This window comes from Typopeltis vanoorti, chromosome 4, assembly GCF_054136105.1.
Source record: "Typopeltis vanoorti isolate ZY-2024b chromosome 4, IOZ_Tvanoo_1.0, whole genome shotgun sequence".
In the NCBI taxonomy this organism is placed as follows: domain Eukaryota; kingdom Metazoa; phylum Arthropoda; class Arachnida; order Uropygi; family Thelyphonidae; genus Typopeltis; species Typopeltis vanoorti.
In genome coordinates this window covers 120927631-121071809 of record NC_143552.1, presented here as the reverse complement: position 1 = coordinate 121071809, position 144179 = coordinate 120927631, and the positions used below count along the sequence as shown (strand labels likewise).

The following is a 144179-nucleotide window of genomic DNA, read 5'->3' as shown; positions in this document are numbered from 1 at the left end:
AAAGATTATAAATATGAATAACATTGACGAGCTCACTGACGATACCAGTGCAGTCCATAGAATAACGGTTAGTCCGACTACATTGATATGTATGAGTTTTCCACCCATCTGCCATAAGAATGTCTCATCTCTCACTAAGAAGGAATGTATAACGACTGTATCGAGAGAGAGAAAAAGAGAGAAACTTTTTCTTCTTTACGGTCCCAGAGTAGACTAAACTGTTGTGATTTTATTTCAAGTTCCATTCGATACAGTTTGTTTTCGGTCCCTCTATTCCACGAAACTACAAGGATAAAGATTTGTGTCCAAGCAGTTGTTATCCGACTCACAATCGAATAGCAACTGCTTCTGTGTTCGCATTAAGTGTGCTTTGCTGGAAGAGGATATGGTTGCTCACAAGGATGGCGACAGGGCAGGTTCTTCATTACATTATGCGATGCCGGATTATGAAATGCAATGCCGGGTCATCACTGGGCATCAAGTACGCCACCTGCAGGCAAACGCATATTCGTTTATACTCTTGCCAAAATAATCCTTGATGTATTCAATGTTTTAAGGGAATTCACGACAATTCCATTGTAAAAATGTGTTCATTATTTTTGTTTTGGTGGTGTTGTCTGGCTTCCGATATTGTGAGGACTTAGTATCATTGAGCTTGTTTTTTGTTTTTTTTTAAGAGTAGTGAGCTGCCAGTGATAGTCAAATTGGATTCCTTCTAGGGCAATAGGTATGTTATGAACTGTTGATAAAAACTATTTAATGAGAGTAAATATGTCCATCATGTGTTAATGGATCAGAAACGTGCCTTTGATTCTCTGCGGAGCACGTTAATTTACTGTTTTAAATTAGAAGATTTTAGTTTAATGGAACCATGTTGGTATGTGCTCAGGAGTGAGCCCATATCGATTTTCCTCTTTGAGATGCTTTAAAGCGACAAGAAGATCACACCATTCTGGGATATTGTAGTTCTGAGACGGAGGATTAGATATACATGTCAGAGTTCCTACTGACACTTTATTTAAAGTTGCCCCTTCTCAGCGTTTCTTTTGTTGTAGACAGACAGCCTCTTTCCCTGATGTAGGATACGCTGTTCAGGTTTTATTTTTTGGATCTCCTTTTCATCCTAACTTTGGCTTGAACGGAAGAATGCAAGGTGATCATTCTCTCAATTAAAATATTTCAAAGTTTTGCTCTGACAATCTTTGCTCTCGTGATATTTAGTGTCACTAGGTACAGACGGGAGAATTACGACTAGTGGTTTGAGAATGACTACACTTATGACATTGAAAACAGTGGGAAGGTTTCGATATGTAGAGCCCAAATAAGCAGTTGAGATATTCTATTTTCACAGATATTGCTGATTTAAGGTGTGTTTAAAGTAAAGATGGTATTCCAGATGGGAACCACGTGACCCTCCCTACCTATAAGGATTCTCCTTGTGGCTGTCGCTACTCGCTACTTTAGTTCAGAACAGAACTCTTCTTCTGAAACATCGAGCAGGACCCAATAGGATACTACTCGAGATCAGCTGAAACGTTTGTATAGGTCACCGTTGGCATTTCCCCAATGGATGTTGCACGAAGAGGTTGCTCTGATTACGTCTTTGGTGTTGTTCCTATAACAATATTCCCTGAACGAAGTTTCTTAATTGAATTTGGAGATACTGCCAAGTCTTCCAAGCTCTTCATTAAGAAGGGTTTGGAAGAGTTGCACGCTCACTTCCCAGAAACCAGTGACATCTCTGGGGAGTGGAAAAGGTAGGGCTATCCGGAACACTATCATCAACGCAGGAAGCCTTGGACGCTGTCCGGGAACCATGTGGTATGAGAATTAGTGCAACACCGTTGATCTCTTCAGGCAAGCGAACTAGTCGATTGATATCCTGGTTAAGCCATCTAGGACAGCCCATCTTTCCGGAATAGAGACCAAAATATATTTTTGTTGGTCTTTTTCATTCTTATTATCCAATCATTCTAAAAGTGCCTGCCTGCAAAATAGAATATGTCACTTGCTGGTCTATAGAAATCATATTCATACTTGTCACAATCTCAACCTATGCTCAAATAAAGCTTGGATGTAGTAAATTTAGTATCGTTGTTTGTTCCAAATAATGACGTCTAAAAGGTTCGGCACCTTAATAACATTCAACATATTCAGAAACCTCCCAGTTGTTTCAACATACTGTATATATATCATGAAATATTTCAAGGAAAGTGGTAGTTTGGTATTTTATGAGTGCTAAGAAAATGTTCTTGACAACCGAAGTGAAGAAACATAAAGTAAACAATACGGATATTAAATGCGTATTACCATATTTCGCCCTTCAGTAAATACAACTCTAATAATGTAATTGTTATTTCTAATACATATGTACTTTAACTATACTGTTTGTGACAGTTATAGTTATAAAAAGTATTAAGTAAATTTCTAAAAATTTGAAGAATAAACTTACTAAGCTCAACAATGATTTAGAATTATCATTTATAGCTGAATTAGCATTGATTTATTCTACCCAACAATTGGAGAATTAAATGCATTTTAATGGTTAAAAAATCCATCGCTTTTTATGCGGCCGACGTTTCACGTTTCTATTAGTAATTAATATAATTCTTTCTTAATATAAATTCTTTCTTTTATTGAAAAGTAAATCTTAAAAATATGTTTTGGAAATAAAAGATTTTTAAGAGAAACATATTCTCAAGGAGATATCATTTTTTAATATGTCGCGTATATTATGGAATGCATAGAAAATTAATGAATATTAATATTGCTTGGAACTCTAGGGAGTCAATTACCGGAATAAAGAAAAATGTCTAGAGACATGAGCTCAAGATAAGACAGGTAGTTTTGAAAGAATTGGTATGAAAGTTCTTTTTGCTTGTTTATTTGTTTGTTAAATCTTTTCAAAATATGCTGTTTACGTTACCATCTTATCTACCGTCATTTTTAGAAGTGAAAGTGGGAAAAAAAAAGAAAATTAATTTTCTTTGTTTTCTGGGCTCTTTCTTTTCTTTTAAGATTCCACATTATTTTCAATGACTGTTGAGCTAAAACGCAGGTAATAAATTTTCTTTCATTCGTTCTCTTGATTTTAATTTATTTATTTATCTTGATTTATAATCTAGACGTGTCATTAGATACATTTTATGCATTACTTTGGGTACTTTGTGATTTTCATTTAATTATTATTCTGCTAAATCTGACGAGAGATTTAACATATCAATGGAGTAAACTTCCGAAGGTTACTATAACTCCTCTCTAGTTTACAATTCGTTATGCCAATTATTTAATAACGCTTATAAACAGCAGTGACGATAAAATGCCAATCGAGTAAACAGGGAAAAAGAAAACTAACAACAATTGAGCAACGTGAAATATTGATTCAAATTGTCTCCTTGTATTGAAACAATTTGCGATTCATTTATCGAGTTATGAAAATATCGGGTTATGAGAAGTCGAGCTATGAAAATATAAATATATTTTCATAATCCAACTTCATATCAAAGCGTTTGATCATGGGCTTGTTTTGGATTTATATATACTGGTTCTTCTGGAACCGTTTTTCACACAACGGATTGTCTTAATATTTCTTTTTCTCTTTCTATAATAGTAATTATATTTTTAAACTATTTCAGCATGCAGTTACATCAGAAGGGATGTAGAGTTATAGAAAAGGGAAAGGTGAAGAAAAAAAGTAAAATCGATAACAGAAAGGGAGCCAAAAGTAACGAAAAATGAGAGAAGCTGAAAATCGCTTTGAAAATAACTAAAATAAAACTATATAGGAAAAGTAGGTATTAGATGTTATATTATTTCAAAGCCCAATGTTTATAGTAACTAGGAAAGTTTAGTAAAAAATGACCAGAGAGAGACTAAGTTCCTGTTTTGGGAGAGCTGTTGATCATCCAGGAATTGGTGTATTCGGGTTGGCCTCTATTGTCTGTTAGTGCCTTTCTCTGGAATATGAGTGGTTCTGCTCGGTGGTGCGGTGGGCTTGTCACTGAATACAACACCACTGTGTTAAATGATCCTTCGGATCAATCGTTGAGTTTAGAGTGATCTGGGGGATCGCCTAGTTTTTGGAGCAGACCCTTTACTTATATAGTGAGTTCTTGAGAATACAGGGATTACTATTTTTTGGAGTGGCCGCTTCAAATGCCTTTCCCATGTAACAGGAGCGGGTTTGCTCGCTGGTAGAGAGTGAGCTTGTTACTGAGCAGAACGACCGTTGAGTTTAATGATTCTTCTAGTCACTCGTTGAGTTTAGAGTGAGCTTGAGGATTTGTCTAGTTTTTGAAAAGATCCTTTATATATAGTGGCCTCTGAAGAGAACCAACCAGTTCGAAAGAGCTGCCAGGTGAAACCTTAAAAATGCACCAATAAAATGAGAACGTATGGACGCTTGGACAGCGCTCATGCCTTTTAAACAATGCAAACTAAGGCAGCCGAGGACTGTATTCCCTTACTCTCCCTGGTCATTTTTATGAAATTTTCATAGTTTCTACAAATATTCGGGTTCGAAATAATGTTGGATCTTATATAATATATATATATATATATATATATTTTGACAATTCATTTTAACTCGGTTGGAATATTATAAAATAAGTTTAATGACTATTACCGAGAGAAAAGATGGCAAGATATATTTAACAATATACTACTAGTTTACTAGTTTCGTTACAAGAACATCATCAGGTATCATACTCAAAGAAGTATATAAAAAACTACAGAGACTTAACATTGTACTAACAGAACAAGTGAAAAACAGTAGCATGTTTGAAAAAATGCAAGTATGAGTTCCATACAAACGAATACTACGCGCTGTCGCGAGTGCGCCAGTACTGAACAGAAGCAACGTGTGCGTCCGAGAGATTGTAACTTAGGCTGTTATTGATATGAGAGGAATCTAGAGAAATTTCTCTTGATTCAACAATCTTTCTTTCCAGTTCATCGTAGCACACATGGATATTAGCAGTTTGAGTCCAGTTTACAATGTGCTGGCGGCCTTCGTCTGAGTTATATTTATTATATATATATATATATATATATATATATCAGTGGCGTCGTGTGCCTATTTCAGTTGAGTGTGGTGTCATGTGGATTATCTTGCATAAACTTCAACATGAGCTACAAATTTAACGCCAATTTGACCGTATACATGGGCGTCCGTCTGCAGAAAATGTTCTGGGGGGGGCAAAGCTTGGAGACAAATAATTCCATCAATACATTTTTATAATTATTGATTTAATTAAATAAGTACATCAATAAACTCGGGAAGGGTTAGTCGATCTCTGGCATGGGCAAAAAAAAAGGCTTAGAAAAATTTCCTCTAGTCGCTGACTAGACTCAAAACCAAGTGTTCCTTCTTGCGGCCAAGCGCCGTGGTGTGCAAACGCCACATCCACTGAGCTACACAGGCTCTTTTTTTCAGATTTCAGATTAAAAGCAAAAAAATTATAAAACTAACAAGTAAAATAATATTAAATTACATACACTTACTTTTTAAAAATGTATTTTTAAGTTTAAATTTGTTTCACCATAAATTTACAATTTACACTTCACTCAGTGACTCACTAGACACTGAGGCAAACGAAATGGTATCGCTGTTCGCAAATCAGAAAAGAATGAACAAAAAACAGGAACACGTGTTTTATTGCTGCAATAAAACACGTATTCTATGGCTACCCTACCGTAGGCCGAAAGAGATCAACTCATAATAAAATTTTAAGACAGACAAAACTTTCCATAGTCGAGGTTTTAAGATTACATATCTCAATCACTTTTACGATTATAATTCGTGGCATTTTTTACTCGAGCATAGGGGAGTTCCCCATTTTCCCACCTCCCTCTGCAGATGCCATGATCGTATGATTGCAATTGCATTTTTATCGATGTATGAAAGTTTTGAGAGTGCATAGCGCATCAGCGCTCATCTTAATTAGTCCAATGAATTAATTGCACGATAACGTCTGCGTAGAGTGGTGAACAATCTGTGTTTTAAGATTTATTAGTAAACAACAATGAAAGAGAATGCTATAGTTGGTTGGTATATCTGAAATACTCAAAGATTAAAATATGTGAATCATCATTTATAAGACATGTTAGAATAGGAAATGAAAAGAAAGAATAAGTGTGAGTAGAAATACTTTCATTAATGGTAAACGAATTCTAATTATTAACATTTGTGATATGTGTGTCCTACAAATTGCTAGGTAGAGTGAATAGCACGATCCTATAACGTCTAGACATGAATACGTGAATTTATGAAAAAAAAAATCAGTTAACACCGTTTTAGCGCTATCTAACTTTTCGAGACTGAGTGTGCAGTTCAATCTCCACTGGTACCCAATCAGAGATAGCTAGCCCAATGCTATCGCTAATGAAGCGGCATGCAGTGAACAGAGACGGCTTAACAAGTGCCGCCATCTCGTGGTTCTTAACCCTAACACAAAATATTTACTGTCTGAAATAGTGTGGGTTCTATGGTCGCTTTTCTTGAGTTTACAGGACAAAAAAAGCTTGCCCGTGCCAGAGATCGACTAACTCGGGAACCGGTCGAAAAAAAGGCTTAGAAAAATTTCCTCTAGTCGCAGACTAGATTCGAAACCAACGTCTTCCTTCGTGTGGTCAAGCGTGGTGTGCAAGCGCCACATCCACTGAGCTACAGATGGCATAATTAAAAAAATATATATGAGGAGACAGAGAATGGCAGGAATAAATATCGCTTGATGGAGCAGCAAATCATCTCGTAAAATGTGTTGCCCATGTTATGTGTATTTCTCTGGTTTAGGTATATTTCACTCTGTTTTCCAAGAAATTTCTTTTGTTTACTGAGACTCAGTATACATAACATCCGATCATTATCGAAAGTATCCACACCTTCGAGAATCCTACATTGATCCGGTTTTTTTTTTTTTTTTTGGTATCAGGGATTCTTCTGTCTAATCAATCTCATATGTGCTGGTATTTTGTTGTGGATCAACAACGTCTTATAATACAGAGAATATTCATTTTTATTCAGGAATACATATTTTTTACTGTCTGTTGTTCCCGAAGACTAGAATAAAAATGTCTCTATATACTTTTAAAAACTTTGCAACCTCGACAGATGCTATACTGCACAAGCAAAAGAAAAAATAATTAGCATTTACTACTAACATCCACTTTCAAATTTATGTAAGGAATATATATATTGCCTTTGAATATATTTGTTTCTTCTGAGTGATGTCTAGGAAGATTAAGAAGGAATTTTTCAATGATTCTCTTGGAACATCTATTAACTTCGAAAGAAGTTTTCAGATGGTTTATTTCTGTAAGAAGTTCATTCGAGTCATCCAGAAAAGAACGAGCTATATGTCCCAAGGTGGAAATTATTCCAAGCTTATGAGGAGGGAAGTAATGGGACTGACTATACAGATATCTGTTGGTATGTGTGGGCTTTCACATAAATTAGCAAAAGTTCTAAAAAAATACAATATCAGAACCTTGTTCACTCCACTTCCAAAGATCCATTTCTTAATAAGCCACCCAAAACCTTGTCATCATCAACTCAAATACCCTGGTGTATATAAACTATTGTGTGATTGTGATATTCCTTATTTTGGGCAGACAGACAAATCTGTCGAATTGCGTATGGAAGAACACATGAGGGACATTACTTACAAGAGACAGCGAGCCAGTGGATTATCTAGTCATATCCTTTTCTCGGCTAATCCCAATAATGAAAACAAAGTCACAAAGTCTGCTGGGAAAAATCTACTAACATCTTTCGTTGCAATGATGAACTAGAGAGAAAAATAGTGGAATCTAGAGAAATCATCTTCAATCCTGTTCATCTAAATAATAACTTGAGCCACAACCTCCCAGATTGTCATTAAGCTGTAATCATGTACTGGCGTTCACGAGACGCTACTCGCACGCACTCTCCCAACAATACAACTAACGAAGAACAGCTTTAAATACAACCGCAACGATTTAGTGTCAATTATGTATAGAGACTCTCTATGATGTTCATAGTTTATTGAAGCTTCAGTATTTTAGTGTTTTTTCTTTCTTTTATAATCTCATCTGATGAAGGCTGTTACGCCGAAACTAGTCGTGTTTTTATATTAAAACCATTTTAATTAAATCTCGGTTCTAGTCATTCAATTCTTTATATATATATATTGCCTTTGCCTTAATATATATATATATATATATATATATATATATATATATATATATATATATATATATTAAGGCAATGGAGAGAGCAGATGGAAAACGATACGACATGCGAGCTTTGTTCGGTAATGACCTGCATTCGAGTCTCATCGGTGCCCTTGTACGTCATGGAATTTTTGTTGTTCCGTTCGCAGATAAAGCAGTTGGCTGGAGAACTCATATTATTTCAGTCACAATATGAAAGGATACAATAAGTGCCTCTCCCCCTCTACACACACACGTACACAAAGCAAACTGTTCTTTGATGAAAGGATAGCAGTCTAAATAGGATGTTTTACTCAAGCATTTTTCTTAAGTTTCAAAATACAAAAAGAAAAGTATGATTGCCAAACAAGAGTAGTCTGAAAGCGAACAGATTCTTTTCGTATTACTAAAGAATATGATGGAAAATAATTATTTACGAAATTTCCTTCAGGTTGTTTAAGAAACTTTGTGCTCTTTTGTTGCAAAATCCATTAAAGATTAAATTACACAGCACACTCTAACACAGAATGGAACTAAACTTAGTGAAATGCGTCTTGGAGGATTTTTGAAGGAAATTTAAAAAACGTAAATCCTTCTCTTGGAGTAATTATTTCAGATAACTAGATTCGTGTTTCTTTACTGAAAGAAAACAAACAGACCATGATGTCTTTTCTATTGATATTTTGCAACCCCCCAGTCTCTCTATTTTTACCCGTTATTTCCAACAGATGCTACTATTACGTCTAAAAATATTGGAAATGCCCTATTGTGATGTGATGGTATCTGTTGGTAATATTTTTGAGATTAGTGGCAAGTGACTGTTTTTCAGAAGAGGATAATCATCGCGACCATCACTCTACACATTCACTTACCTTATATAATGCTGCACAATGGTATTATTCAGCGATTCCAAAATTCACACACTCTGCTAAGTACAGTTGACAAACATACAATAATTTTATATTTTCTTTTCGTGACATTCCCTGTATATACGTAGATTTGATCAAAATTTGGCGAGGAAAGATGCTTCTTTGCCAATAAAATTTAAATTGTTGTATGTACCCAGTGTAGGCATGTTGGGTTTCATCCATGTTTATTTTTCATTGAGTTAACTATCAATGGTTAATTCCACGTCGAATATCATAAACACCAATGACTGTAGGTTTCTTTCATTTTATTCGAAATACGTTCCTACCACTTTTCTATGAAGATAAGGGCAGATTAACGAGAACTTCAGTACGTGATATCTACGTCATGCGTAATGCTTACTTGAAGTGTAAGCGTGTCTTACCAATGTCATTATTCAACATGTCTCGTATGTTATTGGTAGTTTTTCTCCATGCCCTTTATTTTAGAAAATGCTGTCATTATATTGTCGTGATTTTGAAGGGATCATTTACTTATGAAGGTTGAAATTTGTACGATGAATTGGAACGGTTTCAAAGAGAAACTGTAACCTCTCATTCTAAGTAAAAGTAGAAAACGCAGTCGAAAATAGTTATTTTTGCATCCTTCCTTGGCCACTCTGAAGCAACATATCCTCGATATCACATAGTTTTGGTCTTCCATGCAAAAAAATATTAGATGAAACATACATTTTTACATTACAACAAAATTGAAGAAGAGATCTTTATAATAGCAGCAGGAATAAACAAAATTATTCTTCTGTGTGGCCTTAAAAAGCTCATCTACTTTTATAATGGTTTGGAAAATCATACGCTTACGTCGAAAAATAATATTAAAACTCGATACAGTTTGCATTTATAGCTATCATATATAAATTACTTCGCTTTGCATTTCGTGTGTGACACGAAATGAGTCCTCTGGTGAAAACATTCGCCATAGGATTCACTGTCCAGAGTCCTCGGCTCATGTATAGCCTCCATTACCTTCCAAACTGACTTCATTCTTCTGAGACTACAACGCTGGTAAGGCGCACACACGTTTGTCACAGAGTGACTGGATCACCTCAAACAAACAGTGGTCAGCGAGCCCCGTTTTTTAGCAGAAACATGGTAAGTCTACAACTGCCACCATCCTTTCCGTTTCCTTCGTGGAACTGGGAAGGAATTAGAACCATAGCAGACCTTCTATGTCATAACCTGAAAGGGAAATTTTCAACAACCTACTGCTCAAAACCCAAAAGCAGAAATACAATAAAGAGATGCAAACGGCAATTATAAAACCCCTTCTAACTCGCCTCAAGAAATTCCGATCCACAGAAAACTGAGATCTACCCACATTTAGGTTTCTGTCATCTAAGTCCTTCCTAACCTAATAACCTCAAAAATGTATCATTTCTTCACATGAGCACATTCAGTTTTACCGTTTACAAATGAACCCATATTTTTAACCCCGTGTGAATACCTACCCAGGCCATCCAACTTTTATTGGGATCTTCCTTAAAAGACAAGATGTACCAGAGAAGATGTCGACATAGCGTGGAGTTTTTGGCATAAAAAATCGTACCAACCCCAACAAAGCTCCGCCAACTCTGACTCATAGAATCCGATTTTTTTTCTCTTTTGCAACGCTCCAGGTACCTGAAAGCATACACGCCGCCATAAAGATTCCCGGCATCTATTCCACACAATTGAGAAAATACACAGGATATGTAACTTCCTCTTCATTGTTGCAAACCTGTTTACGATAACTTTTTACTTAAGAAGCAGCACCCTCCGTCAGTGAGTCCTAGCAACACTTCAAAGAAATTTGAGCAGCAAACTATATAGTCGATTGTTGCACGAATAGTACTACCACAGAGAACAAGACATCAGTTCCCTATTCAGTGCAGAATGGAATCCAAACGATGCTCTATTCTGGATTGCAGACGACATACACTTTCTTGTATAGAGAAACAAAGTCACGAAATCACACTGAACTTCGATGAGTTCTGCATTAAGAAAGAGAGGTATATTATTTCTGTCCGTCTTTCTTTTTTTCTTTTTCCTATATTTCCTTTTTGTTTTTGTTGTTATGTAATTTAAAACTAATTTCTCTCCTTCGATAAGTATTCTCTAAAATGTAAATGGTTTATTGTAATTTTCGGGATCTTCAAAATTCTGTTTCTTTCTGTTCTAATAATAATAATAATAATAATAATAATAACTCGTGAAATCAGTCACGAACTTGTTTTTGTGCTTCTTTCTCCTTTGCTTTTTATACGTTATTCATCACTGTATTTGATTTATCTCTATAAGAGCTATCTGTTCATAAAACGTAAGTTAATACGTATATATCTTAATAAAGAAGCCTAAGTGAAACAATTCCTCTACCAACCCTACTAGTAATGCTAAATTGACTTTAGTTCAAATGCAATAATTTCACCTTGTATCTTTTGCTGGACTCCTGGACTCTCTGCCCCTGACAACGGATTAGCGACATGCAACAGGACTGCTCACTAATGGAGCCAAAGAAAAATACCAGTAATCTCCTTTCCTTACTACCACGCTAAAGGAAACACGAGAAATTTCATAAGTAAAAAGATCAATAATTTTCATTACTTATTCTAATGAAGTAGCTTAAGCTATGTCCTTATCGCCAGCAAAAATGCTACTTTCTTACACTAATACGATGCTGGCAAACAGGCAACTAAATACTATTTCCGCAATCAACTCCACTGACCATGCCATTCCCTGAATAAAATGGAGTAGTTATTTTCGCTACTAAAGAAAACACTCCTTTCGATACAATATTAATAACGGAATAAACTCACGTACAAAGATTATTTAATAGTATAATTCTCGCCTGTGTGTCACAGGCATCTTCAGTACTTATTAATCTCAAATTAAACACTAACTGACAATTCCAAAAAGCGCCACCTAAGTTGCTGATGTAAGATAACTAGAAAGGTCAATAAATTTCCTTAAAAAATAATAAAAAAATCAATACAATAAAAGGTTAGGAAAGATTAGCTGATCTCCCATAAAGGGGGCAGACGTAAACAGTCGGTTCTGTTTAAGTTAGGAGAATGAAGCAGAGTTTCACATGTTTCTTTATAAAGGCGTTCCATGAGGAACCGACTTTTGTGAAGAACTCTTGTCTTTCTCCAATGAACTCTATGTCTAGTGAAGATGGCATATTCTGCAAGTCCAGACTTAAAGAACATGCCATCTTATAAGAATTGCTTTATTAAAAGAACTTTGAGTAGTTCTAATATGTCTTCCTCTTCAAATACAGAAGAACTGACGTGCATTCTTATCCCCTATGTACAAGGCATCAGTGAACGTATAGCAAAAGTTTTAAAACCACTGAATATTTTGCTTGAATATTTTAAACCTGAAAAGTCTGGACTTGCAGAACATGCCATCTTCACTAGACATAGAGTTCATTGGAGAAAGACAAGAGATCTTCACAAAAGTCAGTTTCTCATGGAACGCCTTTATAAAGAAACATGTGAAACTAACTCTACTTCATTCTCCTAACTTAAACAGATCCGACGGCTTACGACTATCCCCTTTATGGGAGATAGAACTTGACAAATCAGCTAATCTTTCCTAACTTTTTATTGTATTGATTTTTTTTTAGGAAATTTATTGATTTTTCAAGTTATCTTACACCAGCTACTTAGGTGGCGCTTTTTGGAATTGTCAGTTATTATTTAATTTGAGCTTAATATGTACTGAAGATGCCTGTGACACACAGGCGAAAAGTATTCTAATAAATAATCTTTGTACGTGAGTTTTTTCCGTTATTAATTTTGTATTAATATGTCTACTCACGATATCCCTCTTTTAAAACTTAAAACATTCCTTTGGAAGATTATCTGACAGCGATTGCTGTGATTGTACCGCGAAAAAATATTACCGATGCATTCAGTGTAGCAGAAACCGTACAAGATTACTTCAGTCGTACCTCATAAGCACAAACAATGCTGCAAAAAATTCATTGATATCGGTCCGTATCACTTATACTCTAATCAGGCAGCATTTGCACCGACTCAAACGCTCCGCCTGAAATACCTCATCGGTTTCTTAGAAGACTCTTAACGAAATACGGTTCTGTCACTGAAGAAAATAAGCACACCGTCAGAAGCCAACGCAAAGTCTGAATTTCCTCACATCAGATGTTTCCGAAAATAACAGTAATGCACACAATAAATCACTAATGAGATGAGCTAATGAGATTTATATTTTTACCAAGGATAAAAAAAAAATATCTCTCTTTGAGTCCAGTCTTGTGTATAGTTTTCCGGGTTTCAACAAAGTATTCCCTTGTTGAATTATTTCTGTCTGGATACAGCGACGTGGTTCATAGAACATTTTTCTGACTGTACCGAGTAATGTCCGCTGGCTTAACAGCTTTGACGAAATAGCTTCTTCGTTGATCTGAACCCTTCGTGGACACATAAACTGTCTACCTCAAGGTATAACCTGCGAAGGCTCAGCAAAACTGAAGCGACTAATTAGTTCCTTATCAAAACTAAAGTGAAAGACTACTGATCTCCATCAACACACCTCTGCACTCCTAGAAGGAAGAGCAACCAGTTGGTCAAGAAAAATCTTTCGAGATTCCATTCTCGAGAGACATATAAACACATGGGTGCCGTGTGTGAGGTGCAGATGAGGGCTTTTTTTAAACACTACAGGTTGTAGTTGTTTGCAAATACTTCACGAGGAAGGATGTTCAAGAGAACGGAGATGGACGTAATAAAAGAGGGTAAACAGAAGCAGGTTTGGTATATTTGCATTTGGATAGTAAAGGGGTGCTGGGAAGCTGCTGATCTTGTATTAACAAATGCAACAGAAAGTGGAGCAATGATAGTCGCCAATTCACTACAGCAATGATCATTAAGTACCCATAAAATAGACATACTGCTGAAACACTGTCTGTGAAATAGACGCTGAAACGTGTCTGTAAGTGAGGGATTAATCAAGGAGCCTTCTCGCCTCTGGACAGCGTCAAGGATTTTAAGGGAAGTTTCAGGTTCACCATTACAAACAGGTGAGCAGTGCTGTAAGTATGTGCGGATTTGGGATTTCTATATAGTTAGGAGTTGGCTGGGTGTAAAACAGTTTTGAAAAAGTATGCCAAGTTCCTTAGATGTTAAAAAGGCTACTGATGTGATGTATTTATGCCAGGAAAGACCGGACATAAACATTAGTCCGACCAAAGAGATCTGAACTTGTCTGGTGATTTATGTGCTACTAAGAGTAAGAAAAGGTAAGCTGAGGTCTCTTTTGTCGGATAAAAGGCAAAACTGTGTTTTAGTGGCATTGAACATGACACGATTGTCCTCGCCCCACTGAATGATAGTATGAATATCAATGTTTAAGGCACTGGTTGTAGATGATCTTGTAGGCTGGGGATGTTAATGCACTACAGAGTTTCCCAAATTGTGTAACGTGGAACACTGGTGTTCCGCGGAAAGTGAATAAGGGTTCCGTGATGTCAGTGACCAAGCCGTGTAATTTTAAACATGGAAGTAATTCGGGAAATGGAATACTGCTGTTTATGACGGTTCATAAAAATTGCCTGCAATCCGATTACAACAGTGGGCAGCGTATCCTCTGTTCTAAAAACTGAACGAAATAACATCTGTGTTGTAAATGTTAGTGAACAATCCGCAAGGAAGTATAAAGCAAATTTTTCCACTGAAATAGAAGATCAAGATAGTCTGTATCCGGTTCTCAAATCTAGTAATACTGAATACTTTCTTCGCAAGTTCTTATTGTAGGGTAAAAGTTTCGAAATCATAGTGCTGCGATTTTTTAAAAGTAATAGCCCTTGCAGATTTAAATGTTAATATGAATAAGAGACAAGGGACTTTTCTTAATTTTGTGTTAAGAAATCTCTTATTGAAGGTGTTTGTGACACAATAGGTAGTGATTCATCTACTTACAGCCTACAAAGCGATCTCCAGGATGTACAAAAGGAGGGGGAAACTACCGGCACACAGGAGAAAAAGCCTGCCTTCACTCGTAAGTTCTTATAATAATATTACAAAATTTTTGATAATCAGAATGGGATATGTCAATAAAAATCAGCACAAATTAATTTAATGATGTTGGCCTGAGGAAATTACAAATATGCTACAAGATTTCATTAGTCCAGTGATTGATAACTGATTTAAATGTAATTTTATATTTGTCAACATGTCACACCGTATACGTAAGTGTACTAATACTCTTTATGATTACAACATAATTAATTATTAACACATTACAAAATATCCAAGGTGTTCCGTGAAAACGTCAGGATTTGTGAAGTGTTCCGTCGTAGGAAAAATCTGGGAAACGCCGGTGTATTGAATGGCTTGTCGAATGAGTGGATGAGTGCTGTCGTCTGCAAAGCTGTGAATAGGTCATTTATGAACAAGAGAAAGAGAGTAGGTGATAGGACAGATCCTTGAGGCACTCTAGCATTGATGATGAAGCTCGAAGAGAGGGAGCCATCTACAATGCCTCGCAGAGAACGACCAGACAGAAAGCTGGCTATTAAGCAGACCAGTATACCACACACATTCTAAAGATTTATAGAGGGCGACAGTACAAGTTTATCCGAACCTTTCCATGCCACGTGGTCCAGTGGTAGGTGCTATAAGCTACGAGATCAGTGGTTGTGGTCGCTGATTAACTAGTAGGCCTCTAAAGTTGGCAATTGATGACTTTCTTCATTATTTTGGAGAGAACTAAGATGATGGAAATGATCGGAAGTTTGACGACAGACTTCTATCACTCTTTTATCTTCTATCACACTTTTTTGAAATAGGATGGATATGAGATTGCTTCCATGCATTAGGATGTGTATCATAGGTTGTAGAGGCGATGCAGAATGGCAGTTAACTATGAAGCACGATGTTTAAGAACAATTGGAGAGATGTCATCAGGATCAGAAGACTTTTATTATCTAAGTTATTTAGTAATTTTCTGATTGATCTCTTTTTGTCGAAAAACTAAAGGAGACATACAGTTCTGGAGTGTAGTATGCTAATATAAGATCTGTAAAAGCTAAAACTTTATCTCAGCACAAAACAATGCTTTCACGCACAACACTGTAGCAGAGAACGCCAGACCGAGTAATGCTTCAGTGGCCTTCTTACGGCAACACACGTGAGATATCAAATTCAGAGTCATTGAGCCAGATCTCTTCACGTTCTACAATACACGTGAAGCACTGAATGACTTAGCCTGTAAATACAGACCTGACACTACTTTTGCTGCCTGCAATCAATCTCACAACCTAGAAGAATAACTGGCATCTACTCGACTCAGACGGCAACAGACGCAGAATATGCAACTACCTCTTGTACTTTGCAGAAAAGATACCATTTACAGTTTACACCTAAATCGCACAAGAAACAAGGATCATTCATCGTTTACCCAAGCCAGGGAAAAATTCAAGTGAACCCATGAAGAAAAACTATTTGGCTTGGTTATTTATTCATGTGGTAATGGAATAGCTGCTGAAGATTTCAAAGTTGATTTGTTATAAACGATTACTTTTGATCAATTTAAATTGACGAAGTATTAAAAAAACATACTATACATATTATTCTCATATTAAACGTAAAATCTGATGTAAAACCATGTTTGATGTTTCTGCAGTTGCAGCTACAAGCCAATGAACCTTTCATTCACTTTTTTTGGAGAACTCTCACTCATTAAGGCCAGATCTTTAAGTGGAAATTATTTCCATTTTTGCTTAATAAGAACCATTTGTACACTCATCAAGTAATCTGCTTTCTGCTATACGTTCTGTGTACTTTCTTTTAAGTATGCTCGTTGATTTAATTTGTCAAAATTAATCATTACTTAGTTAATTAACTGTCACAGAAAAACAAATGCAGTAACTTCTTCTGTATCAAAAGTATTTTTCATGTCTAGATTTTAAGAGCACAAACACAAATACACACTAGAGTGGCATAAGGAAGCAAAATTAATTCAGTGTTAATTCAAGTACATAAAATTACCTTGGGTCCTTTGTTGTAAGCAAAGATTAAAAGATAAGTAATTACTAAACTCTGGGGTAATTGACAATTTAATTTATACTAACAAGATTAAAAACAAAAGAATTTAATTATCTAAAAAACTACAGACGAAATAAACTTACGAAGTAAAAAACTGTTTCGAAATGGAAGCTGAAAGAAATAATTGCAAAGAAAAGGTAAGTATGAAGAAAACGAAACGCTGAAAATTCGACGAATTAACATTATTTATAATGCCAGTTAAATAATGATTTTTTCCTGCACAATTACAGTACAGTGCATATCGTAGGAAGGAAAGAAGGGGAAAGCAAATAAAAGTAAAAGAAATGAAACGAATAAAAGAAAAAAACATAAGGCCATTATCATCATCATCACTGGTTTTCAGTTTTGATAGCTTATGAACCAATCATGAGACCACCCATTCTTTGAAATGGAAAATTCCGTTTTTCTTGTGAGGGGGGGAGGAGGCTGGTTATTCAGTTTCTATATTAGCTAATCTTTGAAAAAAAAAAGATAGAATGGATTGATTCTTACATATTTCATCTGCAGAAATCATATTTCCTGAGGAATGGCAAGATCGGTCCTCATAAAGCTTTGCCAGATTGCTATCATCAGAGGCGTTTTTGAGTAGTAAGGCTTATAAATCGACCAGCTCTTTGTCATGTCGCTTGCATATTTCTCCAAATATGATTAAATTTCTCTTTTACATATAAGTGATTCTTCTCTCTCTCTCTCTCTCTCTCTCATTGCTAACTCTCGACCAGCCTTTAATAGTGTTTGCACTTTTGAATAAGTTCACTAATGAATTGAATACTTCCATGTACATTGGATATCCTCATAAAATGCTAATGAAAACTGTGAAAACTTTCAGCCGTCCATCGAAATGCAAAGTAAACTTTCACTATATTTGTAACATCTTCGGTTTAACTCTATGAATGAAGACAATATCAGAAGGTAATTCCGCTTCTCTGCTCGGCTATAATTAGCACTGTCAACAAACCAAAACTCAATAGTTTAATTTAAAAAATGGTTAGATTTTTATCAGGTATTCGATCAGGATCATCAGCTACCAATAAAACTACATAATGAAACTTTTTTCTTTAGTTTATTTCTTTAGCTGAAAAGATATAAGTTTTGATTTTACTGAGTTTTCATCTCAGGAAAAATAAGTACCTCACCACCAAATTCGTGACTGTTTAGATGCAATCTCTTCACACGTTATCTCCACTTTGACCTGAGACTTCCACTACTCATCTAAGGCATCATATCTGTTACCTCATTGTCATCATACCAGCAACAAATCTTAGTCGTTTAGAAGTTTATAGTCATTTCTCGAGGGAAACAACACGTGTTGTGTCCCTAAACAACATGATATGCCATCTACTGTGGGTGGAACGAACGAAGGATAAACGAAGGATATTTCGGAATTTGATAAAGGGCCTATGGTTGGTGCCCCCAATTAAAAAAAAACTTTTATTATTCTTCTCGCCAATAAAACTGATGAGAATACCCTTTATCTGCTCAAGATGCAGTTAGTTATACAGGTCAACTTATGATGCTCTAACGTAGCTAATTTTTGACTATTTATTTCTACTTCTACACAAACAGTATTAGATTTTGTTAGCGGTTTCTTATTGTCATTTATCATATTATATGAATTAAGTACTTCTTAAACGAAATATACGACATTCGTTGATCAAATGTTTTTGATCAACGAATGTCATGAAAGTAAATAGTTCCTATTTATTAATGTAAGGTTATTTTATAGCATCAATTTCATCTCTCATTCTAACAAGACATTCACATATGTTTGTCAAGCAGAAGTTGCAGATATATTATTATATCTTATTCTTCATAATACAACACTCCTTATTTAGGACGAAGAAGCATATTTATCTCTCATTTATAACGCAACGCCTGTTCTTCAAGAGAATTCGAATTCGAAATTTTCATTATGACAAGATGAAAATGTATTACCGGCTCTTCAGCAAACTTTCATGAAAAATAAATTGTAGTACATCTTTTTTTTTTTTTTTTTTTGTAGAAGACGATGTACCACCTTCCGAATAAAATAACTCGGTTTCTTCTTTAGGGAGTCTCCTTAGCAAAGTCGACATCGGTAATGACCTGTGGCTACAAAAATATGGGTAAGTGTCCTGTTTAGTGTGCAAAGAATATTCATAAAGGGTTTTTCATGATAAGGTGAGTGAGACGGTCTGACACGAATGCCACAGCTATTTTCCCTCCAAGAGTTTTTCATCCTGATGAAATTCATGTGTTTCAGGCAAACACACTCAATCAACAGATATAATACGCTAGCCAAATAAGCCTTTGGAATTACATAAAATTACCTTGCTTTGAGGAAGAAGATTCAAATATGTTGTACCTTTGAAATAATGTAGCTTCATTAGAATATATTTACTACCTTTTTTAATAAATTAATACTAATTCTTCTTCAGAAAGACGAAGAACATGCACATGTATTTCTTTCTATCGAAGGCAGTATCCTTGTAATACAGGGATACTGCCTTCGATAGAAAGAAGATAGAAATTAATGAGTATCTTCTTCTTTGGAATGAAACTCAACTGCTGTTCTTCTTCATCGTCTTCTTTATTACGATAGAAGATGTGGATGTATGACTATTTCTCTAGCATTGCAAACATATTAATAAATATGTATATTCGTAAAATACATACAAGGTACTACTGCTTTACTAGAAATACATCATATCTTCACGAAAGTTTAGATAAAATCGTCCTAAAATTACCTAAAAATCTCCAACTTTTTTATTAAATCAATATTATAATCTTCTGAATGTCTGGATGTTTATTGTTTGTTTAGCTTGCGTATAACGTATTAGAGAAAGCCTTATCTTCCAATTTGCCTTTACATACAGTTTAAGTTTCTGGAATTCTTTGCTGTTTTTACCTATAAATAAAGTTTTCTGACTCCACATACACCATATGTCTTATTTAACGCATCAAACATATGCACTATAGAAAGAAATTTATTTCTGTGAAAAAAGATAACGACTTATCGTTTTTGACAGAATTATGAGAATTCCAAATCTGACAAGAAACTTACTTGGAAGAAATGTTATTTGGCTCTCGAGCACACATATATTGCAAACAGGAGAAGTAATTTTTCTAAAAATTACCTACTACTCATGTATCGGTAAGAAAGATATTTATATAAATGACCCAGAGGAATGTTTACAACTTAGTATTTAATAAATACAATATTGAGTTCATAATTGAAATTCACAATTTCCACACACTCCCATATATTTATATGCAAACATCATCTAAGTACACATACTGGCCATTAAATTAGAAACCTTTATGCAGATATACGTAAAACATCTTTTACGCAGTTTATATGCAAAATACGTTTCTAAAATATATAAATATTATACGTATAATAATTCTGCTGGTCAGTCATAGTGAAACAGTGTTGATCACAATGGGATAAACAAAGGACCTTTCGGAATTCTATAAGGGGCCTATTGTTAGTGCCCGCCAGGCTGAAAATGCTTTTATTATTATTATTATTATTATTATTATTATTATTATTATTATTATTATTATTATTATTATTGACATGCCTCCATGGAATTAAAAGACTCATCATGGGAGGTCCCACTCTCACATACATAGCTCATCGTACCTTGACTTAAGTGCATTAACCGTCCCTGGACTCACCACACTCTCAGGCAATGCATTCCAATTGCCCGCCACGCTACATTTAAAACATCTACTCCTCATCCATTGCTCACATCCACCTTATGCAGCTACCTGGGATGGCATGTCATTCTCTCCTTTCTCCAGATATTTTATGAAAAATCTCATCCAAGTTAATCTAGTAATTACCCCTTATCAACTTATACGTCTCTATTATGTCTCCCCTCTTCCTTCTATCCACTAAGCTCTTTAATTTTTATTCTCTCAATCTGTCCTCATATCCCATACTCCAAAAATGACCAGTTACCAACTTACCCCGTTGTCTCTGGATCCTATCCAACATCTCATCGTCCTTTTGAAAACCAGGCGACCAAATTTGTGCACAGTAATCCATAAACCGCCTGCTGAAAATCTTGTATAATGGAATCCAAACATCCTTACTTCTGCATGTCTGTGTTCTCCACATCATTCCCATAATCCACAGTATCATCCTCACAATTTTAACAAAATGTCCACAAATTTTCAAGTCTCTATTCACCACAAACCCCCAAATCCTTCATCTCCTCCACTTCTTCCAAAATGTCCCTATCAATCCTATATTCTGCATCCCATCTTTGCATCCAAATTTTAAAACTTTACACTTTTCAACATGAACCTGACATCTCTACACACTTATCCATTCAGACAGTCTATTTAGGTCCTCTTGCAAAGCTACAACATCTGCTCTACTTCTCATAACGATCTCCAACTTTTCATCACCTGTACTGTATATCACAATTAAGCTCTTTTCAATGTCATTTAAATACAAATTAAACAATACTGGCCCAAAAACATATCCCTGGGGCACACTAGTAGTGACTTTCCTCTTCTGGCATATCACCCTCCCATACACATTATGTTGTTACTATCAGACAGCCAATCCAACCCAATCTGCTCTAATTTCATTAGTTGTTCGTCCTGTGGTCATCTATCGAAAGCCTTTGCAAAATCTAAATATACTACTGTATATGCATCACCCTTGCTCAGTGTATTCGTCACCTTATTATAATAAGTAAGTTGATTGTAAAAACACTATCTTCCTTTTAGAAAGCACATGCTGTCCATTAAAGAGAATTCTACTGCTCTGTATCCAGTAATCCTTGTCTTCACTAAATTCTCCAACACCTCGACCACAAATCCAGACAAGCAGATTCTTATAATTTGAAGACAATCTTATCACCTCCTTTATGAAGCGGAACAATTTTTGCATCTTTCATCTTTTTTTGCATCTTTTGATCCGGCTAATCTAAGACTCATGTTGAAAATATACGTTAAAAGTGTTGTCAATCCACTGGAACATTTCCTGAAGACAAGAGATGGTATACCATCAAATTCCATAGCTTTCTTGACATCAAATTTACTCAATTCTTCATATACCTCCTACTCACTCACCATCAGTGGTTCCTACCCCATTCTCACTGCTCTCAGGTTCTGCATTATGTTGCAATCACAAGGTTGGAATGCTTTATTGAACTGCTCATTTATCACCTATACAATATCCCCCCTCAGTGTTTATCATTCTCCCATCATCATTGACCAGATACAACTTTGAAAAGAGCTGAGCTGAGCGGTTTCTCCAAAAGGTGCGACATCTCAGGTGTTTAATCAGCGGAAAATAACCCATATCGTTTGTCTAAGAGGCGTAAATGTAGTCCTCTGTCAGGAACGATATCGGTGTCGTCGGAGTAAGCTTGTGCAGAGAAACAGATCTTCCTGTGTGCAGCAATTGACCGAGGAATTTATAGAGGCTATTCCCGGCCCACACCTCAGCGAGCTATGTAAAAGAAACTGAAGAGGATTAGTATAAAGAACTATTCTAGTAACAAGAATAAATGTAACAAATATATTTTCAAAAGGGAGCAATGTTGATTCAACTGTTCTTTCAATCTTTATTAGTTATAGACTTCTGCTGCTTGGAAGATGGTTCTCACATAAAGAAAATAATCTCCAAAGAATGATACAGTATCAATAATCGCTTTATAGAACTCCTATTAACTTAGAATACTACTCAAGTTAGATTGGAGAGGGTTCTTGGGATAGTATATTACTTGGGATAGTATTTTTTTCGTCGGGAGTAGGATTTTGCATAATTTGTCGAACTCCTCTCTCTCTCTCTCTCTGTATATATATATATATATATATATATATATACACTCAATGAACGAAACATTAGAGATACCTACCTAATAGCATCATGTCGGTCCTCCTCTAGTGCAAATAATAGCCTGCACTCTCCGAGGCATTGATTCAACCAGATCGTAGAAATATGCAATACATTCCAATGTGGTTGCGGAGGACAGGAGTTCTCATTTTTACTTTGATCGATGTGTAAAAGACCGTAAACCAAAGATGTTTTTCTGTTCGTTATTCACTGCCCTCATAGCATTAGTTACTAACTTAAGCGATGCTATGAGGAAAGTGAATTTTATTTGCAAATATTCTCTTGCTGGTTTGTTTCATTTGTAGGAATAGAAACAAGTTACTGGGAGAGTTAAAACCTGTCATCCTCGTGTGAAACTTATTTCATTTCCAGTTTCATTTGATTCATTAACTTTAAAAACTAATTCACTTTAATTCATTAACTTTGAAGATTAATTCACTTTAATTCATTAACTTTGAAGATTAATTCACTTTAATTCATTAACTTTGAAAACTAATTCACTTTAGCTTGCGTATAACTTAGTAGAGAAAGTTCTGTCTTTCAATATGCCTTCGCATACAGTTTAATTTTCTGGAATACTTTGCCGTTTTACCTTTAAATAAAGTTTTCTTGATGTTGGAATGACTCCACACACGTTATATATCTTATATAGCGCATCAGATATATGTGCTATAAAAAGAAATGAATTTCTGTCAAAACGATAACGATTGTTTATGGAGAGTGAAACGTATTCTAAGCATCCCGATGATGTGTGCACATCAGTGCCGTCCAAATATCTACAAAGAAACAGTTACTTCGAGAGTAAATTGATTAATAAATGAACTAATTCCAGCGCATGAAAGGACTAAAATGAATCCTAGAAATATACCCAGGAGTAAGAAATAGAAGTTTGATTTAAAGATTTATTTCTTTTTTTAAATATTTATGTGTATGCGATATGTTTAAATAAGTTTTAAGACTGATTCCTGAATAAAACACCGATGTGTATATTTCTATAGTCCCTCGTGGTCTATACTGTATACGAGGCAATAGATATACTCCTTTCTAGAATCGACTGCACATCTGTATACTGCCGTCAGTGCCACGCATAGAGAGAACTAACGAATTTGGCATAGGTTTAATTGGATATCACATAAGTGGCCTACAATTCATGGCATTGGCAAAAGAAAGAATCCCCGGACTAAACATGGTGCGCTCAGTAAAACTGGGAACCTGGAATGTCAGAACCTTGTATGAAGCAGGTAAGCTAAGAAATGCTATCCAAGAAATGAAAAGACTTGAAATTGGAATTTTAGGAATGAGTGAAGTTAGGTGGCCAGGATCAGGCAAAACACAAGTCAATGACATGACAATGTATCACTCTGGAAGTTGTGAAAACAACCATCAAAACGGAGTTGGAATAATAATAAACAACGAGATCAATAAGTCACTGTTGAGCTTCATCCCTTACTCAGATAGGATGATGTTATTAAAACTGAAAGGACAACCACTAGATGTTAATCTTATACAAGTCTATGCCCCTACTGCTGACAAGAGTGATACCGAGATTGAAGAATTTTATGATCAATTAAAAGAACTAATGAAAAATACAAAAAAACATGATATTAACATAGTAATGGGTGATTTGAATGCTAAAGTTGGGAAAGGTAGAAGTGGAGATGTAGTTGGCGAACATGAACTGGGCACAAGAAATGAGAGAGGTGACCGTCTTTTTCAATTCTGCCAGGTAGAGGAGCTAATAATCACACACACACATGGTTTAAGCTACCACCTCGAAGATTGTATACTTGGCGATCACCACAGGATAATAATGGGAATATAGTCAGAAACCAAATTGATTACTTACTAATTAATCAACGATTTCGAAGTTCTATAAAGAGTACAAAAACCTATCCTAGTGCAGATATTGCTTCTGATCATAACCTACTGGTGGCAGAGTTACAACTTAGACTGAAAGCTATGCTTAAGAAACATCAACAAAAAAGGTTTGATTTGGGAAAATTAAAAAACACAGAGATAAGAAGCAAATTGAGTTAAGATCTGAATCAAGAGCTAGCACTTATCAAGAATGATGACATCATGAGGGTTGATGAATCGTGGGACAAATTGAAATCTGTCTTCATAGAGAAATGTACCAATACCTTATGTCCTAATAGAGCAGTAAAAAAGAAAGATTTGATGACTGATGAAATTCTTTCTCTCATGGATCAACGCAGATCATATAAAAATCATAATCCAACAAAATATACAGAGGTTCAGAAAATTATTAAACACAAGATCAAAAAAGCAAAAGAAATCTGGATAAATGAAAAATGTAAAGAAATAGAAATTCTACAGGAAAAACATGACAATTTTAATCTACACAAAACGATGAAAGAGACCTCAGGTATATATAAGAAAAAACAATTCTGTATCCTTCTAAACAAAAAGGGAGAAATTATATCCAAAAAGGATGACAAAATACAAGAATGGGTGAAATATATAGAAGAACTCTTTACTGATGACAGACAGAACCCAGAAAATACTTATGAACATATGGAAGGTCCATGCATTCTAAAATCAGAGGTAGAATGTGCATTGAACTCAGCTAAAAATGGTAAAGCCCTAGGACCAGATAGAATACCGGCAGAAATAGTAAAGTTATTAGAAGGTGACAACATTAACATATTAGTAAAGCTATTTAATAAGATCTACAATACAGGCATAATACCTCAAGACTGGTTATAGTCGACCTTCATCATGCTACCTAAAAAAGTAAATGCGAAAACTTGTAATGACTATAGAATGATCAGCCTAATGAGTGACGTTCTCAAAATGTTTCTGAAAATAATTCAAAAAAGAATATACAGAAAATGTGAAGACACCATCAGTGATACCCAATTCGGCTTTAGCAACGAATTGGGTATCACTCGAGAAAGCATTTGACAAAGTCCAACATGCTAAAATGATTGTACTATTAAAAAGAATTGGATTAGATGGTAAAGACATCAGGATCATTGAAAACTTATATTGGAACCAAAAGCCATCTGTTCAAGTTGATGACATTATTACAGACTCCATTAACATCAAACGAGGAGTAAGGCAAGGATGTGTGCTGTCACCTCTTCTTTTTAACATCTACTCAGAAGCCATATTTCAAAAATTCTTGAAAGGAAAAAAGGAAGGGATTAGTGTAAATGGTGAAATCATCAGTAACATCCGATATGCCGATGATACAGCTCTTCTGGCTGACAATATTCAGGATCTTCCAAAATCTTTTGGAGCTAATAAATGCAGAGAGTGAAAAAAATGGGATTAAAAATAAATATCACTAAAACTAAATTCATGGTCATAAGTAAGAAACTAATTCTTAATTTAGCACTTTCTTTAAATAGGAAACAAATAGAAAGTGTGGCAAAGTTTAAATATCTCGGATGCTGGTTAAATGAAGATTGCAATCCAGAAATGGAAATAAAAGTTAGAATTGAAATGGAAATAAAAGTTAGAATTGAAATGGCAAGAAAACGTTTTCTTTTGATGAAATCAACACTGTGTAACCGGAGTTTAAGCTTAGAGCTTAGAATATGCATGGTTAAATGCTATGTATGGTCTGTACTGCTGTACGGTGCAGAAACTTGGACCTTGAAGACAACATCAATAAAAACTTGAAGCCTTTGAGATGTGGTTATACAGACGAATGTTAAAAATCCCATGGACAGCAAAAACGTCCAATCAGGAAGTACTGAAACAAATGGGGAAATCACGTGAACTTTTAGATACCATTAAAAGAAGGAAAATTGCATATCTTGGTCACCTACTTCGTAATGAAAAATATGATACTTCAATTGATTATAAAAGGGAAGATAAATGGAAGAAGAGGACAAGGAAGACGAAGGAAAATCTTGGCTGGCAGATATCAGACAGTGGACTGGTATGAACTCTGAGAGACTGCTCAGAATAGCTGAGAATCGCTCAAAATTTGCCAAGGTGGTCGCCGACCTCCGATAGGAGATGGCACTCAAAGAAGAAGAAGGCAAAAGAAAGAACTGAGTCACCTAAAATCAACTGTAGGCAACATTATTAGCCAATAGAAAAGCGAGAGTAATACACAGGAAGAATCAGAAAGTTTACACTACGAACCAGCAGGTACTACAGGAGATTCAGGTTAGCAACAAAACACTTTCGAAAGGAGCTGCGCAAACTTTAAACATCAACCATGACAATGAAAATCACATACTACGCTGGTGTTAAAAATACATTGATTTCCCCCAAAGCGAACTCCGTGGTTACTGAAATGGATCTTGGAAATGAATCTTGAAATGGATCTTGAAAATGGATAACTGAATTCCATACAAGTGATTACAATAGCCATTTACCATTCATGCAAATTTGCCACAGTTAGACGATTCACGATTTATTGTGGCTGACTGCTATTAATGGATGAAAAGTAATGTACGAAAATTACGAAACAGGAAGGCCGTATACATTTCAGTTCGTTACATGGGCAAGAGAAAATGTACAATACGGAGCAGATCAACAATACGATCTGAAGCTCTGTATAGTAATTATAGGAAAAGTTAGAATATCGATTGAGGTGATGGTGCATCAATTAATTGTCTAAACAGAAGTACGACTGTAGACGTATGTGTGCGACAATTGAACTCATTAAATATCATTAGCACTGTTTCCAAAGACGGGTTGATGCACAAACTAAGCTTTGTTCATTCTGATTCAACGTGCATGATACAGTACTTGTTAGATAGCTGTAATCTGGAGTGATGAATTACAATACAAACTATTTAAATCAAATGGACATGTTTTTAGGTATGTGTTTCAACTAGTTTTATTTTATTTTCTGGAGTATTTTGTCCCATCTGAAAAGAGTGGTGGTGATAGTAATGGTTTTGGGATGATTCTCTGGGTATGGACTAGTTAATAACAGCACGCCGAAATATGAACACCAGACGGCATATTGCCATTCCCAACAATTCTGTATTTCCTAAGTTGGGCAGTTCTTTGGAAACGGCAGTCCAAATAAGCACATGTTGTGCTACGGCTGCTTGTTTTAAGAAATGACAGTGCACAAATGTTGGAAAAGTTGGACTAAGATAGACAGACTAGATAGATTGTGACTTCAATATCTTCGGGAAGAAATAGAATTTTGGTTAAGGGCGAAATTAACAAGTTCAGCTTCATTGCATTTTAGTGGAGGAATGAGCCAAAACATCACTTTGTGGCTGGTCTACCTACGAGCCTGGTAAAAGAGAGAAACTCTCAGGAGAGTGACACCTGTACTTATAGGTCATACTGGCAAAAGTTACAATCTCCTTTCATTCATAAATAGACACCTCAATGTTTCACGGACTCTTTATTTCGCTTCAGTACACCTGGAAGTCTCGTTTGTGAATGCAAGAAGTTTGAGCGTGGTTTTGCCATGATTATAACAGGCATCATTTTTTTTTTCATAAAACCAAGACTTATTTTTACCCAAGGTCGTTTAATCTTAAGAAGAATGAGTGTAATGATTTTATTAATAAAAGTTAGTATAACTTACAGAAACTGTAAATGGAAATAGGATTTCATGAATAACAATGCTTGTCTATCAACTGTGTTTCGCCTTACCGTTATTCTTAAATGCATTTGTTTTTGTTTTTTCTCCTGAAATTCACAGATGTTGTACAGTTAAGACTGACAGACTTATTTTATACCTTTTTTGCTTTAAACGCTATCCCTTGGGACACACCACCACTGAAATTAATAAATATGTTCACGAACATCTATTACTCTATGAAATATATTATTTTAAAATAGATTTGGAACTAAACTAAAAATAGATTTTTACTCCTCTCATATATATCCTTGACTCTCTTTGTACAATACTATTGAAGTTTCCTGATAAAATACAATGATGATTTCATTTATAGAAAAATACAAGGATTATTTTTCTTATCCTATATATATATATATATATATAAGAATTCACATACATTATATTGGAAAAACATAACTGAGTCATTAAATATAGGTTTATAGATTTATACAGGGAATTACAAAATAATGGAAAGGCCTATCAAATGGTGTTTGTGACTTTGAAATTAATTTGACCGAGATTGGAATGATTTTTAGAAGAACGATAATACTTTTCGCTATGAAGTTTGAGTAATGTTAATATATGAACACTATCTTATCTTTTATCAAAGTCACTTCATTTAAAATGTTATTTATTTTTATGAAAAGCTAATAAAGAGAAGTTGTGTGATTGAAATATCATTGAACATATGTAGGTGATTCCATTAATTTGCTTCCACTCATATGTCTTACGTCTCCTCCTTTGTATGATTTGAGCTTGAGACATGATCTGTATTGGAATTATAAACCTCAACTAAAAGTGACTGTCACAGTTTATTCTCGCACAGTTTTTGATAAGAAGGCGGTAACTCATCTGTTTGAGTGCCACAGTTTACAACATCAGCAGACATTATACGAAGACGGCAATCCCGTTCCAGTCTTTCGTTGACAGATGAGAATCCTAGAAAAAAAGAGAAGAGAAATACAATTCCATTGTTCATGTAGACCGGAATGTTAATGCAGAATAATCACCAATAAAAATATGATATATTTCATGAGCTATCTGAGAGAGAGAGAGAGAGAGAGAAAGTTCCTTAGTAACCTAACAAATATCAACCGTACTCGGTTTATTGGGTGTTTTATAGCATGTGCAGAGGATAATGTGTAATAATTCATAAAACTGGAACTCTCTCTCTCTCTCTCTGTTTTCTAACTCCCCCCCCCTCCCAATACGCTTTAACATCTGCCACTATGTTTTAAGTAAATTTAATATACAATTATATAAAGATGAAATAATAATAATAATAATAATAATAATAATAATAATAATAATAATAAATTATAATTATAATAATTTTACGTATAAATGCAACTATATATCATTAAATATAAAACTATCAGAATAGTTTCATAGTTTTATATTTAATGCTATGCAGCTGCATTTACATAAAATACCATTTGCAATTATAGAAATTATAAGTATTATATATATATTTCTTTTTTTCCTTATATTTTTGCGATTTAATACATTTCTTTCTAGTAAAAAGCAATGTGCTATCTACATCGATTTATGATTGTATAGAAGTTGTTGATAAACCTGAAGATCTCTTCCTGAATTTTTTCTTTAGACTTCCAAGAACGATTCTCAGAGACTTAAAAAAAATAGGATAATAGGATACGTAGCAGTGCAGATAAATTTCTGTGCAGACAAATAAAGGCAGTTTCTTTCTTTCCAATCAGTACTCAGACACATTACACGAGTTATAACCAATCTAAACGGGCAAAAGAATACAAACTATTTACTAAATAAAGAGCCAAAAGGCTTCATTTCGGCGATGCAAAATTATATAAATCAAGTGGAGATTAAATCCAGCATTTTTTCAAAGCCGAATGCAGAAAATATGAAAGTTTCGTACGAAATTTGACCAGAGAGCTTACGGGAATACACTCGCCGGCACTTACGAGTTGCCATAACAAGTACCATATAGTAAACATGATCGCTTTCCCAAGGGTCCAAATGTTCCCCTTCTATTGGTCCATTTTGATAAGGTTTCACTGGCCTGACAGCTCTTTCGAACTGGTTGGTTCTCCTCGGAAACCAGGCATAAACCTTAAGAGGTTTCTGCCTAGTCTCTGGTCTCCAAAAGTGAGCAAGCGATCATGTTTTCTATAAGGTCTGCTCTAGGGCACCTCGTAAGTGCCGTTGAGTGTATTCCCGTAAGCTCTCTGTTCAAATATCGTATGAAACTTTCATAGTTTCTGCATTCGGCTTTGAATACAAGCTATTTTCGTTACCGATCAACAGATTAGCATTACGATTATTAAATAACTAATACTAATCTCATATTAACAATGTCAGTATTTAATTTCCAACATAAGATTATAAATAGTCTATGTAGAGCATCCATATATGCTTAAAACTGTTAACGGCATAAATAAGGAATAAAGTACTTACTAAGTAACATAAGCTTTCGGAAGCAAAAGTCATAACAGCGATTTATTCTCTCTCGTTTAAAAGATAAAGCGATTATAATTCATAATTTTGAAACAATAAATCATCTATACTTCCTTTATCAGGATTAATTAAGCAATCCTGATAAACACCTTACTCTTAACAATTACCGTAATTATTCTGCTTAAATCGAAATTAAATAAATGAAGTATCTCATGCCGTTTTTATTCTACAAAAGGAGTGAACCAGTAATTTTTCGTGGCTATCGACGATTTTAAGAGACTTTGAAGAGTGCAATACACAAAGAAAAATGTCGCTGCAAAAGCGACATTTTTCTTTGTCTATTGCACTCTTCAAAGGGTTCTTGAGTCTGTGTTTTTCTTTTAAAAATATTGTATTATGGAACTGGAAACATAGCCACAAGGCTGACACATACGCCACAGGCATTATGGTATACCTTTTAATAGGTATTCTGGTAAATACCTTTAACAGATGTAACAGATATAATGCATGGTTTAACAGAAGATTTCAATACTTCTTTCCGATCAGTTCTATAACAAACTGTCTCATATTTCGATTTTATAAAACATTCCTAATTGTATCAATCCATCTGTATCCTCAGGATGATATTATATTAGCGCTTCTTGAATATTCTTCAAAATAAATTAATATCCATATTAATATTAAAAGAGAAAACAGATAGAATTAATGAAATAAGCCATCTTAGAAATGCAAATATACGAAAAGAACTTGGTGTTCATAAATGTTTTATGTTAATGATACCTTCTGGTATTATCAAATGATTTTGTCAAGTTTTTATCGACACGTGCCAAACCTGTTAACCGTCTGAAACGATACTAAACTTCCATCATCATTCACCTAAGCGACTCCATTGATGTAAGCTGCTGACAACCTCCAAAAATCAAAGGGAGGCATTCAAAAGGCATGCTTCGGTAGTAATCATTAATACGAATAACAATAATGTAATAATAAACAATGGAATTTACGTCCTGTACTGCGCTGTCCGTGAAATCACGTTAAATACTTAGCGTATGAAATCGTTATTTCACAGATTTGTTCAATGGTATCTTGAATTGTTATTTGAAAAATGAGATCTTCAGAAAACTGGCAATGAGTCATTTTAACATCTTTTGTTGCAAATAATTCCATTATTTTAAGCGTAGACATTATTCCACAAATCATGTGCAATTTCCCTCCTGAATCATTCTTATCGTGCCAAAATCCATCATAACTACATCATGATGGATGTCAGCTGCTAGAAAGATTGTCGAATACCCAGGAATAAAATCTTCAATTGGGTATTTTAAACATAAACCGATCCATTCTAGAAAGCAGAATAAATTGTACAATTGCTAAATAACATAATAAATAACATCTAAATCTAAAAGTGTTCAGTTATTATCTCATTTGCCCAACCTATTCTTTTGTTTTTTACTATGTTTACTTTGCTTCTAGAATACAGCGGCACTCAGGGTATTCTACTGCACAAGCGTCAGTTCACTTCTTCAGCAAGTGAGGAGATTTCAACTACTTGTTCTGAAATATTTTCAACCCTTTGTCATCTCACAGCAATATCTGGTTTAACATCTCTAAGGTTCTTGAGTTTTGTTACCATACTTTCTGAAATTTATCTATTTATATATATCTTACCACCATGATTGAACTATACCACTTAATCTGTAACTTGATCGGCTGACTATTTTCGATCTAATAGGACTACTACCAATAATATAATGTGTTTTATTTATTGAGATCTTTATAAAACCTCTTCATTTCTCCACTGATCAACGGGGATGAAGAGGGAGAACATCGTCTGCCATCAAATAAGGCGTTCATATCTGTTTCAGTAGAATTCAAACTACAGACTGCAAATGCGCTTTCCAATTGGCCAGGCAACTGGCTATTAACTATACGTGATCTTCCTAGTTTAAAACCTAAATTCGAAAGAGTCAAGTGTTTGCAACATTTTTAAGTCATTCAGAATTTTAGTATAAATTTTATAAAAACTGATTTAATAAAATTCCTCTGTATAGTTTCTGCAGTCATTTTTATCTCTTTTCTGGAATATAGATATAATATTACCTTTAAATCAATCTGATAGCAGTACCTTATCTTTCTTCCAAGTTATTCAAGAACCATATCTCATCAATGATAATGTAAATTTTTGAATTTACATCATGTTGGATGTAAATATTCTATACTATACTTTCAAAGTAAAGTATATTATCATCTATCATATTAACAAATTTTCAGTTGAGAGGTACGGCAGTTAGTTGTTTGGTATTTCTCCCTATGAAGGAGGGAAATATCACTGCATTAATAACTGTTGTGTCTGTTACCAGATATGACACTTACCGTCGTCTTTCGCTCTCAAGATTTTTATCTGATATATCCATCTTTATATGAAAGAAATATTCATAAAAGCATTTCGACTAAAAATGTCAGATACAGTAATAATAATAACATATGGAAACATTGAAGAAAATAATGTAATTTGGGATATTTTTCATTTATAAACAACACCGTTAATATCTATTGTGGAAGTTAGTTTCTTAAATTTCGTTTTGAAAATCTTTTATTTTTGAGCAGATTAAAGATATCTATATAGTATATATCTTTTCTTCACTCAGAGTTATTTTAGTTTTATATTGATCAAAGTTCATTCGTAATTGATTCGACTTTTCGTCACCTTTTTAGTCTTCCGTCACTATTTCAATTTCTATAACTGGTGCATTAATAAAAAAAAAAGTATATTCTAAAATGGGAAAATCGTTTCCTCTCTTTTATGCGTGTTTTTATGGATTTTGCGTGACTATCTCGATATTATGCCTCAGATGAGTAGTTTTCGTAATTTGAGTTATTTCGAAAGAATAGACTACAGAATGAATGATCTGGGGTGGGAATGAATGCGCCAGCTCGCGTGAATACTAAATTCAGGTGACGCATTTTGGTGTCAGATTTATTTGGAAAGTTGCGTGGGTCTTAATGCATACTTGACATTATTAAAACGTTTTTTGGTAATCTAACAACCAATGCATTACTCAAACTTAAAAGGAAATGTTATAAAGTGGAATTCTCACTGCGAAATGTTTCTAGTAAAAAATTTTTGGATTAATTTTCTGTACTTCTAACGATTAAATATTGATTATTTTGGGTTACCATAAAATATTAACTGCCCTTGTTGTCGAATACTGTTGATGCAGAGCGGTTTTCTTTTCATTTGTAGCATTTCATTGCAATCTAAAATTAATAACCTGCATGCTGTATTATGAAAGAATGAAACTCTTATTCCGTGTTTGAATTAAAGCAGGTTTTTGGACTTAAAGAAAGAGGGATCCTGTACTAATAAACAGCTTTTTCATTCTTTACGAGACAAAATTTTAGACCAAAAAATAGATTATGGTGGAGCAGCGAAAGGTATAAAATAGTCAAAATGTATCGTCGTGAAGCAAAACATCAACTACTCTACTACATCAGCATAGAGATTAGTTCGGTCGTCTTCGCCACTGCATAACACTTCCTCGCTCTCTAAGGAAGGGCGGATAATACATCCGCTATCTTAATGGGTGAGGAGATTATTCTTTCATTATCTACCCGTTGTAGATACCCCAGCGCAGCCGATTGTCACTACTAGAGTGAGAGATAACATATCCACTTTCATTAGAAGAGCTGCAGGAATATACGCTGAAAATAATGAGTTTCCATAGGATTCAAAGCAGAGAAAGGAATATATATATACAGTATATATATATATATATATATATATATATATATATATATATATCATTATTATTATTATTATTAAAGATACCAAGTAATTTTATATATATTAAAGGTACCAAGTAATTTTATAAACTTGGTTTTTTTACTCCCAAGTAAGCAAAACAGTTAAGCTTGCGCCTGAACGCAGTTCAAGTCTAAAAGGTAGTGCAACACCACGGCAACTCGTGGTAAAGCTCCAATCACTATTCTTAGTATTTCCCATAATGTAAAACACCTCTCACTAGGAGATGTATACTGTTATACATTATGGGTGGGGGGGTCACTACCCAGACCGGTTTCAACCTTTTTTTGAATGTAAAAGTGAAACGGACTCTAAAAATAAGATCATCCCGAAAGATCGCCCAACTTTGCATTGTTCCACTCAATGACAGGCTCACCTTGTCACAGAACTACTCAGTATTGGCTCTACCAAGTGGCAGGCTCACCCCACCAGCAAGCAGAGCCATAATCGCAACGGTGGCTCCACTCAAGAGACAGGCAAAAACCTATCCCCAAGCAGAGCCTCATGGAGCTCCCACCGGTTTCAACCTTTTTTGAGGTCTCCTCAGTGAGTAGCTAGACCCTGAAATACCAAGGTTTTTAGTAATACAGAGCCTTATCAATTTTACCTATACAAGTTGCTACAAGGTGCTTTTATTTTGAATAAGAAACTCTGGATAAGTTAAAGATGTGAAAAGTTTTTTAACTTCGGGATAATATATATTAAGGATACCAAGTAATTTTATAAACTTGGTTTTTTTATTCCTTCACCCAAGTAAGCAAAACAGTTAAGTTTGCGTCTGAACGTAGTTATGGGAAATAGTTACATTATGGGAAATACTAAGAATATGATCAGAACTTTATCCACCTTTACCATGAGTTGTCCTGGTGTTGTACTACCTTTAGACTTGAACTACGTTCAGGCGCAAACTTAACTGTTTTGCTTACTTGGGAGAAGAAGTAAAAAAACCAAGTTTATAAAATTACTTGGTATCCTTAATATGTATTATCCCCAAGGTAAAAAACTTTTCACATCTTTATCTCATCCAGAGTTTCTTATTCAAAGTAAATGCGCCTTGTAGCAACTTGTATAGGTAAAGTTGATAAGGCTCTGTATTACTAAAAACATTATATTATATTATATTATATTATATTATATTATATTATATTATTATACTAAAAACATTGGTATAGCCGGTATCTCACTAAAAATGGTTCATTTAATCCATTCATATCTTCAGAATAGATCAATGCAAGTACAAATCAATGGTTCTACATCTTCCCCGCGCCACATCTTTGCTGGAGTGCCTCAGGGATCTCTTCTGGCTCCATTGCTGTTCTCTATATACATGTCAGACATCCAGCACAATCCGATGACTTCCATTTTTGCCCTGTATGCGGATGATACGGCAATACTAACCAGATCTCTCAGACCCCATTTCATTACCAGAAAGCTTCAGGAAAACATTCTAAAGCTGGAGGGTTGGTTCTCTAAGTGCAGATTGGAAGTCAATCCCCAGAAAAGCTCAGCCGTTCTTTTCTCAAAAAGGCCAATGTCTCCTGTAGGACATGTGTTACTATTCAATACTAAAATTCCAAGGCAGACAGAAACAAATTATTTGGGTGTAATTCTCGACAAAAAGCTATCTTTCAATCAGCACACCAAGTCTGCGTGCACAAAGACATCTAAAGCCATAGCTCAGATCTATCCGCTAATTAATAGAAATACAAGCTCAGCAACAGAATCAAATTGCAACTATACAAGATGACGATTCGTCCTATAATCACCTGTGCCTCTCCAGCCTGGAGCCACACCTCTAATACTAACATTATCAACATACAAAGAGTGCAGAACAAGTGCTTGAGAATGATTCTGAACGCTCCGTGGTATGTTAGAAACAATCAGCTTCATAGAGATGCAAATATTCCCTATATTTTCTCTTTTCTACACTCCTTAGCATCCAAGTTTTTCCTAAAGACGTCCACACACCCCAACGATTTGGTTCAGTAAGCTGCAGTAAACGAGGCAACGGACATATTCAAATATAGAAGACCAAAAGCTATATTAACATCCCATCGTGATGCATAATCTCCATGCCCATTCAGGGCGAGCAAACTGCTCATAAATTTTACCCTCACTGTAACCACAACAGATAGTGAGGAATGTGAAAAGCATCTTCCTTCACCCCTAAAGACATAAATGTCAATTGTCAAACATTGGTATTTCAGGGTCTAGCTACTCAATGAGGAGACCTCAAAAAAGGTGAAACCGGTCTGGGTTTCAAACCCCCCCCACCCATAATGTATAACAGTATACATCTCCTAGTGAGATGTATACTGTTATACATTATGGTTACGCATTCATCACACTGGGATTTTTTACACGCAACTAGCCTAGTTCTAATAAGCATTGCTTTATTGTTTACAATGAAAGCAACTGGGTATTGTTGTTTATAGGAAGAATAAGACTATTGAAATTCTTGCCTAAAAATTGCCGTCTCTCAAAAATCAAGGAAACTTCCAAACTGCGTTCATGATTAATTTAATATAAATAAACATGTTGTTAAAGTGATAACTTTGTTTCGTTCCTAAAATAGGTCTTTTTGCAAAAACGCAATAGCGCTGGATGATGCAGGATTTCTCTTATCTGTAGAAATGACCATTCTCTACATACTGCTTGTTTTTCAGATTTTTATATTTCCTCCCCACCATCCCTGCTATTGTCACAAAATAAATGCGAGTCAAATTAAACTTTGACTAGCAGAATCGAAATTTCAGATAGCCAAAGAATAGATGCTTCTTCCTCACAAATATATTACCTAATTCCCAGAAACCAATAGGTAATTTCTTCTTCTTCTTAAGAAGTTTCTCCAATTTGGAGGTTAGCAATTATCTAATTAATCTCGTAAACAACTCTTTTTATCCATCCATTTCTTTATATCATCAACCCAAGAAATTCTTAGTTTACCAGGAGATATTCTTTCTTCTAATTTTTTCCTTCAATATTTCCATAAGCATTTCTCCTGATGATTATCTTCATACGTGTCGCGCCCTCTTGCAATTTCTGTTTATGAGGTATAAGCGCTCTTTCAGTTCGAATTAACACTTCAAGATTTCTTCATTAGTATTTTTTGCTCCTTTCAAGAAATCTTCAGTGCTCACTTATAGCACCACATATCAAATGTCTGCAGGTTTCTGATTATGGATTTTGTACAAGATCACGTCTCACATCTATAAATCAATATGTACCATACAAAAGGATTCTATTATTATTATTATTATTATTATTTTTATTATTATTATTATTATTTTAGTTTATTTGTGAATTCCAGAACAGATTAGTAATTTATTATTTTAATTTATCATTATTATAAAATGCTTCTTTTGTCATAGCTATTCTTGACCATCTTCTATAGTCATTAATTTTAAATAAATGTAAGCCTTGACATTTTGAATAAATCCGATTGATACTTATTTTGTTTTATTACCATATACTTGGTTTTAGTTATATTCAATACTGAGCCATAATTCGGAATCTTTCTTATTAGTATTTCAACCACATTTTGTAACTCTATTTTTGATTTTGCTGTGAACACAAATGATCGTCAAATCTAATACTGATAATTCTATGAATTTTTAATTCACAAATCACGTAATTTATAGATTATGCATTGTTTGTGAAAACATTTTCTTATATAATATTCTCACATTTCTCACAGAATAAATTAATTAGAAATTAAAATTAGAAGGAAGTCGATGGTACTTTCTGGAATTCCCGAAACACAGAGGTGATATGAAGCAAAGATGGTCTACACTTTATGAACTGTTAACAGGAAAGGGCTCGTGTGTCTGAGAGATATCAGTCTCATAGACACACGAGTAAAATATTTTAGGCATCATAGACCGGGAATATAGATACAGCACGATGTCACTCAAGGAGCAATCTCATCACCCATTCTGTTCAAAGATAACCATAAACGATATTCATGCGATGAACATGTAATACTTCCAGCTGAGCAGCATGCGGTTTGTTGAAGTCAAATCAATCAATACACAGATGATACAGCATTACTAACAATCCACACAGACATTAACATTGTTTTCTGCAAAGCACAACATAACCTAAGCAATATACACACTATATCTATGAAAATTGTGGTGTAGTCAACAATACTAAAACTCAAATACCAATCATAAAAACCCATAGAATAATACACCATACATCAGGTGACGTACACATTCGCATCTAGCATTGCAGTAACAAAGAGCAGTTGCTATTGTTCTAGTATCACGCCAGTAATACATGCTAAATATCTCACTTTATATATAGACATTAAAGCTAATTAAAGACAAATAAAGCTACATTAAATGGAATAAACATAGAATACCTTCATTATGAATTGCGCAGTATTAAATACAAATTTTTACGAAAGACTTCATGCCGACTTACGGAAAAAAATCATATATAAGAAATTTATGAAATCATACTGCATTATACACCTAGAGTCACGGTGTGAAAAAAAAATTAAATTTGCAGCATTATGTTAGCGATTGTGAAATGCGTGAATAAAATTTCAGCAAGAGAAATAAGAAAAAGAGAATTAAGAGAATATTGTGAAATTTTAGATTTGGAATATGGCGATCTCGTTCTTCATTGTGTGGTGCGCTGGTCTTCTAGAGAACTTTCTAGAATATTATGAACATAATTTTCAAATGTCATTGAACTCTACAAGAGTTTATTGCCGTTAGAAATACGATTCTAGATTTGTCCTTAAGAACAAATACGACATCTATAGCAAAGTTTGAAATTTTTTAATTTTTTTTATTACTTTCGGATTTCCACCATGAAACAAAAGACTATTTAGAATGCAAAATACATGAAACCCCAAAATTATCCGAATGCATATTTAAGCATGAATATGAATGTATTACTAACAAATGTATTCAAGGAGAGTAGTTTTAGGAGAAGATCAAAGCATCCAGAGAAATCCCACTCCACAGTTACAGTTTCAAACTAACTAAGTCAATGTTGGAATAAAGAATAAAAAAGAAAAAAAGAAATAAGGAACAATTGTAAACTATATACTGACTAATCACTATTGTATAAGCATACAGCAGATCAGCATGATAAGCATACATCAGATCATCTCATTATACTATCCATTGTATTATAAATATTCACTGCTTGGAAAGAAGTCAACAGACACCATAGTGTGAGGAACAAACAGCCATGCCGTCCCCCTTAAAATGATGCAAGACCCTCTTTCTCTGCGATGACTGCAGAAATCCTACGAGGTATACTTTTCACAAGAGTACAATAGCGATCAATGGGAATTTTGAACCAGTCTTCCTATAGGAATGTAATGAGGTCCTGTACTGTTGTGGGGTGGACGTTCTTTGACCTCACCCACCGCCCCAATTCATCACTCAGATGTTCAATAGGTTTGAGATCAGGGCTTGTGAGGACAGTGAAGTGTGGTGACGTTCATGCTCACAAATTACGCAGTTACAGCAGCAGCCTTATGACACGGTGCATTGTCTTGCTGAAAGAGACAATGGTCAGTTTCGTAGAAACGCCACAAAGTAGGAAGAATTCAATTTTCCAGTATGTTTAGATATCTCGCAGAATGTTTCTGGTACCACAAAGAGTGATCTGAGGCCAAATGAGGACACACAGGACCACATCGTCAAACTGCCATCACAGAATTTCATAGTTGGGGTCAGGCACTCTAGTAAGAGGTGTTCACCGGCCATTTACACACGCACACCTGTCCATCTACTCGGTGTATCATGATTTGTCGCTCCCTAACACAGCTTTCAAGCTTCCAAGTCCCGCTGTACACGCTCATTGCCACTGAAGACGACGCTGGATGTGGATTGGAGTAAAGCGAAACTTGCATATTGCGATCCTACCATGGACCCCCCCCCCCTCATGTTGTTCTGCCTCGGTTCTAAATGTTTTCCATATTCCATATTCCAGTCGATGCCGGCAACTCGTATTCAATATGGTGGCTCATGGCTCACCAATGGTGGTTTTTACATATTATCCTTCGTAGTACCCTATGGTCACGTACGGTGAGTGTGGTAAGTCGTCCACTGCGGGTTGCCTTTCAGCTGACTCTTGTACTTTTATCTCAGAATGATATCATTGAGTTCTCACCTGGAATGGCCCGATTCGTCAACAATTTTCCGAAGAGATAGGCGTGCATTGTCATCCTATCGTAACACCGTCAGTTCCCTTTCGCAGCCATTTCACACGGAACCGGTTGCACTGACTTTGGAGCATCACATTCCTCCAATTTATTCCTGCTACATTACATAGCACGATGCACCTTGTTCGTTGACTTCTTTCCAAGCAGTACAGGAATATGCATAATATGACTATTTTAAAACAGTGTAGTTTTCCAATGCTTACAGTGTAATGTATAATGCATGCATTAAATGATTTGTGTGGTTGGGTGGGTGGATGGGTGTAATTTTCCGCAACAATCGTATAATTTCACGAACGATTTCATACATGTTATACTGTCAATTAGAAGATAATCGAAACTTGCAAGAGGAAAAATGTTTCCGGGGGTGGATGGGGGGAACTTTGTGATATCTACACGAGATGGGCTTCCTCATATTAAAATGAGAAACTCTGATAAAGAATTGGAGTCGTGCTGGACGGGTTAAGAAGAGACAACTTTCCAACTGAAGAGGCCTTGCAGAAACCAGAGACCCTTCTTAGCTTCCTATATTCTTGAAAATACACGCATTATTGGCAAAGATTTACCAAATTTGATAAAGACACTGTTTTAGTTGTTTCCTACATGAATGAGGAGCATTGTGGCGTTGTTTTAATTGACATCCTAATATATCCGTAGCTGATTTCCTTATTTTTATTATTTTCTACTGATGTGTCAGATTTTTTAAAAAAGAGAAATATCATCATGTCACCTGGTTAAAATAACAGCAGACAATTTCACGCTTTTCTATAACCAACAAATAGTAAGTCCCAGCAAGGAAGCACTACCTTTTGGCAAGAAATGCATCATTAAGGTAAAAATAAAACCTTTCCTATTTTTGAAATTTTAAGGAAAATATGAAACCTTTTCTAAATTATGTCTAATTAATAACGCAAAGTTTTAAGTAGGTAGGACCAACATTTGTCCTTGATTTCATGAAATATGTAATCCAAATATATTCTTACTATATCCAAATATATTCTACTATACTCACCATCTGACTCTGTGCCCATTCCTGACGACACTTTAAATGTAGGCTTCAGAAAGTCCTTTTGATTTTGGGTTCTCACAGACTGTCTTACGTTCTTTTCTGGATGAGCTAAAATATACAGTTTTGGAGAAAAAAGGCACACCAGAGTTACTGTAGCACTCAGACTAATAGCCACAGACATTGTTGTGACACTGAGCGCCACATGTTGAGCAGTAGTGAAATAAATAGGCACAAATGCCAGCCATATAATACAAGTGGTGTACATGGTGAAGCCAATGTATTTAGATTCATTAAAGCTTTCTGGAATTTTGCGAGTTAAAACAGCATACACGGTGCACACAATAATTAAAAGGATGGGATAAGCAAATGCCACTATGTAACTGGCATTTATGGCAGATGCGCAAATTAGATGGTTATCTTCTCTCGTAGGATAGTAGTGAATTGCTTTGGGTGGACTAAAAGCCAACCAGACAGCGGTAATCATCAATTGAACGCTGATCAAAGCTGCACAAATAACGAATTGAGATTTAGGACTGATAAAACTTGGGGTTTTAATGGTTTTCCTTCCAGCTTTGAAGATCCTGGCAATTCTGTTTGTTTTGACAAACAGAGCACTGTACACTGTGGTGAAGCACAGACCAATCCCTGCTTTTTGAGCGCCACAGATAGCATCTGTCGGCCGTTGAACTAACAGAAGCGTCATGGCGTAACACATGAGGATACCACCCAGTAATACATAGCTCAGTTCTCTCCCTGATGCTTTAATGACTGGCGTATCGTTGAATTTAATGAACACTAAGATGATGCACGCGGTTACGAGAATTCCTGTTGTGGAAAAGGCGATTGCTCCAATAGCCCAACTACTCTCGGGTCGCATGTAAATTTCAGGGATCGACGTGCACTCGGTGTGGTCCTCGTTAGGTAGAAATCCTAATGGACACTCGGCACATTGGGTTTCTGATACCAATACTTGATAATGGGTGCAGTTGAAACAATGCCAACAGCAGTTTTCTCCTTGGACTAACTTCTTAGCTTGACCTCTTCCGCAAGGTTGGCTGCACACTGATGGTGGCATTCCTGGTTCGGTTGTACGAAAGCGAACCTTTGATAGATCGAGCATGAGCTTACCGTCGATGTACTCCCCTACTTTCAGCCACGCATAAGTATTGGGGCCGGTCTTTTTAAAATGAATAATATTGTACCTTGCTGGTCCATCGCCATTCTCTGCGAATCGAAATTTATCTCCACTGAGACCTGAAATATAAAGAGTTAGTGTCAGAAGTACAACATCACAAAGTAACAGTTACAGTATCAGTCATTTTTAAACACATTTATGAAGTATTTTTTTGCTAAAAGAACACTGTTGGTCTTTTTGCAGTAACTAATACTGAAGAGGTTACAAAACCTCGAAACATAATGATTTGAGGAAGTAGTGGGAAGCGAAAGTTATTTAACCGGGAGTCCTTGTGATCCAAGTCCCCGCAGTTTATTTCCTTTATCAGAATTCCTTGAAGTAAATGATCGAAATGTTCTTATGGTTCTTAAGGTTCCAAAACTTCTGCGTCGCTCAGGGCTTTCATATACGTGCAAATAAGTTAATAATTATCACTGCTTGATCACCTTTATTATATAGGGATCACTAAGACTCCCAGACAATTTGCTATACTGACTTTGCTATACAACTTTGCTATAATGACCTCTGTTCCAATCCAGTCAAGAACATGAAGGCTTTTTCACTAAGGGTTAGTTAGACAGGTTTGTCTTCTCCTGGCCACGCTGGATTTTCAGAGATCAGCTACCAGAGGACACAGGCGATTAACAGAAATCCTAAAAATTGGTCACATGGTTTTAGTGTTCCAGGTTGTAATTTCAGCCAAACAAATGTAATTTATTTAATGAGAATCCCAGCTACGAAATACTGGAAATATATTGTTCATTAGCACCGTAGGTTGGATCAAGATTAAATACATCAGAAATGCTGCTCTAGAGAACATACAACTTTTTTCAAGTCTCCAATAAGGAAGGAAGTGCTCTCACTCCCGAGAACGGTGGAGTTCAGACATGTGGCCTATTGATTAGAGGTGCTATCCACTAGGAGAACGAGGTCGGAAACTATGATATTATTCCGAATTATCATTTTAAAAGAAACCGCAGGGGGAAAACCTCAAATTAACTAGACTGGCTTTCGAATCCATGATTTTAGAATACATAGGTTAATGTTATTCTAAACATGTATTCTTGTCTATGAATTGTTTTTTCATCGTCGGTTTCAGGTTTAGCGAGGTTAGATGAGGAAAAACCCTTCAACCTTTGTATGGCATCTGTTCAAACTCAGCTTCGATTAAAAAGCCCTACCAGAGGATCTCACCTCTCCACTTAAAAACCAGTTCGTGGAGATGCAGCTATGATATTATAATATTATAGCATAATAGCTTACCATCGTAAACTATGACTTTTGAATCGTTGTTTTATTATTATTATTATTACGTGACACCTCCAGGGAGTCCAAAGACTTATCGAGGGAGTGCACCTACTCTACAACTCTGTCCCCACCCAACACACTACCCACAACGAACCGCAACTACATCAACGCCATCTACCGCCAACCACGACCACTAGTATTTTCACAGACAATCATCCATACCCACGGCGGGATTCGAACCTACAGCCTTTTGGCTGTAGAGTGGATACTCTAACCACTCGGCCAACCAAATTTTCTAGGCTTAAATTTCTTTTTATTTATTATCTTAATTGTATAGTAAATATGATTTAGATTTGGACCATGTTGTTCTTTCATCGTTGTGTCTTTCTCTCCAAATATTTGTTTCAAATGTTCACCCTCTAGATTTACCTCGAGCCAAGGTGTTTATCAAAAAAAATTCTTCACATTTCCCACCTATGCCAACATTCCTGCTAAACAATGGCCAAGCGAATATTACTGAATCCAAGAAAATGAAATATCACGGCTGTTCGTAATAAGATTCCCGGCAGTGACCACAGTGGGCGCCAACGTTATAATATTATAATTAGAAAATTTTCCGGAATGATATTTTATATATATCAACACATTAATCATTTCTTTAGGAAAGAAGAAAGAATTAATGTGCAAATTAACGAAGAAAATACTTTCTGTGGATGCTGAATTAATATAACTAATTATGTGTTAACAGTAAAAGTAATGCCGATCCGATCGATAGCTATCCATAGTTCACTGTTTCGCAATACACAGAACTGACCTTGAATTCAGAATAAACTTAATATACAATTCATTAGTATCCGGAGAATTTACTCAGTATTTCCAACTACTAGAATGATCGAGTTTTGCTCCAACTTAATGGTGAAAGTTTTCAAACTTTTAATTATTGAAGTTTTTGTCTGTCCTTGAAGGAATAAGCAGTTACTCTTGATATGATTAAAGAAAGGGAACGTCTTGTACACAGAGCTTATTTACATTCATTACGTTCTTGCGTATTTAATTAAATTAATTAGTTCCTCAGTGCCAGTTGCTGATTTCAAGCATGCTGAATGTAATTGTTTTCACTGTTATGTCATGGAACCGAAGTATATAAAAAAAACTCAAATATATTAATTCGGCATATAGTAATAGTTTAAATGATTCTGTGAATGGTCAAGAAATAAAGCGAATGAAATTAAAAAAAAAACGTAACAATAAGAGCTATTTGTTATCTAAAGAAAAGAAAAAAAAGAAAGATAGAAAGAAAACAATGCGATTTCTCAATAGTTGAGATTACTTTCATTACTTCAAAATGTAGTACAATTTATTTCCTGGAAAAAAAAAATCTGTCTTTAGATGCGTTGTGTGGATAGGTTATTTTATCTTTAAATTATATAGCATAGCAACTGGATGAATATATTTTAATAAAACTTGACATATCCTCTGTAAAATCCGCTGCTGCCAGAAACCAACTGTTGAAAATCTAACGTTTTGTTAGCTTAGGTATCTAACAATCATATTCACATAATCACAATCAAACAATAAGTATATAATAATAAAAATATCTTATACGCAGGAATAAGGTTCAAAGAAAGACTCTTATTATTTTAAAATAAAATCTATTCAACAAGCAACCCGTCAATAGAATGAAAAAAACAAAAAAGTTTTTTTTTTCATTCTATTGGTTGACTGCTTATTGAATAGATTTATTAAAAAAGTAGTAGAGATGACCTAAAAATGATAGCGATATAAGTATTCTAAATTCCTGTTACAAAATATATAGCAGAATGTTAAATAACAAACTAATAAAATATTCTGAAAGCTCTATTTCAGAAGTACAGAATGGATTTAGAAAAGGACGATCGTGTACAGACCCGGCCTTTTTCCTAAAATTACTAATAGAGAAAAGATGAGAATAGAATTTCGAAACACATATTACATTTATTGACTTTGAAAGGCATTTGCTAAAGATAAAAGAAGTATTTTATTTAACACATTAAAAGATAGACAATTACCAAATAATATTCTAAAAGCAATCATAAGTATATATTAAAATAATCAAATACAAATAAGAATAAATTATGAATTATCATATTCGAGCGAGATGAATCAAGGAGTCCGACAGGAATGTCCTATTTCAGCAACTTTTAATATATATTTAAATGAAATGATAATAAAATGGAATAAAAATTTCCATTAAGGTATTAAACTTTCTCCTACTGTGGACTTGAACACTCTCCTTTTTGTTGATGACCAAATAATAATTACAACTTCAGAAGATAACTCACAGAATGATATTTTAAATTTAAATGAAATAGCCAAAGATTATAGAATGATAATATCAACAGAACAATTAAAAACGATTTTCATTTTCATATAAGAAAATCAAAAAGATATAAACCTAAATATTGCAAAATATTTAAAAATAACAGGTGTAATTAACTCTATATTTAAACCCAATCTACTTCAAAAACAAACCAGACTAAAAGTATACAATACATTAGCCTTACCAGTCCTGTTGTATGGAAATGAAATCTGGACAATAAAACAAACAGACAAAGGAAAATTAATAACAGTTGAAATTAAGTTTATGAGAAAAACTGCAAAGTATACTCTATTTGATCACAAAAGAAACGAAGAAATTGTGAAAGAATAAACCAGGAATCAGTAATAGAAAAAATTAAAAAATATACACATAAATGGATGGAACATGTTGGAAGAATGAAAACCGAAAGATTACCTAAACAAGCATTAAATTACAAACCAGTAGGAAAACGAAAACCAGGGTGTCCTCCAAAGAGATTCAACGATGACTTCTAAGGCCGGAACAGCCTTTAGGCCAAAATCCTTGATATGCATGATGATGATGATGATGATGTGATAAAGTATCTAACAAAGTGTTTTGACTTTATTAAATTGAAATATGGATCGTAATTTTTTTCAGCAAATGTTTAATTAAATTTATCAAAATTACTTAATGTATGCTTTAAAATAATTTGACTGCAATGAAATAGTTTTTTTTTTTTTTTGTTTTGGTATTAGGGAACTAAAATATTGCATTCATTCTTATGTATGGGTTTTATTTTATAATAAATTTGAACTCAGTCTTATGTTTCATTTTGAATAGATACCAGAGAATCGATATGCATGTAAAATAACGCTCAATGGTGCTTTTCTGTTTAGGATGAGAACAATATATTCATTTTCTTCTTGAAATGCCACATTGTTGGATACTTCTAGACATGTATGCAATCCATAGTGTAATATAGCATAGTGGTAATGATAACAAATATAATTTCTTTCGTCACACTGGTTTTTCCATCACGGTCAAAAGCTAAGTATTATAATCTTGTTCCAGATGCTTGCCTGTATCTTGAATAACACGAAATATAAATCTTGGAACCATTACTAAACCTATTTAGTTATTGTTTACTAAATAGGTTTTAGTAAAAAATAACTTATTGCTTGTACAGGAATGAAGTCTGTACAAGCAAAAAGGCAACTGATGAACATGAGATAAGATCGGGTTAAATAAGAATAAAAAGAAGTCTGTAATGCACCCTAAACATGACAAGTATTGGTCTAAAAACAGAATTAGTATTATTCAAATGAATGTTCAAGTTACTTCATAATTATTTTAACTTTATGAATTATTTAAACCTAATATAATAACATTTCTTAACCTTATTTCATATTGTTCCTAAATTATGATAACAGAAAGGTGTTGAAAATGAAGCACAATTAGATGAAAGCAGATATGTCTATTCAATACCTGAAAAATGAATAAAACCGGTACGCAAAGATGATGAATCAAATGGACTACAGATTCTGAAAAACTAAGTACTTAAAATTATGAAAAATGAAAGATTTTGAAAACTAAAAATTAAAGAAGAAAACGGAACAAATGCTAGAATGAATAAATATATACAGGGCCACAATATGATGATGTGCTAACAGTTTCTTAAGAATTGTTCGACAAGGTTTAAGATTCTGTATTAAGAGAAGGGTGTTTGATTCAAGAGTAACGGACGGCTCGACTGGTTCAAGATTAATGGTTAATCATTTATTTTCTTTAATTGCCAAAGGGGCGAAATTTAAAGATTTAAAACTTCCTTTTTTCTGTTTGAGACTTCGTGCCAATCAAGGTGCAGTATTGTTTCCTTGGATATACTATTTGTTCTTCAAAGTCTTCCTAATTGGAACATTGCATAGATTGCAATATCCTGATAACAGACTACTTGCAGTCTACCACTAAAAAGAAATGCAAACAATGCAAATACGCCAATAATATAAACAAAAAATAACACTAGTGAAGTATCACTGCACGCAATAATTCATGCATAACCCTGAAACTAAAAAATGTTGCCTTTATTGATTTCCAAGAAAACAAATTTGCAATTTGTAATTTCAAATTCTAACTACCACAAACACAAAACGACTCTACATAGTCACACTTTCTTCAAAATTAAACAAAATAAATTACTTCCCATTAACCTCGAACCAACCAAACACCTGTGAATGCGTAATCTTAAACTGGGTGACAAGCTCATAATTTTCGCTTTTAACAATAGGACGACGATTCCCATGAACGACTAGTATACCGTCATGGTATTGTTCTGCATATATTTTAATTGTTTCTGTTCCAGTTTAAAAGTGTAAAATGAAACAAAAATAGATTTCGTAAATAATTGTTTAATATTAAATTTGAAACATTTTCAATTTCAAATGGATTAATCATCAACAAGAAGATGTTTGATGCACATACCGGCCACAGAATTAGTAAACTTAATGCCTTTATGCACATGTAAATAAGCATCACTTACGCAGCTTATATGGAAAATACTTAGTCACGTGCATCACTACGTGTTTTCCGTAAGTATTTAGGAATGCTGCTGGTCAGTAATTGTCAATAGTGTTGATTACAATGATAAAAGCAAAGACTCTTTCGGAGATCGATAAAGGGCTTATTGTGAGTACCTTCCTAGACAGAGCCACGGTTCTGAAAACAGCAGAGCTGACTAGTTTCTCAATCCTGGATAATTAACTAGTGCAAAAATAACCCACATTGTTTTTCTAAGAGGCATAACTGTAGACCTAATGTCTGTCAGGAACGAGATCGCCGTCGTCTGAGAAGGCTTGTACGGACAAGCCCAGATATGAACCCCAGTCAGAATATATGGGACATGCTCGAAAAACATACCCAAGAGCTAAACCTTTGAATGAGACAGTCCTTTAACTGGCTCATTCAAATCTGAGCCAGTTAAAGGACTGTCTGGTGAACGCCTAGAATGTAGTAGACGTAGATGAAATCCACTGCAATTGTATGCCAAACCACATATTTTTTGCAATTCGTGCTAAAGGAGGTCAAACACGTTATTAAATAAAAAAATTTCTAATTAAGTGATGGTATATGTATATATCCGGAGACGTGAGGAGCTGAAGGATCTTCCTCAGCCATAGCCAAGTTAGCCGGTCTTGGGCGCGGGCAGTAGGGTTTTTTCCACCAGTTTATCTGGTGTTTTTCATCCCGCAAGCAGGCAAACCGGCCAGTGAACACACAGGGATACAGCCAAGAATACTTTGAGGCATAGGAGTGACCATTCTGTCCTCGTATTTCGGTTACGAAATCCAAGCATGCTTGGAAGGTTGTAGGCCTTAAAGGCCTGTTAAAGCCATTGGGATAGATATGTATATATTAATCAGATCTAAATTAGCCTTTAGTTGAAAGTAAGGCAGATGCATCACCAAATAAGCCTTGAGGTTGTTTGATATTATTTATATCTATTTTACTTTAAGTCATCTAACTATAGAGTTTAAACTTAATTTCTTAATTCTATATCATTTTCTTAACTTTGTCTCCACTAACCTGTAAATTCAACTCTTCTCAGGTGCTCCAGTAATTCAGTTCCATCCACAGGTTGCATCAGAGGACACAGTCCTGAATAACCTCCACACAAACTCGCGTGCATATTTTTTAACGCATATGCGAAAGCTAGCACAGCATCGCTGACAAACTGCAGTTGTCTTTCGGGTTCGTAGCCATTCTCGTAAGTGACGTTTTCTTTGCCGGTGCATTGCCGAGTGTAGTTCTGGTTGTACGGGGTGATATTGCTGTTGACCCACGAGCAGCTGAAGTAGTGTTCCCAGAATTCGGTGAACCAAGGATTGCGCTTGTTGTTATCCACGTTCAGATTCAGAAAATAATCGTCAAACCCCTTCACGGGATTTGCCTGAGGTTGAACAGATAAGGTACCCTCCACCTGTTCTTCATTACCGCTGAACACCAGGGACCTGGCACTCCATCCGTCGCTTCCGATCCACGAAAATATCCCTGTAGCATTGTTGCGACGAACTGCCCTCATCACTCCAGCTACCTCCTGATCAGAACCGAAGATTATTACACCTGAAATGTAATTACAACAGGATCATAAATATATATATTTACAGTGAACATATTGCACTTTTATTAGCAGCGGCATTCAGAATGTCTATGCAAAACATTCCTAATTTACTCACTCTCAAATTAAACAAATGAAATAAGTGAAAACATAGCTCAGTCGATATAGACGAAGCCCTTTCGTCTGAAAGACCTGGATTCGATTCCTGTCCATGACGTGAGGAACCTTTATTTGGTACCTTTCGACTAAAGGTGAGTTATTCAGTGTCATATGGAGGTAGAGGTTGTATTCACTCGGAAACTCTGGTTTTTCGTCCCTCGGAACAGGCAAACTGGCCCGTGAACACACATATGGATCTACAGATCATAGAATACATACTTAATCTCTCACTAGGTGGGCTCAACCAGTCCTAATGGACAGTAGAGGAACGGGGGACTCCCATACGAATAAATAAAAAGTTAAAACATATAGCCAGATGCTTATAATATTTATATGACTGAGAATATAATATACCACAGTGACATAGTCCAATCAATAGAAATAAAATAATTCCGCTATTCGGTTTTACTCTACATGTGCAGTAAGAGGCACTTTGTAATCAACTCATACTTTTTTGTAAATCGTCATCCTCTTTCGCATAAAATTATTATGATTTGTAGCCGGCGTGTCGTGACAACTTCTGCCATCTCCCGTTCCTCATCCTCAAACACTAGTATTATGGGTTAAATACCGTAAGTCGGGTTAACTTTTCCGAGTTACAAGGCTAAATGCTTGATTTTCGGGAGGAAAACCTGCCTTTGGATATCCCAAATATCCTTTGGATTCTATATCCATATGATATGAATCCAAAGGGATACTACAGAAACGTGACAATAGCGAACATCAAGTACAGGCAGTTCTCGCTTTACGAGTTTACGAATTTTTTTTTTTCAAAGATCTAGCATCAACAAAAAATGTAATATATGAAAATGTCTTGCAACAAACAGATACTAAACATTCATAAATCAAATCATGCGCTTAGCTATACAGTATAGAGTACTAATCTGAGTACGTTAGGCAAACGAGAGTCTCACTGACTCATATAGCAAAAAGCAGTTATTACCAAGCTTACCTTACAAAAAATGGTTGTGTTTCTCTTCATTTTCGCTGTCTTTGTCTTATTTCACATGTATCCGTCTTATTAATACTGTACAGTAAGCCAAAACGAATGAATAGTACTGAGTGTAATGTTAATAAAAAGTAACAGCGAACTAGAACTATCAACCAATATGAATTTGATTATGATGAGGACTAAACATTCTTTAACGCTTCTAAAATACAGAGCAGGAAGCATAAATTCTGTCGTTTTAGAACTTTCGCTATAACGACAGATTAATTGTATTAGCCTGTCGTTATAGTGAAAGTTCTCGTAAATAGGCATTTTATTATTTTTATTTAAAAATTTGAATGGTTTATGAGAATATTCAAAATAATTCAATACAGTTAACAAATTTTGAAAACATTTACTGCTTAAATAATATATTGCACTAACAACAATTATTTCACAGCGAACCTTATTACAACTTAAATGCTCTTAGAGATTCAAGGTCTGTTTGAATAAAGAACAATATCCATCAAATCGAAGATTATAGCGTTATATGAATCACTCTTAATATTCTTTCACAACCCAATAGAATATTTTGAATGTTTTCTTTAAAGATGAAATGTATTCTATTGTCTGTTATAGGTACTATATTCTATTAATTCAATATTATTTGCGCTGATCTGAAATAATTTTCCGTAGCTCAGTCGGTATAGACGAAGCCTTTGATCGGAAAGATCAAAAGCTTCGTCTGGGCTCGATTCCCGTCTATGACGTGAGGAACGTGAGGTCTCTTACGACTAATGGTGAATTAGCCGGTCTCATACGGAGAAGATGGTTTTTCCTCCGGGAAACTCTGGTTTTTCGTCCCACAGAACAGGCAAGCCGGTCCCATGAACACACGGATCTACAGTCAAAAATACATAATTAGAAGCCACTGATTGGGGGGCAAAACCTCAAACTAATACTAAGGGAACGGACGGGGGAAATTTGGGGGTACCCCATACAACATACCAACAAACAAACTCAATTTAGAAATTTGTTCTTCCTGCCATAAATTCATGTAGTAACATATCCAACTCATATTCGCTTCTTACTGATTCATTAAATAGCATCCAATTTTTTTCTTTTCGCAGGAGTCTGCAGTAAAAAAGGTCGGAAATAGAAGATACTTGTTATAGTAAATCGTAGCGAGTCGTATCATTAATAAAAAAGGACCATTTTTACAGAGTCCAGAGAAAACATCTCAGATACACTGCGAAATGCTTTTTGGACATATCTGTCGTGCTCTAAAATAAGCACTCTTGAGAGAAATAAAGGGGAGGGATAACGAAGATAATACCTATTGCACGAAATCCATTTGCTTTCTACGTGAATTAGAAATAGAATGGATGTTGAACATCTATTCTAATGGAATTTCTTAGAAGAACTTCGTTGGATAGTGAAAGGTGCGGTCTTGCATTGTTATTAAATTTTAAAATTTAGAAAGCAGATGAAAGCGCGGAAAAAAGAAATTACCTTTCCTTTCCGTCTCAAGATAAAGTATTCTCGATGTGTGATTTGTTATCTACGTTAGAAATACACTTTTCTTGGCTGATTTCTTTCCATACTATTTGCTACCCACTGCTCAGAATAATTCAGAGAGAGAGAGAGAGAGAGAGAGAAAGTTAAGCAAACGAAAGATAATTAATAATATTCGCTTAGTGTCGAAGAAACAAAATATTTACGAGTTCTACAATTTAATACTTACCTCTTGCTCTCTGTTTTGACAAAAGTTTCTTCACGATGACGTCATAAGCATTTTCAGCTGCTACTCCGGAATCCTTTGTGAGCCGCTCTTTAACTGCAATACAGATGCCATTGTGAGCGAGCAGTTCTTCCAACACAATAAATGCCTAGGAGGAGATATAAAACACGAAATCTCGGAAAATTAGACTTATGATGAGCATTGAATAATTTCCAGTAATTTTATGAAAGGAAGAGCCTGATGTGTAGGAAATGATGTTAATTAAAATCGCACTACCTTTTAATGCTTTCATTGCTCAAGGTTACACACCAATGGAGGCCAGATTAAACCATTAATAAATAAAAATCCCTGACTACCGTTTATTACCTAAAAGATGTAGAGCACGTGAAATGCCAGAAACATCACAAACAAAGGGATTAAATTCGCTGCAAATGCTAGACGCATCACAAACAAAGGAATTAAGTTCGCTGCCTTGGTAACTATGCTTTTGCATAAGATTAATGGAATTAGTAAAACTTCGCTATCGCAAACAAATGTAGTAACTGGAATCAAATGTAAAGGGTATAGTATATTTAAGAAAAGTATAGATTGAAGAGGATGGGATTATTTATGCCCGGTTAAAGTAGAATTTGATGAAAACAATCATCAAATAATTGTCAAGTAATTGTCCCATTAGTCGAGGCTAACAGAATGAAATATATGGTGGAATGTTGAAACAGACATCGGTGTTCAGCTGCTGAGGACGACGCAATGCATAGGCAAATTACCCTGCTCGGTATTATATAATAATCATTATGGATGAATTCAATTACCCAAGCATTGATTGGATAAAAGAGAAATCTCACGTTAAGAATGAAGAATAATTTATTGAACTGTTATATTCTTATATATATGAATGTTTTGCCACCCTTTCAGAACTTTGAAAAAGACAGCGTCCATATCATTTAGGGTTTTGTGCTGTTAAGAAAGAGGCGAGAGCTAAATGATTCTCTCACAGAGCAGTTGGTGAGTGGAACAGCTTATCTGCTGAAGTAGTGCGTGTTTCCTATGTGACTTTAAGAGAATTTATGATAACTATATGTGAAACAAATAAATTCGCGTATAGTTTCATAGAGTTTCTTTTAAATAGTGATGGGCTATTTTATGCAACACCAGCCACCTTCGTATCAAAACAGCTAAAAACAGCTAGTCACCTTCATATCAAAACGGCAGCCTTAAAATAGGTTTTTTTTTTCAGGCTGCACATATATCTTTCGGACAAAAATATGCAGCTGTAGCGGGGGGGGGAGGGTAATGTCAAAAAAACTCTGAAAATTAAAATTCTTAAAGTAAATCGACAAATCCAGAACACCAAACAGAACAACTACATATGCCATACCATACCATACCATACCATACCATACCATACCATACCATACCATACCATACCATACTAGCCACTGATTTAGAAACTGTTATTTTATGTATATGCATGCGACTGCCAATACCGATGCCCTTCAATTCCCTGAGCATAGTTCGTTGAGATATGGGTTGGAAGCAACCTTTATCAAACGTTTCGGTCAATTGCTGCACAGAGGAAATTCTGTTTGTCTGTACAAGCTTCTCAGGCGATGGTGAACTCGTGCCTGACAGACTGTTTTAGAAGAATCACAGTTACGCCTTTTAGACAGACTATAAGGGTTGCTTTTCCATTAAACACCCATGGGTATCTCACCTTTTGAAAAACCAGTTATTTCTGTTGTTTTCAAATTCGTGGCTCTAAGATCTTTATCGAACTCCGAAAGATCCTCTGTTTTTCCCATTGCGATCAACACCATTATCGATTACTGACCAGCAGCATTCTTAAATAGTGGCCTACAACAAGCGGTAAGGCAAGTGATCAAGTGTTTTGTATATATGCTGCGTAAGTAACGTTTATGTATATCTATAAAAGACTTCTAAGTCGCTGGCCGGTATCTCTAAAACTAAAAACACGCACCACGAAGAATATTGGTCAATATTCACTCACACTCCAGCTTCAAATTTACCGAAACAACTTCTCAACGTCCTCTTTCTCTCCATCTATTTCTGTTCTTTGCGTCGTTTCCCAAGGATCACGACCTCTAGCTGTTCGAGAAACGTTAAAAAAATTCATATTTTCCTTTACCACTTGCCGATATATCACACGGGTATATCGCAGATTTTATAATTTCTCGTTTGGAGGATGATATAAAAATAAAAATGATGAAATAAAAATGATACTCATAAAAAGTAAATGAGATCACATAAAAGAAAATTCATTCTGCATGTATATCTTTCTGACAGAAAGATAAATTTGTAGCGGGGGATAATGTCAAACACTACTCTGAAAAATAAAATCTTAAGTAAAACACCTGCTTAAAGAATATAATAATAAAAAGGAAGACAAATAAGTTAAACGAGTTTATTACAACGCCTGCTAAGAATCACAGTAATAACCATAATGATAAATACAAAATTATACTTTATGAAAATTATGGAAAAACAAATACCCAGTTTCCAGAATTTTCATAATGTCTTTGAATCACCGTGTAAGCATGAAGGAAAGGACAAAATAATACTGTTTTTCCAGGAAGAGCAATTCAAGAGATTTATTGGAAGACATTTTACACAATATTACTAATATTGTATATGGCAAATATACAATATAGTATATGGCAAATATACAATATAGTATATGGCAAATAAAAATCAAGCATCAAGAGGAACGGAAGACGAATTATTCAAGTATTTTACTAATTACTGCTCTGGAAGAAAAGCGAATACGTAAGATAACATAGAGAACTAATTATAAAAATTTAGTTTAATCCTTTAGAGAACATAGAGAACTAATTGTTCACTCACAAATAAGACTCTCACAAAAGTCCATATTGGAATTCGAAATCGCAGCCTTCATCTGCGAGCAACCACTGAATCTTCTGTCACTTAATTCTTCCTTAAATTTTATCCCAACTTTCTATTCCGAGACAATCCTTCCACGCACTTAGTCAACCATCTGTTAATAACTTCGATTCTCTTGAAGTGTATGAAAAACCTCCTTGAGAGAAACCTTTAACCGTAATGCAATATTTTCCTAAGAAACTACTTATCTCAGGATATTATAGCGTTTTTTTCTTGTACAAGTTACAAATATTCTTAATGAAATCAACAACTTTCCAATTTTCGGACATTACTAGTTGTCTTGCTAATATGATCTTGTAGTTAACGTCATTATGAACCAAAAATAACTAAATCGTTATTATTTAATTCTTTCTATTGCTTTTTAATTCTGTTTGTTTTTATCTAAATCTTCCTTCGTACCAAATCGAATCCATTTATATTTCTTCTCATTAAGGTTAATGCTCACTTCCCATTATCCTTTTGCTAACTTCTAAGAGAATTCGGATCATCTAAACAATTTATCAGTCTGCCTAATTTCACACTGTCGATAATGAGTGAGAAAGAGAGAGAGAGAGAGAGAGAGAGAGAGAGAGAGAGAGAGAGAGAGATTTTAGTTTTAATATTTGAACCTCAATCATTAATCAGTATATATATACAAACTGCAAGAATCTCGATTTAACCAAACTACTGCTCCTCCGCTTCTAAACAGATTAGCGTTTATCAGGATGGCTACAAATCATCGCGATAAATACTGCTTTTCTGCCTGCCACTATATCTCTCTCTTAATAGTCTCATAAATACATTCAGTATCTAGCTGGAGCATGTTAATAATCAGGTTTATACGCAGAAGACTCTCACGGTCTTTACTGAAATATAAACAAATATTCCATCACAGTCAATACCATAGAGCCTCCATAGCGCCTCAGAATAGATGAATACATTTGGGTGGAAATACCGGGGTTTGAATCCTATCAGACTTTTCCACTGAAGATTAGTTTGCCAGGTCTAATGCAGAAGTGGGTAGACTCATCTCCCAAACAGGAAAAACATTCATAAGCGGTTTAATTAATCCCAGCAACATTTGATAGATCATAACGTTGTTATAAATCCTCCACACCGAACCTAATTACTTACTAGAAGTTTTAAAATACCAGAAGATTTATTCTCCTCTGTCTTAGAATGAAGTATAGCAAACTAATTCTTCAGACTTCCCTTCAGCTACATAAGCAATTATTAAATATCTTCCAAGTTAGGTTATCTTATGTGATTAAGGTTATGTAATTAAGTTAGGAAATCCTTCGAATTTCCTAACTTAATTACATCAACGATTATATAATATCAGGAACGGATATAATATCGGAATATCCGAATTCTTTTATTTTATTTTTATGAAACAAACTACGAAACTGTCACACACACTTAACAACTAAGAAGATTCCTTTGCGATCAACAACTTAGTCCTGGGATCTCCTAATGATTCGATTGGTTTCTTCAACATTGAGGAAACTTTCTAACCCCAGGCATCACTTTACTTTCATTAGTAACTTCCCTGAGCTTACTGCTTGTTCATCGCAGTTCTAGATACTCAGTCATCGTAATCTGAGCGTCAGCAGCTTTCAGGAAATTCCCAATTGGACGTTCATTCTCACTGCGGTATTTTGAGGAATTTTATTTAGAGAGTGGATCAATCGATCCCGTGAAGTCTGAAAGGATGAGTGTATTCGAGATTCTCTTAAAGTGGAAGTTATAGGATAATCTACAGGATCATTTAAGAAGAATAAAACAACTACACACCTGTTAACAAACTGAAATCGTGCATTAAGAAAACCTTTATTTGATATTTTCTTTTTTCCCCTTGTTGCTTGTTCAGCAAGAACAACAACAACAACAACAGAAGAAGAAATCCAGAGTAAAGAGCAGTGGACAAAATATCCTTAGGAATCGTTCTTATATACGATTACATATTGAATATGCATAGGTAACTATTAAAATCAACATCAAATGTAGTTTATTATTAACTTTATTTCTGTGCCGATTTAAACCACCATAATTTTAAAGTTTGTATGTAATGCATCATCTAGCACTGAAAAAAAAAAAAAGTATTTCATCTTATGGAAAATTAATACTTGAAATGTAGTCAAATTACATTGCGCAGATGTGCACATATTTAGATACATTTATCTCGTGTTGTTCCATTAATAGTAAACCCCGATGAGATGGGTTCACAATAGCAGCAGACGCATGTCATGTTGTTGGAAGTAATTTTAAGCGAACACAGAAATTATCATATTAGTTTTGTGAAAACGACAAAAAAGAAGAAGAGAAATAGTCACATTAGGGACATCTATTTACGTGAGTTAAATAACTAAAATAATTCGTTAAAAAGAAACAAAACAGTGCTATCTTTCAAAAGAATATTTCTGTATTTAATATTATCACATTGACTGGGTATAGAAATGAATAATTTTAAAACAGTATTTCTCAATATGTAACACTATTTCAGTTTTCCATATTAGGGTTAGGGCCACGATAGAGAGAGAGAGAGAGAGAGAGAGAGAGAGAGTGGCATTTGTCTGCAGTACTGTTCATCAGTAGCCCAAATTCACGACATATGTTAAGCGATCGTACGAAGATAATTATTAATAACCTATTTAAAAAATTTTTAAATATTATAATCCTTATAGGTTCATTCCTCCGGACAAGTCTAAAGAAACCGATGACATGGCTGGTACTTGCTTTTGAATCCTAGCTGATTTCAACAGCTGATATTTCTTATGACAGCATCCCAAAGTACTTAAACATTCGTTAACAGTCTTTGCTGTTATCTCTTTAGTTTGATAACGTCTTATTCACACTTGGATCGTCTATATGTTTTAGTCCATTGCTTTCGAAACAGAGGTATTTATCATGCTTGTCAGTGCTCTTGTCCTTTTTATATACAGATATTGTCTATCTTTATTAAATAATTCCCTTAAAATAAATGTCATACAGAAGTCCTACACCACGAATCCTGTTTATCCTTAAATGAATAGTTAGATCTCTGAACCAAGTTATTTTCCCCAGTTCATTTTGTTTGTTACCGATAATCTCTAACACTTCCAACAGAGCTCTAAAAATTAAATGTTCTGAAAAGGCTTTGTGGAACAAACTGGGGCGCAAAGCCAAAAATCTCAAAACTACTTACACTACACTAATAAGGACAATAATGGAATATGCGGCACCTATCTGCTCACATTCGGCCTCATCGGTAAAGATAACATTAGACAAATTACAAGCAAAATCATCCTAGATTATCATTGTGCAGTCTCATCCACTAACAACATCAGAGCCCAATAGGAATGTTTGCTTGACCTCCTGGAGGACAGACGAAAATTTGCCACCATAAAATTCATAAATAATATCAGAAGCTACCAAAGCGATCATATCTCACTAAAAACTTATGAACATTGGAATCAAAAATGCGTACTTCACAGATCATCAACTTTACACCATGATGACACTATCAGGAGGGAAATAGGTCTTGATCAACTAAATGCCCACATAAACAAAGAACCTCTATTTTCCAGTCCTTTACCTTCAAATACCTCCATAAACCTAAACCTTACCAAATCGTGTACAAAAAAAAGAATCAAAAGAAATGCTCAAAAGAAAAAGTCATAAATACTATCAATCTTCTTTCATCCTCCAAACAAGTTATTTGTTATACCGATCGACCGTCAGACACCAATATGATTAATGGAGGCGCTGGTGTTCTCCTTCTACTCCCGAAAGGTGAAAAACCTTCAATAAAAGTTGCATCTGGGAGAATCACTTCCAATTTTACCAGCGAACTCTACGCAATAAATAAAGCACTTGAAGCCCACTTAAAATTATCATCGTCACAACAATCTGAAGGAATTATAATTTGCAGTGAATCAAGATCAGCTATGGAGGCAATCAAAAATGGCAATACCAAGCCCACACAAGACATCCATAAACTCTTAAATCAACTAAAGTGTTTAGGAAAAAGTTCCATTTTACAATGAATTCCTGCTCATGTAGGCATTGATTACAATGAAGCAGCTGATAAATTAGCAACAGAGGCCAGAGAACTCAACCAAGGAACTCACATGATAACTCTTGCTAATGCCAATGCACTAGCAAAAGCTAAACTAATTCCACTGAAATCAGTGATACAACATCAAATTCCCAAAATCAGTGCTGACAGAAAGACCTCCATCACGATAGCAAGACTACGAACAGGACATTATAGAGGAATGAAGATCAATACAGATGATACCAGAACATATAGAAACTGCAACAACTGCCAAATACTAAACTTGATTTCGTAACGATACTTGTGACATAATGATGAGAAATATATACACGTTTGCACAAGAATAATGTTTAATTTGCCATATATTTCGGTCTGAATATTACAGACCGTAACCTTTGGGTTAGATATATAGACGACATCTTTGCTGTATGGCCTCACAACAGAGATGCCTTACCTTCCTTTGCAAGCAGTATCAATTCCTTACATCCACGTATAAAGTTTACCATGGGGATTGAAAAAGACAACAAGTGATCTTTTTTAGACGTCCTTCTCATCCGTTCACCTTCTGGTATTCTTACAACAACAATTTACAGAAAACCAACTTTGACAGGTCGTTATATTCTCAAAGAATCTGCTCATCATCCTTGTCAAAACACAGGAATCAAAATGTTTAATCCGACTAGCCAAAACTAACTGTTCAACTTCTCATTCATTACAGAAAGAACTTTCGACTATCACACATCACATGAAACTACATGGCTTCTCCGAAAAGAGTACACAACATCTGTTCTGTGTTGGATTCTTACAATCCAACACAGAACAGCAAAGATTCAATACGTCGAGTTCCAATTCCTTACATTTCCGGGATTTCAGAACCAATTTCAAGAATTCTGAAGAAATATGATTTAACAGCCACTTATACACCTATTAACAAATTATTCACCCATTTTCCTTCATCTAAAGATAAACGCTCCACCTTGTCTCTACCTGGTGTGTATCAAGTTCCTTGTAATTGTAATCTTTCCTACTTTGGACAAACTGGACGTTCTATAGAAAAATGAATTCAAGAGCGTCAGTCATCAATTCACCACAACAAACCTGAGAAATCTGGATTAGCTCAGCATGGATTAGAAACAAGCCACAACATCCTTTGGTCCAAGACTTTCCTCCTACACAGATGTCGCTACAAATTTGAACGTTTATTTAAAGAAAGTGTAGAGGCCTTACTTCAACGTCCTAACTTGAATCGTAATGACTGTATATCTATATCAAAAATTTGGGAAAGTTTAATCAGGATAACACATTAATTTATTTTTTATTTATTTATTTTTTTGTAAATTTCCTATATTAGCCTAATGTTATTTAAGATCATTATATGAATTTCTGAATTAATATCTTTAATTCTATTTTTTAAAAAATGTTTACTCTTCTAATACTTAGCGGTATGACATCACGCGGCTCGTTCTATGTGTGAATGATCAATTGTTCGTATTCCACTTTGTTTTTTAAAATTATTCCTATGTAGCCACTGAAGATGGTCTGCAATATTCAGACCGAAATATTTGGCAAATTAAACATTATTCTTGTGCGAACGTGTATATATTTCTAATACTGAACTGACACCCACTCGCATCTTTACCTGTTCTGCAATTACAGCAGCCTTGCAAGAAATAGATCCTAATCCTGAACAACAGTTCTATAGAAACAAAATCATCGACATAGCCAAAGCAGTACAAGGAGCACACGGAAACATCTGACTCTTCAAAGGACAAGATAACAACAACAACAACAACAACAACCTAATTTTATGTTCCCCAAACGGTGAGCTTAAATCTCATAAATTATCCATAAAAAACAACTCCCTCCACAGACAAATGGGAAATATGAAATGGAAATATTCTAGTCGGTGAATGATTTTGAGTCCCGTAGACAGATCTAAAATATCAAGATTTTATAATGTTGTTCCCTCCAGAGATGAATCAATCGACAAATGAACAAGTAGGCTCTCACAGATGTTACGCATTGTTAACAACTTAATTAAACGAATTTTATTGTATGTCCTCTTTTTAGATCATAATTTTAGAGACGATTTTTTTTCTTCCATTCGATAGCATGTTGAATACTTCAAACTCGCAAGGCATATGAGGAGTCGAAATTACAAAGCCTTCATTAAACAGGCTTCATGTTTACGAGCTAATGAGACAGGCTGAGGATTATGCTTATGCTTATGTAGTTAAATAGAGCTTAAACTTATGTCTATAGGCGGTCGGAAATGTCTCGGTATTAAGCAGAACTAGTGCATCATTCTTCAGTCTCTTTATATAAAGGCATGAGCATTTACTTACCTAGTGGTTAGGAGTCTTTTCCCTAGTTTGGAATTAAATACCTGAAGAAACGTTTGTAGTAATTAATGATTCTCAAAAAACACTTCTGAAAACTCAGACGTGTTTTTGAAGGGGGAGGGATAAATACTTTTACAAATGCAGCTTCTGTTTATCTAAGATATTCTGGGTATTAATAAAAACCGCTATTTAGCCTTAGTCAATATTATAATACATTATAACAAAAATGGAATGGCGGTCTGCCTCCTTAGCGATTAGCTTAGCGGCTCTCCAACCAAAACGCGAAAGCTTTTCGAATTCCATGGTGGCAACGTTGTTTGTACTTGTCTTGAGTAGTAGACTATTTTTGTCTTCTCTTATGCCAACTACCAGCCAGCTTATCGAATGCCTGTAAGTGGCCTTAGAAGGTTCATTGTTTGATCACTAGATTATAGCCGTCGGATTATCTCACCTTTATCCACTCAAGTATAATAGTAAAACCTATTACTATTTTCCTTGGTGGGTTTCACAAAAAAGTCAGATTTTAGTTACTTTATTTATTATAGTATATAAATTAGTTTCTTCATTTTTTGTATAACCAAGACTAGATATGTTTCTGAGGAAAACCTTACCTTGATCCCGTAATTTGACTCTTCATAGACGATTGATATGTAGGTCCAGTTAAACAGCTTTATAATCTCTACCATGGCATGGGCTTGGTTATTATCAGCTGGTACGGTTCTTAAAAAATATTCGAAGCGTTGTTTATTACTCAGCTCAGGACTAGTGGAGAAGAAACTAATCTGGAAATTTAAAAAAAAATTCACTTACATGCATGCGCATACTTTAACACACACACACACACTTTATATACAGTTACTCGAAGCGTACATACATATATACGCTTCAAATAACTTCGCGTAACTTCAATAGCTTTGGGCAACTTGAAATAGTGGACTTTGACAGTCTGATATTTCAAGTTCAATATTGACAACAGTAGTGACATAGAATTTCTCACTGCTGTTTGTGACAAAACTTTGGCATCACATGGAGTCAACTATTACATGAAAGTTAGCAGGTGCTACTTTTCCAACTGTCTTCTAAGGAAAATGGAATTATGACAGTTACAAATCATTTCATTGAGAGAGAGCATTTTGTTTTCTGTCCGAAAACAAAATGCTCTCTCTCAATGAAATGTATCCGAATCATGTATCACCTTTAGCGATTCGCCATTTTGATCACATCGATAAAAATAAGTAATCAGCGATCAACAACTTTTATTTTATTGTATTTTATTCGAGGTAAGTCACTCGCATTATTTAGATTAGAGTTCGTATAAAATAATTTGTACCTTCAACCTTTTCAAATTCAAGAGAAAATAAAATTACATTAAAACTAAAATCATGAACTGTAGAATGCCCTCTTTGGTCAAGCTGTAATAAAGATTCTTACAAGCGTATTTACATTGAGTAGCGATGTAGTACAATAGGAACCTATTGTTTTTATTTTAGTTTTATTTATTTAGTACGAAAGGGAAAGAATCAGCTTTTTATATTATTTTATATTTCTGCGAGTGACGTATTATTACAGTAATTTTTCCAACCATGATTTAGGAATGGCTAAAGATCACAGACAGATGCCCAGATATGTAAACTTTAAAGATGCAATCCATGCGCCAGATTTGTTCCTAAAAGATTTCAATAATTTAATAAATTTACCAAATAAAAAACTAAGCTAATCGTTTGAGGCATGTTTTCCTAAGAAATTATTTCACGAAATGTACCAGTTGAAATATTTTAAAAAAATGCACCGTATATTAAATAACTGATACTAGATCCCTGACTTAGAAATACTGTACTGCTTAATTACACTAAAAGGGACTTGTTGATTTATATTCGAGTAAGTAGCGATAAATTACATCTGAAATCAATTCAAGGACGAAATATCTTAAATGGATAGCGTGGAAATAATGGTCTAAGTATTTCTGAAGGCATTTTTTAAAATTATTTTTAGTTAAGCAATGGAATCTGTTTCAACACAAACTTTCCACTCAAGGGAGAAGTGTATAAATCTTTTTAAAGTGTGTGGTGGAGAGCTCATTTATATGTTAATTGGGAAACTCTAATGCAAGAGAGCCTTTTTATGTCTTGAAAGGTGATTAATCACCTTTGCATTAATGGCATCTATAGTTCACGTTATCAGTCAATGTTGTCATTATGTTAAGAGCGCACACCTGTCATTATGTTAAACTAAAATACGGGATTTAGGATTTAAACACTACACGAGAATTTATTGATTTTCTATACTTTTTTTCATGTAACGTCATTAATGTTTAATCCCCGAAATCACTGTGACAAGCTCAATGAAAGGCGATTATGGCAAAAAAGAAAAAAAAGAGATTTCGCAATAACGTAGTTTTCGTATAGTGACTCAATAAAATCGACAGAAATATCAGAGAGAGGTCAAGAAAATTTTCCTCAGGAAACGAGACAAAATCTTTAATGATTCAACTAGACAACTTGAAATATAAATCTGCAAATGTTTTAGACCAAGTGTCTAAAAAGTATACTAAAAGTTTGGAATGGAAAGAGAGTATAAAATAAAAAAAAATGATGGTACTTAGGAGCCGTTAATATCTTAAGAGGATCAACTTTCTAAGACTTTTCTGACAAAACTCAAGATGCTGACGAACAATAACCAACAAAACTGATCTTGTTCTGTATAGCTTCTTGCAGGCCCAGTTTTATTATACGTTTTTCTTACTTCCCTCTCAAAGGACTATTTTCTCTAGTTGCGTGACAAAATTTTATCACAATCATTTAAAACTCTAATCTTAGTTCTTATCTCCACAGTTCACAGAAATATAACAATAACTCAGAAAAGTTTACTGTTATATCGGAATTACCAAGGAAATGTTTCAATTTCAGAAGAAAATTGTATTATTTGCCGGTTAAAATATACATCGCCCCTACAAGGCTGCAATTCAAAAAACAGCGTACGACAACGAATAACAGTGGGAGTAATGACAATAGTCCGCATTTGAAAGGTTCGTGGCTTTACATTCTGCTACACTATAAGGTTATCGGTCTTGCAGCGAAGGATTATTATTCATAAACACATCCACTGTTCTTAAAGCACTTTTTGTATAAGTCCCCGTTTCCCAGTACAACAAAGTTATCCTCCATCTTTATAAAGCTGAATGCCGATATTTCAGCTACGATATCATTCAAGTAACGTCATTTCTAACGATCGATGCCTTTTGTTCCGAAAGTGAGCATTCAGAATCTCCGAGCGACGTCAGAAAACTTTAGAAATTATAGCCATTTTCAAAAAGATGGAAGTAAAAGAATTGCCTTCAAAACTTGAATTATATATATGAATACCATTGACTTCTTTTCTGCTGTTTGTTTAGCAGTTCGGAAGAGGCAGTCAGAAATCCGTAAAGGTATCCAGATTAAGAAGAAAAAAAAGAAAGAAGAAAGAAAAAAGAAAACAGTAAAGTGAAACAAGCAAATGAAAATTGATAAACAGCAGGCGAGAGAGAGAGAGAGAGAGAGAGAGGGAGAGAGGTAATGATGGCAGAAAAATGAATTGTAACAGATAAACTGGGAGATTAAATCAACAAGATGCTTTTCAATTTTCTAGGCAAAGCAATAGTTTCAAATATACGAAGATATTTCAAGCAAAGGCACCGAAAAGGACACCCACAATTCTAGGATACTCTATTATAACTGACTTGGACTCCTGGTATGGCTCCTTTCTGCTTTTGAAACTAAAATAACTCAAGGGACAACGTGTGTAGTCGCAGGAGGTAATAATAATAATAACAACCCGTGTTGCGTATTATTATTATTATTATTATTATTATTATTATTATTATTATTATTATTATTATTATTATTATTATTATTATTATTTAAATAAACGTTCGAACTTGTGGGAACACCGATGGAATAAGCTTGTTTCAGACCATAGGATATTCTGGTCGGTATCTATTGCATTATGTGCAAGGTCAGATTTATCTCATTGATGATGTAGGACTAGTGTTCTAACATTCGTTTGTCCATCGAACGTCCAGTTTGTCTGATATAAGAGAGGTGAAACTTACATAATTTTGTAGTCGCCTTGAAGAGCGAGACGGGAGCATTTAACTTTAGACGATGGGAATCATGATGACAGTTTCGTGAAAGAAATAAACGTTGCCACTGGATCATATTTATTAAGAATTCTAGAGATTTGTTCCTAGATGCAGAAAGTACTTTTCATAACACATTTGAAGGAGAAAGGAACAAAAAAAACAATGTAGATACTTAGATAAACAAACTATTGAGATAAAAGAAAACATTAAAAATGAAGGCATAATAATATTCAACAAAATTAGTTAGAACGCCCAAATCAGAGAAAATTGTTTGTCTGGTTACAGAAAGAAAACCCGAGTTTCTGGAAAGAAAACCCTGCTAAGTCACCTTCACTTTAAAATAATCTTCCCTTATGCTTACCACATTTATTGTATAATATGTTATTTTTCATATTTAGTCCTTTAGTCAAGTACAAGATTAGCATTAACATGAATTAAACAAAATGAGACTATATATTTCATACGTTTTGTAAGATAAATAAAATGAATAAAATATTAGATTGATTTCCCTTCTTAACTGTACTAAAATGAGATTTGATCTTGTAAAGCTGGTTCTAAAATAAAACTGAATTCATAATCTTACTTGAGGGATCCTGAACAGCCTCAATAAGTTAGCAACTTGTATCGAAGTTACACTAGATGCTGCTCCGAGGACTCCGGTTATTACTTTCTGGCGTATTAGCGGTGTTGAACCATCACGACATCTATATGTTCCGTCGTCAATATTACTTATCGATCCTGCAGATGAAACCAAACATACAGTATATCATAAACCTATACCTCGAATTTTATTTTATCGGATCAGAGCGCCATCTATGAGTAGTTTTTATTAATTAGCTACATTTCATGAAGTACTGTTTCTATTTATCGGTGATATGAATGGAAAAAAATAATTTCAAGTAGAACTACGTTTTCTAAATAACGACATGATTTGTCTCTTGTCATATTCCTTCATTTATTCGTCTTCTTAGTGACCAACATAAAATGTGTAGTCCATAGTCAGAGTCTGTGATTATGGACTATAGGTTTTGCGTTGAACTTAGTGCTGATTTGAGCGAATTTCACTAGAATCAGTTTGCTTTGTTGGAACATTTGCTTTTTCAGTTGTTGTTTTTTCATTTTTTTAAAAAAATAAAAGGCATATCGATTCAGTATTTTATGATATGTTTAAAGGTCGAAAAAAATTAAGCTCAAGTGAAGTTGAATTATTTTCTTACATTTTTTTGGCACAATTGGAAAAACTTTTTCATTTGCAATTCTTCATGCAAAATATATCCTACACGTTCTTTTGAAATGCTTATATAGTCTCAGCAATTTCACGCACTTTGACTCGCCGATCATCCAATATCATATCGTGCGCTTGATCAATGATTTTTGGTGTTGTCACACTTTTTGGACGTCCTTCACGTGGCTCATCTTCAAGGCTGGTACAGCTACGTTTAAACTCGGCAGCTTATGTCTTAATTGTCGAAAACAAAGGAGAAGAGTAGAGTGCCCATAAACTTTTATGAACTTCAAATGAATTTTTTTATGCGTTAAACCTTTTACAAAGAATTTTATAACCGGACGATACTCAATTTTATCCATTTCAAGGGATACAGACAATTCTTTTGCTTGAGACAGCTGTATAAGACAACTACTTGATAGAATGACTTGCAATTTCACATGGATGCTTATAACAGATATACCAACTTAGAAAAAAAAAATCGTGCCGATGGCGATGGCATCTTTGGTCGAGGCCTTTTCGAGAACTTTTCAGACCATCTTCGTATTAAGGATTAAGAACGAGTGACCAGTACATATTGTACTTGTGAGTCTTTGGACTCCCTGGAGGTGTAAAATAATAATAATAATAATAATAAAATGATAACACATTCAATAGAAGAAATTGGAAGAAAGTTATGATAGGTGAAAGCTGGAGAGCGGACACGCTAGCCGAGTGGCTAGCGTGTCCGCTCTCCAGTCAAGAGGCTGCGGGCTCGATTTCCCCCGTGGGCATGGATGTGTGTGTAATTGTCTTTGGAAATACTAGTGGTGGTGGTCGGCGCTAGATGGCGTTTGTGTAGTTGAGGTCAGTTGGTGGATTGAGTGGCAGAGACAGAGTTTTGTAGCAGGTACCCTCCCTCGATGAGTCTTTGGACTCACTGGAGGTGTTTAATAATAATGATAATTTGCAGAGATAATCCAGATAATCTAATTTAATGTTAGCTCTCAGTGTTCACTGTCTTCGCACTAAAAAGCTGCCAACTGTAGTCATTATTAAACGTCAAAATAATTATTTATTTTATATCAGAAATTTCGAATTACAAGATATACTCAAGGAATTAAGTGCTAAGAAATGTATTCCAGATATGTTCAACTAACAGAATGATGCACGTCAGCACTTATTACACAGATTATATCTAGAGAAATACTATATATTGCTCTGTAGTAAAAGACTTTGATTTTATCATTTTTATTTTAGCCTTAAGGATAAATACTTCGATATGCTGACAAAATTGGAATATAGATGACCACAAGAGTGGAATATAGATGAACGTATAAAGCAAAACGTGGTATCATGAACATGTCTCAAAACTATCATAATTAATCGACTAAACTTTTGCGAAGAATGTCGTGCTGTCTAATTGTAATTATCGTTTTTGCGATCATACTTTATGTGAGAAGTTACTTTTATCCAAAGTTACTTTTATCGGGAAAATTTTCTTTTTTTTCCCTACATACTGAAATGACAGCTTGAGCTGTAAAGTTAACTTTGTGTAGTCCTGGGGAATTTCCGTCTGCTGGGTGATCAAAACTTCAGTTTGGAGAACAAAACTCATCGTCTTAGCTCTATGAAAATAGTGTTTGCATGCCAGGTCGCCAAAGAAAGGCCGTAATTAGTTGGAATCTATTCACCGCCGAGTAGAGCGGTGTTCTAACCCTTAGCGGTCTGCCACGGACAAGATTGCTTTTTTTTTCTCCAGAAAATCGGTTTTCATCTCATAAAATAAACAAAATCGACCCTAAAAGCCACACTATTACAAACAAATAGTACACTATATCAGGGTTAGGCAGCACGAGATGGCGGTACTTGTCTTCCTCTCTTCACCGAATACGAACTAAAATTAGTGATAGTCTTCGGACCTGTTATATTTCATTGGCTACGGGTAGAAAGCTGTTCGAACAACAATTATTCGAACGCAAAGGCGTTCGAATAATTGTTAAAATTCTAAAAATAATTTAGGCCACATACCATCCGCACCAACAGTCATACCTGTTCTTGAATTCATTCGCAAAACGTGCACACACCATATCCAATAGCAATCCATTCCAGTCACGCACCACTTTATGAGAGAAAAATCTAGCCATCCCCTTCTTGACAGCATTCATTCTCAACTTCCAAGGATGTCCTCTTGTCCTTTCCTCACCCTCCATAAAATGAAAACTTCCATCTTCTGAAATACTGTATGATCTTTCAGAAGTTTATAAGTCTCAATTATATCAACCCTCTTTCTCCTGTTTGCTAACGTCTTCAGTCTGCAAATTCTCAGCGTGTTTTCATAATCAATATTCCTGATATCATTTTTAATACTTGCACTCTCTGCGTCAAATCTTCCTAATATCATTAATGTACAGATTGAATAATAATGGACCAAGCACTGATCCTTGTAGTATATCACTGGTTACCTTAAATTTTGCACTCGCATCTCCCATATACCTCTTAACATCTGTCAGTCAGCAACCTCTTATCCATGCCAATGATTTACAACCCAACACACATTATGCAGTTTATGGAACAGTCTTCCATGGTGTATAGTGTATCCACATACTCTTCTTTGCAAAATATCCATGTTCGGATAATTGAAGTTCCCCATCATGATTACTCGTTTCTCACTCATCATCTTTATTTTGTAACCCATTTCTTTGTCACTAGCAACCGATCCACTATATCTGTAACAACAACCCGCTGTCTAAACAAGAAAATGATTTTTACGGAAACAAAACAATATTATTGATGACTCTTAACAAAGAAACAGCAAAATAATAAATCAAGATTTAAGTCGGTTTGATATATATATATGTATTTAAATTAGTATATTTAGTAAAACTAATCCGCGCGGTTAGCCTAGTGGCTTTGCGCTTCGCAACCATATGCTCGGGGAAGGAGTGTCATAGGTTCGATTCCCGTCCATGACGTGAGGAGCTTAAGGATCTTCCTCAGCCATAGCCAAGTTAGCCGGTCTTGGGCGTGGACAGCAGGGTTTTTTCCGCCAGTTTATCTGGGGTTTTTCATCCCGAAAGCAGGCAAACCGGCCCCGTGAACACACAGGTTACAGTTATAAATACTTACGGCAAGGAAGGCAACGGGAAACCACCTTGCTCATAATCATCTCTCCCTAGAATGGTAGCATAGAGCTACCCTCCCCCTTCCGTATGGCAGATGGGAAGAAGAAGAAGTAAAACTAAAGTTTTATTACAACTGCATATCGTCAGTCATATTAACCTGCTATTTTATATTTGAAAAAAAAATTGAATAACGAATCTTCACGGGATGCAGTTTGCATTGCTTGTGTATTTCGTAGTAAAAAGTATTTTTGACATCCATAAAATTATCTACAGATTCTTTTGTTTGTGTATATCTCTTATATTAATAAAACTTTCCTGTCCTCTGAAGTTCTGTCCTATATGTTTTAAATAGAAGCTGTCCTTTCATTATGATTTTGATTTTATATTTTATGTGTGCATTCCATCCAAGGGGTAAACCCATAGTATATTAGCAATACGGTTCTGTCAACGGTTAGATAAACCACATCTAGATAACAAACATGGAACATTTGCAAGCCATTCCAGGCCTCCAATAACAGGAGCGGTGGTCGTTTAAACTGAGATAAAGAAACTCATCTGCTACGAGTACTTAAAGACATTTCTAAGCATCAATGTCCATCCACAATGGGATTCGAACCAGTAATCAGTTGGATGGAGAGCAGAACACTATCAAGTCGACCAAGGTTGATTTTTTATCATATAAATAATTTTAATCCTATTAATATATGCACTTAATCCTCTCTCTCTCTCCCTCTCTCTCTCTCTCTCTCTCTCTCTCTTTCTCTCTCTCTCTCTCTCTCTCTCTCTCTCTGCGTGTATGTATGTGTGCGTGCGTGCGCACGTGCGCATCTCGATCTCTATAAATAGTTTAATCTCAGCACTTTATTTACACAATAACGTTCTAGTTAAAATACCTCACAATAAAAAAAGATAAAGTAAAAAAATTATAAAATTATTGACATGAATTTAAACCATGGCTGCGTATTATTCAGAATCTAGAATCTAATATAATGTTTACATAAGTGAAATTAGAGAATTAGAAACTTAAGAAAAAAAATTTGCCAAGTAATAATTAAAAAATCAGAACTTTTATAAGTTTTTTTTCTTTTTCGAAGCCCATTAGAAACGTATCAGTTAACTATATATCAATTAAAGTTGTGTGTGTTTTTTTAATTAGCAATGATTTTTAATATTTCAGTCCGTCGTTTATTTATTTATTTTAATATTTCCTGTTATAATTTATTTCTGGGAGTGTATCACATATGTTGGTATTATTCATATATGTTAAATATGTTTGGAAATATAATGATCTGAAGGCTGCTCTTTCTTTTTAGCTCCCAATGCTCCAACAGAAACAGATCTGGTGTATAAAATCTCTCCATTTATTTTTATCTTTCCAATTTCTTCCTTCGTGAACACTATTTCAGTTCAAGTTTCTTTTTTATAAATCTTCTGTTTTCTGGTCTCTCCACCTTTTCCGTGTCTTCCTCTTGGCCTCTTTCTCTTAACTTTTATTACATACATTCCTCTCGGTATTCTTTCTAAATTCATTCTCATTACATATACAAAATGCTTCAAGCAAGAGCATACAAACATTTCTTCAACATTTTCTAGTCCAAATACATTCGTAATGTCACAGTGTCTTCCAGTAGTCACACGATTTCCTTACCGATTAATAAAATAAAAAATTAGATTAAAAAAAAACCTAGTTCCACTCTTCTTTTTCTATTATTCGTTGATCCGTATAGCATTTTTTTGCTTTCATTAACATCTTTTTCCCGATTGTGTGTAATGTTAGCGCAGCTTTTTTATCTTTCTCCCATTTAATTATCTTTTGCATGTCTCTTTCTCTCATTATAAACATCATTTCTTCATAAATTCCGAAAATCTTTATTTTTTAACTCAACTGCTTTTTTTTACTTTTTCACTCTCTCTCTCTCTCTCTCTCTCTCTCTCTCTCTCTTTCTCATTTCACCACTGTGATTCCTTTCTTGTCTCCGTTCTTTTACACGCTTGTTCTGATGTTCTTACCGTTACATCTCGAAATATTTCTCATTTCTCATCTAAATTATCTGACTTGATCCAAGACTGAAATTCTTGTTTGACTTCAGACAGTTTCGACGTCCGTGGCTCTAGATATCTTTTATTTCTTGTAACATCTATCTACTGTGTACACCTTAAAAGTAGCCATAGGAAACATTTTTATCTCTATCCAATGCAACTGAAAGAAAAGCTTTGATGTGAATGGCAACCTTGTTCCATTATTTATCAAGGATGAAATAATATATTACGGATACCTTGTAATTCTGCTGCTTTTGTTTTTCCTGAAAAACAATAGCAGCAGAAATGATCTCAAACCAGCTGTTTCCAACAACTGGTTTGAGATCATTTCTGACCCAAAAAATCTATTAACATCTCTCTCTCTCTCTCTCTCTCTCTCTCTCTCTTTCTCTCTTTCTCTCTCTCTCTCTCTCTCTCTCTCTCTCTCTCTCTCTCTCTCTCTCCTCATTTTTTTAGTAAAACCAAATGAATGCATTTTTTTCTACTCCTGTTCTTTCTTCTCCAACCTGTGAATTAAAATCTCCTAAGACGATTACTCTTGTTTTGAATAAAAATACGTGCTGTTCCTCAAATGTGGTCGTTTCGTTTTGATTCGTTGTAATTGGTGAATTGAGTGGTGAAGTCAGAGCTATAGAGTAGGTGTCCTCCTTTGATGAGTCGTTGAACTCCCTGGAGGTGTCATGTAATAATAATAATAAAATACCTGACAGAAAAGACAGACACCCACTGCAAGAGATGAGAAAAAGTGACATAGGAAACATTCATCCCTGGCTTTCGAGTACTCAAACAGCTTTGGGGAAAAGAGCAAGAAGAAAAGAAAAAAAAAGAAAGAAAATAAAGAAACGAGAGTAGAAGAGTAAGCAGCTATTTGAAATAAATTTGTTTTATGACTGCAAATGCAGTAATAGTCTTATTCGTCAGTTGTTTTTAAAGGCGTGTAGTCTTACTTTAACAATATCATTTTGCTAGATTAGCAGTAATTGTAAACTACGTTTTAATTTGTCAAAATCAAAATCTAATGTCAGTCTCTTATTGAAATGATGCGCAACTTATATCTCTATTTTTATTTATGCAGCTGACCTCACATTTATTGCTTTTAAAATATGTATGCAGTATTTGATGCATGCACATCAATTATAGAAAGAGAGACTTCGAAGAATATCGAATACACATTGATTAAACATATACAATAAAACATTCCGTTGAATAAATTGTACAGTATGTAAATAAACTTGATTAATTTAATACGTTTAGCAATCGTAATGATTAATTAAATATATCATCACCATATGCATTGCTAAGATCTAATATATAACATCTACCTTATCAAATATAGATATTACGTGCATCAATTTGTCCGTAAGATCTCTCATTTGTGTTAGTAGTATTAGCCTCTGCTGTTCTACACTACATTATATCTCCATTTGGTTCGGCAGTCATAAAAATAGTGGAATTTCAAGCACGACTTTCTGATCTTTGAATTTCAATCCAGTAAAGATTTGGTTGGATGAATTTCATAAACGGTTATTACTATAGTGGTATTATACCTTCTCTGATTCATATACGTGTGAATATAAAAGGAATCTGCGAACCATTCGATGAGAAATATCCATAGACACGTTATTATATAGTTATTATCGAAGACTGCTATATATATATACAGGAATTAAGATTCATAGTCGCATTGTAGACACTCTTTGACACATATTCTCCCTAATAAGATATACGAAGTAGTTAAGTAACTGTTAAAATACGTAGAAATGCAAAAAAACATACTAATCACATATAATGTTTCAGTAAGGAAATACTATGTGTAGACATATTACTAACCATTATAATAACGGAATTAACTCACGTAAATTATTATTTATTCGTAGAATTTTCACCTAAGTATCACAGGCATCATCAGTACAGGTAAAAGGCTAATTAAACAATAACTGTTATATTCACAAATCGCCATCTAAGTACCTAATGTTAAATTTCCTAAATTTATTTAATTATTATTATTTATGTATTTATTTATTTTATTTATTTATTTGAAATTATTTAAATTTAATTATTCAATTATTCAATTATAATAATTAAAAAAATATATTTTTTAATAAATATATATATGTTTATACAATTATATGTTAGGAAAGATTTGCTGCTTTATAAAGTACTATCTCCCACAAGGGGGATAGACGTAGACCATCGGATCTGTTTAGGTTAGGGTAGTGAAGTGATGTTTCAGATGTTTCTTTGTATAGCCGTTCCATTACGAACCGACTTTTGTGAATGACTTTTGTTTTGTTCCGCTTAACTCTATGTCTGGTGTTGATGGCATATTCTGCAATTCCAGACTGTTCGGGTTCAAGATACTGGATGTACGACTGGTGTTCTTCTAACTGGTGTTCTTTTTTTTTAATTATTATAATTGAATAATTAAATAATTATTATTTAATAATTAAATAACTAAATTATTAAATTTAAATAATTTAAAAAATAAATAAAAATAATTAATTAATTAAAAAAAGAAAGAAATAATAATAATTAAATAAATTTAGGAAATTTAACCTTAGCTACTTAAGTGGGACTTTGTGAATATAACAGTTATTGTTTAATTAGCCTTGTACCTGTACTGATGATGCCTGTGATACTCAGGTGACCATTTTACGAAAGAAGAATAATTTACGTGAGTTAATTCCGTTATTATAATAGTTAGTAATATATAATGTTATGGAAAATATAGAAGAAATACACACTCGTTATTTTTATACTTTGTCATTCATTCACCTACATTTCGTTTTGTGTGAATATCATCCACTTAAAGTTGTAAACTCATTTTTCATTATATACCGCACTTGGTCTAAGGGCTGCATAACCAGGAACTGCTTTCAAAAACAAACGTGGTATTTTTTTCAAAGAACTTCACACCTCAAATACGCAGAGTTGTGAACAGAAACCTGGCAACAAAATCGCCTAACTAACGATTTTCACAAATATGACTTTACACTGAGATAGAAACACAACCTTTTAATCGAAGAGAGCAGAGACGCAGTCTACTCACCAAACTAGGCAGACAAAATTACTTTCTTCATTTTAATTGTTCGTGTAACAGAATGTCTGAAAATATTCAGAATTAAATCTCAAACAAAATTCTAAAATAGCTAAATTTGAATATCGTACTCCCGTTCTCATTTTTCTATTCGGTTATTCTCAATAGCTAGTTTCAACTATTGAGATAAGATTCAATGTCTTATCTAAATTGTGATAAGATATTGAATCCTGGAAACATAATTAATGCTCTTGAACAGTAGTTAATCCTACATGCACAGTAGTTAATCCTACATGCACAGTGTATTATGGCTGTCAAATGCGAATCTTCTTTCTAAAGGGTTTGTCTGTGAGTTGTGGGAAGACAAACCACTTTTTCTGAAGGAAAACCTTTGCGCTTGCGGCTAAGACTGGTTAACTTAACTTCAGCTGAAAATTCATTATACTCGTATGCCATTATTTGATTCCCATCTAGTATTGGAGGAATCCTAGATGAGACTAAACTTAGGTCTTTCCAACCAAAGGGAATCGTCGAAACCGACAGAGCTATGGAGCTATTCTAACTCCAGTTAGAATTGATCAGTACTTGCAGGTAAATAATCAGAATGAATTCATCCACTTGGCTAGTAACCACGTTCATATAGACTATACCGTTCACCCCTTAATTAATCTTCTGGTGTCATGGAAAAGCTGTTAAAATTTTACATCGATACACGTGAATTTCAGTTGCCATATTTTCTGCAAACACGAAACACTACTACGCATTTAAATAATAATAATAATAAATTTATGGATTCACAGATAAGCAGAGCATCTATTCTGGAAACAAAATACAGAAAAGAGGAAAAATTATGATTTCGCTTACTATTCACAAAACAAACTTGTTTAGTTAGATACAGTTTATACCATCATAAGTGTATTTTCTTAAGGATATAATGAAGTCATATTTCTTCCGACATAAAAATGGTATATTTCAGGCAATCAGGTTTGCAGAATACTTCTCATGAAAGCACAACTCATCGCATTACTCGTTTAGAGGAACGACAGAGGTGCCAGATAGACATTCCGTCCATTGAATTAGAAACTTTTATGCACACGTACATAACCGTCACTTAGGAAGCCTATATGCAATATACCTAGTCACATGCGTCATCACCTGTTATAGCCAACTTTTTAAGAATCGTGTTCGTCAGTGATTGCTAATAGTGTTGATCACAAACAAAAAATTGTAGGATTTTGGCTGGAACCGCAATTTTGAAATCAACAGAGCTGACCGATTTCTCAAAAAGTGAGATATTCCGGGTATTTAATCAGTGGGAAAATAACCCATTTTTCTTGTCTAAGATACGTAACTGTGCTCGTAAAGCAGCCTGTCAAAAACGAGATCGTTCTCATCTGAGAAGGTTTCTATCGACAAATAGAACTTCCTGTTTGTCGATACTTGACCGAAGCATTCAATGAGGGCTGTTGCCCACCCATACAAGACTATGCGCAGGGAATTGAAGAAGATCGGTATTGGCAATCGCATATTCCGTATAGGCATAAAAAAACCAATGGTTTCTGTAAAGAACCGGAAAGTTTGCCAACACTGCTGTTAGCAACACCGTGATTGGACACTGAAAGACTGGAAAAAATCATGTGGTCCGACGATACGGTACACCTTTTTCGACAGTAGGCAAAGCGTTTGGCAGGAGCCCCATGAAGTAAAAACACAGCTAGCCTTATATATACATTTCAACGTTCTGTAAGTGGTGTCATGCTGTGAGGCATGTTCTGTTGTTGTGGGTTCCCTGCTATCGCTGGAAGTCGGGTGTTCCTCAAGTAATATCTGAACATTGTTGCCAATCAAGTCGATCCTGTAGTGTTGACTTTTTATCCAGCAGGCGACGGTTATGTCATGGATGACAATGCTACTCTCTATCGCTCAAGAAATGTTCAGCAGTGTTCAGCGAAGATGATAGCGATTTCCTCCATCTTTCCTGGCCACCGCAAAGCCCGGATCTGAACCCATTGAGAATGTTAGGGATGTGTTAGGGAAAAAAAAGATCATAGAGCAAAGTCCTCTTCCTTCAATTTGTGCGAGTTAATGGACTGTCTAGTGAACGTCTGGTATATTATGGACGTAGGTGAAATACATTATATTAGGGTGCTGTAATCCGGCCTACAGGTGGTCCAACAAGGTTTTAAATGAAAGTTTCTAATTCCGTGGCTGGTTTTTTTGTATATTGAAGTCAGCGCTTAATAAAAGAATCTTGTTGGATTGTTGGATGGCAAACGTGATAGTAACACACAGCCGAAGGTAAAGGAAAAAGGCGCCATAAATCATTGTAACTTTAATCCAATCGAGATGAATTAAAATTCTTCTAAATAGTCTCAATTATTTTTGTAATAATCTATAAAAGAAACTGTGCTAAAGTTTTAGTCGATTCAGCTTTAGCATGGGTTCTTTAACATTAACGGAATGATTAAAATTTATTAAAAATCTTAAATGAATAATACGAAATTTGGTGATATAAGATCCGTGTCCATTTTTATAATAATGCAAAGAATAGAATACGATTTTAATTTAACTATGGCTAGTCCCAAAATGCCTTTTTCGTTTTTATAGCCAAAGAACATATCCGATTTATAATCATATGATCAAGCGTTATGTAAAGAAATACTCACAGTAACCAGCTCCAAAGAGATTTCTTGTGATTGTTTATAAAAATTTTAGTGAGGAATGATGGCTCTCTCTCACTCTGGAATATAAGGAAATCTAGATAATAAAGCTACCTTTTCATGGAAGATTGAATTATTGTCGATTAATAAGTGCGTTTCGTAAAATACGTGGCATCTGCTTTTGTATATTTATTTATTTATATACAATCGTGTTATTTTCTTTCTTTTTAATTTTAGCTACAAAGTTTCTGGTTAGAAATGAGTTAGTAATAAAAGAGCTGAATTATGAGGTTTATTCATGCAAATAGTTTCTAACTTTATAAATATACTTGCATAAAGTTAGATACTTTATTCCCCTTAGCCACATGCAACTCCTGTAATGAATGTGATATAAGTTACAGTATTTAAAACAGTTAGTGCGATGTGACTTATATCGTTGGATTAGCATTCATGCATGAACCACGAGGAAGCTTACTATTTAAGAAAATCTCGATATTTTAGGGCACAATAAAAGCAACTGGGATGAATCCAGCAAGCAGAGGTTTCTCTTTTCTCTTAAAATATGTTCGATAGAAGCATTCTGAACAAACTTGTTGAAATGTTTCCATAGTTACCGCTCGTTTATTACGTACTTCATCCATTCCATTGATTAACTTTGTGGAATTTGCAAACAATTTTTCTAGAGATTGCTTTTATGTAACGCACGATCTGCGAGAAAAAGAAAATTGATTACAAACGTCTCTTTCCACAATTGAAAAAAAAAACAGTTATAAATTATCGAAGCTCCTTTCTTGAAGTCATTAAACGTGTCGCCTGAAGAATGCCTGGAGATTATGCTTAAGAGACTCATGTGGCAAATTACTGACACTCTTTGATTAAGAAAAAAACGGAGATAAATAAAATAAGTATAAGGATTTTGTGTATATTAAGTGATTATACATTAAAGTAATTTTTTGTGTATATAAAGTAAAAGTACACATATTATAGGATGCTGTCCCACGTGAGTACGTGCGATAGCATCCTATCATATTTAGTGGACGTTGCCTCCCAAGGTTTAAACAGATCCACCAAATTTTCATTTGAAGAGAAGAGAAATGGAAATTTTTATTATGACAAAAATCTGCATAGTATTTTAACTATTATTACATGATAACATAGTTATTCATGGTCTCTATAGCCATTTAGCTGCCACAACAAAAGCCATCCTCATAATACAAGGAATCCAGTAACATGACATTGATTTTTCAGGACCCTTGGAGTGTGTGTGTGTGTGTGTGTGTGTGTGTGTGTGTGTGTGTGTGTGTGTGTGTGTGTGTGTGTGTGTGTGTGTGTGTGTGTGTGTGTGTGTGTGTGTGTGTGTGTGTGTGTGTGTGTGTGTGTGTGTGTGTGTGTGTGTGTGTGCAGTTGGAAATGGGCAAAGATCAAATAATTCTATCATGCTGATAAAAGGAAATCAGGTTGCCCAAATACACCCATTCTTGTTGACTCTCTACCGTGCAAGTGTGGAACACTTTCAACAGGATAATGTCCATGTCAAAAGGCACGTTTCGTCCATGAATGGTTATAGGAATATACGAGGAGGGGGGCTTCAAGTTTTGAAAAACAGCTAGAAAAAATGACTAGTTTGTGCAACAAGGGAAAAAGTTTTGTTTCCCCAGAGGATTGCAAATGATGCAGCAGCGTTGTAACAAGTGCATATTCAACATATTAACAAGTGCACAACACTTCGTGTTTTTCACTTGAGAATATGTAGAATGATGTGTAATTTATGTGGTTCTACCTCAATTCCTTCATGGTAATTATCACAACTTGTCAGCACACCCTCGTATAGTGATCTTAGACAAGAAATATGGGTTATTTTCCCACTGATTAAATACACGGAATATCTCAATTTTTGAGAAATCGGTCACATCTGCTGTTTTCAAAATTGGCAATTACTGACGAACACCATTGTTGCCTATAACACATGATGACGCATGGGACCAGGTAATTTGCATTTAGGCTTCCTAAGGGACGGTTATGTACATGTGCATAAAATTTTCTAATTCAATGGGCGGTATGTCTACCTGGCGCCTTCGGTCGTTCTTGTAAGTGAGTAATGCGATGAGTTGTGCTTTCCTGAGAAGTATTCTGCAAACCTGATTGCCTAAAATATACCATTTTGTATGTCGGAAGAAATATGACTTCATCATATCTTTAGGAAAATACACCTAATATGGTATAAACTGTATATAACTAAACAAGTTCTGTGAATATTATGCGAAATCATCATTTTTACTCTTCTATATTTAATTTCTACAATAGATGCTCTGCTTATCTCTGAATTTATACATTTATTGATTTTTTTTAATAGGTAACGTTTCGTGTTTGCAGAAAGAATGGCTACTGAAATGTACGTCTATCGATTTAAAAATTTTATAGCTTTTCCATGACACCAGAAGATTAATTAAGGGATGAATAGTACAGTCCATATGAACGTCGTTACTAGCCAAGCGCATGAATTCATTCCGACTATTTACCTTCAAGTATTCATCAATTCTAACTGGATAACTGGATTAAAAAAAAAGCTCCATAGCTCCCGCGGTTTCAATGATTCCCTTTGGTTGGAAAGACCTAAGTTTAGTCTCATCTAAGATTCTTCCAATACTAGATGGAAATCAAATAATGACATACGAGTATAATGAATTTTCAGCTGAAGTTGAGTTAACCAGTCTTAGCAGCAAGTGCAAAGGTTTTCCTTCAGAAAACGGGGTTTGTCTTCCCACAACTCACAGACAAATCCTTTAGAAAGAAGATTCGCATTTGACAGCCATACTACACTATGCATGTAGGATTAACTACTGTTCAAGAGCATTAATTATGTTTCCAGGATTCAATGTCTTACCACTAACTAGCTATTGAGAATAACCGAATAGAAAAATGAGAACGGGAGTACGATATTCAAATTTAGCTATTTTAGAATTTTGTTTGCGATTTAATTCTGAATATTTTCAGACATTCTGTTACACGAACAATTAAAATGAAGAAAGTAATTTTGTCTGCCTAGTTTGGTGAGTAGACTGTGTCTCTGCTCTCTCCGATTAAAAGGTTCTGTTTCTATCTCAGTGTAACGTCATATTTGTGAAAATCGTTAGTTAGGCGATTTTGTTGCCAGGTTTCTGATCACAACTCTGCGTATTTGAGGTGTGAAGTTATTTGAAAAAAATACCACCTCTGTTTTTGAAAGCAGTTCCTGGTTATGACCAAGTGCGGTATATAATGAAAAATGAGTTTACAACTTTAAGTGGATGATATTCACACAAAACGAAATGTAGGTGAATGAATGACAAAGAATAAAAATAATGCGTGTGTATTTCTATATTTTCCATAACATTATACGTAATTAGTATTTTCTTTGCATTTCCACGTATTTTAACAGCTAATTAACTACTTCGTATATCTTGTTAGGGAGAATATGTATCAAAGAGTGTCTACAATGCAACTATAAATCTTATTTCCTGTGTATAGCAGTCTCCGATAATAACTATGTAGTAACGTGTCTGTGGATATTTCTCTTCGAATGGTTCTCATTTTCATTTTATATTCACACGTATATGAATCAGAGAAGGTATAATACCACTATAGTAATAACCGTTTATGAAATTTATCCAACGAATTCTATATTGAATTGAAATTCAAAGATCGGAAAATCGTGCTTGAAATTCCACTATCTTTATGAATACCGAACCAATTTAGTGTAGAACAGAGAGACTAATATTATACTAGTGACACTTACGTTGAACAAATGAGAGATCTTACAGATAAATTAATACACGTATTAGCTATATTTGATAAGGTAGATATTATAGATTAGATCAAAGAAATGCATATGGTGATGATATATTTAATTAATCAGTAGGATTGCTAAACGTATTAAATTAATCAAGATTATTTACATACTGTACAATTTACTCAACGGAATGTTTTATTGTATATGTTTAATCAATGTGTATTCGATATTATTCGAAGTCTCTCTTTTTATAATTGCTGTGCATGCATCAAATTAATGCATATATTTTAAAAGCAATAACCGTGAAATCAGCTGCATGAATTAAAATAGAGATATAATTTGCGCATCATTTTGATAATGGACCGACATTAGATTTAGATTTTGACAAATTAAAACGTAGTTTACAGTTACTGCTAATCAAGCAAAATGATATTGTTAAAAGAAGGCTACACGCCTTCAAAAACAACTGATGAATAACACTATTACTGCATTTGCAGTCATAAAAAATTATTTCAAATAGCTAATTACTCTTCTACTCTCGTTTCTTCATTTTCTTTCATTTTGTCTTTTCTTTTTGTCCTTTTTCCTAATGCTATTTGTGCATTCCAAAGCCAGGGATGAATGTTTCCTATGTCACTTTTTCTCATCTCTTGCAGTGGGTGTCTGTCTTTTCTGTCAGGTATTTATTATTATTATTATTATTATTATTATTATTATTATTATTAGAAGAAGAAGAAGAAGAAGAAGAAGAAGAAGAAGAAGAAGAAGAAGAAGAAGAAGAAATGTTATGAACGCTGCCAGAAATAAAGACGACATTAACGGTCGCGATAGAAACGCAAGAAACACTCCAACGCGAAAATCAAGAATTGCGGAAAGAAGTCAACACACTCAAGTGTCAAATGGAACACATTCTACAAAAGGAAAGAAAAAAGAACTTCAAATTGAGGGAATAACAAAAGAAAATACAGAAGACTTAAGCAACATAATGCAACTGATCGGCAGCAAAATCGGAATTCAAATCGCAAGCACAGATATCACCTATATCAACCAAGCCCACAAACAAATAAAGAGAGCCCGCCACCAATCATCGCTCGTTTTACCATCAGAAATCTGAGAGACTCCATTCTTACAGAAAGCAAGAAAACAAGGCCGACAACAACGATCCTAAATGATATGAAACTCCCAACACCAATCTATTCCATGGACACCATACTTCAAAAACCTTCTATACCAAGCAAGGAAGACAAAAACAGAGAAAAACTACAAGTTCCCATGGACAAAGAATTCCCAGATATTTTTGAGAAAGAATGAAAACAGTCGAGTATACATAATTACAAGTGAATCCGACTTACACAGCCAACCAACATAAAACACTAACTCTTTACATCCTTATGAATAAGATTAGAACTCATTTAAAAACTACATAATGGAGATCTCAAACATAGGCGAACATATCCAGTCAGACAACATAAACTTCAAGGTCTTTGACTCTTTGAAGAAATGGTCAGACAACATTTGCACCAACACCAATTTCACAATCATACACACAAACATAAGAAGTATAAAAAAACACTGGCTTACATTGATAACACAGCTCAATTATACCATGATAAACATAGATGCGCTAATACTGACCAAATTTGCAATAAACGACACAGAAATTTACGCATACAACATAAATAATTATCAAAGCTACAAATAATTATTAAACCTAGCAGACCAAACAAAAGAGGAGGTGGCATTGTGGCATTTATCAAAGAAAATTACAATGTAACAGAAAAACAAACTCACTTCGAACATGCGGAAACACTAATTTTGGAAATCACAAATAGCCACAATAGTATCAAATACACAATAAACACAATACACAGATCCCCAGATAATAATCCACTCAGTTTTCTTCACGAGTTAGAAACATGGCTAAGCGGCATCGAATACAATACACAGGCTCATCCTAATAGGAGACATTAACATAAATACTCTTTACCACGTTTCTTCAACCACTAACACATATCTTGATACACTAAGTCAGTACAACATAAACCCTACCATTAACTCCCCAACAAGAGAAGAAATACTCAATAACTCACTAACACAATCATGCATTGATTATATCAATATACGGGCTCCCATCCATACATATACATCATCACTAATTAACGTAAAAATTGCCGATCACTACTTTGTCTCAACTTCGTTTTATACGTTTCCTACCCCCCCCCCTTCCCACCACCACAAAAGTCGACAAAACTCGATCATACTAAAGAGCATTGTCGATAACCAAGTAAAAAATATAGCCTGGAATTCCATACTTAAAATAAATGATCCTGTAACACTATACGAGAATTTTCAACTAAAGTTCACAGAAATATACAAAAAAGCAACACAACCTACACAAACGAGGCGACAAACAGACACCAATACCGAAAAAGAAAATCTATGGAAAAAACTTAAAACGTCACCCAGTAACACACATTTACAAACCTTATACAAAAACACAAGAAATAAACTAACAACAAAAGGGCAAAAAGGCGCTACCTACTACTTCCAAAAATTCATTGAATAAAACCACAACATTAAGCAAACATGGGCTACACTCAACGAATTATTAAACCCAGCAGACCAAACAAAAGAGGAGGTGGCTATACCGATAAAAGAAAACTTCAGCACAAGATGTTATTGCAAAAAGCTTCGGTCAGGAGACAAACCAAGAGGAACTAGCAGACTCATTCAACCATACTTTCACAAACAACATCACACAACTCAAAAAAGACAAACTACCAACGATCAACAAAAAACTACCAACACAAAGTCAACAACAAACGATGTATTTTCCACCCATAACAAAACAGGAACTGAAAGAAGCACTCCTAACACTAAAACCAAAGACCACTCCAGGAATAGACAAAATAAGACTCACAGACCTTATAACACACTTTTAACAAATAAATCCAATACTTCTGAAACTCGTGAACATAATATTCGACACAGGCATTATTCCACAACAACTAAAAACTGCAGTAATTACGCCAATATACAAACACGGCAAAAGAAACGATACTCACAACTACAGACCAATAGCTACACTACCAGTCATTTCAAAAATTCTTGAAAAAATAACACACCTCAGACTAAGAACTATTTACAGAAGTATAGCATCATCTCACAAAACCAATACGGCTTTCAGAAAACAAAAAGCACCAGAGCTTTATTAGAAGACATCGCCGACACAACAAACAACGCTCTCGACAAAAACAAGTACGCTGTCCTTATACTGCTGGACCTAACCAAAGCATTTGACACACTTGAACATGACATACTACTCACCAAACTATACTCAATAGGTATAAGAGGAACACTGCATACATGGTTCAAGAACTACCTCTCAAACAGAACACAAGTAACAAAAATAGGTACATGTCACAGTCGGAGTATACAAGTAAAACAAGGTGTACCTCAAGGTGCCATATTATCACCCACTCTATTCAACATATACATTAACGATGTTCATAACATATCCATAAGAAGTCAAATATTTCACTACGCAGATGACACTGCACTACTAGCAATCCACACAGACATTAACACAGCTCTCTGCAATGCACAACAAAACCTAAACGAAATCACAACATACTTCTACCAAAACGCAATTCTAATCAGCGGCACCAAAACACAGATGTTGATAATACACAACCCAAGAATCAATCGCCCCGCATCACTGTTGATACATTGTCACACATACCGCTGCATTAACAACAAAAATACCTGCCAATGTTCCGAAATCAAACCAGTAACACACGCAAAATACCTCGGTCTCTATATAGATTCCCACCTTAAATGGACAAAACATATAGAATACATACACACCAAACTCCGGATCATCGCAGCAAAACTCTTCCAAGTAAAAGACATTATTCCACCCAACTTAAAAAAACTCCTATATCACGGTATCTGCGAAACCCTACTCAGATACGGAATAACAGTCTATACAAATACATCAAACAGCCACCTAACAAAATTAGAAACACTACACAGGAAAACGTGTCAACAGTGATCTGGACACCTTACACGCAACAACCAATATCCGACAAGCACATGCCGATACACAGAATTCTGAGCATTAAAAACGTGAAACACTACATGACGTTAACAAGGAATTACTTCAACATCATCTATCGAAACAACAGAGACACATATCCTATAACACGACCTACAACAACTCTCTACATCCCCATACCCTTCAACAACTCATACGGTTCTTTTGTGAGATCACATCAGATACCCACGCAACTCAACAACCTACCAAGAATGTTAAAACACTTAGACAACTACAAAACATTAAAAAGCGAACTCTGAAAAATATACCAACAAAGTTAAGAAACCATTAACACTAATATACACATCACAAATCACTAGCATCCAATGCCTAAATCCCATATATAAACTACAACAACACAAATAGTGAAGGCTAAATCCCACTCTCTTCATAAAAGCTAACCCAAGCTTCGAAGTAGGTGGAATTAACTTGCCTCACTCATCTACAAGTAATCCTTATAAGCAAATGCAGAAATTTGTATGTATAATCATTCTTTCTCAAACTTAAAAATAAAAAATAAATAAAATAAAAATAAAATAAAAAAATAAAAAATTATACAAAAAAGTGTATAATCTTCATTGTTAATATTAGAAGAACATGTGTTGTAAATACATAATATAAAGGCAAAAAAGTATTATTAAAAATTTTAATTGAAATCCAATGAAGGAATTGCAGCACTTAGTGCTGAACTCTGTTAAATTATAAGATGCAATGTTACACAAGATGTTTATTGTATGTATAAATATTTTAGCAATCAATAAAAAAAATATTTATTTATTTTAAAAAAATATTATTTTATTCACATAATTCATACACAGTCAAAACAAGATATCATGTAAATAAAAATTTGACAGGTGATTCAGAACAATTCGGATTCTATCCAAGAATCTAAGAATAGTCCGTCAAGTAGCGTCGTAAAATATGGACTGTTCCGAGTAATGCTGTTTTTTGTAGGTCATATGGGATCACTTCATTGATTTTTAATTGCTGTAAATAGTTGGACAGCTTCTTTGAAGTTGCACCAAGTGCACCGATAACTACTGGGATGACTTTGGTGTGTTTAAGCCAGAGTCGGCCAACTTCGATTGCCAGATCTCTATATTTAGTAATTTTTTCCAGTTCTTTGTTGTTGATGTTGTTATCATTGGGTGCTGCGATATCGATAATCTATACCTGTCGATGCTCGCTAATTGTGATATCAGGTCTATTATGTTCCAAATGCCGATCAGTTTGTATTCTATAATCCCAGAGAATTTTTGCTGTTTCGTTTTCCAGTACTATTTCTATTTTATGCTGCCACCAGTTATAAGAAGTAGGAAAGCCATATTTTTTTCCTAAATGCCAACGAACTATTTTGGCCACTTGATCATGGCCGTATTTATAGTCAGTTTGAGCTATTTTGCTGCAGGCACTGATTAGATGTTCTACAGTCTCATCTTTCTGATCGCATAATCTGCATTTGCTGTTATTATTGATGTTGAAAATTTTTGCTTTGATTGCATTAGTTTATAATGCCTGTTCTTGAGCTGCTAGAATAAATCTTTCTGTTTCTTTTTTAATGTATCCGTGCTGTAGCCATTGCCATGTATTGTTCACGTCAATTTTGTCCTCAGTATCTCGAAGAAATTGGTCATACAAGGGTTTATTTTTCCAGCGCACATATCGAATATTTTGTTGTTCCTTTTTTGTAATCGGATTTGTTTCCTGTTGCTTTTAGAAGGCCCTCTTGTGTAATTGCTTGAAGCATTGGCTCAGAGCTATTGTCGATGTAATTTCTTAAACCAATTTCTTCTTCTTCCACAGTCTGTCTCACTTGCAGCAAACCCCGTCCACCTATTCTCCTTGGTAGGTACAACCGGCCAATATCACTTCGTGGATGTAATGCATGATGCATAGTCATTAGTTTTCTAGTTTTGCGGTCTAGTTTATCTAGGTCTTCTTTTGTCCAATTTACTATGCCAGCTGTGTATCGGATCACTGGTATAGCCCAATAATTCATTGCTCTAATTGTATTTAATCCATTTAGTTTTGTTTTCAGAATATTTCTAACTCTTTTGATGTATTCTGATGCTGCCTATTGTTTAACTTTCGAGTAAAGAATATCATTGGCTTCAAATATTCCTAGGTATTTATAGTGTTCGTCAGCCGAAATTGCTTTTATATATTTCTCTTGATCAAAATTAAAATTGCTAGTGTCATTAATTTTTCCTCGTTAAATAGATAAAATTGCGCATTATCTAAACCAAATTCCATTTTGATGTCCTGACTGAAAATACGAACTATGTTCAATAAAGAATCTATTTGCTGGGCCAATTTTCCATATAGCTTCAAGTCATCCATATACAACAGAGGTTAATTGTAATATTACAATTAGGAATTTCATATCCAAGTTTTGTTTTCTTCAGAATCATAGACAAAAGTATCAAAAAATGTTATAAAACAATAGTGACAAGGAATCACCTTGGAAAATTCCACGTTTAGTGCTGATATCTCCAAATCGTTCATTATTCACGATTAATGTTGTTTTCCATGATTTCATAGCAACAGCCAGAAACGAACATATGTTTTTGCTAATTCCAAATATTTTTAGTGATTTTAGGATCCAGGAGTGTGGGAGGGAATCGAATGCTTTCTTTTAATCTATCCATGCCATGTTTAAATTAGTTTTTCGTCTTTTCGAGTTTCTGAGAATCATTTTATTAATAAGGATCTGGTCTTTTGTTCCTCTAGATTTTTGAAAATTGCCTTTTTGTTCAATCGGATAAATCTGATTATCTGATAAGTAGTGGTATATGGAATTTGCTATGATTGCAGTGAACAGCTTAAGCATAGTTGGTAGGCATGTTATTGGATGATAGTTACTTGGGTCTGCATCCTTATCTTTCATGAAGAGAAAAGTGCGCCCAGATATCACCCAGTTTTCCACTGAGCCCGACTGCAACAAATAATTAAATTGTTCTGCCATTCGATCACGTAGACTGGTTAGATGTTTTAACCAAAATCCATGTAGTTCGTCTCCAGATGCACTCCAGTTTTTTTAGTTTATAGCTTGAGAACTAACCATTTCTTTAGTGAAAATGAGATTTTGCATTTGTTTTTGTTTCATTTCTGATTCTATTTCCTTAATCCATGAAGCATCTTTGTTGTGTTCAATAAGATTATATCAGATTGACTTCCAAAATTTGAGTGTTTCTTCTTTTCCGGTTGAATGATTGTTTGCATTTGTAATTCTCTGGAGAGGCTGGAAGAACTGACGTTGGTTCTGTCGAAATTCCATATTTTGTACATATTGATTTATTCTTGCTTCATATCTTTTAATTTTCTGTGCAGTCGCTGTAATTCTTTGTTTTAGCTCTTCGGTAACTTCATCGCTGTAATTCTTTGTTTTAGCTCTTCGGTAACTTCAGCAATTGTTTTGTTGGCCAAATTATATGTGTTAATCAGTTTGTTTTTGATGTTATTGTTTTTAAACCGTCCATCTTTAAAACTCTTTAAGTTGCTTACATCAGCTCGAAGCCTGTTGACCTTTCGTTCTAAGCGGATTTTCTATGGTGCAGATTGTTTCATCCTCGGCTTTTGCTCTTTCGGTTTGCAACCAAGCTTCACTGAAATGATATAGGCTGTGCTGTATAGGAGCTGATTTGTTTCCTTTATACTGTTGGTTGTTATGATTTCAATTACAGCATTTGCGTCTAAGAGGAGCTCTTTTTGCTTAGATTGTTGTAAAGCTTTTAATGGTGGTAGTCTTATACGGTCATTTATGAAGTTCATATGTTCCAATATCCCTGACTTCATATTACACAGCTTGATGTTTACTGAGTTGAATTCCAAAGTTTGATATAGCTACCTCCTGATGATATTCTGTTACTAGAGTTGTTGGTTTATTACGTAACTCTTGCAGCTCAAGTTCAGTAAATATTTTGTTACGGAAAATTAAATTCTTTTGGTCAATAAGTCTTTGTTCTGTTATTGCAGATTCTGGGAATTTTTGTTTCTAAATTAAATGCATACACTTTCTGAAACCTCGATTTTCTGGTATTGATCTGTAAAAACATTTCATAATTTCTCTGTTTTTTTCTACAGTCCATTTAATAATTTAATAATATAACAACAACAATAATAATAATAATAATTATTATTATTATTATTATCACAACCATCACACAGGTGAAAACAACACGCTACCTTGGACTTCACTTCGATGCAGATCAAAGTTGGAATAGCCATACAAACTACCTACATACCAAGCTTAGGATAATAGCAAGCAAACTATACAGATTAAAAGACATTGCCCCAACCCACATAAAAATACTAATCTATAAAGCATTATGTGAAACACATTTTAAGATATGCAATCACATCATACGCATTCTGCGCAGACTACAGACTTAACAGGCTACAATGGTTGCAAGATAAAATGATAAAACTGATATTCTGGGAACAACCCACTCTTATGCACGAAGCACGGACAAAACACAAAATATTTAAGGTGAAACAATTACGCCACTACACAGTCATGTTAAAACACTACTACAGTCCAACATATAGAGTAACCAGAACAACATATCAAATAACAAGACCACAGTCAACAAACTACATAACATATAAGTACAACAATCACCACGGCAAAGCCACCCGAAACTTCTACGTACCTGACATGATAAACAAACTGCCGTTCGACAACAGAAACCTAGGAACATACAGAGAGCTGAAACAGGCACTATATAAATATTATAGCGAGAATGAAAATTAGAGCAATTCCTGTTTCTCTCTCCCCCACCACACACACACACACACACACACACACACACACACACACACACACACACACACACACACACACACACACAAAAACCTATGACAACCCCCCTCTCCAAAAACTATCACTACAAGAACACAAAGCAACAAACACACCATGTCTAAATCCAACCCTATTTTCACAAAAAAAAAAAAAAAAAGTTAAACTGTAATAACAGTCGAAGTCTTTCAAGCATGTACCAACAAACAGTAAAATCAACACCTGGCTTGTGACCACTATAGGAACACAACCATAAAACCACCACCCTCTGTCATCTATTATCTTCCTCAGATAAGCTCTGCTAAGCTTCGAGGAAGAAAATTACTAACTTGCAAGTATCTGTTATACACACTTGTAATGCGTTATAAATATTATATACATATAATTACTACAGCAACTATGTATGCAATTCATCTGAGACATGAAAAAAAAAAAAAAATGTATATAATCCTTATTGTAAATACTGTAAATATTAGTATTGTATGTAACTTATACTGAGACATAATGAAATGTAAAAAAAAAAAGTATTATTATTACTATTGAATTGTGAGTGTATGCTGCATTACTGCATTGTATCGTGAATTGTGTACACATTGATGCCAATCCATATTTAGCTAGTTTAAAAAAAAATGTATACTCATATTTATAAAATGTACACTGCATTTTGTATATCAAATTTTCTTACTGTACAGAAAAGATAATATGTTTTTCATTGTGTGTGTGCAGATACTCTGTGTGATAGTAAACCTTATCATTTTCATTGTAAAAACAAAAACAAATAAGTCGTTTATAAAAAAAAAAAAAAAAAAAAAAAAAAAAAATTATTACTATTTCATTCTAAATTCAAAAATTCTGTATAAACCTTATTGTAAATATTGTAAATATTATTATTGTATGTAATTTATACTGAGACATAATAAAATGTTATTAAAAAAAAATTATTATTATTATTATTATTATTATTATTATTATTATTATTATTATTATTATTATTAAAAGACGCTACTACTTCCAAAAATTCATGGAATATAACGACAACATTAAGCAAACATGGGCTACACTCAACGAATTTGTAACCCGAAAAAAGAAAACTTCAACACAAGCTTTTATTGCAAAAAGCTTCGGTCAGGACACAAACCAAGAGGAACTAGCAGACTCATTCAACCATGCTTTCACAAACAATATCACACAATTCAAAAAAGACAAACTACCAACAATCAAGAAAAAATTACCGACACAAAGTCAACAACAAACGATGTATTTTCCACCCATAACAAAACAGGAACTGAAAGAAGCAATCCTACAACTAAAACCAAAGACCACTCCAGGAATAGACAAAATAAGACTCACAGGCCTGATAACATACTTTGAATAAATAAATCCGATACTTTTGAAACTCGTGAACATAATATTCGACACAGGCATTATTCCACAACAACTAAAAAACTGCAGTAATTACGCCAATATACAAATACGGCAAAAGAAACGATACTCAGAACTACAGACCAATAGCTACACTACCAGTCATCTCAAAATTTCTAGAAAAAATAACACACACCAGACTACAGAACTATTTCTGTAATCTGGTGTGTAAAAGCACATGCCGATACACAAAATTCTGAGCATTAAAAACCTGAAACACCACATGACATTAACAAGGAATTACTTCAACATCACCTATCGAAACAACAGAGACACATATCGTATAACATTACCTACAACAACTCTCTACATCCCCACAACCTTCAACAACTCATACGGTTCTTTTATGAGATCACATTAGATACCCACGGAATTCAACAACCTACCAAGAAAGTTAAAACACGTAGACAACTACAGAACATTAAAAAACGAACTCTGGAAAATATACCAACAAAGTTAAGAAACCATTAACACTAATATACACATCACCAATCACTAGCATCCAATGCCTACATCCCATACATAAACAGTAGCAACAACACAAATAGTGAATGCTAAATCCCACTCTCTTCATAAAAGCTAACCCAAGCTTCGAAGTAGGTGGGATTAACTTGCCTCACTAATCTACAAGTTATCCTTATATACCCACGGAATTCAACAACCTACCAAGAAAGTTAAAACACGTAGACAACTACAGAACATTAAAAAACGAACTCTGGAAAATATACCAACAAAGTTAAGAAACCATTAACACTAATATACACATCACCAATCACTAGCATCCAATGCCTACATCCCATACATAAACAGTAGCAACAACACAAATAGTGAATGCTAAATCCCACTCTCTTCATAAAAGCTAACCCAAGCTTCGAAGTAGGTGGGATTAACTTGCCTCACTAATCTACAAGTTATCCTTATAAGCAAATGCAGAAATTTGTATGTATAATCACTCTTTCTCAAACTAAAAAAAAAATAAAAATAAAATAAAAAATTATACAAAAAAGTGCATAATCTTCATTGTTAATATTAGAAGAACATGTGTTGTAAATACATAATATAAAGTCAAAAAAGTATTATTAAAATTTTTAATTGAAATCCAATGTAAGAATTGCAGCACTTAGTGCTGAACTCTGTAAAATTATAAGATGCAATGTCACACAAGATGTTTATTGTATGTATAAATATTTTAGCAATCAATAAAAATATATTTATTTAAAAAAAATATTTATATATTATTACATGACACCTCCAGGTAGTTCAAAGACTCATCGAGGGAGGGCACCTATTCTATAGCTCTGTCCCCACCACTCAATCCACCAACTACAACGAATTGCAACTACAGTCATCATCTACACCAATGCCATCTACCTCCAACCAGCACTTTTCCTGAGAGAAAACACAGATTCAGCAGATCGAATCTGCGACAGGTCCAATAAGCCGGCAGTGGATTTATCGAAGCTAAAAAAGAAACAAAGGAGTTAAAGCCGGACGGATATACAGTAAATGGTAAACGATCTGCATTGGAAAGGAAACTGAGAATAGTGAGCTCTGAACACACTGATACCTACAAACAAAGACAAGAAGTTAGTGGCTGTTATGATGGAGAGGTAAGACGGTGATTTACGGATGAGGAAGACAAAAAATGGAAAAGAAGTATTTCATCATTAGTAAAGAAGTAAATGACAGTCATATAAAGTGTGATGGAAATTATGATAGAATAATGTGGCTTGTATTTGAATGTAATGGAGAGTGAATCCCACGTATTCAGGTATATGCACCTTAACAAGGTTTAGAAATGGAGAAAACGACATCATTTGAGTAACAGCATGATGGTATTATTCTAAGCAAGAGTAATCATCTTAGGAGATTTTAATTCACAAGTTGGAGAAGAAAGAACAGGAGTACAAAAATATGTTCATTTAGTTTTACTAAACGAAATGAGGAGAGAGAGAGAGATGTTATTAGATTTTCGAGTCCGCTGTTTCAGGAAAAACAAAAGCAGCAGAATTGCAAGGTATCCGTAATATATTATTTCATCCTTGATAAATAATGCAACACGGTTGCCATTGACATCAAAGCTTTTCCTTCATTTGCTTTGGATAGGGAGATAAAAAGGTTTCCTATGGCTACTCTTAAGGGTGTACACAGTAGATAGATGTTTCAAGAAATAAAACATAGCTAGAGCTACGGACGTCGAAACAGTCTGAAGTAAAACAAAAATTTCAGTCTTGGATCTAGTCAGATAAGATAAATACGAAATTTAAAGTTGCAAAGATGACTTAGTGTTTGAAGAGTTAGATCGAATAAATTAGTAATTTAAGGAAAAGACATTCATAGTTCAAAGATACGTAATAGCTCATCCGCTTTATTAAATCGCAATGACATCAGTCATTGAAATGACAGATAATTTAACTGGATATCCCTTTCATGTTTTAAGATACTATTGTGTTGATTTAATATGCGAACGAGCACAAATTTCATTTACTATGGTCGTTAAGAACCACGCAATTAAATTAGTAAAATAAATATTCAGATGTGAAGAAGTGGCGAAATAGCTTATGAGGTTTGGTTTGTGTGCATTCAAGGAAATGTGCAACGCACATAAAATGCCAGTGTTAATTTAGAAAGTCTGTATCAATTCTACAGGTTTATTGGGATATTTTTGACACTTGCATTTTATTTTCCGTACATAACGGAAATTCTCCATTCAAAAATTGGCTGACTTCATAATTTCATCGAACGGTTTTTCTGATATTTAAATTTTGATTTCTACACGTGGAGTTATGCAAAATAATTACAGTATTCAAAGAATACAGGAAGTATTATAGTCTATCGGATGCAAAAACGGTTGTAATAAATACCCGTAGAACGACTCGTTCGTTGTTCTTCAATGTGTTTAATATTACTACAACACAAATACGCGACACGCACTATCCATTTCTTCAAAATAACTCCTTAATGTTATTGATATTGTTCAAATATTTTTACATTTAACAAAGAACCTGTATTCTATGGTAACTTTTACTTTCTTAATGTGGGTAAAACAGCTGAAATGAATGCGTGGATCCTGAAGGCATTAGGATATAATGGAAGTTATTTCGGGATAAGGAAAAATGGAACAAATGGATTGTTGACGGAATATAGTAGAACTGAGAGGGACAATGGATAGAAGGAAAGAAAGAATAAGTGAGAGAGAGAGAGAGAGAGAGAGAGAGAGAGAGAGAGAGTAGATAGCAACATGTAGCTGTGCTTTGTTAGATCCTTGAACCAAATGGAAGGCAAAATACGCATAATATATGTCTTGCTATTTTTCATTATGAAAAGAGAGGCTTTGAAAAAATATAAAAGGCGTGTTATTTGAGACTCTTTTATATGTTGTGATTGATTTTAAAAGAAGACCATTCATCTGGCTGCGTTAACACGGAATTAATTTGAGGAGGTCTCAAATTAATTCCATCGTTAATGAGTCTCTAATATTCGGAATGTTGCCTAACAAAGGGAGAATACTGGAAGTTCTGCACAGTCAATACAGTTTGCTGCAGAGCAGAAAAACCATCGCAGACATTTCTGTGATTCAGTTTTATACATAACATGGTCGCGAGCTGCCGTAACTGTATATAAGCGAAACAGTTTTCGGGAAAAAAAAGAGGAAAAAAACTCTTAAATAGCTTTTAAACATTATATGCCAAGAAATAATTATATAATTTCTGAATAAACAGAGATTCTTATTACATCTTTATTATGGAGTAAAACAATTAATAACTCAGTACACCCTGAAGAGTTTTTTTTTTTTTTTGAGTATCTGTCTAAATCAGAAACCTGCAATACTGATATCGTGTTACACACTTGGAAATTAATCGTGAGCTTGGGTGATGAAACGTTAAACACATTTTTATAAATTTTTGGTTTCGAGGAACTCCGGGCATTATGTTCTGATGGTGAAATACAGAAAATTAATTTTAACAAGAATTAAAAAGAAGACTAAGTTTTAATCAGAAACGTTTTATATGAATTCTCTCCACTAAATATTGTAAACCTATGGTTGATGAAAAATTGAAATTCTGTTCTAAAGAACAAACAGAATTTTTTATGGCATTTCGTTCCTCCAATAAGCAGAGTGGCGGTAGTGCTTGTCTTAGCAGGCAATAGCAATCGTCATTAATAATCTAAATCATTAGGAAACATCCATGCAGCAGTGGGATTGGAACCAACAGCCTGGTGGCTGAAGGATGGTCAACAAATCAATAAAAATTACCGACAACGATGGGAAACTAATGTGATGCGGTTATACTATTACGACACAATAAACCCAGCAAGCATACTTTGTTTCAAATGACTTGTTTCGCTTCACAATCAGTTTCGAAACGTGATCATTTTGAATTTTACTAAACAACATTGCCACTACCTTTTTCTCCTTCAGAGTCGGTAAAAATTTTCTCTGAATTTACCTCGTCAAATATTTAGTTCGTCGAGCCCCGTTCCAGTTTACGTAAAATGTCTCACTGACAATGCATTGGAATGCGTTCTTGCATTGCGTTTTATATTAGCATTGAGCATTTCTGTTTAATCAACTTTCTGACTATCACTCCTTGAAGCGTCATCCACAAATTTTCAACTTCGTCTACAGTAAAAGAAATTTTTTCTCATGATATTAATGTTACGTTTATGCTAATAAGTTATTTTCTTCAATATTGATAGGACGCATTAAAACACTTCTCAAATGTCACTGAAAATTTAATATCAACTATTTGTTAAAAATAAAAAAAAATATAGTTTTGTGTGTAATACAATACACATATACTCTCTCTCTCTCTCTCTCTCTCTCTCTCAACATTCACTTTTCCGAAGACGCTCTTTTCATTATAAAATGTGTGCTCAATCATCATTTTATTACGATGCTCTTACATTATCTAAGAGCATCGTAATATTCGAAATTCTATATCGAAGTAATAAAACATCGAAATTATATATATATATATATATATATATATATATATATATATATATATATATGAAAGTAAACGTTCATAAGGGCTTTCAACTGAATATGAAAGTAAACGTTCATAAGGGCTTTCAACTGAATGTGAGTTACTGTTTCCGTCATAAGGAAACTAATAGTTTTCCTCCCTGAAAAAATTGCATTTTTTCATCAGCAAAACAGGCTGACCTGTCAAACGAACAGTCGCAATTAACAAACATATTTGCACTGGCCTCATTGTCTTGGCTTCTTCGGTTGTAATCTAAAACTACTAAACTCATCGCATATGAGTCCCGCTACTTCATTTTCACTTGAAAGCCTTTATAAATGCTCCTCTTGTTTATCATATAAAGAATTAGAACCTAGATGTTTCCTTACAAAGGCCATGTGACTCGTACTGTGAGATGCCTCTTGCTACATTTTAAAATATAAATATGTGTTAAATGAGATTTTTCGTGGACTGAAAACAAAAATAGCTCATTGCTTTTATTAAATATTTAGACCAGAATACGTCCCAAACAGTAAATTGTGATCTCTCCAGATATGCGCTTGTAATGATGTTTTATTTACGTTTGGAAAATATGACTTGAATATTATCAACTATAAGTAAATATATTAAATAATTATTCTTGAGCTAAAATGAGAAATGTTTTCATTTTTCATTGCGAATCGAGGCAGCTTTAGATTATTAATTTTAGAAATTGTGAAATTTAAAAGTTATAATAATAATAATAATAATAATAATAATAATAATAATAATAATAAATCAGAACTGCGCTTTGTGTATGCCGCTAAACCTTCTCATTCTTTTATTTGTAAATGTTATTTCTATTTGCTTTCATTTGTGCATGAAAAGAATCAACATACAAATATAAAGACAGTTTTATTATTGTAACTTTTATTCAATGCTATTTGGAACAGTTTTTCCAAAGTTAGATAACGTGCGGTGCTGTGGATTTGTGATCATTCCTGAGCCATGCGATGCATTATTAATAGACGAAAGGAATACAACAACAATAATTACCTGTTATCGTTGTCGTCCATAGCCACAACTCTCATTCAGTATTTTCGAAGTTTCTACATTCAGACCATGCAAATTATCACATAAATATTGCTAAGTTTAACGGGCTTTATTCAAGTGTAATGCCCTTGATCATCTTAACAATATTCATTACTGCATTTCTACAACTTCAGTTTTAAAATTAAAAGATGGGTAAATTTTATATTAACGGATTTCTCTATACCAAAATGATTTTTAACAACGTAATTCTTCCCTATCAGTCTTAAAACTTTTAAATTTCGAGGATAGGAGGTTCATTATTACAACTACAAAGGCGGGATTATCTAACCTACTTCCTTATTTTTGAAAGAGATTAACAGAATATTCTAATCACCTTCACATTTTAATGTTTTTACACTTTTAATGTTAAGATTTTTGGTATTTAGAAATCATGCGCGCACCTACACACGATAGAACGAGAACGTAATTTAAGCCTTCGAGAAATTTCCAAATTTACGTAATAAATTGTCCACCGCCGAATTTCACGGCAAATCTCACTGGACTGTTTTAATGCTTTATAATTCTCCGAAGTAAATAACGGGAAAAAAAGTAATTACGTGGCATCCATCCACAAGCGAGTTGTTTTATCGTTTATCTTTATCAAGATTTATTGCTTCAAAGTATTCGTGCAGAAATATTACGCTATTAAATATTCAGAACAATAGGAAGTTATTACGCAAATTTAACTGCTTTTAAAAATCAAACTGGCGGACGTGATATGCTTGTGTAAACGAATTCCCTGGTGTGTCACCAAGTTGGTCTTCAAACGTAACTTTAAAAGTGTGAATTCACATGGGAAAAAAGAGCTAAATGTTGACATTCACGTAAATATTTGCGTTCGATAAACTAATGTAGATGAAGTTCCGCTGAAATGTTTTATACAGCCCAGAGTATCTGCATTTTAAAAAATGAGTTTCAGCAGAAACAGGAGTTTTTTTTCTTTTCGTCTTCTTTTTCTTTGACTTCTGAATTTCAATGAATCGGAGATTAACTACTCTAAAAGTTGTTTTTTCTTATACACCGCAATTTATCACTCAATTAAGTTTATTAACTGCAGTGATTCAACTGCACATAAATACCAACGTTCTTTAGGGGGGGGATCATTTTACCTTTTTTTGACAAGATTACGGTTTTATTAAATTACACTAGCATTCAACCGTTATAATAAACGTACACACTCCATTTAAGCCTTCTTCGTCTGACAAACAAAACATCATTACACTGTGCTAAAGGATGTGTTTTTGTACGAATAAAATACATTTTATCTTATTAAAATGTAAGAAAAATATCGCCATCTTTGAAAGTAATGGTAATCCGGGTGTTTTTTTCAGTCCCAGTTTAATAAGAAGTTGATAAACAAGTGGTTTGTTTTTCATACAAACTGAGTGCTGAAGTCAGACAACGAAGTAATGACTTTGAAATACCCGGAGATGCCTGTTTTTCTTTCATGAGAACGACATAGAAGAAGAAAAAGACATATTATCAACTCACACATGACTCAATCCTTCAGAAAATTTCTATTTATTAGTAGAAAACTAATAATAGGATTTTTTTCTTTCCACTGACACACACACACACACACACACATCATCATCATCATCATCATCATCATCCTTTATTGAGTGTGAATCACATATAAAATACACACTGTCTCATATTACTAATTTGGAAATCGGCCAATTTTTCTTTATTCGCTATAATTTTATTCAACTAATTTCCAACCTTGACAACTTTTCTTATTATGTTAATTATTTTCATATTGAATTTGCAATCCTCATTAAAAAGTGCATATTATTATTATATAGCTAAGACCTATATATGCGTTCAGAAATTGCAAAATATTCTGAGAGACTAAAGTTGATTTATTTAAGAGTGCAACATCTCATATATGAAATATAAATAAATATACAATCTAAATTCAAATTTGCATTTAGATGTAAATTTAAATCTCTGACGAAACTATCGAAATCCAGTCAAATTGATTAAATATAATGTTGCTTTAATTATTTGTCCACTCTGTCAGTCATTTGCAAGTTTTATTATTATTATTATTATTATTATTATTATTATTATTATTATTATTATTATTATTATTATTATTATTAAAACAGATTTATATTCCAAAGTCTTCGTTTCCGTAGATTTAGAAATATTTGGGAACCTCAGCATTATTTGCTGGACATTAACAGTGAACTGGAGAATAAAATATTTAATTGTTTTATAATATAGGAAACCTATCATCATTAAACAACAGATCTCTTTGGCGTTTGTTTCCAATATATTAAGTTTTGACTGACAGAAAGATTGTCAGGAATTTTACTTATCATGTAACCAGAAATCTCGTATATTATTTAACCCTAATTTTGTCCTAATTGAATACTACCAATAAGATAAGAGGATAGGATATGCACGTAACCAATTGATCGAGTCACGGTAACCCAAAGTAGATCCATAACAGTTTTGTGGATCTGTTTTGTATTACCGTGACTTATTTCCTATTCAGTGAAAGAATATTTAGAATCTGAATCTTTAATAGTGGATATTAAAATTAAAATTGGAATCTAAATAAAGAAGCATTATATATTTTTATTATTACCCCAAAATACATAATTGCTTTATATTAATTCTAAAAATGGTAACCTAAATATTTTTCGTTTGTTTTTCCTCAGTTGTTGCTGCTTCATAAGAGATCAATGGCCTTATCACTCCTCCAATGTTTCGGAGTCAATCGGAATTCAGAAAACCCATTAATATAGTTCCGATGCACAAAGTCGTAAGGAGTTTTATTTTGTTGGGTTTTCATAACGCGATTTTCTATTTTTCTGCGCTACAGTTGTTTATCATGGAAGATAAGGAACGGTTTGACTTTTTTGTTTTCACAAAAGTGATTTTTTTTAATATTTCACAAAATGATAAACACACTAATATAAAAGTACACTAAAAGTTAGACAGGATACAGTTAAGCCAAAAAATCAACAAGGGTAAGCATATAACTTAACAGGTCGTAGATTGATCAATATAAGAGACTGTGGCACTTCAGGTAGGTTTACACATGAATAGTGAGATATTTGCCTGATTGGTGGTGAGCTAAAAGTTTTTTTCAATCTCTGGACATCTGGGAAATGTGGAAATGTGGAAATTTTTTCAGTGAAAAGTATTACTTGGGGATAAACAGTTTGTGAATTATCCAGACACTCAATAAATTCAGTAGAAGGCGATTCAAATATTTGTTATTTTGGATTTATGCCCAAATCAAATGAGGCGATGAAGCCGACGACGTGTTATGCCTGTTAATCGCATAGATCCTAATGGCAAGTTCGCCTGTTTTGCCGGATGAAAAACTAGCGTTTCTTGGAAGAAAAACCTCCGTATGAAACTGGCTAACTCACCCAAGTTGAAAAGCCCTAATAAAGGTTCTAGAAGAAATTCGAATATTTCTAACATTCGGGTATTTCCAAGTGAGCTACGAGGCTACGTGATTCAATAAAGTAACAGTGTTCTGGTATTCAAGACAAGAAATCTAAAGAGATAGTGCTATTCAGGTGAAAATAGTTGGCTTTGATGGATGAATCCGATGTCGTGTAGGGGTTTAATAGTTATAGTTAGCATTCCTTATTTTATTGTGTCTTAGACAGATCGTGATTTAATGACAAGCATTGAAATCCATAGCGATTCTGTTGCAAAATAGGCGAGAAGTATTTTATGCAGGTTGGTTCAAATGAATGTTATTCTGGTGTAATTGCCTGAAAAAGATCAAGTATCTTAAATTTATTGTAAGAAAAATTAGAAAAAAAAACTGTAAGAAACGCTTTTGTTAGCAGGATTGATCTAAAAATGCTTTTATTATAAAGACTACGACGAATTTTGGCACTTATCTAAGCTGCTGAACCAAGAGTTAAATTAACTTAAAACCAAAGGTAAATCACATTAATATAATGACTGGATTTGACAGTAAGGAATCCATAGTCAAAACAACATTACTAATTGATGCTCTGTTCATAACTCTGGATTTTTGTAAGTTATGGGATTAATTCGGAAATTACTGAAATTGGTTTGGTTTTATTCCAAAGAAAGATATTTCAAATATTAATAATAAAAGGAATACTTGCACTAACAAATGACGAAAATCGAGACCAAAGCATATTTTGAATATTATCGTCACATTAATATATGCTAACTCACCAAAGTTTCTAAATTATATCATAAGGTTTAATTTATTACCTGAATAAATTAAGCAACTTATTGTGGAGTTCAGTTTCATGGTTCATGATATATAAGTGCATAAAGGCAATTTTAATGTTCTCGCGAGATACGTAAGAGCCAAAAAGAGGAGTAAGGGATTCATACTATGACCTTCTCGATGATACATTTAATTTCTGTTCGCGATTATAGTTGTAATGTAATACATACTAATTCTAATTCATAAGAGATCGACTAAATTGGCTATATGTCCTTATAAAGGCTCATTAAATCCTTGTGATTCACACCCAGTATTTCCGAATGAGGTGAAAATGTGTGCACGTACTTCTTGAGATTTCTTTAGAAGTGGCATATTGTCATTGATTCAACCTACTCTTCATAGCTCCGCCAGCACTGATGATAGCTTTGTGGTTAGAAGCACGTGTTTTCAGATTCCGTCTATCAAGCGAAGAACTTTCTAAGGGTTTTCAACTAAAGATGAGTCAGCCAATCTCAAAGATTTTTTTTTAATTTTCTTCCTGGAAAGCTCACTTTTTCATCATGCAAAACAGACAAAATGTGAAGAGAATGCATAACTAATAAACATAATACACTAGCCTAGTAACTGGAGTAACTTTAACTGTTATTTCAAACAATAAAAACAACAAATTATTAATTATATTGAACTTACTGTAACGTCGATGGTGGTGGTGGTGCCTAAACCATTTCTCATTTAATTTGATTTAATATTTATTTATTTTTGCACATCTATCACAGATTCCTGCCTTTTTGAAAGAGAGCTTGAATCGTACGAGGGGCAACGATATATTTGCAATTTATAATAAAATTCGGAACGTGCTTACGTTAGAGTTTGCATTATAGTCTATCTCTCAAGGTTTTTGGTATTCGTGGATAAAGTAGTTTCTCAGCGTCTTTTACTGTTGCTCGATTCTGTTTATATTGTTATACTTTTTGCCATTCTATATGTTTTGCTTTTTTGCTATTTTGGGTGCAGTAGTTCCTTTTATATTCATTTCTCAGTAATATATATATATATATATATATATATATATATATATATATATATATATATATATATATATATATATATATATATATATATATATATATATATATATATATATATATATATATATATATTTGTTTTCGATATATATATACTTGGTTTCGAGTCTAGTCGACGACTAGAGGAAATTTTTCTAAGCCTTTTTTCCTCCCGGAAACTCGGGTTTTTCGTCCTGTAAACTCAAGAAAATCGACCGTAGAACCCACATTATTTCAGACATTAAATATATTGTGTTAGGGTTAGGGACCACGAGATGGCGGCACATTTCAGCCGTCTCTCTTCACTGAGTACCGCTTAATATATATATATATATATATATATATATATATTGGTATTTCTAAGCCTGGCTCCCACTGCTGAGACCTCAATAATGGTCAAAACCGGTCTGGGTAGTGGCCCCTTGCCTTTAATGCATAGCATCATACATCTCCTCAAGGAGATGGGCTTTGCATTAAGGGTAAATATCAAGAATAGTCCCCTAGACTTGCAACACATGCAGGCGCACATTTGACTTAATGGTCTGTTTGCTTACTTGAGAAATGGAGTAAAACATGTTTAAAATATATATCATTAATATATAAATATATATATATATATATATATATATATATATATATTTGATGTCTAGGCTGGAGTTAATAATTTTCATTATATATACAGGGTGTTCGGGATAAATTTGACATATTTATAATTAATTATATTTTTCCGTAAGTTACATGTATTAACACACACTTCTCTTCATTTAAAAGTTTGGACCCTTCTTCATTCATATACAAGATGTCAGAAAGGATGGATAGCTGGAACCCACCTGAATCATGGAAGAGAATAACTTGTATCATGATGATTCGTGCCCGCCATCAAAATAAGGATATTACGACTGCTGCCCAATGCTCCCTGAATACAGTAAAAACAATCAGGCATGAACTAGAGACTTGCAATGGTGACTACGAGGATGTAGCAAGAAGAAAGATCCCTAGCAGACGATCTGATTGCGTTCGTACAGCAGAATTCCTCGCAAATCTGCAGGAACAGGTGTTGAAGAACCCTGGCATTGGAATTCGGGCTTTGTTCGTGGAGTTGCTAACTGTAGTCAAGCCCTGGATAACAAGGGTAGGCAATGGTAGGCCGTATGTATGGCAGCAGGATTCGGCCCCTTGCCACACCTCTGGGAAAAGTCAAAAATGGTTGTCTGAAAATTTCTACGACTTCACCAGTCCAAATGTTTGGCCTCCAAACTCCCCAGACCTTAACCCCATGGATTATTTTGTATGGGGCGCAGTTGAAAAAGACACCAATCGCACTTCCAGTAATACAAAAGCCCAGTTAATGGATAAAATTAAAACAGTTTTTGCGGCCCTTCCCAGGGAGACTGTAGCATCAGCTTGTTCGAGGTTCCGAAGCAGAATTGAAGCTGTGATCGATGCTAATGGTGGTTATTTTGAGTAAATCTTGTTGATAGTATTGTAATTAACTCTGCCTGTAATGTTTTTTTGTCAATTCATTAAATTTAATAGATACAAAGAAGATTTTCTTTTTCCTTACGAAACTGTCAAATTTATCCCGAACACCCTGTATATATATATATATATATATATATATATATATATATATATATATATATATATATATATATATATATATATATATATATATATATATATATATATATATATACATAATATATATATATATATATATATATATATATACATAATATATATATATATATATATATATATATATACATAATATATATATATATATATATATATATATATATATATATTTGATGTCTAGGCTGGAGTTAATAATTTTCATTGTTGGGAAAAGCGTATTTCACTTACATTTGCTTTTAAACCTCGTGTGATGCTCTTAATGGCTTGCGATTCCCACTCAGGTAGGTGGCATTGATTAGTACTCCTAATTATCTTCAAATTTTGTTGTGCCATAAGGACGCTGCATTTTCTTATGCGCCAATATTCTCGCGATTTACTGTAGTCGCCATTTATATGACCATTTACACTTCTGAGATTCTTTTGCTCCGTAAGGATATGTAAAAAAGCCAGTATTTTAATGTTCTTAATATTTTGGGTATAAATGTACTCCAAATTCTTCAGCTTGTTAGATGAATCTTCGTTGACATAGTTTGTATCTTAAGCTAAATTACCATTCGTAGATATATCATTTGTTTGTTTTTATCATCTTTACAGTGAACGGTTCCTACAGATATTCCAGTGAAGCGATTACGCTTATACAGTATAAGCGTACATTTAGATCACACAAGAGATTACGGGGTAAAACAATTTTCGGCTAATTAACTTTCTCTCCTTTCTATCAATTATTTTTATTTTGTTTTCCCTTTCACTTCGCTTCTCTCTCTCTCTCTCTCTCTCTCGTTATTATTGCTATCGCTCTCTCTTCTTGCATCTGCATCATTTTCTGTTTTAAATCGAAATATTAGCTTTCTGACTCTATCAGTTCACCGACTTCTTGATTATTATTGGGATTTGCTTATCAATGTTTTCTGCTTTTTTATTATCTATTATCTGACTATTATCTCGTTTCCAATATGTCGCCGAGAGGACAATGGTGATATACATTAACAATTGCTCTTTTCTTATATTTTACGCATCATGATGAATTTATTAATTCCATTGATCAGATTTTCCTATCAGGAAACATAATAATCATTTTTGTAATTTTGTTTCTTCATACGAATGATTTATGAGAAATCGATTCAGATTTTCTGATATTTTTCTAGAGATTTATACTGTCACAAGTGTAGAAAAAATATAGAATTGAATTTAAAAACTTAGACATGTTTCATTCAATGTGAAATCGGAATCATCTGGGAGAACGATCTACTTTGAAAGTAGATCGTTTAATAGCATGGCATGTTTATCAGCTGAGTTAAAAGGATTACATTATCAGAGTTCAAAGACTTTCGGCAAATGATGTGGATTTTCAGTGAGAAACTCTTAGTTTGACAGGGAAAGAGAAATGAAACGAACTCATCTTATACAGTTTTAATAGTTGAAGATGATTTTAATCTATTTAACAGTCAATGTCATGCGTTATTAGTTCATCATCATCAGAAACGATCGCATATGATAAATAGCTAATTAAGTATCCTTCTAATCGTAGAGTAATTAAGTTAGAATTAATTATAATAATGTTTAACTCTAAATGATCGCGTGCTAATAACCAGAAGCCCGAAACATGAGAACCGAATAAAAGTTGAGAGCAATGATTTTCTTAACGATTCGCAATTCACTGCTATCACAACTGCGCATTAGCACGTTTCCTATATTTAATCTCTCGCAAATTCTCAAATCATATTTGGATTTTAATATCCACTTCATTAAACGCATAATTCCTTTCGAAAGCAGGGTAATATTTCTGGAGATCATTTTAGAATCTATGGTTCACAAATAGGTAGACAAAAAACCTTATCTACCATATCTCCACATTAAAGGCATACATTAGATGAAATAATGCCATATATTAAAGAAACGTCTTCATCCCCTTTATTGTTCTGCTTAAGCAAAATGTTGGACACGTTTAGCATTTAATAACACTTCATTTCATTCAGATTAATATCCGTTCTTTATTAATATTATTTATTTATTTAGGTATTATTTTACTTATGTATTCTTATTTATTTGTTTATTGGAGAAGTGTATCTGTGAGGCCGAATTTAGTTGAAGATCTATTTCATAGTAAAAGGTACGAAGGACACTAACACTAACAGCTGTTTATCAATGGAAACGGAAAATTAATATAAAATCGTTTCGTTTCATAGTCGCTTTGTTTTTAAAGTGCCATGAACATGCTTTCTGGGAAGTCGCAGGATTTTTATTCTGGATAATTGTTTTTTCTACTCCATTGCCGAGTTTATTTCTGTTTATATTAGTTTTATGACGCTCCCTAATCTGTTTATCATGTTCTAATTGTTTGCATGTGTAAAATGGTATTGTATTCTTTGTGTTTATATGCGTTTGTGATATGCTATATTGTTATATGATTATTTATTATATGAAAATTACTGGTCATATTTTCTTTTATTAGTAGCACATCCGCTCCTCTCCTGTCTATCCTTCCTAAAAATGCTAACTATTATCTATACAAATAAAGTTGAAACACTGTCTGTTTGTCCGGACATCCCATAGAAGTTGCAGAATCAATCTTGTGGAAAGTCTGGGAATATGATTACAATTGTCACGGATATGTCTTAGACTATGTGGTTATTTCTTCCTCCATCTTGAAGTTTCTTATCATTTGGTGGCTAAATGCATTTGCGTTAAACTACATGTTTTCTGCATGTTATTTCCTGAACATACACAAAATATGTTTATCTATGAAATGTGATACAAATGAATAGTTAATTATAATTATAGCGATGTAATGTGGAAGATTAAAAATACCAAACAATTTAACATTTTACACATCTGATTTAAACTTCACTACTTTATTAATTTTATAATAAAATAGTAACCAAAATCAGTTCAGGTGACCCATCAACTTAGACGGTGCAGACCTGTGTGCTCGAGCCCACATATATCTTTGGCTTCCTTATTCTAGAAGGGTGTCAGGTGATGTAAGTCGCAAAGCAAATGTTCCAAATTTCCACAAGTGTTTTGAGATTCTGCTGTCTCTCACAGGTTTTCATCCAATAATTAATATATTAGTATCTCATATTGTAGGCATTAGTGAGACTTGGTTGTCAGAAACATACTAACTGGTATCGAGTGCAGAGGTACAGTAATTTTAGGAAGGACAGACAGGAGAGGAGAAGATGAGACGTGCTGCTAATGATATCAGATGGCTTGAATCCAGTTAGAGTTGACACTTTTGACTGCAATACTAGTAACAGTTTTACGTGTGGCAGTGAGTTTGAAGAGATCTACTGTGAGGTGGGGTTCTAACAAGATTAAATACGTAGTGGGATGTTGTTACACACCTGGGAAATCGTTTGCTAGTGACGAAGAAATGCATCACCGAATAGACACGATGATCGCGAAAAGAGTAATCATAATCATAATTTTAATTATCCGAATATTGATTGGGTAGCTGTGAAATCTCATGATAAGATAGAAACTGAATTTATTGAGCTGTTGGGAAACAACTCCTTAAGCAGCATGTGAGAGAAAATGAGCTCGTGATTACAGTGTTAGATCTGATTATAGTCAGAGAGTGTGTTTGTTTTGTTTTTTTTAATACATAGCTCTTTTTAATCTGCCTCCATTTAGTGACAGTAATCATGCGGTGCTCAATCAGGAAGTGGCTAAATTTATGAGTGTTCTATTCAGAAAAGGTTACATGGTGAACTACAAAGCAGAAAATTTCCGTACAACAGAAGAGTTACAACTGTTGTACGGAAAGCTAAGGCTATTGTGTGAAATTAAACTTACACTGCAAGCTAAAATATAATGCCAAAGAATTCTATCGATATGCTGCAAGTAAAAGAAAGAACGAATATGAAAGAATAACTCTTCTAAATACAGATGACGTGAGGGTTACAGATACAGAAGAGGTTGCTCAACTAATGAGTGCCCATTTTGTTAAAATCTATCAACCTGGTGAACACGACATTGAGCTTACTGCTACCTCTTACTGGATGAAGAAACTCTGGTGTATGAGGATGAAGTATTAGAGCTGTTGAATAAAATGAATAAGACTTCACCAATAGGGACTGATGGGATATCAGCACAGGTGCTAAAAGTGTCTTCAGCTGAAATGGTTGTTCCTTTAATCAGGCTGTTTATATTAGTCTCAGAACAGGGAACATTCCGCAGGAATGGAAGGAATAGAAAGTAATTCCATTGCACAAGGGTGGTGCAAAGACCGATATATCCAACTATCGACCAATTAATATCTCAGGAGTGGTGGTGAAGGTTTTGGAAAAATTCGTTAGGACTCGCGTTCAGAAATGGGTTGCAGTGAATCTCTACTTTGCAATGAACAACATGGGTTTACCAAGGGAAAGTCATGTTTTAGCAACTTGCTCACATTCTGCAACAATGTTACCATTGAACTAGACAAGGGGAACGGTACACCATGATACTTTTCGATTTTGTGTATGCAAGTAGCATGAATGAATTCAAGAACAGGTATGACAGCTGGTGCAAATAGTATGGCCTCTCTCGATTAGTTCCTGACCCTCTGGAGGTTTCTCTCAAAAATATGAATACAAATTATGTGGTTTATTGAGTTTAACTTGATATTTTTAAATTAGAACTACTACAAAGTTAGTCGAAAACATATTTAACTCGTGTCCTAACAGATCCTCTTGCTACTCTATAACGTATATTAATTTTATTAGATGAAATATCAGCTTGTAAGTGTTTTAGAAGCATTATTCTGTTAGAGAAAAAACCTATATATATATATATATATATATATATATATATATCTTTAAATAAACGAACGTTAATATAAACACAATTTAGTTAAAATTCCAGCCTGACGAAAACAAGACACTCAGAATTAGTTTTATAAATTTTACAATGTTTTACTCGTTAATCTTCAGCTACGTTGAAGATTCATGCGCAATTTGAACTGGATACTGGATATTACTTATAGCAACAGCTAACTATAAGAAAGAAAGAAATTTCTTTATTGTACAATGAAACCTGTGGAGAATTCATGACTAAACAAACACAGGTAACCACAGTAATAAGTTTTAATAAGTAAATATTTTATCCTAAGTGTCATAGGACATTGTCTGTACAGGTAATTCAAACAATACTAGGAATAACATACAGTTAGAGCTCATGATTACAATGGAATCCCAATATGAGTGCAACAGCGTGTTATAGAATTAAATTAAAATATATCTGGAGAGAAAAAACATAGATTACATTAAAATAATATAATATATATAAAAATAATTTTACACAATTTTATATGAGAATTTCCCATACTTTAGGGATAGCAAGAACGTCAGTACCGTTTAGATTTGGTCTGTGAAGTAGGGCTTCAGCACTTTCTTTACATAAACGTCCGTGTTTATTTAAAGGTCTATGTGGATGTTTGGTCTTTTGAAATGAATCCTATGGTTTGGGTTTTCAACTCCGTGGTTTGATAAGATGGATGTGGTCTTCATGTTCCGAAATGCGTTTATGAGCATAGGATCCATTGGAAAAATACCAAACTTCTATTATATTTTAAATAAATATAATAAATTAAAATAAATACTTATTTTAATGTATTTTATGTTATCTTATTTTAATCTTTTTTCCATCCAGATATATTATAATTTAATTCTATAACAGCTACTGCAAGCATATTGGGATTACATATAATGATTACAATGATTCCATTGTAATCATGCGCCCTAATTGTACGTTATTCCTAGTATTGTTTGAATTAACTGTACAGAAAACTGCTAATATTAAGACAGCACGAAAACCAAATTATAGATGTCTACGAGTAAGTTATTGTATTACAATGCAGTACGTCACATGAAGTTATTAATAATAGTAAGTAATAATATGTTCGTATATCATAGTTGCCAAATACAATATATGAAGTTTGAGCAATGATTTGCAAAACGTCAAAGTCATTTGAGTAAAATTACTCATTTTGCTCATATGAGTGATTTCAACAAAATTGCTCATTTTGCTCATATGAGTCATTTTGAGCAAATGGCTTATTTGAGTAAATGACTCAAATAACATATGATATATTTTGCTAGAACAGAAGAACATTATACTGCATTTTTATGTAACATAAAAAATAATAAATGTTATCCAATCCTATCACGTGGCCTCTTCTTACAAGACTGTTGCAGCTGATACCAGGGGAGATGATTATGAGCATTTGCATATGAGTTTCCCGTTGCTCTCCATGCCGTAAGTATATTTATGAATGTAGCCGTGTGTGTTCACGGGAACGTTTTGCCTGTTTTGAGGGATGAAAAACGCAAGTTACCGGGTGAAAAACCCTCCACCTCCGTATGAGCCCGGTTAACTCATCTTTAGTCGAAAGAGACCAGTGAAGTTACCTCAGGTCAACCCAGGTTTTTCCGACCAAAGGGCTTCGTCTATACCGACTGAGCTACGGAGGCTCATAAATAATAGAATATACATATATCCTGTTATTTATGTCGACTGCAAAGATATATTATATGTTTGCAGTCCAGTATTGTATCTTGTATAACATCAGCTACGTGAATTTCAACAGTAAATTAATTACGAATGTAAATATTGCGCTTATGATTTGTGAAAAATGCATACGAAGTAACAGTTCCAAATATTACCTGAATCTATCAGTTGTCTGCAGAAGGTAATCGAAATTCAAAGACAGTTAAAATTTCACTTCATTACTTTCTATTCTCCTTTTAATCTACTCTGCCCTCGCCTATTTGATCTACCGTCCCAACACAAATATAGGAATAGTCCGTCAATTGACTCCTTGGAGATAACACTGTTGTCTGTCTTTGCATGTCATACGTACTTTAGCAAAACATCTACGCTAGTTCCTGCGGTTGGAATTATTTATTGGAAAAGCTGAAATGCAGAATTCAGCACCATCGTTTATTGATGAGAAACAGACATTTTACACATATATTTGTCTGGTGACGTCACTAAAAGATCATCAAAAACTTCTCAGAGCAATCTACAATATGCACCATTTTCTTTTTTTTTTATCAATCTCTATTTTCGTTCACTCTGTTAAATATACGTATGCATAGAGCTGTCAGTCTCTTAAATATCTATATCTACATTTTTATCTTACTTAAATATAATGGATTTAGTTCTCCCTTTCCAGGAGTACAATGTTTGAATAGTAGTGCAGTAAACCGACTCGTTCAACATCAAAAGCGCATTAGTATTCTGCACGTTGGAATACTTGATGAGAAACTCCTTCTTGTTTTTATATTTTATGCTTTAATCTTACGAAAGCAAACAACTTGAATCCAGGAAACACAGGGAAGGTGTAAATAGTGTGGATGGGTGTGCGTGCGTGTATGGGAGTGTTTATACCCACATGCACTCCCTTCCGAGAATAAAAAACGTTAGCACATTTATTTATGTGCAATAATGTAAGACGAAGTATTATTGAGAGAAGCATTTTTTCCTCTCCTGTATTTCGTTTTTTCTTTATTTTTATTCTAACACATTTAATTATTCCATACCTCAATAAACTATATGTTATCTCCCGTACATAATTACGAATAACACTTATTATCAAACATATTATTTGCAGTAAACGCACCCACGAAAGGTGGTGGGAGAAAAAATCTACATATATGGGTGCACTATATATTTTCCATATATAGTGCATAAGGAAAACATTTCGTATCTGACCATTGATTCACTAAAGTAATACCTTTAATGGACCGAAGATTAGATAAACCGGAATTCCTTCATAGTACCAAATATGGTTCATACTACAAATAAGTTATTCATGAGGGTGAGGACTGAAGGTAATTATTTGTTGATACTTTGGAAACAATGCAGTATCAACAAATAATTACCTTACTTTCTTTTGCACAAAGAAATAGCATCATCTCATCTTTTTGATAAATTGTCATATCGGTCACTTTGAATGACAAATAAGCCACTCCAACTATTCAACTTATGCTAATATTAATTATTTACTCATACATATTGTCCAGGGAACATCTCGCTGATGTGAAAGTTTACCTCATTGATGCGGTGTTTACGTCGCTTTAATCAGCTGCGGAAAGTGATGCCGAGAAATTAAATAAATAGTCCGGAAGTGTACGCAAGGGATGTTGTTAGCCGATGGTTCTCATATTTCAATTACATCAACATGACATTAACCATAAGCGAAAATGCAGCAGATTTCTTTCTTTCGTTATAAATAGAATAATAATATTCCAATCTTTCATCTACTCTTATTATGTTCATGATGATATTATGTTCAAGAAATTGTTATAGCGGAAGAAAATAATTTTTATAGGAGACTTAAAACAATTGCCACAAAACAGTGTTAAGTGTTTGACTAGAAAATAAATCCCTGATGATTTTATTCGTAATTGTCTTTTACATTGTGCTAGTCGCGATCGACACGTTAATCTGCTAATATTAATTATTTTACTCTAACTAGCTCTAACTGAAACCATCTATAAATAGATGGTTTCAGTTAGAGCTAGCACTACGCCACAAAATAAATGTTCTAATCACCTAAGACTGATGATGCATTATAAGGACATCATTGATGACTTGTCGCATTCTGGTCAGTGGCTGTGACGCACGGAATGCAAATCCGAACCTTAGTGATTTTATTATTGAAATCGGTTTTGTATATGAATGCTTTTAATTGCCTAAAGAATCAACTTCAGCGAAGAAACTGATTCCTATTTTGAATAGGATAATTGGGCTTCAGGAATTAATATGAATCATTCCTTGACTGGATGAGACCCATTTCTTTTCAAATGGCAAAATGTAGGTGCCTGAACATGTTCGATTATTGCAACCACAACCGAAATAGCTTGATAACGTTTAGTGAAGATTCAATCCTAAGTGGTGCCAGAATCCTGCCATTCAAGACAACAATGCTCGTTTCATATATAACAAATGTTGTTGTTGTTGTTGTTGTTGAGTCCGATGAAGAGCTTCTAGACATGACCGTGAGCCTGCAGGACTGCTTTGGCAATCTTTTGAACTTTGATGGAGTAGAACGTTTCTTTATGGTTATTGTCTATTTTCTGTAAAGCAGCGGAAATTGCTTCACAGACAATGGATATGCAACAATAGATATGGGTAGGTATTAGTTCGCCTCCTGGACAGTTGTTGCTTATTCTATGACTTCTAGCACCGTCCGGTTGAATTTTCATGCCTTTGAAATGCTTCTTTAATCTGGCGATGATTGTTGTAATGTCTCTATTTTCATTAATTTTGCTGATTTCATGCTTCTTCTTGATAGTTTGTTTTACCAGTCTTATTTTGGCGACAGCGTTAGCATCAGTCAGTGACAGCGGGTTTATTTGAGGTAAGTATCTTGCTTCTTTGGCTAGTCTGTCTGCTCTTGCATTGCCTTCAATATTGACGAGCTGGTATCCATTGCAGTGTGCAGTTCTTATTTTTCAAATTTAAGGTCGTTAATGGTTCATGAATTTCCTGTGAGATTTGTTTTCCATTTTTAATGCCTCAAGTGCAGATTTTGAGTCGGTGTAGATGGTTATTCCTTCCGTGATATTTATTGCTGGGTTAGAGAGATAGAACTTTAGCGCTATTTGTATAGCTGTTAATTCACAGGTGAAGTTTGAAGCTATTTGCCAGCTATGGCTTTAATTTGTGTTTCCCCGGCTCCAGGTAGAACTAATAAAACCCTGCTCTTCCTTGATTAAGTGCTTCATCAGATGATCCGTCATTATAGGCGATGATGTAGTTTAGTTTATTTAAATGATGTATAGTGTCAAGTCCTTTTCTTTCATTTTCATGCTGTGAATCCTTTGTTGAGGAAGGCTCTCGGAGATTTAAATTAATAATTCTATTTTTGGTAATATAGTGGGGTAAGAAAAATGGTGCTCTAACTCGATCTATATGTTTTCTAATTTCATAATTTCGTTGTGTTCATAATCATATTGTAACGTAAATGATCTCCTTAGTCGAGATTTTCCTGTCCAGGCATCGAAAATCCTGTGTGAGATGTGATCCTGTTGTTGACTCCTGATTCTGTTAGTGAATTTGCAGATTTTTCTTCTGTCTTCTAGTATGTGAAGTCCACACTCCTGTTGAGCTTTAATGTTGTTTGTGAATGAGACTGCACCTATAATTATTATTTGCTGTACTGGATTTTGGGGGTTGTTATTATGTCTATTTTTTCCCATCAATGGAGAAGATACTCAGTTTTGTTTTTTTCCGGGTTTATCTGTAATTTGAGTTCCTTTGCCTATCTTTCCATACCTTCTATTGATTAATTTAGAACTTTTTCAGATTGTAGAGGGTTGCTGCTTGTGTGTCAGATTGCTATATCATCTGTATAGCATGCTATTTTGTGTCATTTATGATGTCATTATGAATATTGTTCATATAGCTGAGAAATAGGAGTGAACTTAAAAGAGAACCCTAGTTCCATATCTGTTAGAATAAATTCCATTGACTTTTATTTTTCTTCCTTTCATGAAATCTGAAATCCAAATTAATGCGTTCCACCTTATTCCAGTGTAATATGCAATTTTTATTAACTTTTGTCTCCATACACGATCTAATGCAGCTTTAAGATCCAAGACGATTGTAGTGTCTTATTTGGTGATTTTTGGCAAAAGATAAAATAATTGATCTTCTGTGCTGTGATCAGACCTGTATGCAGTTTGGTAAAAGTTGATCTTGTTATTTTTCTTGTTATTGATCTTGTAATGAAGGCGCTTTTCATCGATGAAGAGCGTCTATACATAACAAATAAACAAAGTGATATAAGAAGTTATCTTGAAATATTAAAGGAATCCTTACAAGAAAACAGTAAATAAACAGAAGAGATTATTTCAACGGTTCAATACTAGTAATTAGTTGTTCTTACAGCTCTAAACACCCATCTGTCAATATTCGATTTCGTACATCTTTATGTCACCATTATCATTCGTAAAGATTTTTAGACAAAGGATTTTGCTTTTGTTTGTTTGCTTGTAACCTTTCCACTTTCTTAAGACCAGCCAATGTACATTCATCTAAACAGCCCTTATAAAGATTCTTCGCGTAATAGACGGGATTTGAACAACACACGTGTTTTTAGTCAAAAGGCATTGTAGAAATCCATTGAGCTACTAGCTTTCATGCTTAACTAATCTACTCTCTCAACAATAAATGAGAATCTTAAATAAAAGTAAGTAATATAAATCACATTAACACAACATAATACTCTTTATATTGCTTGCCAGATATATTTATATAAAAATAAAAAACATTTGACAGAGTATGAATAAATCTTTTGCATATCTTCATGAGAAGAAAGTTCAAAGGTCACATAGCAAAAGTCCAAATACAACTCAGATGATGATGACTGCGATGTTGAAGTAGACCTTGACATTTAAGGATAGGTAAGTCATTTTGCCTCTTTATAAGACCCTGATAAGACTGCATCCGGAATACTGTGCACAGATTTGGTCTCCAGGGTTCTAAGGGGATAATGAAACTGTGGAAAGGGTGAAAAGAAGAGTTACAGAGATTATATCCGGATTATGGGATTTACATTATGAGGAACGATTGCAAGTATGTGGATTAATTACTGACTCTGGTAACAGGAGAAAGAGTGGTGATAGATAGAGGTATATAAACTTCTAACTGAGTGTTATAAGACATCGTCTGATGATATTTCGTTATATGGAAGGTAGGGGAGAGAACACGGGCTCATCCATGGAAGTTATGTTGTTCGCAATCAAGAATGGGGTAGGAGATAGGTTTTTCTCTCACACAGCAGCAAGTGAGTGGAACAGTTCGCCTTTAGGAGTACTGAGCACATGAATTTAAGGGAAGATATCACAGCTGGTTTGGGTGATTTATAGCCTCTCTCGATGAGACCTTGATTCCGTGGAGGTCTCAGATAATAATAATAATAAAATTTGGTGCAAGTAATTTTTAGTAAACCGAAAATAAACTGAAATATCAAAATACATATTATTTAAAACAAATAAAAATAATCACAATAATAATCATGTTTCTAAATTTAATTAAAATAATAACTACATATACATTATATATCTGTATTTTCATAATTGTTGAATGAAACCTTCCTTACCGTAGTGTTAAAGGATTTGTTAATATTCATGACAGATAAATTTTAAATGATATCATATTTGAAGGAAGTATTCGAAATATGATGTTTTGTATGGAAGGATAACGTGTTTATCAAAATCATATATTCAGAACTTTAAATGTTACAAAGGAGAGTAGTTTTTAGTTTGAATTTTCAGAGTACTATAACAAAGTTTTTAAATAACATGAACGTTTTAAGAAATATTTTAAAATATATATATTAATAGAATGAAACTATTCATTTATCCAACGGTATCAAAATATCGTGATATTAGTATCATTATTATCTGTAATAATACATTTAAATAAAATTCTGTACTTGTTAAATTTAAGAAGTACAGAAATAACTTTATCTGGAAATTTTATGGCCAAAAGAGTTGTCCAGAAAAAATTTTCTTTTATAAAAAGATGACAGTTTTGATAAAGTAGTAAAAGAGTTCACAAAAGTGTTATGCATAGTCATTACTTTGTTATTTTATGTTCAATGAAAGTTGAAAGCCGATAGGATATTTGGCATACCAATGGAGGACTACACTCTGCTCCAGGCACCAAGTACGGAACTTCTTCAGTCCTTCAATAAGACTGAAATTCTCTTCGTATCTAACACAATTATAAACATTCAGACTCAGAGTAGAATTCGAATCCACGGCCTTTTTTAAAGGGAGGAAATAATTTTCCATAATCCATAATGATTTTGTTAACTTCAAATATTTATCTAATCTGTAATGAAAGTGTAGAGCATTTATCCATTGAAAAATGAAGCCCTACCCTTATCCATTGTCAAGGTTGTTGGCGGGGAGAATTTGTAGCCTCCTTTCACTCGTAGCGTGCAGTTAACCTAATCATCTTCAGAAACCGCTATTTCACAAATCTATCAGCATTTAATAATGATATTTGTGAGTCAATCGCTTTGTTTTCTGTCGTTGCAGAAACTGCGCTCTTATCGTTCCTTCCGGCGGCTATAGAAAAGCTGGAAAAATCCTGATTTGAAATGTTCCACCATTTTGAAAAATGCATATAACTGAAGTGGTACAATTATCAGAAAATTTCAAGTTTATAGTTGTATTAAAATACGTCACTGAATCCAACTTTAACATGAGACGATATATATGTATTTTATTTTCCTTTGGAGATAAAAATGAGGGAAGGAAGTTAGTCTCTGGGTAGGAGAAGCTTTCGTGGGGAAGGGAAAGAAGATATAACGATTCCATGAGTAGAGACAGCGAAGTATTCTGAACCAAAATCATACTGATCATAAAATAGTTTAGTTTCAATTGTTATCTTACTAATTGCATTTATAATAATGCAACAGTGTGAACACTGAGAAAAATCATTATAGATTTCTCTCTCTCTCTCTCTCTCTCTCTCTGAAATCAAACTAACATGTGACTAACTGTAAGCAAAAAAGCAGTATTCAGCATAATTAGAATAATCGTGTAAATTTATTTTTATTTATTTATGATTTATTTATTTCTCATTATCTGGAGTGATTTTATCATCTTCATCATTATTCGTCTTATGGTTTCTTTTCTATTATTCATTTTTCCCTAGATAAACCTTGCATTTCCTTTACACTATGCTTATTCATGTAAAGTAATTCATTTTTATATATTTTATGTTTTAACACCAATTCAAATAAAAATGGGTGCCGACACTCCATGTACCTTCACTTCTCTAATCAGATTTTCCCTTTTCTAGACAGTCTTCAGCCCCATAAGCAACCAAAAGCTCCTAAACAACACGACCATGTAAATCTTTGTTCCTTACTGTATATAGCTACTAAATAAGCAAAATCGAGTTTCACTATCTTCTCATCATCAGATAAAATAAACGCAGAGGAAACGCGTTAACCGTCCGATTACATTAAAATCAAATAAAAAATAAATTTGTTCAATAGTACCTCCTCAGTTCGTATCAAATCATTAGATCGAATATTTGAACGGAAGGTCTTGAACAACCGGAAATAAAATTCATAGCACCGTGCCTAAAAGCGTGAACTTATTTTTATGCTTACAGCTCTGGTTCATATGTTTGCTAAGTAGCGCTCAGGTTTACTTGTTACTGTCAAAGTCCGTGTTAAATTTATTCCCATGCGTGGATAATTTATTTATTTATTTTTAACCAATGAGAATAAAATCAGATTTTCGTTTAATAACATTTTGTTTACTCTTGAAGAATAAACTGATTATTGGTCTCAAAGGCATGTTTTAGTATGCTGACGGAACCGTGTAAGAGAAAACTAAAATAGGTCGAAACGTATGAGGTAATCTATTTAATGTAAATTCATTCTGCACTTGGATAAAGAAACATGAAAATCAAAATCACAGCCTCAGTAAGGCAAATAAACAAATGCAATCTTACACAGCAAATAACAATCGTGATCTATCACAATGGTAAAATAAGCCTGCATTGTAAAGATAAGAAACAAACCGATTGCGTACATGTTATTTTAAAGGGATATATGATATATATACCTTAATAAAACGGATGTCGAGAATGTTAGCATTTCTTATCAAGGCGTTAACCAAGAGAAGAGTATTTTCAGACACCAACGGAAGTGAGAAGCATGTTCTTAACCATAATTTTATTTTATTTTATTTAGTCTGGAAAGTAATACGCAGCCGTTCTTTTCCTATCTAGTTATCTGGCATCCCAGATAACTAGATAGGAATCAATGTTCCAGATCTTTATGTTTCACTAATATGTTTCTGTATGCCCAGATAGATAAGTACTGTAATTTTTCTTCTGAGTATTTTATTCACCGAAGCTGGCGCTAGGGTACTCAGGTCTTGTACAATATACATACGTATACGAAATAAATAATGCAGTTTGTTTAATATATCTGGAGCTATTTATATTTAAATTCTTATATATACATGGAAGAGCCAAAACATTATGACCAGTGCATCTTCATTTCAAATACATCCTGTAACAATTGATTTTATTATTATATCTGAAAAATCTTTTTTATAGTAATTCTTATCAAAGGGAAGATAGAAGCACCTCATGAGCTATAGCTATGTCGTTTGCTGACTGATTTTTTTTTATTTGAATGAAGGCGCCAATGCTCATTAATTTTCTATTGGCATCGAAATGATCGATATCCATAGGAAATAAACAAGACTTTGCAAAAATATTTGTTAGAAAATTTTGTATAAAAGAGTCCTTTTTTGATGCAAAAATATCCCAAGCTCCTCAAATTCTGCATATTATCCGGTCAATGCTAACGCCCTTTTAAACCTCCTTTACTGAAAACTGAAACCTCCTAAATTCAAACAGGCCTCAGTTGTGTGTTTGCTTTTCGTAAAATATTTCTGAAAAATAATCAATGAACGAATAATGACATCTAGTAAGATTTGTCATCTAGTAAGACTCCAGCATAAGCACTTTTAGAGAGCTGTGAGATTTTCTTATGGGGGATTAAGTATTTATGGCTGTAGATCCATGTGTGTTCACGGGGCCGGTTTTCCTGCTTGCGGAATGAAAAACCCCAGATAAACTGGTGGAAAAACCCTGCTGTCCACGCCCAAGACCGACTAACTTGGCTATGGCTGAGGAAGATCCTTAAGCTCCTCACGTCTGCGACGAGAATCGATCCCAGGACACTCCTTCCCCAGGCATATGGTTGCGAAGCGCAAAGCCACTAGGCTAACCGCGTGGACAATAGACTACTGAAAACTGAGATTGGTTGGTTGGTTGCTTTTTCCCTTTCAGTCGTTTTCTGACCGTAGGTGACTTTGTAGGCATTTCCTACAAAATATTCCTGGTGAGATTTTTACAGGATAGTTCACCATTGTTTTCCCCAATCCCGCAATTTTATTCGGGCTCGGGATCGGCATAAGGCTGGGAGGTATTCACGACTGTAATCCATGTGTGTTCACGGGGGCGGTTCGCCTGTTCTGGGGAAAGAAGAACTCGAGTTTCTAGGTAGAAAAAAAAAAGCCCTACCACCGTATGAGACCGGCTAACTCGCCTTTAGTCGAAAGAGACTAGATAAAGGTTCCTCAGAAAAATTGAGATAAAGTACTAAATTTTTGGAACTTTATTAGGTAGTCCCAAATGTAACTTGACAAGTTTCTGCATTCTTTATGCTATGTCTTAGAATCTAGCATTCCGCAAGTTAAAATCGGTTAAACTTCTCATACTGTAAGTTTGGTCATTTAGCTAATTTCTCCTTTATTTCGTTGACATTTTTGCTTCCCTTCATACTAACTTTGCTTATTTTCTTATCTACTTCTATATTTAATTTCTACATTTAATCTAACACAAAGAATAATGCTCATTTTAAATAGATGAAAAACATTTTACGTTCTATAGCGTCTCCATTGAGAATGCAACTGATGGTTTGTATGCGCTTGAATATTTTCAGGTTTTCTTTTTTTTTTCTCTTTTTTTTATGTCGACGTTTTTGTTGCTGCAGCAGTTCACTTTAGTTAAGCACTGTGATCCATATGAACTTGTAAATCCATGATGAATAGCTGTGGAAATAACATACACCTTATGATTATATATAGAACCATCTTCCTATATAGCATTCAGTTCTAACGCTGCTGACTTACCTATTTAGTTGTTGTTGCTTGGTTATAGCCTTTCGGCTTTTTAGGGGCAGCTATATACGCCACCATCTAGGGAAATGACTATGAGCCGGTGGTTTCCCGTTGTCTTCCTTGCTGTACTATATCCTATGACTGTACCCTATGTGTTCACGGGGCCGGATTACCTGCTTGCCGGATGAAAATCACCAGATAAACTGGTGGAAAAAAAACCTGCTGTCCACACCCAAGGTCGGCTGAGTTTGCTTCAGCTAAGGAAGATCCTTAAGCTCCTCACTTCGTTGACGGGAATCGAACCTAGGACACTCTGGTCATATGGTTGGAAAGAGCAAATCCACTAGGCTAATCGCGCGGACTACCTATTTAATAAAGGCACATATTACTCTATATAATGTTCCATTTACATCATGTGTGTGCACGATTTCAAAAATCTCTTACTTTAGTCACCTTGTAGTGTGACTTATGCATATTTATAAAACTCAAATCCGGAGCTTTTTTTATATTCTCATGAATTATTGTGTTAAACTAAATTTGTGCTGTAAAAAGGCCCTCTTTGACTTGAACCTAGCTCGTTCTTGTTTGTGTCCATTCCATTCCATAATTTTTGGTCTCTTCTCAATAGGAAAATTCCTCTGTCAGGAATCCTTTCACAAAATCTGCTTCTTTTCCTCCCCAGTGGGAAAAGAAGCAGTCTATGTCGTATTGTTTAGTACATTCAGAGCCTAGGTAAATGCCTGACCGGAGCATCAGGAGGAGACGTAGAATGAATCCTCCTTGAAGAATTCATTTCATTCTTCTTTTTTTTTTCTTTTATACAAATTAAAAAATAATTATTTTCATATAAAATAAAAAGATGTTACATACACAACAGATTCAAATTATCAATAAATCTGGGGTTTTGCACGTATTTTTGTAAACAGATTTTCTCTTCTTTTAACATTATGCATGAACTGAAATCTAAAATTAAACGCATGACTCACGTAGCTATTTTATTATAGTTGAGTGGAGGAAAATGTAAAATCTTACAATAGCAAAAGAAGTGAGTGATTGTGAAAATGACGTAAACTTTTGATTATAACAATGAAGATAACGTGAATAAGAGATAGTTTGTACATTTCTTTGTGTTTAGAAAAAATGACATCAACAAAATTAACTATTAAAATTACAAAAATGTCAAAAATTTTAAACTTATTTACTTGGATATCACTAGTAATGCAGCGGGTAGTAATATTCAGCACCAGTTCGTTGCTTCACATTTGCAACAATATGTTTTCGTAACATTCAACTGATATAAACCGATGTCTGTGCAGGCGCTGTTAGACTGGATCATATTTCACAGAGAACTAACAAACTTCAGATTTTTTTGAAACTTCACTTAGCTTACGTAACTTTGTATTAGATTTAGAAAAACAAGGTCCTGAATGATGACTGCTTATCTCTCTTAAAGTCTATTATTACTTGCATTTCTACTTTGCGAGATAACTTAATTCATTTAGTGCTCATCACACATGACTGTGCTACTGACTCCTTGAGCATCATCATCATCATCATTGCTAATTACCTATCATGCCTTATATAGTAGTTAAAAATCTGTAAAGCAGAACTGCATTGGAGCAATATTTTTACGATTTTGCATTCGAACAGAAATTAGTGGAAATTCTCTCTCTCTCGTTTGATGTATATTGTATTAATATTTAATGTATAATATATTAATATATGTCTAACCCACATACCGCTCTGTTGCGTAACAGGTCTCCAGATCTAGCGAGTGTGAGTTTAATATATATAAAATATCTAAGCAAGAGAGAGAGAGAGAGAGATAATGCTCACTAATGTCTAATGCTTTATTTGATCAGATAATGGTCCACTTCATTTTTGTGGGCTGGTGATTAGAGAGAGAGAGAGAGAGAGAGATAACAAAGTAATCTTTTAATGTACTTCTTGAAAAAAGAGAGATTATACTCGCAGAGGAAAACAGCATTAGGAAGCCTTTTCCACATGAAAAAAGATATAGAGAATAAAAGAAGAGGGTGGGGAGTTGGTTTCGTTGAGTCTGGAGCTTAAAGAGATATGCTTGTTGACAAGCAGCTTCTTTTGTTCGTTCATTAATAAAATGGAGTGGATGAATAGTGTGACCAGGTCAATGATCAGCGTCCATGGAAATACTTATAGAAAGAAGGACGTAATGTAGAGACAGAGCTTCTGTGGTCAATGAGAGAGAGAGAGAGAGACGGGGTCATTCATTAAGCGAATACCTCTCCTTTGGATACAGTCAAGCATTCTGAAAGAGGTTTCTGATACGAAGTGTCTGATCCACAATGTGAGAACAGTGTTGCAATGTTGCACATATTTGGGATTTACGAGTTGAACCGAAAAAGAAGCGATGTTTAGAACGAAAAATAATACCAAGCTTTTTAGAGGCTTTTTAGAGAAGGGAGCAGTTTCTCTATGCCAGGAGTAGGCTAGATATGAAATCAAGCCAAGAAGATAAAACGTATCTTTGTGGTTTTATCTTCTGATAAAATGCGAAATGAGCGAAATGTTATGAAAGCGAGGAGGATTGAGGATTGGTCTTTCTTCCGAGAAATAATGTAGGATTGTGTTTTGGTAAAATAAATAAAACTTACTAATTTTCATAAATTCACTTGAGAATGACTGGTGAATTATAGTTTAAGACATTCGTTATAGAAGAGTATGAAGCTGCAGTCTTCTCAGTACTGCAAGATTTTGTGAATGACAAACAGGAATGGAGTGTAATATCAACCGCAAATCTATGAGTAGGTTTGGGAATTAATGACAGAATATCAGTGATACACAGGAAAGAAAGTGCAGGCGATTGTACAGAGCTTTGCTGTACTCCAAAATTGATGGAAAACTCAGATGAGAGGAATCCATATGGAATCCATGGAGACCATATGGTAGTTGGAATGAAGGCAGCAATGCCATATTCGATGAAATGTTTTGAAAATATGAGTTTCTCCTGAGTTTCTCCAAGTCTTGGAGTCAGGTACGATTACTGAGGTAGCTTGCTGTAGAACGATAATAGTTTAAACCATACGGGCAATCTCTTATTAACCAATAGGTTCCAGGTAGTGAAGAAACTCGTTGTTGATATCAATTTGATACAGTTTTAAGAGTATTGACGTGAAGCGAATGGAACAATAGTTTCATGGATTTTATCTCGCTTGTTAGGAACAGGCTGTACAAAATTTATCTTGCTTACATGATATTGATTGCATTTATATGAATAGTATAGCTTCTGAAGTTGAAGTAGGATAGGTATCAGTTCTGGAGAACAAGGTCGTAATTTAACCGAACAGATACCATCTGCACTAGAGGACTTAAAACCTAAGCTATTGAATAGATTTTTCTGATGCCTTCAGATGAAAGATCAGTTGAAGCATACTGAGTGTATGAGTAAAGTGAATATTAGATCTAGAATTATTTCAAAGCCAAATGTAGAAACAATGAAAGTTTCGTAAAGTACGTTGTCCAGAGAGCTTACGAGAATACACTCTCCGTCATTCATGAATTGCCTTAGCGCGGACTAATCAGAAGACATAGGCGCCGCCCAAGGGTCTATATATTCGCCTTTTATTAGTTCATTTTGATAAGATTTCGCTTTTTAATAAATACTAAGTGAAACCTTATCAAATGTTTCACTCAATATTTATAAAAGTAAAATCAATATTACTTTTTTACTCAGTAAGTAAAAAAAGTAATATTTATTTTACTCAATATTTATAAAATACTGAGTAAAATACTGATTATAAAGTTACTCCCGTAGTTTATGGAATAGAAGGAGGAGATCATCTTAGTCGTCTAAACAAAGTTGGATGGGAAGACTATTGCTAATATTTTAGTCTTAAGTTTAGGAGACATTCCCACTCATGTGCCATCTCCTATCCAGGAGGTTAGCTACCATGATGTGACTTATTGTTAACTACGGGTATAACGACATGTGGTGAGGGACGATAAACCCGAGTTTCTGGATGGAAAAATCCTCTACCTACCTTTGAGACAGGTTACCTCACCTTTAGTCGAAAGAGACCAGATAAAGGTTTCTCACGTCATAGACGGAAGTCGAACCCAGGTCTTTTCGACCAAAGCGACTGAGCAACGGAGACTCTTAGGAGACGCTAAAATTGTTCAATAAGGATGAGACAGGTAGAAATATGGTTTTTGCCCATCATGCTTGGAGAGGTGATCAGAAGGCTCGAGTGTTATTTGAGCAGGAGGCACGTTTGGTGACTTTGGTCCTTACTAAATCTGCATGAATAATTAGCGTGAGGAGAGCATAGCACTGCACATAAGAGAAATGAGAGGGGAAAAGCCGGTCTCAAATTTAATATTTAGAAATGTTTTGCGTGTAACATAAAACTTTCCGCGACGCTTAAATTAAATAAAGAGATAACATTACTTTAACGAAGTAATTCACACTATGTTACTATTCTCTGATTGTGTATTTTAGCAATTTTCTTTGATAACGCAGTACAACAAAGTTATTTTCTATGCGAAAATAGTTCGGTAACCGGAATTTTCATACTTTTTCAAACGCTAAATCCATAAATTGAATCCCCTTTCTGAAGCGAGGAAGCTTTTCAACTGAAGATGAATTAGATTAACTGCTCTTATAATGTGGTGGAAACTCTCTCTCTTATGCCACAACCAACCAACCAGAAAACACGAGTATTAAGAGATGGCATAATGTGGAGATAGGAATACTATCCCTTTATAACATTAATAACGTTTCTATGGAGCCAAATTGTGGCAATCAGTCAATAGAGGCCTAAAACATGAAAGGATGAAGATATTGGGTAAGAAGAAATTAGAAGTAGAGCAATTCTTATCTCTAAAATCTTCGTATTTTCTGCTTATTCACTGTACCATATTATATAAGGAAAACTCTGTTGAATTCTTTTGTATGATAAGCTTGAATAAATCATTATGTTTTCCATATATATAAATCCTTGTAAATTAACACACGCTCACTGATTAATTCTAGTTCTACGTTTGTAGAACTAATTCTAGTTCTACAAAATCCCAAATTATCACAATTGCAATGCAGAGGTTTTGGCAGTTAGAGCAATTATTTTGATCGTATGTTTTAACAACTTAAATCTTTCTCACATCATATTTCGTTAATGTATTAGGTCTAATGATCTGTCACAGTTATCGAGTTAGCTTTTAGTGGCCTACTTTATGCGACAAGGCATTCAGTCTTACCATCAAACTTTAAATAGTTCCAATCGTATGTTCAATTGCAGATGTTTGTCTAATTTTGCAACAAAAAATGAATTCATCTCACTAAGGAAACATCCACCTTATCCCCTCAGTATTTGAATAACTCACATCGTCTAGGAAAATTGAAATCACCCTCTTCACAACTGTAACTAAAGGAACAGGGTTTTCGAAATTTGCATGTCAAATTAAATTTTATGGATATTATTAAAATAAACATACAACATATTCCAGTCAATTATCTGCTTTGGAATATGTGATTTGTATCGGAAATTCGACTCTTCCAAAGGATACAATTCAATGGAATACAGAACGTTGTATGTTTATTTATTCAGAAATCACTAAAACATAATTATAATCATAGTGATCTAATATTTTGAAAACTACAGGATAGAATATTAGCCAACTACCTAGATAAAATGAAATTATTTTAAGACAGAATACCGGTGAGTACATATTCGGCAAGCATGTCTAGAATTACGAAGAGTAATAATTTGCTAAATAAATTTCATATGATTATTATATTTATTGATTATTATTATAATTTCGTATGGTAAATAATAATCATATTAATCGTGATCACCACATGTGGTTCCTACAAGTATCACGGAGTATCCCCATTTGATCATTAATTTATTTATCAACATTGCGTTCCTCTACTCCATTATTATTGAAACTTTTCTGATCAGGACCTACCACAGGAAACACAGTTTTACACCATGAACCAAATTTTGTTTTTATAACCTACAATATACGAAATATCCTCAAACTTGGTGAGTATCCTAACCATATCATGGGAAAACGATTTTGATAATAAATACTGCAAAATGACCGATAGGGAAATTATGACGCTCCAAACGAGAAAATATAGTGCATTTTGGATACCACGTGAGCCGTGAGGTGGTATGAACTAAACAGCGACACTGACTCCACAATCATTCGAATTGCGCCATGGGTTTTACTTTGTCTGAACGTGCCTTGCTTGTGAAATATTTGTATAGGAATGGGAGAAATGCTACAGCAGCACTTAACGAATGCAGACGCCTAATGTCTTTGCGATAAAGTTCAATGACACTAAATAAGGTACGACGCAGGGTTTGAAGAGAGACAGACAGTTTGCCAGCCCAACCAGTAAGAGATCGTAATTCTGAAATTCCTCAAAAGACTGATGGTTGATACAACTACAGTTGTTGAGCAGTCAAATGAGAATGCTCTAGATTCATAGCAAGGACAATTATGGAGAACATTGAGTAAAGTGTTGCGATGCTACCTGCATAACCTCAGCCAGAGCCAAGAGTTGAAAACGGGAAATACCAGAGTCCGAGAAACGTTTGACATTTCTGGGCACCCAAGGTGGTGGACGAGGATTGGCCTTGATATATCCTATGGTGTGATTAAGTGCATTGATTGTTATGTTTGTGGACCAATAAACAATGCAAACTCTTACCTCTGGGCTACAGAGACTTCCGTGCATTTCAACAAGGACATGATGAGCACTTTCTTCATCCTGCAACTGCAGCAAAGAACATAACAGTGACCTGAACATAACAGTGTTGATGCAGGATAGAGCATCTCCTCACATAGGACATGAAGTTTGACAATTATCGCATCAGCATTTCACAGAGGATAAAGTAATCAGTCGCTCGTTTTCTATGAAATCACCAGCATTCACCAGACCTTAACCTCTGTGATTTTTGGCTTTATGATAAAAGTTCTTCAAGTGGCAGATGTGAAAGACAAAATCGCACATCTTGTACGAAACCTTTCGACAGACCAGATGAGTTCCAGTTAGACAATTCTGTGTGTTGTTATCAGCTATTAGTCCTGCAAAAAGTCCAACGCATTGAACTTCACCTCAATTGATCATCTGGATCTCCTTGACAGTTACTTTCAGCATCTCAGCTCTATGTATATATTTTGTATTACATTATTTTATGAAATGAACATAATAAACATAATAGAATAATTTCGTTTGTCATTGACTCTGAATCATTTCACAGTCACATATCATTCGGTTCACATTAATATAATTGTTTCCTGCTCACAATGCCATATTTCCCTTAAGAGTCAATTTTTAATTATTTAATTGTCAAAATCACTTCCCTATGATCTGGTTCTGGTAAGCTTAAGGGTATTTCGTCTACTTGTTTTTTCTGCAGATTACTCTAAATAAGTTACTTTATTTGAAACACTTATATATATATTTATATATATATATATATAATAGAATATTATTAGTATACCTGAATTGATTAATAATTAAATACAGAAGTGAAACAATGACAAAAAGAATCGAGTAAAACAATTAGCATTTTTGTCAGTGTCACATTTCGTGCATGCTCTGTCAGAGAGCGAGAAGTCGTGGTGACAATATTTTTACGTCGATTCGGAAACGTTTTTACCAGGTGAATACTATGTCACATTCAACTAAACAAATTAAACAAGAAAGTGTTTCAATCTTCTTTCGAATCTCATCAAAATGTGGATATTGATTTTAAAGATACAAACCTATTATAGGTCCTTCCCATTAATGAATAAAACTGTAAATCCATTTTCAGTAATCCAAAGTAAACATTTTCATTTTTGTTAATCTGTGTAAGCTGTAGAGTAATTTTGTGATTCGATGATGGATGGCAACTCGTACTTTAAAAACACTGCTCTACTTTAAGAATCCCTTGAATTCTTTCATGCATTCTCTATTTTATCTATGTTATGTGTATATCATTCTATGCTTCGTCATTCTATGTCATTCTATCCTATACTAAGGTTTTTCTCCATTTATTTTTCTGTCAATGTCACTGAAGTCCAAAATGGCATCATTCTGCACTTCCTCAAGATAATTTTTTAAAACAAATAATAAATTTAGTTTCCATTGTAGTTTACAGTACAATATGCAAAGGATCTTCCAAACTGCATCTCTCCCATTAAGTTGTTATCCGGAATCCTTTTACATATCAGACAGATAAAAACCAAATCCGTACACCTTCTCAGGAATTTCTTTATTAGTTTGCTGATAAGCGATTGTAGTTTGGTAGATGGTCACCGAAGTTATAACTCAAAGTTAATTTCATATATTAATTTAAAATGATAAATGAAGTTCCTATAGTTCTTTTAATGAAATTTAACTTCATTAAATAAATTTTATACAAATGAGAGAGTCTTGCGGCCATCGGGTAAAATCTATTTCTCAGCATTTGAAAATCTGTTATAAAAGTACTTCAGAGCCTTGATAGGATTCAATACAGCATTTGATTGAAGGTCATTGAAACCAAGTGCATATGTCGATACTTAAAGGATATGGAGCCAAAAAGTAGTCGTTTAAAAGTTTGACAAAAGTCCAAATATTTCTTTTTTATGCGATAGTATCAAAACGTTCTGGTGATTCTTATTTTTTCATCATTACAATATGATACACTTTCTCGAAAAAGTAGATAATTTGTCAATTAAAAGATCCATCTCACCAAATACAAAAAAACAAGCAATTGAATCGTTAATTGCATTTAAAAAATTCAATACAGATGTTATAATTCTGAAGGATGTATTTACTTAGAGAGATAATTCTGCTCTTTCTACCAATTATTTACACTAGAAATAAAAATGATGTGCTATGAAAATGGGTTATTCTTCAATAGATTATCAAAAACTAAAATTAAATATTTAATTTGATTCTATTCCTTTTAAGTTACCTCGATCGATGAATACGTCTTAAACGAATGTTTATTTGAGGCGATTAAACTCGATTGAAAAAAAGCAGCCAAGGATGAAAGACCTTGGAAGAAAGAACATACATACATACATCTTCAAGGCCAACCTTTCCTAATTGGGTTGTGGGGGCAACAGCTGCAAGAGGAACTTCCAATGGTCACGATCCTCTGCCACTAAGCTCAGGTGGCTTAACTCCTGCTTCAATACTACTGAATGGCCAAGCTCCCGCAATATTGAGCTTGCTAAGCCAATTCGAGTATCTAGCTCTACGTCACATTTTCCATCATTCGTGAATATGGACCCAAGGTATTTAAACTTCTCCACCTGCCTCACTCCACTTACATGTAGAGTGCACTGGGATGGTTGTCTTGAGACCACAAATGTTTCAGTTTTGGCCACACTGATCTTCATTCCGGCGTCTGCACAAACAGCTACAAATCTATCCCGGGTCCGCTGTAGGTCATCTGTGGAAGAGCTAAGCAGAACTAGGTCATCTGCAAAAAGCAGACGTTTTCTGTCACCCCTCCTTTTCATAAATATTATGAAAAGGAGGGGTGACAGAACACACCCTTGGCGGAGGCCAACGGAGACTGTGAGAGGTTCAGACTTTGTGCTGTTTACCCTGACACAAAACTCTGGGCATTCATACAGGGACTTGATAGCAGCTAATAGTTGACTATCCGCTCCATACTCCTGTACTACTTACCAAAGCTTATCCCGAGGAACCCGGTCATACGCCTTCTCCAAGTCTACAAAACATGTGTGAACATTCTTGGCATATTCCCAAGATGACTTGCCTTAAAGTGAAGATTTGGTCAGTTGTGCTTCTACCAGAACGAAAGCTACATTGTTCTTCCTGGAACTTTTACTCAACTATGCTCCTGCACCGTCTTTCCAAGCACCCAGCATACACTTTCCCAGGCAAGCTGAGCAGAGAGAGATGCCACGCCACGATACTTACTGCAATCCTTCTGGGCTCCCTTCTTGAAGACTGGTATTATTATGCCTGTCTGCCATTTCTTTGGTGCTCGCCCAGATATCCAAGCAGCCTTGACACAATCGAGTCAGCCAGAGAACACCGTCTCGATTTAAGGCTTTTAGCATTTCGGGCCGAATTTCATCATTGCCAGCAGTCTTGCCCGATTTTAGCGATTTTATGGCTAAATGGACCTCTTCTGCTGTGAGACTAGTCATTGCCCCATCTGCACCTCTTGGATGTCCACAACTGCTGGGCCACCCGCGTTAAGAAGGGTCTCAAAGTATTCCCTCCATCTGTGGAGGATATCCTTTTCGGTTGTTAAAAGTGCACCATAAGAGGCCTCAATTGCCCTTACTGTGTACGATTTGCTTCCTCGAAGGCGGCGGATGGTCTGCCAGAATACTTTGTTCGCATTTGCATAGGATGAGTCTAATCTTTCTCCAAAGGATTCCCAAGCCTTCTGTTTTGCTGTCTTTACTGCCTTAGCATACCGCAAACGCATCTCAGGTGACCTGACCCTAAGCCATGTTAGGTACGACTCCTTTTTTGTCCGGACAGTTTTTTGGACTTCTTGGTTCCACCAAGGTGTCCTTTTCTCACTGCTCGTTGCCACGCCGAGCCGCTTTCTACCACAGCATGAGAATGCAGAGGCAGTGACAACTGTTCTCAACAGCTTCCACTTCTCTTCAATATCTGCAGTATGCTTGGGAATCTCTTTGAACTTGGAGGAAATGTCATCTGCAAAATTCTTCCTCACAGCCTCATTTTCCAATGCCTTGCATTTCACGCGATATAGCTGCTTAGGCCTACCAGCGTTGATGGTAGCATCTGGGTTCTGAAGCCGTAGACTGCATACAACCAGGTGGTGGTCAGTTGACAGTTCTTCCCGTCTTCTCACACGAACGTCCAACACTGAGGAAAATAGGTCTGCTGAGACTAAAAAGAAGTCAATCAGAGACCTTTGTTCTAGTGTATCCCTGTACCAGGTATACTTATGGACTTCTAGGTGCTGGAAGAAGGTATTCATTATGGACAAGTTGTTAGTACAGCAGAAGTCAAATAATTTAACCCCATTCGCGTTAAGGTCAGGGGTGCCGTTCCTCCCAACCACACCCCTCCATGTCTGGTCATCTGTTCCAACATGTGCATTGAAGTCACCCATCAGCAGGACTGATTCCAGGTATGCCACCCTGTCAAAGAAGGAAGAATTTAGAAGAAAGTTTAGAAAAAGAAATTAAAATTAAGTATTTAATTTATTCTATTCCTTTTAAGTTACATCCATTAATGTATACGTCTTAAACGAATGTTTGAGGAGATTAAACTCGTATGAAAAACAAGTTTAACAGCTGCCAAGGATGAAAGAACTTAGAAGAAAAGGCACTAAATTGAATATTAGAATTAGTGTTTATGGAGAGAAAAGATATTTCTTTTCTTTTCTTTTCTTTTCTTAAAGGAAAAAAAGATTCTGTAATATTCTTCGACAAAAGAATATTTTTGTTGTCTTTAGTTTTTTGTGCACTTCTGCATGTGCACTGAAGTAGTACAAAGTTAACAATTTCCATGTAATGGAAGAGTACTTTCTTACTTTGTTCTCATGGTAATTTTTGGCATTAATATTTTTTTATTCAGATGTTTAGGGTCCTCAACCTAACCAAACAAAAATCCGAATACTGATCAACACATTCAGAGAAAGCTGCATATCGGCATCATATTAAAAATGTCATCAACAACGTTATTTGAAAACAAGGACAAACGGAGTGGGGGAGCACATCAGACCCAAAACGCTGGTCGCTGAATTCTTCCATATGTCATTTACATATACAGTAGCATATGCTGTCTTGAAATTCGAGTATAGTTTTTGTAATGTCCATAAAGTGATTAAGAGCTTTATGCATAGTCATGAAGTATTAGATTCTCGATTTACTTCAATCGTGCTTAAATTTTATGGCAAATGTTTAATTTATGTTTGGTGCTGTTTTGGGCTGAATTAACGTTTAATTCAATATAATTACGATTATGCTAAGTTTACTGACTAGGAAAGGTATTCGTTCTCTTGTTATTAATGACAAATCATTAATTTTCCCATAGTTATCTAGACTGGCTACGCACATCGAGAATAATTTTCAATGAAGTTTCCTCTCTATTTCAATAATTAATTTTGTTGAAGATTTTATTCGGACAAAAAAAAACTACTCAGCTGTGTCTATCCTGCTAATTAATATTCGCATAGACAGCATCGACCGTTGCATATTACCAAAGATATATAACCAAACATAAATTGTTTGAAATACTTGTTCTTTCAGAAGATTCTAGATGACGCTAGATTCGCATTTATTTACTTTTATAAACTAAGATCATGTTATATGGGATTAGTGTTTCTTTTCTAGTAGCTCATTTACACACGAATAGATTCCCTAATTACTCCGCTAATATACGTTAACTGAAAGTGTTACTCAATATAAACTGAAAATGTTAATCTCAGTTGTTAAATTTGATAGATGTGTTGCTATCGGATTAGCTGCTCCTGTCATTTCAATTGGTACGTTGAATTAGAGGTTAGTAATTATATTGATGAAATGGAAACTACATGCAGCACTATTTGCTAGAAATTGGTTTGCGGCCTTCCTTATCTGTATTCAAAGCTGTATTAAAAATGTATTGACTTTGTGTTATGTATAGCAGACATATTCATATCAATTCTTTCCTTTTCTGTTAGATATGAACACACAGACGTGCATGTACACTTTTTGTAGATATAAGCGTCATACACGAGAGACTGCAAAATACTGCCTCCCTGCGTGTAATACCACGCACAATGAACAATAAACGTGTTGATGTGACATTTTTTCCCCAATTTTTTGCAAAATGGAAGGTGTTGATCTTTATGGAAAACTGTATGACAAAGGCTTACCATGGCACACTGAAAGAAGATATGAAAGGGAATGAGATGTTGGTTGGGTATTTTTAAAGCTGTGAAGTGAATGGATGTTGACTATCAGCTGCTATTTTGATGAAGGATTTGAGAGAAAAGGAGGAACAATATTGTTCATCAAAAGACAGCCTGTTAAAATAGCTGCAGAAAAATCATACAGGAAGGAAGAACATATTTGATTTGAGAATATTTATGGAGAAAAATATCACATCAAGAATATATTCTGACCCAAGGAACTTGTAAACTCACAAAACATTTAGTTCTAGGGATGAAATAAGGGTTAGATAATAGATAAGTGGCACCTTGCCTTTAATGCATAGCATCATACATCTCCTCAAGGAGATGGGCTTTGCATTAAGGGTAAATACTAAGAATAGTGATCAGAGCTTATTTCACCTTTACCATGAGTTGCCTAAGACTTGCACTACGTATAGGTCACCCAGACTCGCACTACTTGCAGAAGCAAACTTGACTTGCTTGTCAAGTTTGGGAAATAGATTAAAACCAGATTTATAGTTAAAATAGCTTGGTATCTTTAACGTAAATTATACCCAAGGTAAAAAACTTTCTACACACACATATGAAGTAGGCGGAAACAAATATATAAATATATTTGTTTCCGCCTACTTCATATGAGTACATCTGGGTGGGGGGTGGGGGGAATGGAGGCATGGTTCACCAGGACATATTTTTGGCATTAGACGTGATTCTGGAAATTGTGCTCTCCCCACATCGTACAATCACCAGCGAATTCAGCAAAATAGCAGCTCACAGCGACCTACTAAACATAGAAGAGAAGACAGTGTTCATTGCAGTGGGGGTGTTACCCTGGTAACGAACTTCAGAAAGTATCTTCTCATAAAATGACACCAAGGTTAAAATAATTGAGTTCGTACTTTGCTGAAGAATCTATACGTAACCATCGGCCCGATAAAAGATACGTGGTTTAATTAAATTGCACGAAAATTTCTCCTCAATTTCGATGTACGCAACCATAATGCTAGAGGAAAACTTATCAACAGCTTCTAACTTCCTCTGATATACGCTTTTATTTTGGTTAAAACTAAAATTTCCGATACGAACTGGATTTTCGATCACAATCAACAAGTACTAAGTGCAGAATTGGTCTTTCCTAAACTCAGCTGTAAATTATTCGTGCTTTCACGCGCGGCTTGGGGTAAACCGTGAAATTAAAATTAGGATAGAAGAAGAAGAAGAAGAAAATGTCAAACTTCAGGTGCTGGTAATTTTCAATTGCGTTGTGCTATTTTTTCCTTGCAAACTAATTTTGATTTTAGTAAAAAAATGTAGCTAATATAAGAGAAAAACTATTGTCAGAAATTTGGCTTTAATTCAATTTATATTTTACCAGTTCCCAGTGCTATATTCGTTCGCAAAAATGGAAAATTTCAAGTAATTAGATTTTAGTTAAATATTTCACTCTTGTTTTGATTTTATCCAGAGAGATTATTCTAATATCGTTGGGATATGTTCGTTTTCATGTCTGGATAGTGTTTGTATTTTGGTATGAAAACCAATTTATTTTTGTGATTAGAAAAGCCTTTTAAAATCTATAGAAATCTCTAAAACTTCCTAGAAACACTCAAACACTTTTTAACGAGATTGTGCTGACTACTGAATATATTTACAGAGGCTTTACAGAACTGGTAAATTACTCTTGCACAACGAAATAATGAAATGTCAAACATTCAGCACATAATCAGAATGACTAACAAAAGAAAGGAAAGAAACAAAAAAAATTAGTCCCAGGTTTATCACAAAAGACATCGGACAGACAGCGTTTTCATTATGATAAGTATTAATATTGCAAATATATCACCTGCCACTAATGTTGTACGTTATCTGTAATAGAACAAAGAGGACGCTGTCCGGCTCTATGACCTTGAACAGTTTTATTCAGTGGTTATTGAAGAATACACATTATACAAAAGTGAAGCAGAGTAAAATCATTTTAGCAATTGAAAGTACACAAAGGGGTACATGAAAGGTTATTAATTTGTTCTCCTGAGCTAAAAATTCCAGCCTTTTCTTTAACAGAGATTGTGATTCTGTTTTAAGATCCAATTTGGTCATATAATTAGTAAAATAATCAAAGTAGTAAGGGATTAAAAGATAATTACTTTTAATTTTACTTCAGTTGTAAAAGTTTTGGACTAAATCTGTTAGTAAACGTATATATGCTTGTGAAGTAGCAAAATCTCACTGCATGCAATACGCTTCGTAATGTTTATTGCAGTGCATGAAGTTTATATATCAAGTATATTTAAACATCTATGATTATTGAATCTCCAACCTAAACATTTCATTAGAAGTAAGATAATAAATAACTGTTGTCAACAATATGTTCTAAAGTAAGAAGAAATTTTAAATTAACATCGAGTAGTTGGTGCTGTTAACAATCTTTGGACTCTGATTGCTTATGGATAGGAAGTCATGATCTCTTCTCTCTCTCTCTCTCTCTCTCTCTCGTCATACTTAATCGATGATGAAATGGGGAATCAGTGAGCGCGAACATAAATTGTTCTTATGTTCCTGAGAATTATCATTTACTACCAGGAGTGTATTAGGTTTGGTAATCGTTCACCAGACAGTATGTTTTGCAATAGGAAAGGAAAAAAAATAAATCCCGCTTTTGTATGAAACTTGATATGAAACGTTGAAAAGGATTCTTTAACGACTCGCATCCTCCGTCAGTTGATATTTAATTCCAGACATTTGCTATATTACTGACTTGTTTTGAAATATGCGGGATTTCTAGTGGATTACTCGTATGCATAATAAAATTGAACATTAATGTAGTTTTACAGCTTAGGGTGCAATAATTTTATTTTCAAAGGTAATTTCATAACAGTCGATATGTTTAGACAGATGCCTCAGGCAGTTCAGTATAACCGGACGTTCACAGTAAAAGAATGCATTTTATGATTAGGCTACAGATCTCTCAATAGGTCTCTGATATCATCACATCCTGCTAATTTTTTACAAACATCTTCCAGGTCTCAGAAATACAGAAAATTCCGACTAGCCACCAATAGATTGGTGCAGGTATATAAGCAATATATTTCTTAGATGGATTATGATCTGGTAGCGTTGATGATAAATAGCTTTTTATCCTTCATAAGCAGTATAAAGTATCGCTACCAAATTTGTAAAAAGAGACAACTTTCTGCTATTGAACGAGTACAAAGCAAAAATAAAAAATAAATAATAATGTGGATTTCTTTGAAATAAATGGTAACTTGATATAATTTGAAGTCTCCACAAGAAGAGTTGTCATAATTCTTTAATTATTAATAAACCAAGGTAATTTTATTTATTTCCTTCTTGAAATTAACTAACAAAAATCATAGAATTATAACAAGAAAAGTATGATCTTGAACAGTTTTCGTAAGGAAGATAGATAATAAAAAACATATTCAATTACTGACATCTTTCATACATTCATATGATATACCCTTATTTTATTCGTTATTCTGATGTGTGATTAGCGAAAATAAATTTATAATTGCAAATTTACATGAAGAAGAATTTTATTATTGTTTGTTCTTTGGAATAGGGTTTCCAGATTGTTAAAATAGTATAATAAAATCTCAGACCGCGTAAGTTACTGATGTACTGCATGTTTACAACCTTCTTTGGGTTAGAGACATTAAAAATATTTATTGAAAAACACAATTAAATTCTTGAAAAAATATTTTCTGATATCTTGCTTTTTTATGTTAATTTATCTCTGCAGCAATCGTTATTTTACTTTTGCTTTATTTATACTTTAATGTATATGTGACTAACTACCGTATTCATATTTTTATTTAGATATTATTTACTAATATTTTATTTTTAATTTACTTTATTATTTCTCATTTGAATTCGATTTCCGAAAAGTTGTAAGTCTATAGTATACATCAGCGTCTACAAGCCTATAATATACATATTCGTCTGTGAGCTAAGAGTTAGATAATACGGAACCAGAGAGACGAAATATGGAAAGTCTTTAGGCTTGGCTTCAGTACGTAGTATAAAACTCACACAACAGATGATGAAAAAAAAATTCATCTACCATTTAAAGGCATTCGCAAAACATCCATATTCACAGTGGGATTAGAATGCACAGCCTGGGTTTGAAGAGCAGTAGAATATCCCCTCGGTCAACTAGACGGTCGAATAAATATATAAATAAACTTTCATATGAGAAAAACACATTTTCTTTGAAACAAATTTTTACGGCACTATTGTCTACTTCAATATGAAAGATTCCTAAAATTTTATAAACGTATTTATAGAAATGCCAAGAACATTCTTCCACTCAGATATGGGCTTGGGTTCAAGTTTCATAAACTTATTTGTTCTGCATTCCTGAAGATATATCGAATGCCTGAGTAGACGAAATTCGATTTGTCACTTCTCAGTCATCTCGAATATTTAATTTAGACTTCTCTCAAAGATTTTTTCAATTAACAATCCATTGAAATGAAAAAACGAATAAAGAATGAAGCGCTTAAAATAACTTCAAATTTCCCGAATAAAACTATTTGCATTTAAGAGTAGATATTTTAGAATATTAAATTAATATCTCTAGCGTCAATTGAGAATTCCATTAAGATTTTAAATATGCAAGAAAGTTATTAGGAATAGCTAAAGTTTTGCGTAAATTTAAGAAAAAAAAATTACCTTTAATGAAATCGACTGCCTGTTCTAAACCATAGGTATCCTTGTCGCAGTCATCTAATATATAAGCACCAAGAGAAAATGGAAGGAAATCTTTTTGATTATTTATCCAATCAATGGTAAACAACATGCATTCCAAAGCATGTATTCCACCTTGAGGCATGATAGGACCACAAGTCAGTTTGTCTTCTCTTTCATGGACCATCATTAAACCACCAAGAATAATGTCACCATCGATTTCTGCGACTCTCTTTATAGGCCACGTGTAATTTACATTATGCTCTCTGTTTTTCTTAAAACGAAAATCCATGCTGTTGTTTCTTGTATGAGTACCCCTTCTTCCTCTTAAGGTTTGTGGAATAGTGCGAAAATCCACAGACATTAGGCCACCGGTAAAGTTTTTTATCACGAATTCTGTGGTGTGTGTGATATCTGGGTACTGTACGTAAGTCACATGACACCAAGACTCATTTTCAAAAGTAAATATTAATACTAAATAAAACGCGAAGTCAGACTTTGTAAGTATCATAGTTTTTAATCTAACAAACTTTTCCACTTTCCATACTGTATAAGTAGCTCATCATCTTCTAGCGCATCTGCTTCTGTTAACACCGCTTTTTATATGGTAGGAGGTCTTACAGCGCAGCAACTTGTGCTCTCTCTCTCTTCACGCTCCGAGTGATCACACACTTGTGCCGGTGAGACGCTCGTAGGCGGTAGTAATGTTGCTCTAAATAGTTGCTGCGCAAGTCAGCTACCAGCTTCGTGAAAATGTCGATTCGGCAGAATCAGAGATGTGTGCATTTTAGGCTGCCTAGTGTTAGTTGCAAATACTAAAATGTGAGAGAGAGTAAGAATGGGTATACGAGAGAAATATTTTCTCATATCATGTCTATTGATCATTTGTGATTTACCTGAAATATAACATCGATTTTCCCTTTTTACGAAATAGAACTCAATTAATTTTTCTGTATTCACTTGGCGGCCATCGTTTTAAGTTCCGTGCGCTAATTGTTTCACATAAAAGTTCAGATGCTCCTTACACCTATTGTAACCTCAAAAACTCTCTGTAAAATATGCTAATATAGACATAATATATTGATTTAATATAAAAAGAAAATAAACATTACTTACCTTAATGAGACTTTTCAGTTTGTTTTGATTTCGCGAAGCTTTTCATGTTTGAAGTTAAATTAGTTACTAAGAGCAGCAGAGAATTATTCAAATTTTAATCAGTCATTCGAGTCCTCATTTTGGTTTTAATAAATTTCATGACTGAAAATACTTCTTCACATCTGTAGGTCGCTGTGAAATGACAGATGTGTTTGCTTTGACAGAGCAATTTCATCTACTTAACTTTCGATATTTTTATCGCCAAGACATCTTGCAAAATTTGGAGACAAGGCTTAACAATTTTTTTCTCCATCAGAGAAAAGTCCGTTTTTTGGCCAATGCTAAAGCAATTTCGTAGGAAGCTTGTCTCATCCCCAAACTTTCGTCTTCTTTTGATTTCTTATTTTTTCAAAATCACATCTTCTCTCCGTAACTAGCTTCAGTTTTCCTTGTATTTCGATCTGATGTTGGTTTTTATTGTGCTTTAAGAACGTGTGTTCACAAACAATGCACAACAATTTTCCAGATGGATTCGCTATAAATAAGAACTCATTTTCCCACTATTCATTGAATTCAAGTTTACTATCACCTTCTTTTTTTCTTTTGCATCGCGATGGATAACTGAATCTAAAAAACAAGGCTTAATGTTCAAACAAGTACAAATCTGTAAATGTTCACAGAGGAAGCACAAAGCACAATTCCGTAGCGCACGAGTATCGATTGTAAACTGACTGACAAAAACCTGACCCGCACCGCTGTTGCTAATGCTTGGCGCTTCAGTAACAAACGAGAGTATGTGCAAAAGATGTGCGCGAAACAATAAAATCACTAAAAATAATTACTTAGTTTTAGCTTTTTTTTCAAAAAAATGGTTTTTGGCTAATACCTTGGCCATAAATAAGCTTACGTTTTTATTATTATCATTGGGGAACGATGTGCCACTTGTAATCATCAAATGCGCTACTTTTGGTGGATGTGCCATAGGTTGTCCATGTGTGCTCTAAATAGTTGTAGTCTAAGTCAGCTTCTAGCTTCTTGAAAATGTCGATTTTCAGCTGATTCGGAGTCGCGTGCTTTGTAGGCTGCCTAATGTTAGTTACAAAGCCTAGAATGTGAGAGTAAGAATGGGTATATGAGAGAAATGTGTTCTTATATTAAATTTGGTGTCTATTGATCATTTGTGTTTAGCTGAAATATAACACCGAGAGTCCCTTTTCAAGAACAAAAACTCAATTTTTTATATTCGCTTCTATATCACTTTTGTGACCGAGAAATCGATTCGAAGTATATTATTTTTTATAATGTCTACATAGGCTGTTAGGAATAATAGTAAACTTATAATATAAAAAGTCGAAATGAGTGGACATTACAGTACTATAACCTACTACTGACAGAAGTGGGCAGAAGGATGGAAAGTAAAAAAGAATATTTGTTCTGAAGAGGTAGTTGTAAGGTTGGATAAATATGGAGTAAAAAACATGCGTAGAAACTTCTTTGATTTCGCTTCTTTGTGTAAACCAGACATCGTTCTTTAAGGCTGTTCAAAAAATAAGGAAATGATGGGCTTCCCCTCAGGTTGTTTTCATTGGAATATGACATAAGCTAACTCATTTTTCAGTTCAAAAAGTCCTTTCAAATTTCGCATCCTTAGCTGCTACAATTTCATTGACTTCGGAAGAAGTCATCTCTTCATACCATTCCATAACAGCTGCAGTTTTGTGGCATGTGGTATTGTCGTCTTGATAGTAATATCGGTCAGTTCCATGAAACCTCCACAGTGTAGGCAGCACCTGATTATACAGAATATCAAGGTAGTGAGCTGCCTTCACGTAACCAAGGACAACGACCAATTCAAACCAGCTGAATGCACCCCGCAACATTTGCTCCTCAAAATTTTACTGTGTGTACAACACTCTGTGATAACAACGCGTTTACCACGCTACTTCCACACTCACATCCTGCCCTCAGACTGGAAACAGGTGAACCATAATTCATCGCTCCAGAGTACCGTTTTCCACTGGTCAATTGTCCAGTTTGCAGACTCTTTGCACCAGGACAGACGAGCCGCCTTGTTCGTTGTTCTGATGTTCGGCTTGTGTGCCGCTGCTCTTCCGTGGAATCTCAGTAAAACGAGTTCTTTTCTTACAGTATTAGTGCTCATCGTGGGGTTACTGGCGGTCTGGAACTCATCACGGATAGTCTCCCGAATGTAGCCGAGCTTTACGTGCCACCCGTTTTAACACCCCTCTGTTCCTATCTGTCATTTTTGGCGGCCACCCTGAGTGTTTTCCTACACTAGTGATGCCAGAATATCTCCGAGACAGAATTAACAAACCTTCCACAGAGCACAGCAGTAAGAGATATAGCACTGTTTTGGAAGGTAAAGACAGGATGGGATTTGATTATTACTATATTACCTTGCTTTACTTAAATATTTTAAATAAAGTAGCATTTTTGTATTGACTGTATAGAATGATCTTAACTTCTCTGAATACACGTTTGTCAGTACAACATGCTTCAGGGAGGAAAATCCTCTTATTCACCAGGGATTTGTAGAAAACAGAGCGAAAAATGAATAGAACAACGCGACACGTCACCATCTGAAAGTATGCGATGCATATTATCCAATGTAGAAAGATTATCAGCTAACTGGTTGAAAAAGATTCGAAACTTCACGTGAGCACAAAGTTATAAGAACATTAGTTCATATTCTTTTT

At 34.4% G+C, this 144179-nt stretch overlaps 1 protein-coding gene across 1 annotated transcript; it reads right to left on the bottom strand.

The window, feature by feature from the left end:
* Positions 1 to 29371: 29371 nt before the first annotated feature.
* LOC150107646 (metabotropic glutamate receptor 6-like) lies at positions 29372 to 140731 on the bottom strand. Its single transcript, XM_090392154.1, has 7 exons — positions 140353 to 140731; positions 67655 to 67809; positions 63566 to 63736; positions 53682 to 53826; positions 50319 to 50855; positions 42001 to 43251; positions 29372 to 29505 (listed from the first exon to the last, which is right to left on the bottom strand). Exons 1-7 carry the CDS (start codon positions 140729 to 140731, stop codon positions 29372 to 29374), a joined length of 2772 nt encoding a protein of 923 aa, XP_090248280.1.
* Between the last annotated feature and the right edge of the window lie 3448 nt (positions 140732 to 144179).

Excerpts from the sequence above, each read along its gene's own strand:
- LOC150107646 (XM_090392154.1), bottom strand. The coding sequence starts at position 140,731 with ATGTCTGTGGATTTTCGCACTATTCCACAAACCTTAAGAGGAAGAAGG. Across the intron at positions 63,737-67,654 it reads GGCTGTTCAGGATCCCTCAA|ATTAGTTTCTTCTCCACTAG; the intron begins GTAAGATTATGA and ends TTAAATTTCCAG. Across the intron at positions 29,506-42,000 it reads AATGGGCACAGAGTCAGATG|GATTCTCATCTGTCAACGAA; the intron begins GTGAGTATAGTA and ends CTTTTTTTCTAG.